Source organism: Microcebus murinus, chromosome 8 (assembly GCF_040939455.1).
Source record: "Microcebus murinus isolate Inina chromosome 8, M.murinus_Inina_mat1.0, whole genome shotgun sequence".
Classification (NCBI taxonomy): Eukaryota; Metazoa; Chordata; class Mammalia; order Primates; family Cheirogaleidae; genus Microcebus; species Microcebus murinus.
The window spans coordinates 11455166-11598552 of NC_134111.1; the positions used below are offsets into that span (position 1 = coordinate 11455166).

Here is a 143387-nt window from a genome sequence, read left to right on the forward strand (position 1 = left end):
GCCAGCCCCAGCCCCGGCCCTTCCGTATACTTTCTTCTTTTCTATGTGGGGGGAGGGAATAAGGGAAAGAGGGCGCTTTTTCACTCGCGGCGATAATTGCCCGCGAGATGGGTTTCTTAATCTGCTCATCCATTATTGGCTTCTCCTCTAATATTTGGCTTTGCCGCTTTGATAGCCAGAAGATCACACACTTCACTCCCTTGCACAACAATTTCGGGGCGGACATTATTGTTGCAGGAGGGGAGGGACGAGCTTGGACCGGCTCTGGGGCCGGTATTCCACGCCGCCCCCGGCAGGAAATGAGGCCAGGTTTCCCCTCACCAACACCCCTACCCCTAACTGTACCACTCGCGCGAGGAAAGTTCTAGCGGGGGTGAAGAGGAAGTCGCTAACTTCTTGGGGGTTAGTGGGGAGACAGGAACTGTAAGGACGGACAAGAGGCGGGATTGCGTCTCCCTTCCCGCCCCACCTCCACCCCCTGCATCCCAAGAGATGACCTCCTCTCCCACACACACCAGGAAGGGCGAACCTTACGTGGGGGCGAATGCAGTGGAGTCGGAAGCCTGGAGAAGGAGACCACCATCCCCTGCGCTCTCATCTGGGACTTGGCTGCGGGACAACAAAAGGGAGCCGGGTTTGGCGAGCCCTGAAACCTGTGGCGGCCTCTGTGGGACCTCCACCTAGTCCCTTCCCCTCTCCCGGTCTCAGTTGCCTCATCCGTGAAGCGGGATTTTGGTCTACCGGATCCCTGGGGTCTCTTTTATCTTGCCCTTGGCACGTGTTGCCCACTCGCGCCCTGCATCAGAGCTCTGGGTTGTGGAGGTGGGTCTCAGTAGGAGACAAACAGTGGCTATTTTAATCTGGGTTTAAACAACGGTTTCCTCTGCCCATGCAAAGTTCAATGGCCGGGATTGGGAGGGTGGTTTGGAGGGAGGGGGAGGGGTGGAAGGTGAGGTTTGGGGTCGGAGAGCTAGGGTCGTTGCAACTTCACACACCTCGCTTCCAAAGCCTGGGTCAGAGGGAGCTGCTCTCCGCTTCCCAGCTCGCATACAAACGCACGCAGGGACAAACGCACACAGGGACACGCGCACACCGAGACTACACACTCGGACACGCAACACACTCCCCCACGGCCACAGCGCAACCACATGAGGATTAGAGAGACACAAAACGCACACAGTTCTTCCATGCACACTCGAGCACATATTGGCACTCGCACGCGCACTCACTCGAAGCCTCACGCAGAGTCACGTACAAACACGCACGCGCGGGGCTGCACACTCGTCCGCCAGCCAGCTGTCTGCGGGAGCAGGCGGACCAGGAAGGTGGCCCGGGAAGGCCTCAGCATTGCGGTGACCACTCCCCGCTCCCTGGTCCGATTCAGTCTGAGGAAGGAGGTGGGGCGGGGTGGGGGAGGCTGGCTGGTTCTCGCCCCTCTTTCCTCTTCCACTCCAGGCTCTGGAGACTTTCCCTTCCTCGCCCGTCCCACCTTCCCTGCCAAACTTTTTCTTTCTACGTCTCCCCGCCTGAACCCTGCAGCTCGGATCTCTGCCGGAACCCGGGAAGAGGGTCCCAAGGAAGCATCCCTCAAAGGCTAAAGGGAGGCGCGGCCTGGATCCCGCTAGGGGCAAGCAGGAAAGGGAAGCGGGAAGCTGGGGCGCCGAGAGCCGGACGCGCGGACTTCTGTCTTCTTTTCCCGGGTCAGTAGGAGAAGAGCCCCGGACAACCTCCAACCCTGTCCAGGGGCAGAGATGGAAGACTTAATTCTGGGGCGAGCAAAAAGAACATGGTTTTGGAGTCACAGGGGCGTTCCTGCGCAAAGGACTTGGATGCTGTGTTTTTTTTCTTCTTTTCTCGCGTTGTTTGTCCCCAGCTTTGGAGTTGAGTCCGGACCTCCCGGGGAACAGGGACGAGCCGAGAGGGGGAGCCGCAGAACCCGGAAGCTGCGCTGGCCCCTCCTCACTCGCTCCCACACTCGCACTCGCTCTCCAGGCCAGTCGTGTGGACCCTGAACCGCGCCGTGCCGGACCGAGGCGGGAGCCGCCACTCGGACAGGTGGGGACCGGGGTGGGAGAGAGGTCTTCTCGACCTGGGGGCGCTGGCCTCGGGGAACCTTCTGGGGAAGAGGCGAAAGCAAGACTGGGAAAAAAGCAAAATAAAAAATAGAAGAAATTCGAGAGTAGACACTGAATTAACTTGATTTTTCTTTTTTTTCGAAGAGAGGGAAAGGGGTTGAAACTAAATTCGGGCTTGGGTTTTGGGGTTTGGATGGGATTCAGTGTAAGGAGAAAAAACGGGGTGTCCGATTAAAATGAAGAAAAATAAATCGGGAGTTGTGTGTAGCTTTCGGGAGCTGCGAGCTCTAAAATCTCAGCCACAGGGGCCTGTCTGGCTGTGTGGTACATACAGCCCCAGACAGGTTTGGGGTTACAGAGGGGCTGGTGCAGGATCCTCTTCCCATAATCCGAACCAAGGGACACTCCATCTCCCGAGCATGCCCGCGCACCCAGAATGCCGCACATAAACCCGCGAACAGCGACAGGTCGGGTGTTTGCGCTCTGGCGTCCTCGGCTCCCATCGCGGGCCGGCGGACAGTTCCCGGGTCTCAGTAAGGAAGCCAGGGCCTGGGAGCCCTTGCTGGGTCCTGGCCACCTGGTGCAATTTATGGAAATCATCGAAATCTTTCCTCCAGTTCCTGCAGGGAGTCAAGAGAAAGACTGGGAGGAAGGGAGAAAGAGAGGGAGAAACTGTTTCTAGAACAAAAAGATCCGTGCTGTGAACAGTTCCCTTGGATAAGAGGGAGAAGACTCTTGGGGAAGACAGGATGGCGGGGGCATAAATCCAAATATTGAAATCCCCAAAGGTGACAACCTTCAGCAGCAGACTTTTTCTCTGGCTTTCTAGGAACCTAGACATTTATGGGCTTATTACATATACACACAAAAAAGAAATTCTTCTTGCACTCTTCCCCGAAGTCTTCTGGGCCCTCTACAAACAAAGCTGCCGCCCCAATTTCGGGAGTCAGTGGAGCATTTTATTTTCCATGGTTTGCCTCCCACGTACCCCCCTTCCACCGGCTTTTTTCCTTTGACGGCCTCCCCCCAGTTCCACTCTGAGCTTGGGCAGAATTGCTTAGGATCCCTAACCAATACTCAAGGAATCCCCCAGCACCCACCCACCCACCCCCACATTATTATCGCCTCCAAATGAAGACCAAAACCCGAGCGCTAATTGAATTAGTCTATTGAAAGGACTGTCAGGTACAATGACGTTGCTCGAGGCCCCACATTTCCCAAGGTCTATAGGCTTTGGGGACCTGCGATGTATAGTCTGACCTTCCGGCTCATAATAATACCGCGGCACTTGTAGCAGAAATCTCCTCGCATTCACTCCCAACAAAACCGCTGGTCACCCAGTCCCCGTAGGAAGGCTGCGCGCTATTGTGTTACGACAACTCATTCATGTCCCGCACCACGAGGCCCCACCGCCATCTGATCTACACTCGAAATGCGATTACCACCGTGTGCATGCAACACACTCCCGGCCCATAGCGCACACGCCTGGCCAGGCTACAAGGTTTTCTTTCATAATTCTCTTATCCTCCGTCCTCAAAAGAGAGGTGGAAGCACCCAGGACCCTGACGTTTGTCTCTGCCTAAACAAAATCCAAAATTTTGTGGAAATAGAAGCCGGTGGGAGATTTCTCTTTTTTGGACAGCACACACCAAAACCCTTAGGAAACACATTCCCCCATGCCTGAACAGTGAGGCTATCTCGGATATACACACAGATGTGCACATACAGGAGCCTTCGCCACACACACAAACACACACACAATGCTTTTAGAGACTTATTTTCTATGTGGCTCTCACATACATGAGCAAATAGACATAAATATAAGCCTTGGCCCCACAGCCACAAGTCACTAAATAGTTTTTCCAAAATTGGGAAAGGGGAGAAACAAAGATATATTCTTTCAGTCTTCACACCAGTCTTTCTATCACATGATCCCAAACTTCTCCTGCTAGCAGCTCCCAAAACATACATGCACTCCTCTCCTCGGTCTGGCCGGTGGCTTCTGCTCAGTGGAAGCCCCTGATAGCCTCCTAGGATGGAGAAAGTCTAGGGATGGGAAAGGGACGGGAGGGTTGGGGTCTCTCTCTGTCCAGTTTACTTGACTCCCCACCACTGAAGACCTCTTAGGGCCCCCTTCTTCCTTCCAGTGAGGAAAAATAGAGTTACAAAAAAATACAGTTACGTCCCCTCTTTGACACTGGAAACAAAACCAAAATCTTTTTCTTCCTCATTGTTCTCCACTTTTGTATGGGCTGGGTATGGAAAGGATACTTGGGGAGAATCAATTTATTGCAGACAAGACCCAGTCTGTGGCCTTCTGTGGGGCCTCCTGCCCAAGTGACTGCACAGCTCAGAGCTGCAGGGCAATGGAAATGGGCACGGCTGCCCCCACACTTCCATACCGTTGGCCTGGTGACAGATGGCATTTGCAGAAAGGGGCTCCATTTCATTCTGGGCATGTTCCCCACCCTACCTGCTTCTTACAGGTTCACCTCCCTGCCACCCTGTCACGGGCACCTATCAAGCTGGAAGAAATTCCTTAATTCTCAAAGGCAGAAACAAACACCCGGGAAAGGATGGCCACACAAATGTACTCACATATTTACACACATCCCTTCACACACAGCCAACTCCTTTACCCGCATACTTGCACACACAACTCAGCCTGCCCACAGTTCCTCACCCACACGCCCAGCCCTGGGCTCATTCAGAGTCCTCTGGACCCCTCACGCATCCGTCTTGGCCAAAATTTGCTCATTCAGCCCTCACACACCTCACTCCCAGGCTTGCCAGGACGCCAACGCGCTCACGCGGAGTTCCCAATAGCATGTTCATTTGCAGGAGGGATAGGAAGGCTTAGGGTCTGGGTGGAGGTCATGAAGTGCAGGGCGGTGCGGGGTACGGAGCGTCCGGCCGGGCCTGGGGGGAGGTGGGGGGAAGAGCCAGCGCGCAGAGAACCGCCTAATCCCGCTCGAGCTCGTGGGCCGCGGGTGCATTTATCATCCCATTACTGTAACAAATCCGGGCTCCACTACATGAAAGGTAAAATGAATTACCGACGTTAAGCCGTCAATAAAGTCATTTCTGTAAATGGTGTCTCCAAAGGGCCGCCGCATTATTCAGCTGGCTTTATCAGCTGGCTGGAAATTACGTGGAGGAGCCGGGCCGCGCAGCGCGCGGGGCCGCTCACTTTGATTAAGCGTCTTGCCAGCGCGATGTGACAGAGCTTTTGACCAGGGTTTTATTCACAGGCCTGTGATGAACGCCAAGCTGATCAGGCGGAATGAAGAGTAATTAAAACCTATAAATTATCTTCCGCAGCCCTTCTCGAGGCGTCTCCTGCAGGCGAGATAAGGCGTCGAGACCCTATTTACGGCGCTGAAAGGGACCGCGGCGCACAAAAGCTACGCGGCTAAATAGGATATTGATAGTGTCCTAATTAGAATTTAATTAAGTACCCACGCTTGCTTGCGGGATAAAGATTTCAATTTTGCGAACTTAAATATAAATAAAATCCCACCCCCATTTCTGGAAGAAGGGGTGGGGTCGCCTAGAGATTTTGGGGAGCCCTTGGATGTGAGACTGAAGAGGACCCGGGAGATTCCAAGATGGGGTTGGGGGTGGTTTGGGAAGGTCGAGGAGACCAGATCGGACCTGCGCTGCGCAGCGCTCAGAAGAGAGGTTCTCTCCCCTAGGCTGTGGCTGCAAAGTCTAGCTTGGAATTCAGCCCCGGAAATCGGGGGACCCTAGGCTGACCCCACGATGCGGAAAGCAATACGAGTTCCTGCTTTCCGAGCCCCTTTGAGAAACCAGTAACTGCAGTTTTTAGCTTGTGGCTTTAGTTGGATGTTCCTCTTACCCTAACCCCCTGTGACTTTTCTGGAAAACTGTAAATAGGGGAGATTATTTCGCATGTCTCAAATAGACAGTATCCCCAAAGAGAGCCTTTCTCCACTGTCCTTGTTGGGGATGGCGGTCAGGACGCAGAGGTCTTTTGGAGCTCCAAGATGACATCCCGGAGAGGGCCTCTTTTGCCTGAGCCTTTCTCAGGCACCACAGGCTTCAGCACATAGGATCCTGGCCCTCCAAAATGGCTCCACAGACAAGCCCCGCGGGTGCCTAGATCCTCACTCACCCCTTCATCTTGCATCCCTGGTTGTGGGAAAACTTTTGGGGTGCCTCGACCAGGAAACAGCGAAAAATAGCCCAGGATACGCGAGCGTGGGAACTGCTGGAGGCGTCGTCGTCCCCCAAAGCCAGGGAAGAATGCAAATGGCTAGAGCTGAGACGCCCAGGAGTTGGGAGCATCCCAGGAAATTGTTACCCTGCAAGTGGGGAAAACTCGTCGTCCACACTGTCAGCTGGCCAGGGCAAACACCGGGTGCAGCGCTTTCATTTGTTTGATTTTATTTTACAGGGAAATCTAACACCAAGGTTGCTCTGAACCCGAAAGCCTGGGCCTAGTGCGCATCCGCGCGTTCTGACTCTGCCGGCCCCGGGGGCCCTCCTGGGACAACTCTACGTTGCCAGGACAGCCCGGACTCCCGAGGCCAGGGAAGGGCCAGGCGGCCGGCGCTGGGGCTCTTATGCGCCCTCTGGGCCTGGCTCAGTGGCGCCAGGGCAGCTCCCGGTGTTGTCGAAAGTCTGGACAGGGAAGGGCATGGGTGCGGATTCCCCAGAAAGGACAAGCAGTGTAGCCGGTTAACATGGGAAGTACAAACGGGCGGTGCTAGCTAAGCTCGGCGGGCCTCCTAAGTTTGCTATTTGTAAAAAATAAACTGAGCTTCTGAAAGTAACCGACTCTATTTCATATCACTGACCTCACCTCACTCCCACTCCACTTCGCGCGAGCGCGCGGGCGTGCTTACACACACACACACACACACACACACTTCAGCAGTGACAATAACCTCTCATTCCTCATAGCAGCGAGAGCGAGAGAGAGCGAGCGAGACAGAGAGAGAGAATAAAGAGATACACTGTTAGAAATTCCTAGGCTTAGGGGTGCAAAAGCAGACAGGCCCCTGCCTCCTGACCCTATGTCCGCGCGCACGCACCCATAATCCTGCATTCTCCAACAAGTTGTTTATGGAGTTGCTTCTCTATTTGCCTACATCCCCAAATTCACCCCTCCCGGTTTCTTCGGGCCCCCTCCTTGGTCCCGGCCTGAAGGAGGAGGAGGGACTCCGGGTTGGGTGGGGGAGGGCGTACCCCACGCTGAAGTCCGCGCCGCGGCGCCCCCTCTCCGCCCGCTGCTGACGCCCCCGGATTATTTATCCGCAAAGTCCCGCGCGCGCCCATTGGGCCGAGGCCCGAGTGTCAGCGCGAGTCCGGGCTAGCCATTGGCCCCGCACACGTGCGGCCCTGACTCACGTGCTTCCGGTTTGAAGGCAAAAAGTGTGCCTGGGTGATTTTTTTTCAAGCGAGAGAGTTTGTGCAAAGATCCGAGCTGTCAGAGATTTGAAAAAAAAAAAAAAAAAAACCAGCCGGGAGCTGGCGGAGACGCGCTCTCCCTGCAAAAAAAGCAAAGGCGATTAAAGGCGCTGCCAGCCTGCGCTGTGGGCACAGCTGAGCGTGACACTCGGGGAAGTCAAACCCCTCACTACTGCCTAGGAAGATGGCTAGACTTTAAAGACTATTTTTTTTCCTTTAAGAAAAAAAAAATTATTGGACCTTTTTTCTTTTTTCTTGCTTTCTTTTTTCTTTTTCTGTTTTGGCCGTGGCTTACTCCCCATTTAAAACAAATCATTGAATCTGGTTGCAGAAAGAAAAAGCAATAGCCAAGTGCCTCCATATCTGGATGTCTACAAATTAGAGAGAGAGAGAGACAGCGAGATCTATCTGCTCGATAAGAGCAAGCGATCCAGGCCAGACGCCTGGGCTTTTTTTCCTGCACCCGCCCCGTGCCTTCGCTGGGGCTTCGCCTGCCTTCTTCCTCCGCGCACCCCCACGGGCCGCTGGCAAAGTGGGGTGGGGAGCGAGGCGGGGGGGGCGGGGGCCGGCGCAGCGGCCGGGGCGGCGGGGCGGCCGAGCATGGAAGAACAGCAGCCGGAACCTAAAAGTCAGCGCGACTCGGGCCTCGGCGCGGCGGCGGCGGCGGCGGCGACCCCGGGCGGCCTCAGCCTGAGCCTGAGTCCGGGCGCCAGCGGCAGCAGCGGCAGCGATGGAGACAGCGTGCCGGTGTCCCCGCAGCCCGCGCCCCCCTCGCCGCCCGCGGCGCCCTGCCTGCCGCCCCTGGCCCACCATCCGCACCTCCCCCCGCATCCCCCGCCCCCGCCGCCGCCGCAGCATCTCGCGGCGCCTGCTCACCAGCCGCAGCCGGCGGCCCAGCTGCACCGCACCACCAACTTTTTCATCGACAACATCCTGAGGCCGGACTTCGGCTGTAAAAAGGAGCAGCCGCCACCGCAGCTTCTGGTGGCTGCGGCGGCCAGAGGAGGCGCAGGAGGAGGAGGCCGGGTCGAGCGTGAAAGAGGCCAGACTGGCGCAGGTAGAGACCCTGTCCACCCGTTGGGTACGCGGGCGCCGGGCGCCGCCTCGCTCCTATGCGCCCCGGACGCGAACTGTGGCCCGCCCGACGGCTCCCAGCCAGCCGCCGCCGCCGGCGCGGGTGCGTCCAAAGCCGGGAACCCAGCTGCGGCAGCGGCGGCGGCGGCGGCTGCAGCGGCCGTGGCGGCGGCGGCGGCGGCGGCAGCCGCGGCGGCCAAGCCCTCGGACAGCGGTGGCGGCAGTGGAGGCGGCGCGGGGAGCCCCGGCGCGCAGGGCGCCAAGTACCCGGAGCACGGCAATCCCGCCATTCTACTTATGGGCTCAGCCAACGGCGGGCCCGTGGTCAAAACTGACTCGCAGCAGCCTCTCGTATGGCCAGCCTGGGTTTACTGCACACGCTACTCGGATCGTCCGTCCTCCGGTGAGTACCAACCCGGCTGCGCTGTGCCTCCCTGGCTCGCGGACGCCCCCAGAACTCCACGCCGCGGCGCTGGGAGAGCAAACCCGGCCTCAGGCACGCTCGTCTCTTACGCCTGCTTCCTCCTCCTCCTCACCCCCAGTTCTAGCCACAGCCGAATATCTACCCAGTTCTGCGATCCTGGCCTCTGGGGCCACCACCAAGAAGCTACTGCTCTCGGCACAGGGTTCTGAACTCTGAACCCCTGGGGCCTTCTTTGTGCTTTATCTTTATTGTTCTTAGGAAAGATAGAGTCATTGATTTTTCTTCCAGGGAAAGGGGTGTTTAGATATGGCGGAAAGGTGGCCTACTGATCGAGGTCTGAAATCCCACGCCGGCTTTGGCCGGAGGAGGCTTTCACCAGAGAAATTATCTCGCTGTGAGTTCTTAGAGACACAAAGATATCTTCAGCGAGAGTCCATTTACATAGATAGAGATAGATACGGGACACACAAGAAGAGAGAGCAAAACGTCTGAGTGCAGCCTCCCTCCACTGGCCCGGTAAGAGAGTGTGACCCGGGTAGGTAGAATTCAGGGAAAGGCAGTTGCCAAAAAGGTGGGTGCTGGGGGTTGCTAGTTCTCTGGAGCTGGCAGAACGCGGGAGAGGAGAGAATACAGGTCAGGCTCAGGCCCCAAAGCGGGGCCAAGGGGGAGACAGCGTCTTCCTCCGTAGCTTCTCCGCGTCGCGGCTCCTACATCCTCCCGGCCCTTCGCTTTCCTTTTCACTCCTTCCTTCCGCACATCTACCAGTTAGCAGATTTCTGCCAGCCGCAGACCTGTTTTTCTCGGCTTCCCTTCCACTCTTCTTCCGTGTGTGCCCCTCGTGCTTGGCGAACCCGAGCCAGAAACCTGCTCTGGGGACAGCCTCTGAGCCCGAAGAGAGGAGGCCGAGGCCTGCCAGACGCCCAGGCCGACGGTGCCTTTGAGAGCGGCAGAGGCTTTGGCCCGCAGTCCGGACCCGGGCGCAGTCCGGCAGGGGGCCGGGAACGACGTAGCCACGCGCCGCTTTCCTCTGGCTGGTCTCTCGCCGCCCCACCGCTGCCCGCCGGGCGCGGATCGATGCGCGCTATCAGCCCCCGCCATCTCGAGCCCCGTTATTGACACGTCCGGCTCCCTGAACCTCCGAAAAGCTGCTTTGATTGACTCGCCTGATGGATAGAGTGATTGAGCTGTCAGGCTGCATGGCTTGGACTGGCCTGGAGACTACGATTTTATTACAAGTGTCCGTGCCTCTGCACACACATACAACACTCCAACACGTCCTGGACCCACAACGTGCAGTGGGGCCTTTCTGGGGATGTGCGCGTTTCCTGGGCCATTTCTACCTGCTTAGCTATTAATAATTACTAACCTAAACCCCAGTCCTGCTCTGGAGTGGCCCTTGGCTTTGTTCTTGGCTGCTTTCCTTCGTATTAGGTCTAGGAAGGCAGGGAACCGGCTCTTTCTTGAGAAACTGAAATTGCTGGGCAATTCAGAGGGATGAGCCTCACCAGAGACCCCAGTCGGTACAGTTTGCCAGGCCTGGACTCTTCCTTATAGGACAGTTGGTGACCCCATGCTCTGGTCTGCCCGAGAAGCCAGCTGTCTAGGTTGCCCCTGCGTAGCCAGGTTTGGAGATGTTTGCAAATACCTTTCTTTCTGGGCAGTTTTAGAGATTAACAGGCCTGACAGGGACTTGACTCTGCTCAGTAAGCTCCCATAACCGAGACAGGGCCCATAAATAGATGCCAGAAGACTTGGGTGTGGAAGCCATGGACTGAGGTGCAGGCTTTCTAGGTACAGACCAGCGGCTGAATCCTGTCCTGGTTTGCCCACTTGCCCTTCTTCGTCTCTCCCAAACTGAACTCCACAGCAGCCCTCCTCCTTGATGGGACTCGTATTGAGGGATTGCACCTTCCTGGGGAGGTTTCCTGCGGCCTCTTCCCATACCCATCATGGAATCAAAGCCCAGATTTTTGTCAGGATTGTCCCTCTGCTCCCTTCCCAATCATGGAGTGGGCAGGAGGATGGAATTTCCTTGCAAATGTCATCGGTGGGCAAAGAAAGCAAATCTGGCTTGTTTTGTTACTCAGGAGCTTTCAATCCTGAAATTGCAGCAGTTCTAAGGAGAAATAAGGAATACCTAAATAAGGGAGACCCTGCCCGTGCAGCTGGGTGGAGTGGGGAAGGTCCTCTCTTACCATCCAAGGGGCAAAACCGAAAATCTAGGGGGCCCAGTCCCGAGGGTAAGGCCTGCAGCTGGACCAGGGCCTTTTCTTCCCCTTCAGAGAAGGCGGATATTCAGTCAGCATATCCCAGAGACCCCAGGAAGGGCTTCATTTAGGCCAAAGAGAAGGAAGAGGCTGTAGGGGGAACAGACATTAAATACTTCGGAGCTGGGCAACCTTCTCACAGCCCCGTCCCCATCCCCTTGGATTCGGAGGTCAATAGCTCCAAGCAGATGGGGTCTTACTCTACAATATGTAGAGGGTGTAGGTTGCATCTTGAGGATGAGGGGAGGACTAGTTTGCAGGCTGGCCAGCCCCCCAGGCATGCCCTCACTGCCCCATCCATTTTATTTCAGGGCTGTGAGGACAGCAGGCTCCTGATCCCCCCAAGTCTGGCCTGGGCCCTATGCGGCTCCAGACACCTATCCATCTTGGATTCCCGCCTTCTTGGCTGGGAAGTGGTGTGATTTAAGTCTGTCCGCAGCTTTCCTGTTCTGAATTGGGGTGTGGGGTGCACCTACAACATCAACCAGTTTTCCTCCGCGGTTACTTTGCCTTCCACCCCCCAGAAGGACACCCAGAGCACCCAGTGGCCCTGTGAGGGGCACTTCGATCCAGGGGTTGGGCGGCGGGAGGGAGCCGGGGGTTTATCAGGGCCTTAGCGATCGTCCCGGAAGCGCAGGGCGCGATCCCCCGCTCGGCTCAGCAATTCTCACGGCTTCCTCTGCCCTCTCCCCCTCCCTTCTGCCCTCCACCCCCCACCCCCACCCGGCCCTCTCCGCCGCTGCAGGTCCGCGCACCAGGAAGCTGAAGAAGAAGAAGAACGAGAAGGAGGACAAGCGGCCGCGTACGGCGTTCACGGCCGAGCAGCTGCAGAGACTCAAGGCGGAGTTCCAGGCAAACCGCTACATCACGGAACAGCGGCGGCAGACCCTGGCCCAGGAGCTCAGCCTCAACGAGTCCCAGATCAAGATCTGGTTCCAGAACAAGCGCGCCAAGATCAAGAAAGCCACAGGCATTAAAAACGGCTTGGCGCTGCATCTCATGGCCCAGGGACTGTACAACCACTCTACCACCACGGTCCAGGACAAAGACGAGAGCGAGTAGCCGCCGCGGGCTGGGGCCGCGCGGTCCGGCCTCCGCGCCCGCGCCCCCTCCTGGCACCGCCGCCGCCGCTTCTTCGGCCCCAGCCGGGGACAGAGCATCTGCGCAAAGGAGGGGAGCCGCAGGGAAAGGAAAAGAGAGAGACAGAGGGAGATCCTCGGAAGGACAGTCACGTTTAAACGAAACATTTTTGGAAAGGGAGAAGGACTGGACAGGTGCTATCGAAAAATAAGATCTCTTGTCTATTCACAGTATAAGGGACGAAACTGCGAACTCCTTAAAGCTCTATCTAGCCAAACCGCTTACGATCTTGTATATATTTAATTTCAGGTAAGGAAAACAAATATGTGTAGCGATCTCTATTTGCTGGACATTTTTATTAATCTCCTTTATTATTATTGTTATAATTATTATAATTATTATAATTATTTTATCCCTCACTCCGCCTCGCTGCCAACGGCCCAGTTTCGTTTTCGTTGCCTTTTTCTTTTGAATGTTACTGCTTCTCCGGTGCCTCCCGCCCCGCATCGCTGGCCCTCGTTTCTCTGGGACTTTTCTTTGTGTGCGTGAGAGTGTGTTTCCTCGCGTGTCTGCCCTTCGCCTCTCCCCTGCCTCCCGCGACCCTTCTGTCGGTGTGTCTGTCCTGCTCCCCTTTCGTTTTCCGAAGACTTGTTGAGAAATACGACCCCACAGACTGCGAGACTGAACCGCCGCTACAAGCCAAAGATTTTATTATGTTCAGAAACCTGTAGTCTGAAATAAAGTGTACACTGTGCTCACGAGCCGCTGGCGGCCCTCCTCTTTGCGGGCTCGGGAAGGGCGTGGGCCCCGGCACGCGGCGCCCCTGCGCGCACCGGGCGGGAGCCGGGCCTGCGGTCACCGCGCAGCACAACGAATGCAGAGGGCAGAGGGGGAATGCGGTGGCACAAGCGGCCCAGATTAGGCTTTGGCCCGGGTCTGGAGGGTCTGGCGGGGACACGCCTGGTCTCCGATTGCGTTCAACGGAACCCAAAGGCCGGCAACCCCAGCCCCAGTCCTGGCCTCAGAAACTGCCCAGGCTGCTTTCAGCGCCCGGCTGGGCCCAGCCCGCCTGCGGCCTCCTCCTGTTCAACCTGCTCCTAGCTCCAGCCTGCTGCCCCTTTCTTTTTTCTTTCTTTCCTGAGGTTTTGCTAGAGATTTTCTCCTTCAGAGTCCGAAAGCCTTTCCAGGGCCTGGGACCGGCGAGTGGGCTGCCTCCCGCCCTGAACAGCCCTCTGGGGGAGGGTCGCTTTGCCCTGGATTCTCCGCTGCCTTGGAATTCACTGCTTTTGGTTTGCGGGGAGTCGATCTGTAGGCGAAGTGGGCTTGGGTGGCACATGGAGCCTCTCCGGGCTCAGGTCCCATGCTGCCGCAAAGCTGGAGGACAGGAGGCCGGCTAGTTCCCTGCTGGCATCGTTCTGGGTCCTGAACCTGAGGTGGGCTCCGGGCCTGCCTCCTTGGGACGTAAACCTAAGCTGGGGGGCGGTCCCCAGTCACCTTCAGCATCCCAACAAAGCCTAGCTTGCTTTCTGACCAAGAGGGGCGCACACACAATCCCCCAGGACCCTCGGTACACCTGGACTTTCCAGAAGGAAATGTAAAATGTCTTGACTCTGGCCACTGACCCTGGAGCCCATTCTTCCAGGGCAAGAGCTGGGCCCCAGATATTCAGGGGTTAGGAGGAGGAAGAAGGGATCCCTCCTCAGAAGATATTATTTCCCCTTTCTCCAGGATTTTTTTAAAAAATTGTAACTTCTTTTCCCTCCTCCCCTTTAGTTTCTTCTGCAATATGTGTGTATGTACTTACACTTACGTGACTAGATAGTTGTCCACACATATTTGTGTGCATTTGTGATATCGTGTAGATAGATATTGGTGTATCTAAGTTCCTACCAGTTTCTCTTGTATATTCTTGTACATGTGAGTATTGTGCAACTGGGTGTTCATTTCTCTGTAATTAGATGCACAATTGGATGTTTGTGAGCTCTCTGTATGTACATGTACTCATTTGTGTTTGCACACTGGAATGTCTGGCAGGTATGTTTGCTGGGTTTGTGGATGCATGGGAATCCTGTTCTCTGGGCTCTTCCCTTGGATTTCTTTCCTGTTGTTTTGCAGGAATGATTTTGTGAGAAATGAGAATGGCTAGCCATTACACCTTTTTTTCTGGAAAAATTCCCCCTAATTTGGCCCTAAGTCCTAGTCAGTGCTAGACTCCAAGCCCAGGAAGCCTAGGGCCCCTCCACATCCCTGCTGAAAGGTTTGGGGGCTTGGGGCTCAGTGGCCTGGAGGGTGCATTTGACAGTGGCATGGGTTCCTGACTTTATTGCAGTAAGTCCCTTCCATCCCCATTTCTTGGGGTGTGTGGAGTAACAGGAGTTACTGCTTATATAAGTGCTCAACTAATACTTTCGTGTAGAGTTGGAGGCAGTGAGGTGGGCCCTTCCGTGGGCTTTGCCTAGGTGAGTTGTTTTTCAGTGGTTGGAAGCACATGCTTTGCTTCCCTTAGGGAATAGAGCTTGGAATCATCAAGGCGTTCACGTCTTCCAGTTAGGGAATCTGAGGCCTGGGGCTCAAGGTAGTCCTCCCCACATCCAGGCTGCTCAGAAGTTCAAGAAGGGTCCTGTCCCATTTCACCATCTGAACACATCCAGTTGTGATGTTGAGGCACTCAGTGCTACAGAATCTTACTATTTTGAATGGCTGGGAACTGGCTACCCTCCTTTCTCCTCTCCCCATCATGGCCCTTAGAATACCCAAGACCCCCAAGACCACCAGGTGCAGAGGCTGGGGCAGAGGCCAACTGAGAGTGGCAGCTCTAGGAAACATCCCATTCCTTAGGCTCCTCTTCACCTCTTCTAAGAAGAGATCAAAGCCAAGAGCACTTCCCTTTAACCCAGCGGGAGTGGGAGGAGGTGATTACTCCTCCCCATGATTGTATTAGTAAAGTGTATAGCTGTGAATATCATTATTCTATAACTTGATTTCTTACCCATTATTTCCTTTTATCTTCCAATCACTGTGGGCAAATAGAATTTTCTTCATTGTTCAGTGAAAAAAATTGAATCTCTGAGAACTTAAACATTTTGTCCATGCCTCCACCGTGGCTGTGTGTCTTTATGTCGCATCTACCTCAAGAATCTGGCCAAGGCCCTGAAGTCATTGCCCAAAATGACTCTCCTATCTTCTCTCCCTTTCTGTTTCCCATTTTCCTTCTTCCTGATTGAGGTAGAGGAGGGGTTGGGGGAGGACTCTGGTCAGACCTTTTTCTTGCACGCCCTCTAAAAAAGAGAAAGTAATAATGATCATAAACGGGCATTGATTTCTCTGATTTATGGGGCTGGCTTAGTGAGCCGCCTGTGTATTAAAGTCTGGGGCTGCATCGAAATAAATGCTTGAGCCCGCCATCCCAACTTCCTCATTTTCTGTCTTTCCTTTGGTTTTTTTTTTTTTTTTAAGGTTGGATTGAACCATAAACTTAAATCTTCCTCAACCTAGGAGGAAATACATGCTAGCCAAGTCTAAACAGTATTGATCTGTGGCTTTTTCTGGGAGCAAAGGTCTCTGTTTCCTCACTGGAAATTTCTTTTCCTTCAGTAGGGTCAGGGGATGGGGTGGAGGAAGGAGAGAGTTACCTGAGGAGAAAGTACTTTGGTATTTGGGTGTGTAGAGCTACTTTGCGTGTCTGTGTGTGTTTATGTGTTTGTGGATGGTACTGTGTGTGGCATTTGTATCAGGGTGGAACTGAGTATATCTGTTTACACCTGGATGCAAGTGTGTGCCTTGGGTGTATGGGCCCCAGTGGTGATTGGTGTTTGTGGGTGTGTGTGTCCCAGGTGTCAGGCCCCCTGTGGAGCTTCTCAGGGCACAGAGAAGGAATGGCCTGCTGGCTTGCCCTTCCCTGGGCCCCGAAGCCCTGTCACCTGTGCTAAGTAGGGCTTTCAGAGATGATACCACCAGGGAGGCCACTATGCCCCAGCACCCCCCACCGAAACGCACACTGCCCTTAGTCAAAAGGCCAAAAAGGCCAAGCTACAGGGGCAGGGGTGAGCTTTGGTTGACTCCTAGAGACCTCAGAGGCCCACACGAGGGCTGGAGGGGGCCTGACCAGACTCTTCAACCTACATGAAGGTGTCTGTTGTGGCTTCTCTGGGGTGGCCATCAGTTTCTCCAATGGTCAGCCAGTCTAGCTTTTCCTTTGTGTGTTCGAGAAAAGCTAGACATCTGGCGATGTAGGCAACCTGCTATCCCCTGCTTCCACCATGCAGATACATAGGAAAGGGCAGAGAGGGGCAGGGAGGCATTCAGCAGTCCTCTCCTGGCTTTGCCTCGCAGCATGGGCCCATTTAACCTGAGCATCACAGTGGGTTCAAATGGAAGGCTGTGCTCACCCCCGTCTAGGGGGGGTGGCAGAGCATTACTCCATTCCTCCTCACTACCACCAGAGACCTCAGCTGTCCTCTCCCACTGTGAACTCAGGTGAGGGGCTACTCTTGTATAGAAGCAACCTGTGGCAAGGGAAGGGCTGGGGCCTCTGCCAGCCCCCAACACTCCCCAAATACTTTAGGCCAGTCTTTTAATGCAGTCTCCGTGTTGGAGGGATCCTTAGGGATTCTTGAATAAAAGGGTTTTATTTTACAGGCAGAAAAAAAAAGTACTGAAAGGAAAAGTGCCTCATGCAAAAGCACACAGCGAGAGGCAAAGCCCTCAGATTTCCTATCAGTCCAGGGCTCTTCTCACTCTGCCGCTGAGTGGGTAGTGTCACGCAGGCAAATGCACACAGCTACACTCTTCCACACATGCAAATGCACAACATGCACACACCTATGTGTATACATGTGCACACATGTTATGTATGTATATAAATATAAGTGGACTGATATACAGAAGTGTGCTCACAGCATGCACATGGACAGTTGCCCTATGTGAAAGGTTCTAGCACACATTTATACGCAGGCCAGGAATGCACACACTGGTTTTCTCCAGCTGGTGGGCTTCACTCATAGCCAGGGTAGGGGACAGAACATCATTTCCAGACCTCAGGACAGACCTGCCTGCCCCCTCTTTTCCATGGAGGCCACCAGGGAGTACTGAGGCTGAGGTGGGTGGGTTGGTTGTATGGGGGCCAGAAGACTGGAGTCAGGGCAGAGAAGAGGCAGTCCCTTCCCTCTCCATCCCTGCCCTCCTCCCACAGCCAGGGGCTGCTACAACCTTTTCTCTAGCAAGTGCAGCATCCTGTGCCTTCCCAGCTGTACCTCCTGTGGTGGACCAGGCCCGGGACAGGAGGGGGCAAACTTCCTAAACGGGTTTCTCAGAGAGCCTGATAAGTCATAGGCCATTCCAATTTGCTCCTTGAGTTTGCTTCTAAATGCAGCCTTTCCCAGCTGCGGTGCCACTCTGGAGGTGGAGTGGGCTCCTCCACTCTGAACCCCACAGATATGGGGGTGGGTTGCTTTGAGGACATTAGGGAAAATTTCAGGCTCCAGTAATGGAAGACTCTAGGTATGGGGGAGACTGTAGAAAGGCAGAGATTTATCGTGTGTGTGAGCACACATCTTACCCAGAAGAGAGAATTACTCTCAATAGCTACTGACTCAGTTTTGGGCAGGCAGGTGACGGGGTAGGAGTGGGGGAAGTGATGATGGTGGGTGGGGTGTAGAGGAGGCAGTGAGCACAGCCACCCCCTCCTCATCTCTGCTGGATAATGGAGTTTAAACACAGGCATGATTTAGAGACTAACAGGCACCAGCAAATTTCTCCTGGCCTCTGCCACCACACAAGTGTACTCCGGTGGTGAGAAGTTCTGTCTAGGGTACTATAATCCTCCTGCAGCATGAAGACCTGGACTGCAGGCACCCGAGGAACAGCAAGTACAGTGCAGAGGGTGGGGGGGAGGAAGCCCCCTATGGGTGAGAGGGGAGTCCAAAGACAGGAGGGACGCATGAGTATTCCAGATTTGCCCACAACTGCTACAAGAATGGGTTTGGACTCTGGCAGAGGGCAACCAGTTCCTGCAGAAAGACCCAGCATTCTGCCATTTGATAAAGGAACACAGTGGGAAACTTGTCTGATAAAGCTAGGCTGCCTGCTTAGAGGCTTCCTAGGGCTGGGGGAAAGCAGCCATTAATACTGTCAATTTCCTCCGAGCAAGCCGAAGACAATGTAGACGCTAAAGAAAACAAAAGCAAGTCCCAGTAACCAACTCAGCAGGTCTCTCCTGGCCTCCCCCTCCTTCACCCCCAGGTACAAGATTCGTCCATTTGGCAAAGTGGAGGCAATTCAGAAGAAGACACTCATAAAAATTCAAACTCAATAATAAATAATCGTTACTCACTGAGGGTTAACCTCGCACACTGCTAACCACTTGACATAATTTGTTTCATGTAACCACACATTTTTTTTAGTTAGATGTTATCATCCCCATTTTGCAGATAAGAAAAGTGAGGTCCGTCTTGCCAAGGTCACACCAAATCACATTAAAGTCTACAGTGTGATTATATAGAATAAAATACAAGAACGATTCACATTTGCACAGCGCAGTATTGAGGACCCGCTGGATGTCCTAGACTTTGGCACTGGTTAGGAAGCTGCGCAGATTTGCGTTAAGTGCCATTCTTCTTTCTCTTCTCTTTCTCCAGTCTTAAGCAGCAGTGGTTCTCGGCGCCTCTTCACCCCTCCTTCCCTCTCAAGCTGTAACTCAGGTCCTCATTCAAGTTCACCCCCCCCCCAGGTCTCAGATTAGGTTCCTAGGAGATTCCGATCTTTTCCCAGATTAAGATGACCCTCTACCTCCACAAACAGCAGCTTTCACCCTCACACCAGAACCCTAGCTGGATCCGCTGAAAACACGGCGCATCCGGGCATCTCGTACTTTGGCCTCGCTCCAGCACCGCTGGAGCTGCCTGCGCCCTGCGCGGTCCGCGGAGTGAGCCTCGCACATGCACTTCCGGTCGGCGCAGGCCAGGCTACGGGCGGAACCACTGTGAACCCCTTCTCTCCGAGGGCGTTGTGGAGAGGGGAACGCATCTGGGGAGCGGCCGTGGCCTCTTAATGCGCCTCGCCCTCTCCCCCAAGAACCGCGAAACCCCAAATCTGCTCGCCCAGTGCGGGGCGCCGACCCTGCCCGTCCGCTCCCTGGGGACGCACACGGAAAGGTCACCTGCACCACCTCCTCGCACCAGGCTCCGTTCAAGCCGCAGGGATCTGCTCTCGGGCCCCAGGCTCCAGCCCCCCAACCCTCATCCCGGTCTCCCGGCCGATGTTCATTGTACAGTTTCTACTGGAGTCTAGGCTGGGGTGGCTTTCATTTTCTTTCCCCTTCTTTCCTCTCCGTCTTTTTCTCTGGGCTCCTCGGCCCCTGTGTTCCTTTTCGTCCTCCGCTCTAACATTTCTGGTTTTGCTCCCGAGGCCGCCCTCCTGCGGCCAGCCTTCTCCAGCCGCTCGGACGCAGGCTCGGCTGCAGAGTGTACCCGGGCTTCCCTTCGGCACCCTGCCTTCCCTCTCCCCGTCGCCTTGCCCAGCTCCCAAGTGTGCTCCCCTGGCTGCCTCCCGCCGCCGCTCCACGGGAGTCCCGGGCGCTCCAGCTGCCCGCTCCGTTCCCCGGCCAACACGTGGGAACCAGCGCCGCGCTTGGGTGCAGCCACGCTGTCCCGATGCTCTCCACCCCACCCGCCTTTAACTCTTGGGCTTCCACGTGGGGGCTACTGGGACGCGCCCTTCCCCTGGTAGTAAGAGTCGCTTCGCAATATCGGCTGCGGCTGCGGGGCCGCTAGGAGCGGCCAGGCCTGGGGTCAAACCAGGAAGGGGGAGGGGTGGCAGCAAGGCTGCGGAAACCAGACTTTATTTGTGTTGCTTCAACTTGCCCTGAATGGTTAGGCGCGCGCTCTTGCACAAACGCCACGGCCAGCCCAAACCCCTCGCTGGCTCGGCCGGCGGCTCCGCGCGCTGCCTGGCCTTGGCCGGCCCTGAGCCTCTGGCGGCAGAGGGCTCTGGCGCTGGCTGGGGAGGACCTGGCTTGCGGAAGGGCTGCCAACTGAACTTTCCCGGACTAGGTGAGCGCCTTCGGAAATCCTCGCTGCGGGACCCTTTTTTGGGCGAGAGAAAGATCCAGAGCAGCCCTGCCCCCTGCCGCCTCTTCCCCCAATAAAGCGAGCCCCTCCAGGGCGCAGAGATGTGCCCATCTCCTCCCGTCCTCCTTTCTGGGAGATCTTTGGCCATTTCGCTTCCCAGGCACAGCTGAGGTTGCCCGCTCGGGTTCACTGTTCACTTAGAATTTCTTTAAAACTACCGGCGCCAATTTGCCCTAGCTCTAGCGCCTTCCCTGGCCGGTGCTCACCCAGGCCCCGCAGAGCTACCAGAAGGGCGCGGCCGAACCGAGGGCGGGCGTGAGAGAGGCCCTGGCCTGGCTGGGACGCGTTCTTCCATCCGTGGCTCAATTTCCCACGCCCGCTACTCCTGCAGATTGAGCTCTGGCCTTCACCCTGGCCTCCTGTTTTAGGATCCGTCCAAGTGCCCTCTTCTTAGCCCCCCCAGGGAGGACAGCTGAACCCAGGTCCATGCTCATCAGGCCTCGGGTTTCTTACGCATTCTCCATGTCCTCATCCGGCTGACCACATTGGTGGTGCCCAGTGAGAAGTGTTTGTTGGCTGTGGGATTGCCGTGTATGTGCAGGACCCCGGGTGTCGACGCAGCGCAGAGGGGAATGGAAGGATTATTGCCTCTCCTGCATCAAGTTCAGCCAAGAGTGAACAAAGTTTCCTTTCAGGCATTGAACTCTTTTTGGGCCCTCAGATGGGGCAGGACCTGTGGGTAGGAAAAGGAGGCACTGAGTCCTCTGTGCTTCTCTCGTAAAAACTTTGGCCCCAAACAGAAGGAGCCACCAGGTGAAAGTAAACCAAGATGCGTGGGGACCCCGAGAGGCGCCCCAGCTGCGGACATTCCCTCGTGTATTGCGCAACTCCTGCCAGGGGAAGAAGCCCCTGCTGCCCCCATTGGGGCCTGGGTGAGGTCGGCCTCCACTGAGACTGCTTAGTTTCCTTTTTCCAGACCCTGGGTCTCCAACTTCTTCCGCCCTAACTTACCTCTCAGTCCCCTTTGGAAGCGTTGTTTGTACTTCCGCCTTACCCTCAGGAGGGGTGCCCCCAGTTTGGATTTGGCCCACCAATACCAGCAAGTCAAGACCCTCCCTCCTGTTACCTGGGGTGTGGTACGGACCCCCTTTCCCCTAGAGGCCCTCTAGCACTCGGTGTTGATGATCATTACTTTAAATTAAAAGTCTCTTTTTCCCCTTTCTGTCTAAGCCTCAACTTAGTTTCAGAGAATGAAGCGTGAAAGCTCTTTTATGGAGATTACGGATGCTTCATTTATTTCTGCAAATGGCAAACACGGCCCGGCAAAAACCAAGCGAGCAAGCTCCTTGTCTCGGATCCCCTGCCGTCTCGGTGTTCACAAGCTCACTTGGCTGTGAGACTCCGTCGGGAAAGCCCCAGCAGTTGTGCTTCCCTGGGGGAAGGGAATCGCATATTCATTCGCTTGGGCTGTGATGGCAAGCACCTGCGGGTGGGTTAACAGTCTAGCTGCAGACCCGCGACTTCAGAGCTGAGGGGTTTGGGGCCGGGGAAAGTGTGTGGAGGGAGTCCAGAGTGTTAGCCCTGAGGATCTCTGAGATGCATTTTTGTCTGTGTGAAGATCCTGGTTATCCTCACTCCAAACCCACCCTTCTACTCCCTTTGTATAGTGGAATCTGGTAGAACTTGGGGTGCCTTGCACCCAGAGAGCCAGGAGATGCAAGTGCCACCTCCTGATCTCATTCACATTCCCATTTCAACCCTACACCCGCCCCATGACATTCTCCATGCTTGGCCAAGGGCTGTGTCCATAGTAAGAGCTTTGCTGGGCCTGTTTTATTTTTGCATGTCAGCAAAATAAAGCTAGGGTACACATACACAGCCCCTGAGGGCAGGCAGCCCCCTCTGGAAAGGGTGGGCCATTTGGAAAATGGATCCAGAGCCTTTGAACCGTTGGAATACAAAACTCACCTTGTGATTTGTTGGTTGTCTCCTCCACACGATCTGGGATGCTTTGACCATTTCACAAGGGGCAGTTGGAAGGGAGTGATATGGTCTCTGGGAGAAGAAACAACAGAGTTTTTATTCTTTTAAGAGCAGAGAACTTTGAAGAAAGAAAAGAATAAGCTCCTATAGGTTAATTGCCAGAGTTCAGGCTTAAATTCCTTTGTGACACTATGTTATTAACTTGAACGCAGTGGCATCTCCACATTCCAGCCACAAAAGCTATTGTTGAGAGGAGATCACTTCAGGGGCCACCAGCCCCCATTCCTCCCACCTTACCCAGCAAACAGGTCGCAGAGAGAGTGCAAGTGCTGCTTTTGTTTAGATGGTCTTGCTTTTCCTAGGAAGGTATCTTAGGATGTGAGTGTGGGAGTTGCCCTGAGGTGTCAACATGGACCAAGTTTAAAGTGATGCAGTTTCCGTTATTATATAACTGGTGACTTGTCTATAGCTTACAAGGAAGTAGGTCCCGTGTAGTTACCCTTTCTGCCCTTAATGAGTGATGCTGGTTTCACCAAAAAGGTCCTCAGTGGCTAAGAGGGGGCAATCTAAATGACTCTTTGAGAACAAGATCACCCCACAGAGCCTGGGGTGGTCCTACTGGTGCCATAAGGGAAGGTGAGGCTTGTGGCCGAGGGTGTGAGGGTGAACACACAGCACTAAGTTGGGGAAGGTGGAAAGAGGGCTTGCTGCTTGCCTGAACAATTGCCAACTTTCACTAATTACTCAGTCATTTTAATGTGAAAGCACATACCAAAATGTGCTTCTGCCCATTCTGGATTAATGGCCTGCAAAATTGGATGAGGAGGGGGCCAAAAAGAGAGTTAAGGTGTTTGGGAATATTCAACTCTTTTTTCAAACCTAGAAAGATCTCCACACAAATGCCTGAGGTGGTAGTCAGTGAGTTGAAAACTTAACAAAAGCTGTTCCTTAGTGAACAGAGGTTGGCTTCTAATCAGGGTGAAGATCAGAAGGCAAACCTTCCTTGGGCCCTCATCAATTATTCAGTCACTCAACCTGGCAAGTGCTGGTGACGTTCTTAGTACTGGGGTGGGCACGCTGGTGTGGTGGGGCCCAGATAGTCACAGGAGCCGAGTGAATTCCTGAAGGCTGTGCCTGGGTGCTTGGAATATTGCAAACACAATTAGAGACCATCTCCTAACTTCCATAATGTCAAGGTAATTCCTGTGGGATCATTTTTCATCAGTTAACATAGCTGAATTTATAATCTATGAAATAGAAAACAAAGTCAGGTTTAGGTGCACCTGCCTTAGTTCACGATGCCAAAAGCTTTTGGGAAAAAAAATATTTCCCCCCTTCCACCACATACAACTTGTTTACATAGAAGAATGAAACCACAGATTTATAGAATTGGGAGATTATAGTCACTTTTCCTTGCTATTCCCACCCCCTATCCTTGTGCTTGTTCTCAGGTGGTTTTGACACAGGTGCCAGCACTTTTGTTGAGCACATTTTCTGGGAAATGTGTGTATGTGGCCCAGTCCCACAGAGCTTTCAGAAGTGTGGCCTTGGGTTTGGAATGGATCCTGTGAGACGTGGTCACAGAGTCGCTCCTTGCATCCCGGGGGTCGCATAAAGTGGATGAAGCCAGAGGGGCACCGCTGAAATGACTCCCAGGTCTATTTTTGGGGTCATGTTCTTCAGAGTTATTCCTAAGGAAAATTCCTTCTTCATTATAAGCATCGCATTTCTGTATGGGCAAAACTTGGGCAGAAATTCGAAACATCCTTCCGGGGCCACTTGATGTTTAATTGCTTTCAGTAAATTTACCATTGCAGGTCTATACCTTGAAGTTTACATTCTTGGAATTCTAGGACTCTTTCTGGGGTTCTTTTAGGCACAGTCTATACATGTAGACCAGTTTCACTGAAAATGACACAGTGAAATAGGAGTGGATTGAAGTCACAAAAACAGCAACACGGTTGTTTGAAAACTGTTTTCTTTCACCTTCCCCAGACCAGATTTGGGAGAGAGCAGGCCCGTGGCTGGCCTTCCTACGAAGCATAGCATATGCGCTGACCTCCTAGAGTTTCATAGGGTGCCAGTAAGGGACAGACTGGGGAGCTGACTGACACTACCAGAATTCCCTTTTGAAATAAAGTGAATTTATCCCTAATGAACACATTTCATAAAATATGGGGATACTGAATCCCTGGGGAGGAATTCAGGGCTGGCCTCTAAGCTGAAAGATGACTTGTTTCTTGGTGTCCAGGTTAGGAAATCAAACTGTAGGCCTTTGAAGAATGTGAGTGTGTATGGGTGTTTGAGAGTGTGTGTGTGTGTGTGTGTGTGTCCTTCAAGACGTATGGTACTCATACAGAGGCTGGACTCGAATTACTTCAGCCTGAGGGAAAGTCCCTTTTTTCTTATTATTTTCCACAGTGAAGGACCTTATAAAAGAGGTAGCTCCTTGTACTTTTCCTTGGGAACCCTAGACAGTGAGCTGTCAGCCACTCCGTGGAGGCAAGAATTTATTATGCACAGAGGTGGGAAGCCAGTGATCAAACCGAGCAGGTCCCAGAACCACCCTGGATAAAGATGAAAAAAGCCCTCCTGGATTATCTGACTCAATATCCTTGGCACCAGGACAGACAAGAGTCATTCTAATCCCTCCTGCAGTTTTTCTAAACTTATCTAGAGTCTCATCTCTGGCGTTCTGGGAGGCAGATGCCAGAGTGAAAATGGAAGTTCATGCCACGGTGTGACCATCTCTGCTGTTAGTTGTCTATTTCCCTGTGCAGGAGGAATGCAGGGATGGAAGGGGAGAGAATTTCTGGGAATCTTTAATGATAGATATAAGGCTGATCTTTTTTTAAAACTGGAGTTTGCTGTTTAATAAATAAAACTCCACATGTCAATCTGGGAAATGTGATGTTTATTTGAGTGGATAAAAGATTCATGAAGAGTCACATCATGCGATGTGTTGGGTTCAGCTTCTTTCCATTTCTAGATTCACGGTCGGAAGGAGGCAGGTGTCTTCCCTCAGGTGACTCGGGATTCGAGCTGGGCACAGGCTTGTGGGCGGCCCTCAGACCTTAGAGGCCTTCATGAGCAGGAGAAGAAACCCAAACAACCAGGCTGGGCGTCATTTTCCCCTGGTCTTTGAAGTGCCTGTCCATACTCCTCGGTTAGGGGGTAGGAAACGAACACAAATGACTTTACGGGGAAAGGAGTAGAGAGACACACTTGAGTTCTGCTGGTCAGTTTGGACGTTTTCCTTCCATTGCTGTGTGTCTGAGTGGTGGGAACTTTTTATCTGGACGAGAATTATTTCGGTGCACAATTGTCAGTCCTGCCAGGAAAGTTATGGCTGCCCTATACAAGAGGACTGCCTGTCTCCCTTTGTCCTAGGTTGAGAAGGCCTCCTGGTCAATAAATACATATTAATCATGTAAAAGGATTGACATGCAAATGAAGGGCATCATTGACAAGCCCTGGATGGCAGAGGGGAACCCCGCTGCAGCTGTGGTCCTGGCTGGAGAAGCCAGGGCCGAGCCAGGCTCTTTGCCGGGTGTTTTCTGGAGGGTTAAACACCTTTTTCCAATAAATACGTGAAAGAGTTAATTGGACTAGAGATGGCTTTAGGATCTTTTGCTTGCATGCTTCCTAGCTCTGCCAAGTCTCCAGAATTTTTTTTTTTCCTAATTTAAGCCTGGCAATAAACAGGCCACCCTTTGGATCGCCGTGTCTCTCGGCCCAACTGGAAGTCTCCAAAGGTACTTTGTTCTTTCGATCAAAGAAAAGTTGAGCCAATCAGAGAAACAGTTAAAAGCTTAGGTGAATTTTTGGGATAATGCTTAATATTGTAGGAATAATTATTAGCTGCCATTATGAATTACTGCTTATAAAATAACATGTTGTATATTATTGTGGTTTTCTTTACAGAGCAAAAGCATTACAAAACAACCTTGCTATGGGGAGGACTCAGCTTTAATTCAGAGTTTTCTATGTGCATGACACCTGTGGGTAAAAATATTTCACAACAATGGTTTTTAAGATACATATGACCATGGAAAAATATGATTTTGTTGTCAGGATATACGTGGAAAATCTTTTGTTATAAGGACAAAATAAATTCGTTGCTATTATATATGCTCCTAGCACATCTGTGGGATGAGTATAGTTGTGTTATCCATTACGAATTATTAGACTGTAAGAAAGTATTTTAACCCCACTGATAGATTAAGTTAATATATATGCTGAAATACAATGAAGAGAATTATTTGAGCCAGTGGATCTTCTAACTTTGATTTTCCTAAAGGTATAGATGTTTAAGAGGGGGACAACTGGAATTCACACAATTTAGGCTCAGAGTTATATCTGTGGGCACTTGTCAGCCAGGGTGCTTGTGTCCAGTAACTTTGGAATTGCAGTGTAAAGCAGGTAGTTTTGGTGATATTCCTCCTGATGCCATAGGTGTCAAAATGGGCCCTACTTTGGTAAAACTATGGACGTATGGGGCTTCCGGCAGGTCAGGCCCTGGGAGAAGTTATTGGGGAAGCATGTATGTGGGCCTGGTTGCTGTCTTTCTTTTGTGCTCTATGTCTAATCATAGCTAATGCTCTGCAACTGAGTATCAGGTCCTGTTATGCAAAGCGGAGGAAACACATGGGAACATAAGCGGTCTTCCTCTCCTATTGCAAAGCACTAACCTTGATACCTGTGAATTAAATGTATCTGAGGATGACCTGGGCACCCAGATTTTTCTGTATTTTGGGGCTAAATCAGTGCTAAGCAGGATATTGACTTTCCAAAACACTTGAGTTTTCTTTTTAAACAAATTCACAAGGATGTTTTTGGGTAGGGGCTTGTTAGCTCTGAAAATCCACTCCCAGTTCAAAATCAAACACTAAGTCTTTTAAATTCTTGCTATGGACATATTGTGCTTAATGTACATTATTAATATTTATCTCGATTCCAGATGAATCAAGTATTACCTAGAAATTAAACCTAGGGAACATGTCTATTGAATTACTGTGTGTGTGTACATGTTTATATGTATGTGTAAAGGAGAAAGTAGCTACTACCAGAGATAAATTATTTAACATGATTTTCCTGTATTGTGGAGAGGCAGGCTGAGCCTCATTTTTTGGATTATGATTTGTATTATGAAATGCTTATCAAATGTTTTCCAAAGATTAGTTTAATTTTAATTAAATAAACCTTTCTCAAGAGGAGGCTCCCAACTATTTCTTGTACCCAGAGGCTAACGTACTTGTTGTTTTTAATTATTTTCTGCTGTTACCCAAACTGCTTTGGGTACTCCTGCCCAATTAAATGAAAGGCACAGGTTCCTTATACACAATATGTTTAATATTTAATTTTAATTAAATTAATTAAATTGTTTATTTAATTTTATGTGCATTATTGTGCACAGAATAATGCAAAATTCATGATAGTAAGAATTGGGGTGGGGAGGTGAATCAAAGAGCTTTCAAACAAGCTAATTACAGAGCTTAAAGGAAACTTCCCCTTCATTTCCAGGGGAAACATCCTAACATAAAGCAAAAGCTAAACCTGAACTTTCTCAGCAGCAACCCATGGCTATAGCCGCCGTAGAGTTGTGTGTGTTGGCCTCTTTCATCCTCTGGAGCTTGCCTTGCAATTTGGAGTTGCAGCAGCTGCTCGGCAGAGGAAAGGGTACGTGTGCACGTATGTACATGCTGTTGTCACAGCTCATGCGCCAGTGACATTTTCTACTTTGCTGAACACAGAGTTACCAGCACAGTGCTCCTGGGGAAGGACCCTTTTCTACCCGAAGACATTGGCAAAACTTCCAGTAATGTCTTTCCACTCAGGAGAGGCCCATCCTGTCAGCGTTAAACTGCCTAATCCAGCGCTTAAAAATTCGGAGGCACTTGGTGGAGCTCACCTCTCCGTTGGAAGCAGTTCCTTTCAGGGAGGGGTCCTTTGGTCTGGCTCAGTTTCCATCGTGGTTTGCATCTTTAGGGCACAGTTTCTCCGAAGTGTTTTCGTCTGCACAGTTACAGCCTTTACTGTCTCACTCTAGAGTGCTTGGTTCCCAGGAAATCCGTTCTAACAGAAATATAATGTAGACACCAAAAACAGCCCCCAGAACTCTCGATTTGCTTTGTCATTGCTCCCATCTGAGTTGTCTCTAGAACAATGGGCTCTGGGGCCAAAAGTTTCAAAGTGCCTGAGTTGAGGGAATCCACTGAATTTTGAGGCATTTTATTATCTCCCTTTCCTATTTTCCTGACTTAAAATAATGACATTCTTTCCCTCATGGTCTGGCAATTGGGGCATCTGAGCCAAATTTTCCAAACTTGACCTCATGAAACGGTATAATCACTAAACTTCTTTTCATTTTAGCATTTTGCCCATCTGAGCCACAGTTGAATATTTACACTTATTATCACTCTATAAATTTTTTTTTCCATGGGAGGGGATAGTTTCTTTCTTGGTATCTCCTGCTTATTGAGACTTGTTAACTTTACTTGGTGATAAATAACCTTCAACTTGATTCTCTCAGCCACTGAGAAAAAAAAAAAGAGAGGAAAAAAGGGAAAAAAAATAAATGGAGGTTGTTTCGGTTTCACTAGCCACCTTCCATGAGAATGGAAGTACTAAAAATAAACTCTGTCTTTGTTGTTGTTGTTTGTTTTTTTACCCCTAAGGCTGATTTTGTTTCAGTAGATTAAATATTATCATAAAAGTAGCTGATGATGCAGTAAATTAAAAATCAGGTTGTGGAGTATTTTGCAAAAGCCTTTTTACTTCTGTGGCACTTAACCACTTGGGGCAAACATTAGTTTTAGACCAAAAGCATTTGTCAGGAGGAGTTTTTGCTTCAAATAAGGATTCAGAAAATACAGAGAAGCACAGTTAGCCAAAATGGACCTATTAAAAAAGAGACCCTGAATTTCTACTGTAGAGAGATTAATGTTGGCTCACTACGCATAGAAAAAAATCACTTTCTCCCTCTGCATTTATATTGTGCATCTGTGAGCTTAAAGACATTTTTAGTATAAAACATAAGCCTGGGTAGCTGCAAGAAATGTATCCGAGGACAGATGCAGTCGAATTTGTGGGGCACTGCTGTGTCACCACATTTAGCATCAAATTATGAATTAAACAAGAAGAATGAATAACAAATTAGGATTCGCCTAAGCTTAGCTTTGTGCAGTGGGACAATGAAAATTTATTTGAATGCTATTCCTTGATGAGGTTACAGATTTTCTCCCAACAGAAGATACACATTAATACTGTGGAGACAATTATTGGAAGTTCATTTTCTGTGCACATCTTAGAAACCTTTTCATAGAAATAGAAAACTTCTGTGTAGATTTAGATTTTAGAAAACTCCCTACCCTAGGTAATTTTTCCTATGGAACTTTCAGTATAGGAGTATAGGAATGGTTTGTTAAAAATATTTTGGAGGATGATACCAGAAATGTCAACTTTGAGCGGGGTTTTAGTTTGCGAAATTTTTTTTTTCTTTCTTATGTGTAAGAAAACTGTTAGACTTTGGCTTTTAGGACTCCTGCAACTGGCTAAGAAATGACAGGCTTCTTCCAGCTTGGCTGTTTGTGAAAAAAAGAGCACACTTCCCAAAGCCAATGCACTTTTGAAAGTATAGTCAACTGCTCCTCCTCACCTAACTAGAACCAGGAAATACCGTGTTGTGGCCCTCACTAATGCTTCACCACATGCCGAAATTGGGGTGAAGGAAGGAAGGGTTGTTGAGAACATTAACAACGTAGCAGACAAGTTAGATATACTGAAAGTAATTTCTTATGTTACTGGATAGGGGAGAACTTTTCAAGCCCCTAATTTAACCATGTACATAATCATTCCAAGATTATTCAAGAGACTAAAGAGAGAAACATATAAAGTAGATATAAGGATACCACCTGGATACCTACCTAGGATATTTTAGAAAATTAATCAAAACATAACCCAATATGACTGATGGCTCTTTGCAATGTAGGCACATGTTATACCTAAGTGATGTTGCCTTATTTTTTTAAATAAACTTTTTATTTTTAAAGAGCTTTATTTTTTTATACTTTTTGCTGTCCATGTTCGGTTGTCCTAGCAAAGAGTTTTAGATTTACAAAAAAAGTTGTGAAGGTCTTTTGCCTTATTTTTATTACAGGTATTGCCACTGCCGTAATGTACACGTTTACCTCTTCCGGAGCACGTTGTTGAGAGGCAGAAGGTGTCCCCTGAGGAGGTGTGGCACGATGCAGCTTGCAGACTGTTATCAGGGCTCCTGTCTCCCTGGAGAAAGAGGCAGGGACTTCATGCAAAAGTCAGTTTAGAAAAGAAAACAACACTTCAATGTATTCAAATAGCAGGTTGTGCAAAAAAAAAAAAAAAAAAAAAATAGCTAGTTTTAGTCAAAGGACAAGCTTTGCTTGGATTGTTTTTATATAGGTGACCTTATGGTTTCATCACTTCTTTCTCCAGGCCTGTTTGTTTCTGTAGACAGTCAGTGTTAGCATTCTGTGTCTTTTTCAGTGTCACCTTGGAGATTCTGACAAAAACTGGGACAAACCCCGGAGCCTGGCTTCCTTCCCACCCTGTGGTCTCCCCTTCTGAGTCCAAAGGAGATCCGCTCACCTCCAAGGCCAGCCTGTGCCCGAGTGCCCTAGTGCCGTGCTGTAGTAATTCTGTCCTGTGGCCTTGAGCCCTAAGTAGCTAAATGGGCTTAATTTTTAAGAGTTGGAAGACAGGGAGGCAGAATGGGAGGGAAAATACCCCTCTTGGAAATCAATCTCCGGAATTCACTTCTCCGAGGTCTTAAGTAGATGGAACTGACTGCCTCCTCTTGTCCCCTCACCCCCCACCTGCCTCCATCCCACCGTGCTAATCACATTCAGGCCAAAGGCAGGGACCGGCTACCTGGCTGCAGCCTAGGGGACATTTTATTTTATTTACAGATGAGCTGTTAACCCTTGAAATGTGGATTCATCTGGAAGCTGTGACAGAAGGAAGGCTAGCCCTGTTTTGGCAGCTCCAGCCCAGAGCTGCACTAGGACTTGCCTTAATTAGCTGTGTCGGTGGGAACGCAGGCTTAGGAGGAGGGCCCCCCAGCGTCCTCCCAGCCCTGCCCTCAGCCTGCCCACCAGAGGGGACTCCTTTCACACGTGTGCGGCCGGGGCCTGGCCGCAGAGAGGACTCAGCTCTGGGCTCCTGTGGAACCTGGCTGGTGTCCTTTACCAAGTGGGGCTCCAAGCAACCATCTTGCACCTGGATTTGCCTTCCCAAGTAACGGTTGACCTCTTGAAAGCAATGACTTTGAACACACATGCTCTTATTCCAACAATATTGCAACTGCTCAAAATCTTTTAAGAGCTTCTCTTTTTGGAATTGCCTTTAAGAATTAGTTTACAACTCACATATTCACACACACGCCCCGAGGTAGACACATAAAAGGAGTCTTGTTATTTTATACCCGAACCTCATTCTTGCTCAGAATAGCATTTCCCAGTTTGATCACTCACCTTATTCATCAGACTTGGCTCAGAAGCCTTTGCACTCCTTCCCAAACTCAGATCCTCCCTAAAGGAGGAAATTTCTCCATCACCGAGGATTTTCAAAAGAATGTGCCACAGGCTCCCACGGCACTTCCAGAAGAGGAGTTCTTAAGGTTTTTTTTTTAAAGCATGGCAGTGTAATTGGAATAAATGTATGAGTTCCCAGGGTGTCTTTTTGAAAGGGGACAAAATACATTTGGATGTGAAAGTTCTAGGTTGGTGAAAATTCCAGTTGTGAAACATTATTGCCACCAAACCTTTGGTAACCCACCCTGCCCCACAATAGCAGCCTGGACCTTGCTTCAGTGGGTGATGGTGAGCTAGTGAACATTTTCAAATGACTATTTGTTCGAATTTCAAGGAAGGTAGGGCAGGCTCCTCAGATGCAAATCAAAAGACTGGCTCTAAGGATATTAAAGGCATGTTGAAATGCCCAGGGTGAGAGAACCTGGCAATTGTTATGTCTTTTACCAAACTCTTTCTACCTGGATCTAAGCCTTTTCCCCCATAATATAGATATGTAGACGACAATGACAAATAAAAATGCATTAGCCCTGAACCATGTTCTGAGAATACATTTCTGGTGACAAAAAGCCTTAATCTGTGTGAAACATGCTTTTTTGTTTTGATTCATTATATATATTTTTATATATAAAACATATACATATAAAAGAGCCCAAGGATGTCCACCCTTTCTTCTAGAAACAAGCACAGTAGAAAAGAGCCGGGCAGGAGGGAGAGTAGAATACTAGCTGATAGGCCCGAGCTTGTGAGATCGATAAATCAAAGGTTCCCGGTGCAATTTTGGGGGAGAGAAGCTGATATTTGACATTTGAGCGATGGCATCAATGGAGTCATCACGGGAAAAGCCAGAGCTCGCTAGGCTAGATGTCCCTACACATAAATTGCTGGTTAGCACTGTTTTATTTTGAATTACATTTGCGGGCACTACCGCCTTTCCAGTGTTATCGAGCCCTGCTGTGGGTGGACTCACTTTACGGAGGGAGAACGCAGTGCCCCAGGGAAGGGATGCGTGGGGTGGGAGAATGCTCAGTGGGGTGGGAGGAGGCACCCAGTGTGGCAGGGAGCCCTGGGCTTGGGCAGAGGGGGTGAAGTGGGGCATGAGTGGATGGGGCCACCTGAGGTGAGGCTGCAGGGACTCCCCTTGGGAGGGGTGTGGTGTGGGGGCAACTTGTCCTGGTGGGCCTGACTACCACCTTGGGCTACCAGGCTGCTCTCTTCGGCTCAGGGAACTGTGCTGGGATGGGGAGGCCTGGTCGGGCAACCAGCTGTGTGACCTTGGGTAGGACTCTTGCTGTCTCTGAGTGTGAGCCTATCATTTGCAAAATGAAGTGCTGGAATTAGCTCTGCAATTTCCTACTTGGGGTCCTTGACAGGAGAACCTGGGTAGGAGGCCTTCATGACAAGTCTCAATATTTGAAGGTGATTGCTGGAAGTGTATCTATATTCTGCTTGCTCAGCATGCCCTGGCCAACCAAATTTGACGTGTCCTTGCTATGGGTTGGAGTAGAGCAGCTCACTGTGCTCACAGACACTGTTTCATGGTACCCCAAAGCTCTGACTGGCAGTTACATGTGTCTTTGATTTATAAAAATGGGAAAAGTGATTTATTATTTAATAAATATTTTTAAAGTAGATAGCATTTATAAGATACCTGGCATATTGTTGGCCCTTAGTAAATGGCAATCATTATTATTAATATTATTGGAGCTAATCTAGTTGGCCAAAGCTTTCAAAATGTGGGCTATAGCAGGGGCATTCCATCCTTGATAGGGAAATGGTTGGGAGCCCTGCTGGGGCTGGCTTGCAAGCCCGTGCAGGAAATAATATGGTCTTGGGCTTCTCTGCTGTGGGTTCCTAGTGCCGCAGGCAGGGTGGGCATGGGGGCTCATGGCAACTCCCAGGCATTGAACCCAGAGAGCAGCGTTTCTAACCCTCCTTTCACCTACAGCCAGTCTGTCTCCTTGGCTCCTTCTTATCCTGGAGCTGGCTCAGGCTGCAGATGGACTGGCTGCCCAGCTCTGGTGGGCAGCATTCTGGGAGTGCCCCAGCAAAGCCTGGGGTCCAGCTGCTCAGCTGATCACTGACAGGGGGTTGCATACTTTGTTGGGGATAGAGATGGGGCTATGGAGAGACCCAAGACTTAGAAGGGACAGTGAGTTTCACGTCTAGTTCATGGAGAGGTTTGGTAGACACTTGCTTGATTGCTTTCTTAGAATTTTATGCCACACATCATAATAAAAATACCATTTATTGATTGTTTCCTATTTGCCCCACACTCTCCTCAGCTATGTGCATGTATTATCTCATCGTGTCCTTATAACAGTTCTTTAGGGTGCACCAGTATTTCCATTTTATGATTTCAGACATTGATGCTCAGAGAGGCTAAGTAACTTTCTAAAGATTACACAGCTAGAGAGTTGCTGAGCTGGAAATTAAAGCCTATACTCTTTCCAAATATTAACAATGCACTTCTAGATGATAAAATGTGCTACAGTATGAAGCAGGCAAACATTAATAAACTGCTGAAGATTTATAGAGTGAATGGTAATCCTGGTGGGCTTCCAGGAAGAGGAGAGTTTTGAGTTGTCTCTTTTTTTTTTTTTTTTTTTTTTTTTTTGAGGCAGAGTCTGGCTTTGTTGCCCAGGCTAGAGTGAGTGCTGTGGCGTCAGCCTAGCTCACAGCAACCTCAAACTCCTGGCTCAAGCAATCCTCCTGCCTCAGCCTCCCAAGTAGCTGGGACTACAGGCATTCGCCACCATGCCCGGCTAATTTTTTGTATATATGTTAGTTGGCCAATTAATTTCTTTCTATTTTTATAGTAGAGACGTGGTCTCGCTCTTGCTCAGGCTGGTTTCGAACTCCTGACCTCAAGCAATCTGCCCACCTCGGCCTCCCAGAGAGCTAGGATTACAGGCGTGAGCCACCGCGCCCGGCCTTGAGTTGTCTCTTGAAGGAGAAAAGGGATAGGGAGCAGGGGATGGAGGCAGAGGGTGTGGACTGGTCCTGGGTGCCATGTGTAAAGGGGAGAGGAGAGTTGGGGTGGTGGTTCTGGGGTGATGGCAAAGGTGAGCCCCTGTGGGAGGTCGGGCTGGGAGTGACGTGATCATAGTCCCTGCTCTGGGGACAGGTGACAGGTGTGTGACCTTGTGTAGGCCCCTATTTCTTTTCCACACCTTTGGGTCTGCTTCTGCTTTGGCCTCCACCGCCCTCCCTGCCGCAGTGGCAGGGGCCGCGGCAGCTCTCCTGCTGCGTAGACGGCAGTCAGGCCCCAGGAGAAACTGGCAAAGGGTTGGCTTCCCTCCCTCCCTTGCTTTCCTCTGCCTTTGGTTCCTTTCTCTCTCCCTCCTTTTTTTCTTTCCTCCTAATATTTGCTTTTTAAACTAGAATTTGAGTAATAATTAAAATGTAGGTTAAAATCCACCCATAGTGTAGTCCCACTTCTCTACTGTGGAGCCGACCTGTGTCCACCACCCTTCTGCTCCTGTCCCTTTGCCCATGTTGTGGTTACACAGTTGTGAACACCGGGCACATACAGCCTTAGGTCTTTTTGTCTCTCTGGAGACATTGGCATGAGAACACGGCTTGTCGGCATTGCCCTTGTGATGACAAAATCATGAGTGGCCACCCAAGTCCCGTGGGGCTGGGGGTGCCCGGACAGGTAGATGCCACCCACTATGGCTGCATTTCTTTTCTAGTTGCTTCATTTCTGGGGACTCCCTTATAGCTGACATTGTCACTGGGGCCATGGGAGGGGAGCAGGGCCTGGGGACTGTGTGGACAGAATGCCAAGGGGTTGGGGCTGCCTGGGGTGAGGGGACAGGGCATAAGCCAGGGACAGGCTGACTGACAAGGTGCCTCTGGTGCCCTATCTGGCAAGGGGAGTCAGCAGAGACCGCGAGCGCGGGATGGGCTGCCCGAGGACGTGGGTGTAGATCAAAGCCCTGCTGGTGACCTTGGGAAGGTCTCTTGACCTCTCTGAGCCTTGGATTCTCCATCTCTAAAGTTGGGTTGCTGATATCTATTTCTTGAAACTGTTACGAGGATTAACTGAGATACTGTTTGTAAAGTGTCTAGCATTCAACACACATTAGTTCCCTCTCCCTCTTTCTCCTTTCAGATGGTCTTGAGCTCCTTGGAGACACTGAGGGACGGAAGCATCTCTCTAGCAGGAGGCCTTGGCCACCGGCCGAGCGAAACGATGGCCAGCCCATTATTCGACAGCTACTCAAGACCCCCGGGATCACGGCACTCACGGTCTGGTCTGGAGAAGACCAGTACACAGGCAAACACAAGGGTAAGAATCTCCTGTAACGGTGAGCACTGTGAGAGGACAGCAGATATTCAGACTGAGGAGTCAGTGGTGATGGCTGAATTGTATATGGAACACCTGGCAGGGCACTTGGAAGGAATGTGGGGCCAGAGGATTTGTCTCAAAGCAGTTTTTGCTTGAGTTGGGTGTTTATTTGGTGGTGGCTTTGGGGGTGAGAGCTATTATGGATTTTATGGCGAGAAGAAGCTAATGTGAGCTCCCCCAAAGCCCATTCCCTGGCGCCAACACTGGGGAGGGGATGATGTGTAAGCCACGTTTTGCGAGATGAGAAGTGATCAGGCGTGTGAAGCTCTGGGGCAGGAGGTTTGTACCCAAGGGCTAGAGTGTTGCACCCATGAGCAGCTGTGGGCCAGGATTTAATTTTCAGTGCATGGTAGTCACTGAAGGGCTTCGAGTAGGGCTGGGATGACGTGATCTGTTTTATGGTTTAAATATTTATACATCATCCTTAGAACTGATAGGAAGAAATTTGTATATAAAAAGAGGAGAATATTTTAGATTAAGTGGCGAGTTTGTGCAGTAGAACTTGTGACCAGGCATATCTGGGAATGTCATGTAGGCTTGGATTCATTGGAGAAATAGGTGTTGAACTGATAGAAGATGAACCCTGATAGTACATGGCCACCACGTTATGACCAATGAGAGACTTGGAGACATGATTAAGAAGGAGGAGACACCCTAGTTGTGACATTTCTGTGACCATGAGGGGAAAAGGGAGAAGCCTGGACAGAGGACAGTGGCTGAGGTGTGGGGGCAGGGATGTCGGGGCAGTGCTCTGTAGGCCACCTGGGCATTGGACATCTCTCTTCCTTCTCCCTGGTTTGCCCTCCCTCCCCCTGGAGTCTATGACCTATGTATCTGTAGACCCCCCAGGCCTCGTGGTGGCATACCTTCTCCCATGGCTTCCATGAGTTTGGTTGGCTTCCACTGTTGGTCCTTTCAAGGGTCCTCCCTGCCCCTTGCCCTATCAAGAAGGACGGGGCCTTCTCAGCAAGGTGGGGTGCATGGGGTGAAGAGCACATGGAACAAGAAGTGCAGCTGGGTGGTTCAGCCCCACTGTGACTCTCTCAGGGTGAGTGTAGGTCCATCAGCTCAGCCAGGTCCGTGAACACATCCAGACGTTTCCACCTGCTCCAGCACATGTACCTTCTTGCCCCCATGCAAACTCCCACCTGCATCACCACACACATGGGCCTGGTGCATCAGACCTGCAGTCCACGGATGCCTGCACATGTTTGCTGACAACCACATGAACCTGTGCATGACACCTCCCCTGCTGGGTTCACATCCCAGCCCCGGACGCAAAAGAGGGCAGGTGCAGAAGAGCCTCTGTGACCAGGGCCCTCTGAGGACCAGGCTGGGCACACATACTGTCCACAGGGCTCACGATGTAAACCCGTTGTTAACTTCCACCCCAGTGCACCAGTGCTTTTGAGACTTCGGCTTATGACCCATTCATGGGTCATGAAAGCAATTTACCAGGTAGCAAACAATTTTTATAAAAAGTGACATAGATAAACTTGAGTAAGATCAGGTAGAAAATATCAGCATATGCCTGCCCCATGCAGTAAGGGCTAGGCAAAACTACGCGAGACTCCTCCCCACCATATGCAGTAGATGTGTTAATATTTATAATATAATTGATATTTATAATATTTATAATATAATTATATATAATATAATTTATAATATAATATAATATTATAAATATAAAATTTATAATATTTATAATATAATTGATTGCAGCGTTAATATTTTTGTTGTTGTTGTTGTTTTAGCTATAGCATGTAGTAAGAAAAAAATGCTTGGCAAGCTGCACAAAGCCGTAGTCTAGCACTGTGATGGGCAGTGGGGAGAAGGCCTTTCCCTTTCCGTGCCCTCAGGGAGCCCGGGCCTGCACCCAGCGGTGGAGTGTGGCCTGGAGGGGCCCTGACGAGGGGCCAGAGGGCTGAGGCTGGTGCTGAGGGAGAGGTTCGGAGGTGCCTATAAACCAGAATGGGCGGGACCCGCGCAGCAGGGGCCGAGGCTCCTTCACAGTTTAGGGTTTGGGCAAATGAGGCCAGGAACTTGTCTCTCGTGGAGGTTGACGGTGAGATTTGTTGCAGACATAATGAGTGTGAGGGCAGGTGGGACTCCTGGTTGGAGACGGCCCTGGGCGGCCTGGGAAGAGTTTAGGGGAGAGTGTGGCCAGATTCGGGGTCTGTCGCCCAGGGTGGGAGTGAGAGTGAGCCTGTGGGTAGGGGTATGGAGGAGAAGAGGCCCAGGAGAGAGCCCCTGGGAATCTGCCAGGAGCAGAGGCGGAGGGGGTAGGGAAGCTGTGACGGACAGATGGGAGGGACAGTGTGCTGCAGGCAGAAGCGGGAGTGGGCGCAGGTGCAAGGGGAGGAGGCATGGCCTGCCGTGTCCTGTGCGGTGCTGAGCTGAGACCCTAACTGGGGAGAAGAACGTACCAGACCTGAAGCACGAGAGAAGAGCTGGGAGCGGAACTTCATGCTGCTGACTCAGTGGGCCAGTGAGCCTCGGAGACCAGCGAGCAGTTTCCACGGTGTGACTCTGAGATGATCAGAGCCATAAAGGAGGAGAGAGACGTGGGGACAGAGGGTGTGTTTAGAGGTGGACGGGCACCGCTGAGACAGCTGGAGACCTGCCTCCCAGCTCGGACCGGCAGGAGGTCCCCTCACCCTCTGTGGGCCTTCTTTCCTGACCTAAAAAGGAACAGGACAGCACTAGAATAATCTCTCGGACCTCTGCCTTCTCTAAAATTCCTTGAGACCATTTGTGAAATGGGGTTAATCATCCTTGCCCTGCTTCCTTCCTCACAGGAGGACCCCTCTAAGAACCATCTAGAACCACCCAGAGCAAAAGTATTAAGATTCTAGTTGTTAATAATTAGGTTCAAAAGGGCCCTCAGGGGCCTGAGCTAGGGAGATAATTGCTGAATTTCCAGTTGCCTTTCTGGAACTACCTTCTCCTTCCTCCTACTTCCTGGCCCCTACCATACCCCATTCTCAGAATCATGGGTGGGAGCTGGTAAAAATTGGGAGGTAGGGCAGAGAGACAGAAACTCATTAATTGGCTGAATAATTGTTGTGCCCTACTGGGTGCAGATCTTCTGTTTGCTGCGATGCTGGGGTTACCATGGAGACCAGGATGCAGGACTGGCCCTGAGGGCTCCCAGCTGCTGGTGCACAGCAGAGCCGCCCCTGGAGCTTTTAAAATCCAGATGCCACCGGCTCCATGCTAGACTTGCCAAACTCAAATCTTCAAAGATGCAGCCATGGCACGGGTCTGCTTAGAAAGCCCTATAGGGGATTTTGTTGCACGTGGAAAGGTGAGGACCACTGAATGGGAATAGAGAATTAGTCCCCTAAGACAGAGTGATAACTGGGAGAAGAAGTGAATGGTAGGAGCTGGGACAGAACTGACGGACACCCAGAGTGGGAGCACCTAAGGCCCCAGGACAGGGTGCTGTCAGGGAAGACCCTGTCAGGGACAGGGACCCTGACAGGTGCTGTCGGGGAAGACTCTGAACGATGCAAAGGCAAGGAGGCTTCCAGCGAGTGGCCGTGTGCCACCTCACAGGCCCCTGCATGTACAGCACGCAGCCTGGGTGGGGAGTGCACCCAGTAGGCAAGTCCACCTGAGAAAGTCCTGCTGGACGACCCTCTCTTTTCACAAGAACTTGGGCCAGCTTCCATCACGAGACTGGATGTGTTCCGTAGGAAACAAGTTCTGGTTAGTCATGGTTCGTGCAAACAAGGGAGGCAATCACATTAATCGGGGTCAGGCTGGGAGGGGGCTTTTCTCAGATTTCAGGAGGGCCAGGCAAGAATGAATGGATTAATAGCAACAGCAGCCATTTATCAAGCCTTCACTGTGGGCCAGCCTCGCCTGCACTGTTGCTGGCCATTGCGGAGCAGGTACCGTTTCCTCCACTTTACTCAGCAGCTCAGAGAGATGGAGTGACTTGCTTAAGGACACACAGCAAGTCAGCGGCAGAGCTAGGACTTGGGTCTCAGTCTCCCCAGGCACAATAGTGGCTGCCTCTGGGAGCTGAATCCCTGACCCATATTTTTGAGAGATCTTGGACAAGTTCCTTACACTCTCCATGTCTCAGTCTCCTCATCTTTAAAGAGGCCAGGCTGATGGAGCCTCACTGGGAGGGCTGTTCCGAGGTCTCAGTGAGCAGTGCCTGCATGTAGTGAGTGCCTGGTTGGTGGCAATGAGAAGGCCACTGCTGTGAATTGAGCACCCTGTACCACCTGCAGGCAACAGGTATGAGGGACTCAGATTTGCCAGTGCTAAGACTGACCACCTCACTCTGAAATTCTGGAATGGATTTTGAGTCTTGACTTCTGGAAACACAGCTGTTGTCTTAGTATCAACCTCCCGGAGGCAGGGGGATTATCCCTTTGACCTTCCTGAGCACCCACTTGCTCAGCCCCGTGGCTGAGGCAGGTGCGGGATTACCAGCCTCCTGTCTTGTCTGGGGTGGCATTAGCCCCATCAGGAGGACAGACTGGCGTGTAAGGCTTTGTGGGACACTGTGATGGAAAAACAAGCTGGGCTGTTGTGGGAGGCTGCTGGCCAAGGGTTACCTGCCCTAGCGGCAGACAGGAGAGCGAGATAAAACTCCGGAAGTGGCAAATTCTCTGCAAGTACTCAGCTGGAAAGCTCCTTTGATGGGATTTCAAAGGCCTGTGTGCAGGGGCAGCCACCGTGCAGGGTGCAGGGTGCAGGGCCTGTTGGAGGCTGCCAGGGCATTGCTGGGGAGCCAGGCACAGCCTTGCAGGCAGAACTGCAGCCCAGCCAGGGAGGCTGGGAATTCCTGCGAAAACGAGCTTGACCGTGGCAGGTGGGGTGTGTATTGGGGGGTGAGGGTATAACATTATGGCAACCCGTCCTTGGAAAGGCCCATCCTGGAAGCCTAGTGAAGCTGTAGGGAAGTGAAAGCTAGGAGACAAAAGGCTGAAAGGGACCATGCCAGTGTCCATGGGCATGGTTCCTGGCTAGGACCAAGACCTCTGCACCTCTGGGCCTGCTGCAGGTGGGAGGGGACCAAGCCCAGGGCAGGCCTGGGTGGCTGGCTGGGTTGGGAGGCTCCTTCTGACAGAGCTTCCTCCATGCTGTGGGCTAAGCCAAAACAAACAAGCCCCCCAAAACCCACAGCTGGTCACTTTTCTCTTGTTAGGGGATCCAGATGGATGGGGTGGATCCAGGGGTGATAATCCAGAAAAACGTCATTTTAACCCACCATGGAAGGCAAAGGTCTTCTAAAATCCCAAATTATTCAGGCTGTGTGGCCACAGTGCCGATTTTTACTCTGCCCATTCAAAATAGTAATGGTTTTCTGCCAGAAGGCCCTGGGGCCATGCTTTCTCAGTACCTGCTGACGTGTAGATGGTGCCCAGGGACTGAAGCCACTGAGCAGCCACTGAGGGCCAAAGGACATTTCAGGTGCCACGGAGGACACCAGGCAACATAGATGAAGGCCACACCCATCAGAGAACAAGAGTGCACACCGCCACGTAGCCACGGTGGTTTAACGTGATCGGTATCGACAGTGATCAACTGAGGCCAGTGTCTGTGAGCAATTAGTGTGTGCAAGACACTGGTCCAGCTTATTTAACTCACGTGCGAATATGGGGTAGGTGGAATTATTCACTCTGTTTTACTAAGGTTTACCAAGATTACTTGGATAACTGCAGAATCATGCTTTGCTGCCCAGTATATGGGTTATGCTCAGGCCTGGGGACATCGAGGGTGGCCTTTGCCCCCATTCATGCTGTGTGTGGACTGTCACCTGAACCCAGGTCTTTCAACCTGATCCACAGGCATTTTCTGCTGGTTCTTAGTGCCTGGGTGTCCTTGGATCCCCCAGGCTCCCTAGGCCCCGTGGCTGGCATCCCGGGCATGCTCTGCCTGCCACCATTTGTATCCTTGCCAGTGTCCCAAGGCCAAGGATGGAGCTGGACTGCAGGGCCTCCTCAGAGAGACCTGAGGTCTGTGGTCAGCACAGCACGGGCCTTGACCCCTGAAGCCACGTGACCTTCCAACCCCCTCTTGCCAGGCCCTATGACGGGTTCAGACCTCCTCAGTGGCTTTGAAACCTTTTAGGCCTTTGTTTAAACAGCATCTTATTCAAAAGCTCCATTCGGCGCCAGGGGCCCTGGTCCGGCCGAGGATGGAGAGCCCCTTGCGGCCTGGCAGCCAGCCCTGTCAGGACACTGTGCAGCCACACCTCAGGCCCCTCGGCTCCTTGGAGCACATCTGAAATCCTTTGGAAACAAAATACCTTTTGAAGTCCTGTCAAGCCCCAGCACCGTGTGATTCAGGCTCCTCAGGGGGACACTTGCCCTGGGGAGAAACCTGGGCACCTAGCAGGGGCGTGCCCCTGGGTCCGGGCCCACGGTGGCTGATGGGCTGTTGTGAGGAATAGGGAGGCTGGAGGTGAGAGGGAGGGGGACGTCATCTGCAACCCTCTGGCCTTGTCTCACGCAGCAAGCCAGTGTTTTTCTCTCTCTTAGGGGTATTGGGTTTAAGAGAAATAGTGCCTGCAGAGCGCTTAGCCTGGTTCCCGGCATGCTGCACGCATGCAGCAACCATGCCTGTTTTTAGCACAGCTCTGCGAGGGGTATGTGAGGCAGGTCTGTGACATTGAGCTCCTGTCCCAGGCAGGGCCAGCTGGCTGTCCACCAGAGCTGCTGTGCCCTCGGGCTGCCCTGCTCGGGCAGCTCCCCGGCCGCCAGCACTCTGACCTGCTCACTTCTCTGTCCCCAGCACCCCCCTTCCCACCCAGGCCAGGGCATTGAAAACATCACCATTTCAACAGAGCATTTGGGTGTCATCGACTTATCTATTTCTAATCCAAAGGAGTGACTCTGAAGGTGGACATGTCTGGCCAGCTCAAAGGGCATGTGAAGGTTATGTTTTGCATAGATTCCAACATCCTTTAAATGATGTCACTGTCTAAGTGACAGGCCTTCGCCATGAGCAGAGGAGGGGGTTTGCTATTTGGTTGGGGACAGGGGTTTTTGACATCAGAAACGTCACTTTTTGGCTGTGGGTTGGGACAGGAGGGAAAAGGAGCTTCTTACACCCAGACTAGGAGCTTCTTTGGGAGGGTGAAGAGGAATTCTTTGACTAAAACAAGCCATTCTCAAAGCCAGGGAAGGAGTTCTTTGTCTCCACGGTAGCTTGCTGGGCACAGGCAAGAACTAGAATTTTCCCAGGGGGGGATGCAGACCAGCCGAGGAAATCGGCATTTGTCCAGAAGAGCACGATGCAGTGCCCGCCATCGCCCAGGTCCCTTGGAGCCTGTAACCTGACCCCACACCCCCAAATCTATATTTTTATGTTATCCAGGTAATTGAAAGCAAAAGTAGATATCTTTCTACATGATTATAGATATTTTGTCTGGTTTATCTTTCAAAATATACAGCATAGATCCAAAGAGTGACTCCAGAGGCAAAGCCGGGCTTCTGTGATGCTCCTCGTGTAAGGGGGTGTGTGGAGGTTGGGCAGGGAAGGCTGAAGTTAAGTGCTGTGCTCGGTGACTCAGATTCCTGTCTGCTTCCTGCCTGAAGCCTTGTGCTCCAAAGGCCAGAGAGTGTTGGGTTTGAACTCAGTCCTGCCACACGGTGGGTGGTGGCAGAGGCTTGCCCAAAAGACAGGGACAACAGTCTGTGGCTCAGGGAAGGCAAGGCCCTTGTGTGAGGGGGAAGCCTTTTGCACCTGTGTCTAGCAGCAGTGCCCAGGAGCAGAGTGGGCGGCAAGACCCCAGACTCAGGGGGATCTGGGAGCTACAGGAAGCGTTCAGACAGGGAGCTTACACAGCATCTAGTCTACCCCTCATCCCACAGGCCAGGAAGCCAAGATTCAGAGCTGAATTTCTGGCAATATGAATTTTAGCAGTTGTAATAAATATCTCTGATTTTTTTTTTTTTTTTTTTTTTTGAGATGGTCTCACTCTGTTGTTGCCCAGGCTGGAGTGCAGTGGGCATCATCATAGCTCCCTGCAACCTCAAACTCCTGGGCTCAAGCAACCCTGCCTTAGCCTCCTACCTCTGATTCTTTAGAAGAATATTGACATCCCCAAACACAATTGTGTTTTATTAAGAAACTGACAGCATGGGACAGGGTTGAAACTAGAATCTAGGCTATAAGAAAGGGCACCCATTGGCCGGGCGCGGTGGCTCACGCCTGTAATCCTAGCTCTTGGGAGGCCGAGGCAGGCGGATTGCTCAAGGTCAGGAGTTCAAAACCAGCCTGAGCAAGAGCGAGACCCCGTCTCTACTATAAATAGAAAGAAATTAATTGGCCAACTGATATATATATATAAAATTAGCCGGGCATGGTGGCTCATGCCTGTAGTCCCAGCTACTCGGGAGGCTGAGGCAGAAGGATCGCTCGAGCCCAGGAGTTTGAGGTTGCTGTGAGCTAGGCTGACGCCACGGCACTCACTCTAGCCTGGACAACAAAGCGAGACTCTGTCTCAAAAAAAAAAAAAAAAAGAAAGGGCACCCAGGGAAAAAAAAAACAAAAGCCATAAACTAAATAAAATGAGAAACTGGGAAAAATGCTTGCAATTCATCACACCAGAAAAGAGCCAAGATCTTTAATATCTAAAGAGCCATTATGAATGAATAAGGAAGGGACCAACAATTCAACGGAAAAATTGATAAAAGGCTACGTATTGCTTATAGGATAGGACATTCATATGGCTTCCAAACATTTGCAAAGTTTCCCAATCTTTCACCCATTTGATTGGCAAAAATCAAACAGTTCCTTATTACCAAGTGTTGCCCAGGGTGTGGGGAAACAGTACATTTACATACTGTCGGTGGAAGTATGAATTGATGGAAAATGATTTGCCCGTAACTATCAAAATGAAAAACACACATTCCCTTGGGCCAGCCATTTTACCTCCAGGGAGTTTTCCTGTGTGTATGTTAGCATGTCTGCAAAGAAACCATGTGTAAGGATATGCACTAAAGCATTGGGAACAGCAAAGGAGTTAAGAGTCTAGTAGTCAAGGAGCTACTGAGCTAGAGGACTTGTTAGATACATTATGGTATATCCATCTAATAAAATATTACATAGCCATTAAAAAGAATGAGACAGCAATATGTATGGGTATTACATAATCCCTAATATATGCCGTCAAGTGAAAAAAAGTAACTGCAGAACAAATGCTGCCATTTGTCTAAACAACAGATGCATGTATGCATGTATGTGCATACATACATGTGCACATATATTTATATATGCAATTGCTCATATATGCACAGATTATCTTTGGAAGGATACATCTACAAAAAGTAGTGGCAGAGACTGCTTCTGGAAAGGAGACTGGGTGGGGGAGGGAGGAAGGCTGGAGGGAGGCTTTTCACTCTGTGGTCTTTTGTCCCTTTTGAATTTTGTATCATGTGCTTATATTCCTGGTTTAAAAAATGATAAGTGTCCAATAAAGCTATCTGAGATTCAGTGAGGAGGGTCTCCCAACCAATCTCACGCTGTAGAGGTGATGTTGTGGGTGGCCCTAGGTGACAGTGGCACCGATGAGGCTGGGGCCTGAGAATGAGGCTTCGGAGGAGGCAGGCTCAGCTGTGAGCCAGAGAAAGTCTGGAGCATGGCAGGTCAGGCCACTTGGAAGGTCTGGGGACCCCCAAATACACTGGAAATAAAACGGAGCATTTGAAGCACCAATGATTCTGAAAACTAATGGCTAATTGGGGCGAACCGCAAGCCCATTTTGGATGATCTGTTTGTCTGACTTCTTCCCCTGTCCCCACCATAAGGTCTGTTGGGACAGGGACGGTCTTGTGTAGCCTTTCGCAGAGTCTGTGCTGACCCGTCTGAGGCAGCAGCATCTGCAGGTGCTTCTGAGGGAGGGGGTGGAGTCAGCTGGCTGCTGGCTTAGGTGGGTGTTACTGACATGGCTGTGTTCTCTGAGGTCAGGTCTACTCGAGCAGGTGGCTTAGCATGGGGTCACGCTGACCTGGGTGTGAGTGTGAGCTCTACAAGTAGGAAGGCTGAAGTGCCAGTTTCTGCCCAGCACAGCAGGCATAATCATATCGGCCTTTCGGGGCTGTCATTAGGCCTGGGCGGGATGACAGGTGCAGCATTCTTGGCCCCTCCTACATGCTCTCGTTGCCTTGGCTCACTAAGGCCATGTGGTTGGACTATGGCAGACGGTTACATTAATTAATGGGCTCTAGGCAGGCAACCTTGGTTTGAATCCCAGCCCTGCAAGTTATAGGCTGTGGGACTTAGGGTAATTTACTTAACCTCTCTGTGTTATGTTGTCTGTAAAATTGGGTTAACGACAGTTCATAGCTCATATAGGGCTGTTGTGAGGATGAAAATGAGGTATATGTAATGCTGTAAAGCACTTAGCATTAAGCTCAACTTGGAGTAAATAATCAATAACATTAGCTATCATTCTCATCATCATTATTATTTACAAACAACTTGATAAATCTAGTTAACCAATTACTGATCTCAAGTTTGGTTACCAGGTTTCTGATTTTTTTTTTTCCGCACGCAGTGAGAGCTGCTGGAATTGGCCTTTCCAACGTGGGCAGCTTATGCTTTCTGGAGATACAGGTCAGGCAAATGGGCAAAATGCACCCAATTAGACTCACCCCGTCTCCCGGGAAACTGCATCCCATCTGGCAGTGCCCGTGTGGGACCAGGTTGGGAAGGAGTCGGGAAGGGCTTATTTCGAAGAAATAAAAAATTCTGCACAGCTCAGAACGCGGGGCGTTTGGAGCAGTGTTAGAAGCAAACAAAAATGAAACCCAGAGGACCTCCGTGGAGGGTAGAGGCAGTGTCTGGATCGCGGGGGAAACTATGAATTTTTCCGAGATCTGAGTACAAAGGAAAGGGAGGCTGCGTCTGGGAAGCTGCAGCATTTTGGCTCTCTTTCCAGGAAAGAAACATTATGGAAATGGGGGGAAAAAGAGAGTGTAGGCAATTGCAGAGGTTGGAGAAACCGGGTCTGAGGGGGCTTAGCCAAGGCAAAAGAATTCCAAAGGGGTGCCAAGGACACCATGGAACCCATTATTGAAATAATGTCAGGATGGAGATTTACTAGAGGAATTTAATAACAAAAATAACTCACTCAGCCTCTCCTCCCAAATTAGATGGTATACCTCCACAGCACGATAATGAGGAGAGGAAATGGATGGGAGATAGTCAATGCAGGATACATATGTCGATTTTTTAAAAATAAGCACAAGCAACATATCCCATAAAAAGGACACACAGACCTAGTGGGGGCCTCCTGCCCCTTGACATTTTATTAGTACTGGGTGTAATCGATTGCTTTTTGATAGGGAGGTTCCATAAAACATGTTTCCGTTCTGTGGACAGACTAGGCTAAAACTCAAAGGAGAAAGCTGCTCCTCCCCAGGCCTGCCTCCTGCTTTTGGGTATTTTTGAGACAGAAGCAGGAAGGGTCCTTCACTGCATGTTCCTGGCATACGTCTGTATACGTCTCTTGCACAGTCACTTCGATCCTGATGTGTTTGCCGGGATAGCACATGGGTTTTCGAAATCGGCTTAACCCAAAAGCCCTGGGCTCCCTGCCTGCGTTCTACTGACTCAGAATTTAGTCGGAGGCCACTTTTCACAGAGCAGGGTGACGCTGGGCCAGACCTCTGGAGGTGTGTGGTCAACTGGGAACTGTGGCCGACCCCAGCAGCACCCAGCCTGGGCCCTTCGCAGCAATCAGAGCCCCCTCAGCCTTGGATCATTCCAGAAGCACAACTGAACCTCAGCACACCCCTGGCATAATAAGAGAAGAAATCAAAACAGGATCTAGGTCCAACCCGAGACTTAATTATGATGATTATTTTTTATTTCGCCACCATGAAATTTCAACCCTAGGATGGCCAAAAGCCGAAGGCCGCACACTCTGGAATCTGAAACCTATTTTGTAAGCACTTCCCTCCCAGCCTCCCAAAGTTTAAATATTAATTTGCCTGTAATTGGCGGAGAAAACAAACAGGCAATTAAAAACGCTACAAAGCTGACTTTCTCCTTCCTCTGCTCTCCCCTCCCTTTTCATTTCGCTGCCGCCTAGAACTGGCTCTAAGACAATGGGACCCCGAGCGGTGTGGAATTCTAAGCCTGGGCTTGCCTTAAAGCTACAATATGGATTTAATTTATATGCAAATGCAAGCAATAAAAAGGCAGACACTGTAGAAATTATAGCCCCCCCCCCACCTTTTCTTAGGAGATGCTCAAACCCTTTCTCTCCTCTTCCAACTAAGACCTAATTATTATTGGTTCCTGCCACCTCCTCCCTCTCCTGCCCACTCTGGGTGTAAACTGGGCCATTTAAGGAAAACACAGAATATTGGGCACAAGAGAAGGCGCATCAGGATAATTTCACAGTCTGACTCCCTCTCTGTCCCCCACCTCTCCCCTTCTTCCTCCTCCCCACTGGCCTGCTGGGCTCTCCTGTTGACCAGTAGAACGCAAAACTGATCAAAGCCAGCCGGAAGCCTTAAGTAGGCCAAAATAGGGGCTAAAGTATGCTAATAGAGGAGCTAAATATACTTTAATCCTGTTATAATACAAGGTAACTTAGAGGCAGGGAAAGGGCCCAGTGGCTTTGGCAGGGGGCGGAGGGGGGCTGGGGACCCCTGTGAACCCTGAATAGAAGTGGCTTCCTATTCTTTCTCTGGCTGGGGGTGGGGTGGGGCCTTCCTCCTCAGATGCTCTCCCCAGCTCCGCCTGCCCCGTTTACTGAGTGTCAACAGTTGGGTGAGCAGGACTTCTCGGCCCTTAGATCAGCATCCTGTGACCTTCCACATTGAAGCGCACACCATTCAGCCAAGCCTTCCAGCTGTTGTCTGAATGATGGGGGCTTTTTCCCCCTCAGAGTAGGGCATGGCTTAGGAGGACACTAGGCAACAGTTTTAAATCATGTCCTCACCACCACCCAGCTCGCCGTGCAGAGCCTGCCTCGGTCTAGCTGCTGAGGACAGATTTCGGGCAGAACAGAGCAGGCCTCAGAAGAGAAGCAGCCTCTCTGCCCAGCCGCAGGGCAAGGGCCTCAAGCAAGCCAGCCCCTGCCTCATTTTAGAGGGTGGGGAGGAGCCCATGGCGCGTGTCTGACGCTCACTGAAGTAGGAGCATGGGTCCTTGGCCCCCCATCTCTCTCTGGGCTCTGGGGCTTGGAGGTTCTGCTGGGGCTTGGGATTCCAGAATGTCAGAGAAGCAGTTCTGGTCGGGTTCTCCCTTCTGGGCTGGTGTGTGGACCCGGACGGTGGCAGAGGAGACTGATGTCATCTCGCAGGCAGCCGACTGCCGGGTATCAGAAGGTTAGAAACAAAGGTGACACCGAGGCCTGCCCCCACCATGGGGCTCTAGTCTGAAGGAGAGTGGGGGAGGTGGTCCTGAATGTCTCCCCGTTAAGGAAAAGTTACATACCGGATATATTAAGTAGTAATGGTGTATTCTGAGTCTGACTGGTTTCATGAGAACATCAGTGTACCCTCCAAAATGCTGAGACAGTGACACGGGCAAACAGAAAGGAATTCAATCCCCACAGAGTATGTTTTGTTTGAATTCAGGCACCGCGCTCTCTCTTTTTCTCTCTCTCTCTCCTTTTCCTCTTCTCTTTTTCATTCTGAGTTCCTCTTCCTCTCTGCCTTCCTCTTTGCACCCCAGAAGCCCCCACTTGAACGCTATAAGCAGCAGGATCCTGCTGACATGGTGTGCTTGTGGGTTGTTGATCGTGCGAAGTTGGCCAGAAAGTGTACGAACAATTAGCTCCGGAAAACCCGGCATTGAGCTAAGAGATTTTTTCTATCTTTGCCCCGTGCCCCTAACCAGGCCTCAGTTTCCTGGTGTGTGAAATGAAGGGGTTGTGCACGGTGGTCCCCAAACTCCTCCACGGGGGTCTCTGAGAGTCCAGGTGGCCGTCTGTCCAGCAGTATCTGCAGCAAACGCACGTGGATTGGAAGGGCTGGGGACACAGCAGGCGCTGAATTCGTGCCTGGTGTCGCTGCATGAACTGCATCACCCAGGAGTGCAGAGAAAAATGGCCTTTTCTGGGGAAAATAACACACAGGCTTCAACGTAAGAGAGACTAGGATTTGATTCTGGCTCCAACACTTCCTGGCATTGTGATTTGGGGCAAAAATCTTAACTTTTTCACACACAAGTTATTTAATCTGCAAAATGGGGGCAAGACTGACAGTCTCCTGGAGTTGTAAGGGTCAGATACCTGTGAAGTTCCTGACATGGCGCTCATGCCAGCCTGTCAAGTACCTACTGAGCATTAGCTCTTGTTACTGCTAAACTGAGGACTCAGGGGCCACTTTTATGTTATCAAAGGAAAAGTCCGTTTCTGTGGTTTCAATACTTATTTATTTCAGCAAGAGGAAAATGCAACTGTCTACCTGAAGCCAGTTCTGAGTGATCCTCTTCCCCCATCCTTTTTTCCTACCTAAGGTGAGGGCATCCGTGTTAAAATCTGGCTTCGGAATTAATGCCGAGGTCCTTGCTCCTGACACTGATCGAAGGTTCTCTCCCATTCTCCTCATCTCTGCTCTGCCTTTGCTTTAAAATATCTTCCTTAAGTCCTGGAGTAAGGCCTTTCTAAGTCTAAAGGGGAAAATAAAAACTATTTGCAAATGTCCCATCCGGCCAATGTAATATTTTCTATTTCTCGCTTGAGTAAAATCCCACCCCCCACAAACAATGAATCCTAAGGAATGAGTCATCATCTCTGTTCTTGCAACAACTCTTACAATGGTTTTAATTATATGGTATTTTTCCAAGTAAACAACCCCACTGAGAGAGAAAACAGCATTACATTTTGCCGAATGAAGTTGGGAACAATCTCAGCACCACCACTGCTGACAACTAACTGGGACCTCGGATACTGCCCTTGTTCTCGTGTGTGTTTTCTCTTAACGGTAGCAACAAGGAAATAAAAACCAGCCCAGAGAGAGGACGAGAGCAACGTAATATGTAACTTCAGTACAGGACTCCAGATCGCAACTGAAATCCAGGAGTTATTTTGGTAACAGTTTTGCTAGGCGAAAAATATGCAAAGATCTTTGTTTCCACCATAAACAAACACAATATTATCCTGACTACGTTATGACCCACAAAACATCCTTAGGTTGACTTCCAAAACGCTGTAGCAAACATATGAATAGTAACAGCCGATTACTGAGCCACTCCTCTTCTTCCTTTATTTAAACTCTTTATGTTCCACACATTCATTAACATTTCCCTGCATGTCTCATTATTATCTCATCAAACATTTATTATTACTTCAAGATAGATAATTAAAATTTTATACAGTTATTTCTCTGTATGACAATCCAATAGATTTCCAGCGCCCCCACCCTCCCCAGCACTCACATGTACCCTGACAATTGGGTCATGAAACTCATGAACTTTCGATTCAATGTGCAGAAAGCATAGGAGCAAAACCTAAAATTCATTTCGAATGGGAGTTTAGTTTCCCGAATAATGGCTCAGTTATTGCAATTATTAAAGAATCAGAGAAAAGAAGTCTCGCAGGACAATCCTTGTTCTTCATCAAATAAATAACTGGACTCCACTGATAATATTATGAGATAGACAAACAATGTACATGAGTGGTTTTAAGGGCTGAACTGGATTTGTTAGAACTGAATACTCCCAGACAGCAGATGCAATAAACTCAAAAAGATTAGCAAAGAATTACTCTCTTTCCAGGATGCATATTACATATAGGATTAGAAACCCTGATATGGATTATATATCACACATATTGCACAGAGCACAGAAGTATCAAATTTATTGAAAAGGGTGAGATCTTTTTTCACTGGAATTTAAGAATGTAGGTTGATTTTCGGCTACTTATAGCTCGGAAGAGAATTTCCGGATGGGAAGAACGTCCAGCCTTAACAAGCCGGTGGCTTCTTGTTTTTCCTGCACTGTTTCCCTGCCTAAATCCGGGCTCCAGGAGAAAAATCATCTGAGACCAAACCCAGCCCTAAGGGGCTTGGCTTGCAATTTATTAAATTGCTTGAATTTGGTTTAGGAGCTACAAATATTTTTGTTTCACTGAAAAATAACCAGTGTGACAAGCTCAAGGAAATTTAGACTGCTGTCATTTTTTTTCCCATAAATATGCAAACCAGAAGGATGTCCATTTAGTCTGTCTAATTAATTAAACAGATTAATGCCACTTACTTTGTGAAAAATACTGGTGCTATACTTCAGTCATTTTAGCCCCAATCCAGAGCAGGGGAAGTCTATGCGTTGCCAACCCACCTCTTCTGAACATGAAAAACATCACTTGGCAAACAACAATTTTTCCCTTTTTGGAGATTTCCACACACAGTCAGTTCAAGTTTCGGCATCATTTCCCAAGAGGACGGCTGCTCTGCACTCACCCTGCAGGGGCAGTGTTGGGGCAGGTGCGGCAGGCACAGCCCAGGGTTCTGAGCTTTGGAAGGAGCCAGAGGGCCTGTGTGGGGATGGGGGAGGGTGGGTGTGAGTGCCCTGTGCCCAGGGTGGGCGTGGGAGGGTTTTTAACAGGCATTCAGGTTGTTCAATGATTGCGTGTAGATACCTGGGTCTATCCTGGGACAGATGGCCAATGCCACCGCTGGCATCGGATGCCCACTTAACCAACATTTAATCTCCTTCAGGCTGTCTGCGTGTCCTTAGTGGCAACCATATAAGTCAGCTACTAGAATGTATTAACATCTAAAATGGGCTGGCTGGTAGAGAAGGACACAGCGGTCTCTGTCCTCAGGGAGCTTTAATTCATTAATTTTCACTGTGCTCTTACTATGTGCTGAGCAAAGGAAAAAGTTAGTGTGCAATGCATACAGCCTCGAATTCCATCTCAAGGTGTTTGGCGCACAGTCTCTGATCCTAGGCAGTCCAAGGCTTTGGAGGGCTCAGGGGCGGACTGGGGGTGGGGGATGGGGTGGTAATGGACCAGAGACGGCATGGTGGGTTGGCTTTAAAGAACACAGAGAATGTTGGACGCCCAGGAGCTGAGCCACAGCTCTATCAGGCCCCTACTGGGCATCTGTATTGTAGCCAAAGCACAGGCTAACTGATGGAGGAGATCTTCTTGCCAACATAGAACATAAACACTCTGCCAGAGGGGCCAGGGTAGAAGTCACCTTGGTAACTCCCACCCTGACAGCAAAGGAGGCACTTGCTCAGAGATGCTGTGTGCAACCAAGTTCAATCCATACCCACCCTTCTGGGTGTCCTTTGCAAAAAGCCATCTCATCCCCTCATCCTTTTTTTCCCCAGCTGTTTTCAGGGTCTTCCTCTTTTGTTCTACAGACTGCAGAGTTTTTTCTTCAGGATGCTCAGGTCTTGGGCCTCAGCCATGCTTCCTCACACTTCAGTGCGCTGGTCTGTGACAGTCTGTGGGCCCTTCTGAGTGACCACCGTAGGGTCTACTGAGGTGATAGACTTCTTTGGGGTGGAGTGGGGGTCACAAGGGAAGTATCCGCCCTCAAAGGCTGTACTTTTGACAGGAGAGATAAAACCCAAAATATGTTGGTGGAGCATCAGTTTGTGTTCCCAGTGAATCTGTGAAGGAGGTATTTTATTATCACCATTTTGGAGAGAAGAAAAGTGAGTTCCCACAGTGGTTTTTAAGCTGCCAAAGTTACACAGAGAGTACTGAGGACCCAGCTCCCTCTTTCGGACATTCAGACGGAGCACTCAGAACACTTTCAGTGTTTGTTTCCATGTCTGTCTGCCACCAATGGCCTGTGGATTTCTTCTAGGACAGGGGTCAAGTTGATTCGTCTGCTGCACACACCTGACACAGATGGCCTTCAGTAAGGATGTGCTGAGTCAAAGGATGGCTCTCCCACTGCCACTGGGGCTAGGAGAGCAGATACTAGAGGCCCAATCATTGTAGGAACAGATCGGTGAAGGCCAGGATAATCTAGCACAGGCACACAGTTTTCAGTTTGCATGTTTCCTTAATTCTCTCTTTGCTGCGGCGGTATTGACCAGTCAGTGAGAAATGCACTTCTTTGCATGCCCAGACACAGCCTAATGCTGAGCAAATCTGAGCTTACCCTCGCCCCTAGCTCCGTTAAATTGGTTTGATCAGCCCGGTGGCCTGGAATGTCTGAAGTCTTGCAAAAGACACAGGGGCGTTTGTTGGTGGGTCTTGCATACACTCCCAAATTTGACATGGCTCGACAGTTGCACAGCTATTTCCGTCTGCTTCCAGCCCCAGCTCTGCCCCACTGCCCAGCCCCATGCCACCAGCATGGAGAGTAAGTATGTCTAGTCAATCCCTTTATACATCATTTAATTTAGAATAAAATCCTGAATTTCATAATGGAGTCAGAGTTCACATCTTGGAAAAGTCAAAAATACCATACAAATGCCAGGTGGGAGGCAATAGGAAATGTGTCCTAGGAAAGTCGGGCTAGTCTGGGCTCAGAATCCCAAAGGTATGATTTTGGACATGTCACTTAACCTCTCTTGAATTTCTGTTTTTTTAATTTTTTTTTTTTTTTTTAAACAGAGTCTCACTCTGTTGTCTGGGCTAGAGTGCAGTAGCATCATCATAGCTCACTGCAACCTCCAACTCCTGGGGTCAAGCAATCCTTCTGCCTCAGCCTCCCCAGTAGCTGGGACTACAGGCATGCACCACCATGCCTGGCTAATTTCTCTATTTTTTTTTTTTTTTGAGAAATTGTAAAGAGAGACAGGGTCTCACTCTTGCTCAGGCTGGTCTCGAACTCCTGAGCTCAAGCAATCTTCGTGTCTCAGCCTCCCAGAGTGCTAGGATTACAGGTGTGAGCCACTGTGCCAGGCTTTTTCTTTCTTTCTTTCTTTCTTTCTTTCTTTTTTAATGAAAGTTAATAGGGGTTTTCCTGAGGGCAAAATGAAATAACTTGTATAGAGCTTGGGATGGAGTGGTACTTGATAAAGCGTTCCTGTTATTATTTTTATTTCCAGTCCTCACATAAATCTAGTGCACATTTCTTACAGCCTGTGTGGCCAAGGACATTTCAGTGTCTCATAACACATTGGATCCTGACATCCTCTGTGGTCATGCTGAAGCTCTGGACGGGCAGTCAGGGGACCGAGGCCAGGCAGGTATTTTCAGTGGGCGAAGGGGGCTGATCAGGAGGCAACAGAGAGTGGCGGGGTCTGTGACAAACTAGTGTGCCCATGCCTTGTCTCATGGGGTGATTCTGACTTACCTCCAGCCAATGCCAGCTATAAATGTGGGCACAGTCTCAGATTTTTAAAAGGAAGTCAGACCTCTTTTTTTTTTTTAAATGTGAAATCAGTTAGTAACTGATTAAGATCTTTTGAAAATGTGGTACAGGCCAACTTGGTGTGGGCCAACACAAACATGTCTATGGGCCAGATATAGATCTCCACTGTGTTCCTCTGGTCCAGAAACACTGCCTTCTACTGAGCAGGCGTGAGGCAGGGTGGAGCTGGGAAAAGCGGGAGCCTGACAGAATCTGCTAGTCACTGCGTCGTGTGTAAAGCGCTATGAAGGTCTACGCCAGCCCTCGGTGGAAGTGGGAACAATGGGATGAGTGTCTAGCACAGTGTCTGGTGCCTAACAGGAATTCAACCAATGTTACTAGTGTTATGTGTTCTAGAGAGGATTTTCCCAAGATCACGTAGATGAGTGATAGCTCTGAGGCCATGTCAATCCTGTTTTCAGGCTTCATTTCAGGGTTAATGCCATTTGTATAATCTTGGCAGCATCACTAAGGTTCTTGGTATAGTCTACTTCTGTCAATATTTTTTGCATTGTTATTTGTTGTTGATACAATTACACTCAAGGAATTTCAGTACCAGAAGGGCCTTTAGAAGTAACCTTGTCCCACCTCCATATTTCATAGAAAAAAAGACCTTGCATGCCACGGAAGTTGAGTGACAGATCCAATGTCCTATAACTAGGTTGCCTGCGCGTCTGCTTTAGTTGTGGATGAATTTGAGGTTCCAGCTCTGTCTTTGCTTTGTCTAGGGTCAGGCTAAGAGCTCCTTTAACAAGGACCAGATGGGAAATATCACATTGTCTGGGTCCAGAGACTAGTGGGTGGTTTCTGCTACTAGCTGTAACCTGAGCGATAAGGCCTGACACGTGGGTGAGATTAGAAATTGGGGACTTGGAGGGGGAAGGAAGGGGAGCTTCTGGGAGGCATGCCTAGGGCAGTTTCGGTCCTGGGAAGAATGAGTCTCTGACTCTTGGAAACTTCCATCTCCCTGCTCCTGATTAATTTTTTTCCACTTTATAATATCCCACACTGTTAGATGTCTGTCTCCTCCCAGTAGAATGTAAGGCCCACAGTGTGTGTTGTGTACGTAACAGTGGCAATGTATGCCCATGTGAGATTAGTCACGTTTGTTTCCTTCCTTCACACAGGGTGTGGAAGGGACCGGTAACTTGTCCACAGTGACACTGCTAAGAAATTATTGGTAGGCCAGAACCAGAAACCAATCCCTTGATTCTAAGCATGGAGTTCAGTCCCCTCATCATTTCACATATACATTCAACAGTCTTGACAATACCACACTGACTGTAGCTTCAGTGCTTGTGGGTGGAAATGAATCTTGGAGCTAAAAACTTGTAACTTAAGAAAAATTCATCAGAGATGCATGGATAGAGTATCATACTGCTTTGATTTGGAGTGATGGACACTGAGATAGAGCTTGTCATTTTGAAATAAAAAATAATTTCACTTCTATCCCCATAATTTACTCCAAATGGAAGGCAAGAATTGTTCTCCGACTTGGGGAAATAACATGGAAGCACCAGACTTAGAGAGCTGCAAGGAAGCCAGATGGATCATTCCATTGTTAGAATTATGGACTGGAAGAACTTAAAGTTGAAATAGATCTCAGAAATACCATCTGGATCCAGGTTTCCCTAAGAATGGTGCATACACTCCTGGTAACAAGAATATGAACATTTTATATTTTCACAGATACATATTTATTTTAATATATAGCAGACAAAAATAACTATCTCATCAATCCATGATTTTAGGATATTATTGCTTAGGATAAGACTTGTAAGAAAAAGTGATTTATTTAAAAGAGAAGTATTATGTTAATTAGGGGACAGGGGTTATGAGGAAATGGCAAAAATTCTGTTGTCACATAAATGCCAGAAATTTGGAAACTTTATATTTTAGCTAAGTAAAAAAGACCCAGTGAGATCTCTACTGAGGCCACCAAATAACTGGTGCCAAAGCTATGCCTTGATCACAAGTCTGCTAACTCCCAGGCTGGTGAGAGTCCAAGGGCAGGAAAGCATCTTCCCAGCATCCCCAGCAACTGTGTTCCGTTCGTTCCCATCTCTCCATTCATCAAATGCTTGCTGGGTGGCCATGGCGAGGAGTTGGGTGCGGGAGAGAAGTTGTGGAAGAATTATGTCATTCTTCCTGCCCCACGGAGCTTCAATCTGTTGGTGAAGCAAGAGACTTACCTGAATTAGGAGCGATCTCCACAAACTGTTGACCTCACATCCCCATCAGTCCCCACCTGATTACTTATTTATTAACCATAAGCATCTATTTGTGTACTAGTGAGATGTTCAGGATAACACACACACAAAAATAGAAAGAAGGAAGGTGAGCTAAAGGTAGAGTAAGTACTCTTTTCAAATTTATCAGTGACACAAAAGAAACTATATATAAAAAGCAACGAAGGCCAGGCACGGTGGCTCATGCCTGTAATCCTAGTACTCTGGAAGGCCGAGGCTGTCGGACCGTTTGAGCTCAGGAGTTCGAGACCAGCCTGAGCAAGAGGGAGACCCTGTCTCTACTATAAATAGAAAGAAATTAGCTGGACAACTAAAAATATATATAAAAAAAATTAGCTGGGCATGGTGGCATATGCCTGTAGTCCCAGCTACTTGGGAGGCTGAGGCAGGAGGATTGCTTGAGCCCAGAGTTTGAGTTGCTGTGAGCTAGGCTGACACTCCGGCACAATAGCCCGACCAACAGAGTGAGACTCTGTCTCAAACAAACAAACAACAAAAAAGCAATGAAGTACAAAAGAGACTAAATACTGTAGAAACTGAAGAGGAAGTGATAAAGTAATATTTTTTAATTTTAAAACATAAATTTTATTTGTTAATAGTAAAAAAAGACATTTTGTTCTCAAAATTATTAGTTTTAGAGAAATGTATTTGAATGTATTTAAATGTTGGTTTAACCCTTTGTAATAGATCACTGGATTCAGAGTTCTGGTTCTAAGTTCTTTTTTTCCCCTTACCTAGTTTTAACGGTAGGCAGAACTGAAAAAAGAGTCTTTCAAAGACAAATAAATCCAAATGGAAGAAATGCAATGCTGGCTGTGCTTGCTAAATCAAGATGCTCATTAAAAAAAAACAGAAAAAAACAAAACCCATCCAGCAATTTTGCATAAGTTTTTATTGAAATTCATCTAGTCAGCTAGTCAGTTTCTATCTTCCTTAATGTCAATTTTTGTAAACTAATCAAAAGTTATATTTTTAACAAATGAGTTCAAGATCCACTGGAGCTCTTCTTTTTGGAAAATTCTTAAATAGCTTACAAAATTGTTTCCAAGTTTTAAAAGTGTGCAAATATTTTAGCTTCTTCTTTTTTGTTTTTATTTAAAAAAAGGTATTACATATATTTACCTCAGAGAACAAAATCACACAATGATGGAAACATTTCTAAAAACTGGTGCTCAAAGTACTTTCACTATAACTTACATTCCTTTGGCAAAACAGTTATTTATCGCTCATTGTTAAAACATCACTTTTACCTGGAAGGGACAAGTTAAAAAAATAAGAATATGCCAGATGTTATACTATGATAGCCAGTTTCATCACAGAAAAGTCCAACAAATTTTGAACATATGTTTTTGTAGAAGAAAAAATATATAACTCATCTTAAAATCAATTACCTTTTTATGTACTTTGCCATGAGATAGCCTGCAATCCCTTCAAAGCACAAAAGGTTTTCATGGTCATTTCACATCTCATTACAAAGTATTGTAAACATTCTGCTGTTTAAGATAAGGTCACCGTGACTCCTACGTAAACTGCACATGTCACAATGTGTGGAAACAGTCAGAGGAGGGCGGGAGCCACTGATGTTCCATCATAACGTGCACCAGCCACTGTCCTCTGGATTCCCGCGTGCCTCATGACACGTGACAATCTGGCTTTGTGACCCGGTGAGGGCAGTGATGATAGATCCTTAATTAGGTATTTGTAAACTTTGTGTTGCTTTTAGATGGATAATAAACACAGATAGACTGTGTTTATTACACTGTCTTCATACGTCTGACTCTGGAGGTGGTTGAATTGGGGAAAGATCCAGAATTATACGCATTGCAGAATTATGTGGTGTAGACTTAAAAAAGAGGGCTGGAATGCCAGGAAGGCTTCACTGAGGAGGTGGGCAGAGGCTGTGCATTGGAGGAGAGAGTCGATTTGGGCCAGTGGAGGGGAAGTGGGGAGAGAGGAGCTGATGGGCTCCCTGTGGCAGGACCCTGTGCGGTCTCTCGGGGGGCATGGGTTCCCCTTGGCCTCTCCTTCCTGGCAGGGATGGATGGGCTGACCAGGGGCCAGGAAAGCCACTTCCTCTGAGCAGGGGTGGGCTGGAGCAGCACTAGGGGTGGGGCTGGGGTTGGTGCTGTCCTGATTCCTGGCGGAACTGTAGGGTCCTGCCTCCCTGCCTGCCACTCGCCATCCTGATCCATGCCCACCTCTGCCTTGCCATCGCCGAATCCTGGCTGCTTGGATCATGTCCTCACTTCTCGCCTGGTCTCCTGGGTGCTCAGTAGCAATCCAGCAACCCTGGCCAGGCTGGTGCATGGTTCCTTCTGGAGTCATTGCTCTGAGCTCTTTGGCCTACAGTTGGCACCTTAAGGTTGGCCCCATGGATCTAAAGCATTGAAGTGGAGGATCAGAAATGGTAGGCCTTAGGGCCCTGAAGACATTTCTCGCCATGATTCATGAAAACCAAGGCCAGATCCTCCAAGGTGGGCCATGGAGGGAGCCTGTCCAAGTGGGATGCTGCAGGGAGGCCAGGAGCTCTGTTTCTCATCCCAGGCCCTGGGATCCAGTGTCCTCTTGAGTTCTCCTGCTTGTTCCCACCGCTGCCATCACTCTGGCCTTAGGAGGTGCTGCTGCTCCGATTTTTACTTTTTTGGCCCAAACTTAGAAACAAAATACCTTCCTTTCCTGATCCAAATAAGGCTAGAAGATTCAAGGGTCAAGGCTCTCTAATTTCCACATAATTAACTGTAATCCTTCCTCCCTTTCCAAGGCGGGGAACAAGCCAGGCCTAGATTATAGGTAAAACCTTCTTCATAGACAGGTACCTCCTTTGCACTTGCTACCTAGGACATATGTCTAGACTTCTTGATTCCTCAAAGTCCAAGTTCAAGACAGCAAAGTCATGGATGAAGAGAAGGACACGTGTCATGCCTTGTTGATCTCATGCCTGCCTTCTTAGTTCTAGTTTTCCCACTGGGGCTCCTCCTCTTTCCTGGAAGATCAATGCTGGGAATGGCCATCCATGAAGATCTTATTTATCTCCTTGGACTTGTAGACCATTAACCAATTAATTCAATCAACAAATGTTTATTTTCTACCATGTAGCTGGCTCTGTGCTAAATACTGACTACCTGTAGGTGAGTAAGACAGTTAGGGTCTCTGTTCTCCGTGAGCTTGCAGTCCAGTGGGGGAAGCGTATATTACACCCACGGTCACACAGTTGCATGTAATATTACAAAGAGGACAAGTGCTACACGTCAAACTCTGGGTTCTTTGGTGGGCACTCAAGATATCCCTGAGGAAGAAACCTTTGAGCTGGGGCCTGAAGAACGAATAGTTGTTACCGAAGAAGACGTGAAGGAGGAAGTGTTGAAAGCAGAGGAAAAGCACGTGCAGGGGACCGGAAGAGGAGAAGCTTGGCTCAGTCAAGGAGCCAGAGGTTGGTGAGTGTGACTGAGCCAGGGGTGGACACTTGAGGAGCTGCAGGGCAGGGGCCAGACGACGCACAGGGAGTGGTCGTGAGTTTGGACTTTATCCTAATAGAGGTGGAGAGCCACTGAAAACTTTAAACCTGGGGAGTGGCATGACCAGGTTGTGTGTTAAGGTCACCACGGCTGGTGGGCTGGATGGAAAAAGAAGAAAGTGGAAGAGCAGACAGGGCGACTGAAAAGGTTTATGCCATTCATGACGGTGGCCGAGAATAGACAGTGCAGGAAGACACGGGAGAACGAGACATATGACAGCACAACCCGGGCAGCCAATGTCGACTCAGAAATGCCCACGCAGACAGTGGCAGGGCAGAGGGGCGTCGTGGTGTGTGGGAGCTGGCTCTACCCGCTCAGAAGAGCCATCCTTAGCTTTTCTTCCCAACCCAGCTCTCTCTCAGTGATGTCATCTGGTATCTTGACGTCAGCCAAGGTGGCCATATTTACACTGTAGAAATTAGCAGGTGATATAAACTGGGGCCTTTTCTTCGTGGAGAGCCATCGTTAAACATTTGCCAGGACACCCCCACTTGCATGTAACCCCATTTTACAAGCGAGTGGCTAAGAACCCCCTCCCAGGTGTGTCATTTTGTGGTCCGGCTCTGCTGGTCAGAGGGCCTCTCGGCCTCCCCTGGCCACGAATCAGTCTCTGAGCTGCCATCAGCCCGAGATGCATCTGGGCGGGCAGTGAGGGCACCTTCTGAATACACTGCAAGGCAAATTCCACAAACATTAATACGTTGCCACTGTTTTCTGGGGACAGTGCTTGATACAGGGGGCCACAGAGATGACCTTTGCCCCATCTTTTCTCCCTCAATTGGAAGAGATGAACCTGTTCACAAGGAAACTGGGGCCAGGCCCTCACGGTAAGTTGAGAAGTGGGGTGTGAGTAGCGTTCTCTGGAAGGTCTGAGAGAATAACTCGTTCCAAATGAGGGGCGCTAACAATGCTCCCGGGAGCGAGGTATTCCAGATGGGCCTTGAAGAATAAGTAGGTTTTCGGAGAGAAGAGGAAGGGGGAAGAGAATCTCTGGCTGAGAAACGGCACAAACAAATGCCCGGAAGCAGGAAAGCGTGAGGAGTATTTACAGACTAACAGCCAAGTAGATGCTGGAATAACAAGTGTGTCTATGTGTGTATGTGTGTTTGTGTGTGTGTGTGCGTGCATGTGAGAGAGAGAGAGAGAGAGAGAGAGTGAGAGGGAGCCTTGAGCGTCGTGGAAAAGCGTTCTGATGTTTGCAGGCAGTTGGGGTGCAGAGGGGGCTTTGAGCAGCGCCTCAGAAGGGCAGTGCTGTGGGCAGAGCGGGGACCCCAGTTGGGAGACCGTCCAGTAAGGCCATTCAGCTTCTGCATCCCAGTCTGCGTTCCAGCATCCCACAGACAATGCGCTGGCGGACATTCTGTCCTGCCAGTCTCAACGCTACTCTCGTCTCCTTTAATGACCTGGCACACATAACACACTCAGGCACAATTTGGTGGCTTCAGTCCACACCGCACAAATGCCGAACTCAAAACATGCACCTTTGGCCTTTAGTGAAGATTCCCTCTGGGTCGCAGCCTTGGAGGCCCCAGGAGGTGGTGCTGTTGCAGCCTGCTGGTACCTTGCACCACCAAGATGGAGTGCAAGGACTTAGGGCCCTTCTACACATGCTCTAGGGTCTGTTTCTGAGTGTTCCTTCCTCCCTATTCCTGGAGGGGGGGAGCTCAGGGCGTCAGCCACATGGGTGCAGGAGGAAGAGCACACTCTCATCCTGTCACATGTTAGCTCGGTGAACTTGGGCTGGTTGTTCTGCCTCAGTTTTGTCATTAATAAAAAGGGGGATAAAATACTAACTTTTAGAGTTGTTGTGAGGGCTAGGGGTCGTGATAGTTGTACAAGAGGCTGACAGTTTACAACTGGACTGATCTGGGTGGGAATCCCAGCTGTGTGACTTAGTCATGTTACTTTGCATCTTTAAACTCCAGTTTCCTCAAATCGTGGTAGAAATCACCTTCTCTGACGGTCGCTGTGAAGGTCCAGTGTGATGAGGATCGCCGAGTGCCGGGCACATGGCCAGTGGTCGATCGGTGGGAGCTGCTTTGCTGTGTTCGTTTTACTGACGTGCTCAGTGGAGTGGCCTGCCATGGAGCAAGCACTGAGCGGGAGCCTCCCACAAGGCCGGGCTTGCCAGCACACCCTCGTTCCAGCCTGCCTGTGTCCCTCACCGGCTGGACAAACCAGTGCTTCGCTCTTGGCCTCAAGAGCCTCATTTGAAAATAACAGGGTTGGATCACGTGATTTTCGAGGACCCTTCTGACCCATTTCCACATCAGACCACCGGGGCCCAGGCCCTTTCCTTGGCTTGTGTCTGCCACCTGCCGCTGCCAACTGGATGTGGCATGTACAGCGGCAGCAGGCTGCAGGGAGAGGCTGGGGCGCAGATCTGAGGCATGCAGGAGGCTTGAGAAGAGGACGGAATGGCTGGGCTGGTTTGTCTGAGGCTGGACAGGACTGCTGGGGGCATCGGTACTCTTTGCAGAATGCATCACGGTGCCTGGCATAGAGAAGGGTACTCAATTGGCATGTCCACAGCAATTGAATGATCTGGACACTCTTGAAACACTGCCCCACCTGTCATGTTTCCTCCTAGACTGAGGACGCCTCATGTTCTGGGCAGCCTGTGCCTCTCGCCAAAGGTCCCCTGGCTCTGGGGACCCTGGACCAGACACATGTTCCACTGGGCAGAGCCTCCTGCAGGTGTGGTGGGTGTGAGGGGCCATCTTACCTGGTGAAGCTCCCCTGCACTGTGCAGGCACAGGGGGCATGCAGCCGGGCCTCTTTCAGCAGGGATCCTGCTCAGCAAGCAGCTCTTTGCCCGCCCCCCCACCAGGTGCCACCTCTCCCTTTGCTCCTCCAGTCCTCACTGTCCTCCCAGGCCACTGCCCTGGCCCTCAGTGCATAGGCCCCTCTGCTAGCCGGGATCCTTCCAGCCCATTGCCCTCCGTTCCTTGTGTGACCCTTCAGGCTGGGCCCTCCTGGCCTCCCTATTGCTGGGGTTATCCCCCCTCCTCCTGGCCCCTGCAGACTGCCCATGCATTGGGGTGGTCAACCCAGCTTGTGAGGCTCCAACCAAGCTGCAGTTTCAGAAATCTTACACCTCTTTGTTAAGTGATGACAGTGGTGACGTCTGTCTGATTGAAAGGAATCCAGACCCTTTCTGAGGGTTTCTCACTGGAGTCCGCCACCTCTGCTCGCACTCCTTGGGGCTGGTCTGGGAGTTCCACTGGGGCAGGCGTGACACCATGGACCTGTCACACCCTCACCTCACCTGCCCACCCAAAGCATTCACCAAGGGGTGCTCTTGGAAGGATCTTGGCCTAGTCTCGTGAGGACACTGTAGGCCTGGCTGGGATTGTGCAGATTTGGCTTAGGCGGCCTTGGCACAAGAAGCTTCTGGGCCCTCTTGTTGGAGTCTGTTACACCTAACTCCTGCCTGCTGGGCCCCTGTGCTGGCCAGCTCCAGTTTTAACCCTCTGACACCAGATCCTTGAAGATCTGGCCTCTGTTCAACGCTCACTGTCTACCCAGCCCCGGCCCTAGCAGCCCTGCTCCCTGCCATGCTGAACGGGCTGCAGCCCATGTGCTGTGCTTCGACCCGTTCCAGCTGCCTGAAGTGTTCTTCCTCCTCTTGGCCTGGCTAAATCCTGCCTGCCCTCCAACCTTCAACTGGGAGTTCACCTCTGTCTGGCCCCTCTCCTGACTCCGTTCTCTTCCTGCCACCCCAGGCTGGCACAGGCACCCGCCCGTGCAGCTTCCCAGCGCCTGGCCTTCCTTCCTCTCCAGAGACACTAGTTTCACTACGCTGTGCTCTTCCTTATGTGACCTGTTTCCAGAGGAGACCAAGGGCCCTGTCCAGGTGCACAGCACAGGTGTTGAGGGAATGAGAGTGCCCAGCCCTTCACCCCTCATGCTGACATTCCTTCCTTTCTTTCTTCTCCACTCATCTTTCTGAGTCCCAGGCACCTGGTTATTGGTTATGTTTCTGGAGCCCTGAGTCTACCCATGAACCCCTCAGGCTGACTGGCCTTGAACTCAGCAGGAAAGAGGGGAGCAGAGTCCCTAGACCAAGTCTGACTCCTGGTCTTCGTGTTGGTTGATGTCCCAGCCACCCTGGCTGGTGGTCCTCTAATCTTATCTTCAACAAGGAAGAAAGCATCTCATTCCCTCCACTACATGATAACCACTGTCCTAAATCCAAGCCTCCCTGGATCTTTTTTAATATGCCCAATGATTCTTCTGCTCTAACCCCAAACTCCGTAGCAAGGCTCCCAGGACCTTTGTGGTCTAGCCTATATATACACCTTTCTGACCCCCTCTCTCATTTATTCATGTGCTCTACCCATAGTTCGCTGTTTCCTGAACAGCTTGTGGCTCTTTCATTTTTCCTGTGACTTTGCACATGCTGTTCCTTTTGCAAGGCATGCCCTTCCCCCTCCTGCTGCACAGGTCAGATCCCTGCTCTAATTCCCATGGATGAGCCATCCCCTCCTCAGGACTCCTTAGATCTGAGTCTTATTTTATGACTCCCCCAAGACCCTTTTACCAGATTTTGCTGTAATTGTTCATCTGTACCTTACTCTCACTAGAGTATGTGATGCGGCCTCACTTCCTTATTTTCCCTCTTCGCCTCTCCGCACCCCTCCAGCCCTTGGAGATGTGTCTGACCTGTGGTATGTCCGTCCTGCTTGCTCCATGTGAGTACCCTGATGCAGGTGTCTCTTGCGGCAGCACCATCACCACCTACTGAGCAGAATCTGCATTTTACTTAATAATAAGATCCCCTGTGAATTCACACACAATAAAATTTGAGAAACATGGCCCAACATTCAAAGAGTTTCTTACGTCCGATCAAAACCTTTGCTGGTTTTAGCCAGCTGCTGGGACAACACACCACTGCACTGGGCCTTTATCTTTCCGGTGGCTTGAGAATGTTGCATTGCACCTTTGCATGTCCCCAACCAGAATAAATGAGAACAGTGTTCTTAATGTGCCAGCCAGCAGGTTCTTCTCTTCTAATCAGGTCCATATGCTTCTCCTGACTCCCTTTCTGGAATGTAAAAATAACCCTATTACCAAGTCTTCCTCCTAGTAGCCTTTTCTCTGTAGCCAAGTTAATTCCAAATAGAACATCTGGAAATTCTATTTTGTTGCCTAATTTGAACCAGACTAAAACCAATCTGCATAAAAGTTTATGAACTTTCTGGGGCCTCACACCTTATATTTCCCCATCTGCAGAAGCTGGCAATTCGGCGGCCAGGAATGGGAGGGACTTGGCCATCTCTTTTCCTAGGGCTGGAGAGTTTGTCACCTTGTGGATTGGGACAGAGAGCTGGGATGGTGGTGCAGTGGGGGTGGGTGGGGTGCAGGGAGAGGGAAATGGATAGACCTGAATTTTTCGTGCAAAAATAAATCTGCATGTGGATTTAAATGTCCTTTAGCTTTATGCTGAGGTGATGGGTGGCTGTGAGGGGAAGGGGAGGAGGGGATGCCAGGTGAAGGAAGAAAAATGGAGTGTCAGCAGTGGGGGAGGAGAGGGGGATTGGGGCATGTGCCACCAACAATAAACTGGGAGATATGTTTCAGCAGCTGTCCATTGGACCCAGTGGCTCGGGATGTGGGAAGAGGCTAAACTAGCTCTTGTCTTTGTTATTCTATTCGTTTGGCTGGAGACACACAGGCTAACTGAATTGAGAGGGCAGCCCAGCAGTGAGGGGCTGGGAGAATCCTTTGTCGTTATGGGTGAAGAGCAAGAAATGAAAACAACTCGAGATATTTTAAGCAAGATGCAACAAAATTCCAATCAAAATCCCAACAGGCTTTTTTTCTTTCTTTTTTGTAGAAATTGACAAGCTGATTCTAAAATTTATGTGGAAGAGCAAAGGACCTACACAAGCCAAAACAATGCTGAAAAAGAAGAACAAAGTAAGAAGAATCACAGAACCTGATGGCAAGATTTATTGCAAAGCTTCAGTGATTGAGTCAATGTGCTATCGGTGAAAGGATAAACACATTGATGATTTGAGCATGAGGAAATCTAATAGAGGGAATTCAATTCTGTCTTAGTCCCTTTGGGCTGCTACAACAGATACCATAGACTGGGTGGCTTATAAACAGAAGACATTTATTTCTCATAGTGATAGAGGCTGGGAAGTTCAAGATCAAGGTGTTGACAGATTCAGTGTCTGGTGAGGGCCAGAGATGGTGCCTTCTCACTGTGTCCTCATATGGAGGAAGAGCTCTCTGGGGCCTTTTTTTAATGACTACTAGTCTCATTTATGAGGGCTCAATCTGCATGGCCTGATCACCTCCAAAAGTCTCACCTCCGAATACCATCACATTGGGAGTTAGGACTTCAACACATGAATTTGGGTGCGGGGCAGGGGACACACACATTCAGACAGTAGCAGATGCTTACAAAAGCACTGGAAGGGCTGGAGGGGTGGCTTCTAGGCTGGGCCTCTGGAAATGAGTTCTGGGGCGCAGCACTATCAAACCCATCATTCAGGGAAGTGACCTGCAGCACAGTGACTCCAAAGCCACCATGGGGTCACCATGATTCAGGTATCAGGAAGCTGGAGTCAAGATGCCTCTACAACCCGGTCTGTCTCTTGATACCCAAGAAGCTGAAAAGAGGACTCTGGAATATTGCTGCAGAAATTCCTTACGCTTTATAATTTTCCTTGTCAGCAGGGGAAAGTGGGGAGAAAGGTAAAAAAAGAAAACACCCAAAAAAGCCTCCATTTCATTTTTGCCTTCAAGTGTAATTGTGGGAACACAGATTGCATCCAGCATGCCAGCTGTAAAGGACACTGGCACACGTGTTTCTCAGCTCTCCACCCTCTGCAGTACAGAAAGTTACCACAGACATAGGGAGCAAAGGCAGTTGAGCAAACCGCCCATAGTATCTACCGCCTTTCTCGATCTCAGAGCTCCAGCTGCTCTGTCTCGGTGCAGCCACTCGGCAGTCGTCTGAGCATGCTCATGACAGGCAGAGCCCAGGGCTGGGGTGCTAGAGCCACACGGACGTGTAAGACGAAGATCTGACATATATCAAGTACTCACTATGCACCAGGCACTCTGCCGAGAGTTTGCATGGGTCTTCTTCATCCTTACGACACCCTGATGAGGGAACAACTGTGATTTCCTCATATTACAGATGGAGAAACTGAGGCTAGAACAGGTCAATCACTGATCCCAGGTCACAGGTTTGAACTCGGGTTGTCTGACTTTGAGGCTCACTTCTTTCTGTTGTACTATGCTCCTTGAAAATATGGATCCTAAGCACACGGCAAAGGGTGGAAGGAAAGGGAAAACATGCAGCACCCAGGGGTGAGACCTGTCACAACACCCTGCGAGCTGGAGAGGGGAGGCCACAGGAGGTGCCTTTCATGTTCTGCGCTTTCCTGGGAGGTCCCTGATCCCTTCTTAAACATTTCGTAGGTCTGGTTGCTGTGCAGTCACTTGAGTGAAATGGATTCAAGTAACTTTTCAACGTGGCAGGTGTAGTGGGGTGGGTTGAGTCCCCCAAAAGGATGTGTCCAGGTCTTAACTGACCTTATGAGTGGGAACTTATTTAGAAACAGGGTCTTTGCAGATGTGAGTAAGGCGAGGATCTCAAGATGAGACCATTCTGGATTGGGAGGGGCCCTGAATCCAGGGACCAGTGTGCCATCGGGAAGAAGGTCACGCTAAGGCAACAGCAGGGATGGGAGTGACGCTGCCACGTGCCTGGGGGCTGTCAGAAGCTCGAAGAGGCAGGAAGGAGCCTCCCGAGGGCCTTCGGAGGGGCATGGTCCTGCCCACCCCTCGGTTTCCAGACTCCGGCTCCGAAACTATGAGCACATAAATTTCTGTAGTTTTAACCACCCAGGTGGGGTAGTTTATCAGAGTGGCCCAAGGAAACGAATACAATCAGTAAGGTAAAGGTCACCTTGATGGACAAAGTCTTCAGGCTTCAACTGGGTTCTCCTCCTAGAATTCACAGTTAGGTTACAGGCATCCCTGACCTTGATATTTAGAAACTCAGCATTCATCTCTTTTCATTGTATTTTATTTTTCTTCTCTGTCTGAGAACTTCTCCCTAAATCTCTCCTGCCAATCCAAGCCCTACACCTTCCAGAGACCTTGACAGCCTGACAGCCTGGGCTTTAGAGTCGGGCAGTTGTGGTTTAAACCCTGACTCTGCCGTGGGCTCGTGGGCAGGTTGCCCAACCTCTCTGGGTTTTCATTCCCTCATCTATAAAAATAGAGACGATATCGATACTCGCCTCCCAGGCTGGGCAGACCAGGCAATGTGTCTAACGTGGTGCTGGCAGATGGTCGTTCTCACTCGTTTCCCTTTCCTTGGGGAGCAGAGGTAAGGCCTCCCCTGGAAGCCTCCTCTGAGGGACGTTGCTCCCACGGTCCTCTCCCTGCAGTCAGTCACAGCAGTCTACACTGAGAGTCCCAGTGAGCCCAGCCGTGAGTTTACACTGTGTGCTTCCTAACTGAGTCATGTGCATGGACCTCACCCGCCACCTCCTGGCTTGGTGACCGTGCTGCGTCCCCCACCCCCTGCTGGTCCAACTCTTCCCTCCGTGTTTTTCCCGCAGCACCTAGTGCAGGGCCGGCCACACGGAAGGAGCCGCGAGGAGATGTTCACCCCCGAGGACATGATTGGGAGCCTCCCACCAGCTTTGGGGAGATTTGTGTCTTTACCCCCCTAAACCCCATTTCCTGCCAGTGGCCAGGTCAAACTCATCTGGAAATAATCAGATAGAAACGGGGTGCCCCTGGGAGAGGTGCGCCGGAGAAGTGGGGAATACAGCCTCTACATGGAATAGGGGCTCGTTAGTTCTTCCCTCTCTTGCACACACAATAATTCTTTAAATAAAGAAAAAAAAAGGAAAAAGAAAAAAATACCTGTCACTTTTGCCCCATTTCTTGGTGGCTTCCGCACAGCCTCACTGAAGGGGAGCCTCATTACGAAGACTTTATTAAGCTTGCAAAACAGGCTGGGAAGCGCAGCGAGAAGCATACAGAGCTAAACTTGCCACAATAAATGAACAAAGTGCGTTCCTGATGCCTGGCCCCCTTGGGAATGGAAGCCCAGGGGACCTTGGAGGCCATTAGTATGCAACTTTATTAACTTCGCTGCACACGCGGCACTTAGCCCGGGGCGGCGCCACGCAGCTCCTGGCCGGAGCGCGGCTCAGGTTCACCTCCTCCTCGCTGCCCCTCCTTCCAAGGGCTTGGTGGCTGCAGCCCATTTGTTCCTCTTGCCATGAGGCCCTGGGGTCAGAAGCTCTGTCCAGAGGCTCCTGTACTAAGATGAACTCACTTCTCACTTGCCTGCACATCTCTAGCCAGGGCCACGCTGAGACGGGGAGGAGAGAAGCCCAGTAGGGCTGGGTCATTTTGCCCAGTTGGGACGGGCACTGTCCTGTCGTGCCAGATTGCCCAACCATGACCCCCACCCCCACCCTACACTCTTCCCATCCTTTGAAATAGGTGAACACGGTATATCAGACTAGGGGCCCTTCATCCTCTGGGGCGATCCCTGGGGAAGTCACTTTCCTATGAGCCTTAGTCTTATCTGTGAAATGAGGCTGACAGTGCCCAGCTCGTGGGGTTGTTGTAACTTTGATGATGGACGTGAACTCCAGCACCTGGCCCACAGTGGGCACCTGCACGGCAGTCCTCTCCTCTTTCTCTTCTGTAAGGAGACAGATGTGCTCCTCCAGGAGCTGCTCTGGGCAGGGGAACCCCAGCACGTGAGAGCTGCAGGCTGCACGTGGCACTGCCAGCCTTGACCTCTCCCCAGAGCCCAGCCAGCTCTGGGATTGCCCACGCCCTTTTCAAGCATCTGCGGGTTCCAGGCTGTGCTTCCCCTAGGGACGGTGCGCTCCCTGGAGCTTGCTCCTTCTCGGTCTGAAATGTGCTGGCTCAGGCCCTTCGGGAGCCCCTCCTCTGTGGAGAGAGAGGTATGGAAAGGAGACCTGAAGTGATGAAGGTTCCAGCCCCTGAAATATGACCTCCAGTGCCTCTCTGGACCCCTGGGCTGCAATAGACCAACAACAGTCTAGAGAAGGGCCCGGCTCAACCCCATCAGGGTGTGCTGGGCTGGGGAGGAAGGAGGGGAGTCAAGTGTGTCCCCACAGCCATCTGTCCAGTGGGTACAGTTAGGCCTTCCAGCAGAGGTGGCCCAGCCTTGTGGTTACAAGGCGGCTCCGGCCTCCAGCTGCTGGGGGGCGGCTCCCAGCTTCAGCTCTTATTCATTGGGCGACGTTAGGCAAGTTGCTTCATCTCTCTGAGCCTCAATTGCTCCATTGGTAAATGGAAATAATGATGTAGCAACCAAATGAGATAGAGTTCTCAGCACTCAATAAATATTGCTGCTTTTGTTTTAGTTCAGTTAGTTTTAGTGGTTTCTTATTCTTTTTTATTTTTGAAACAGGGTCTTGCTGTGTCTCCTGTGGCGTCAGCCTACCTCACTGCAGCCTCAAACTCCTGGGCTCAAGTGATCCTCCTGCCTCAGCCTCCAGAGTAGCTGGGACTACAGGCGTGCCACCACACATGGCTAATTTTTCTACTTTTTGTAGAGATGGGGGTCTCACTGTTGCTCAGGCTGGTCTCAAACTGCTGAGTTCAAGAGGTCCTCCCACCTTGGTCTCCCAAAGGACTCACCTAAGACTCACTTAGTCTCACCTAGGACTATAGGTGTGAGCCACCACGCCTGGTCTGAGTATTTATTTTTAATCATGATGAGGAAATAGAAGTTAAAAGAAGTGTCCTTACTCCAGTTGGCTCTGGGCACTGGGGGGCAGTCAACATGAATAAGAAACTTCCCAGGAGATGCAGACTAGCCAGGAGATGGACAAGTCATAAATTAATATACACTGGGTGATTAACTGACGAGTGGGTAATTAATTCATGAGTAACTGAAGCTTGAATAAAGTGCAGGACGGGAGTGTGTGATCCTGTCTTGGGGACGGGGATGGGGAGGTTGGAGATGGCTTGATAAAGGGGAAGGCAGGTGTGTTGGGCACTGCTGGGTGGTGACAGGGCTGGCCAGGAGCCCAGGACTGTCTGACGTCAGCATCTTTATGCTTTTCATGACATCTTGCTGACATTCCCACAATAGCCCATGCTGGTGGGGAGCACCCAGTCTAGGTGAGAAGAGCAGCCTTTATCCAAGGAGGAGAAAAGGCAGGGATGGAACTGGGGCATCACAGGGGAACAATTTCTGGCCTCACCTGGACACGTGGAGACCTGGCTCCAATCTTGGGGCCCTGGGAGAAGTCTCATTCTGCTTGAGGTCTTGGTTTCCTCATGTGACCAAGGAAGGGGTTGAGCACCATCCCTGCTCTGAAGTTCTATGTTCTAGGGGTAATTGTTAATAGTTCCTGGAGAAAAAGTTCAGGGAGCAGAAAGAATCTCCCAGCAATAATGAGTAAAGAGGGGACAGGTAGGGGGATCACCCACCAGGGATGGAAAAGTGAGAGTTTGGGGCTCTCCAGTGGGTTTTCTGTGGAGTAGGAGTGTGAGGTTGCTGTACCAAGCCTGTCGCCCTTTGCCCTTGGATCCTGATTCCATAAGGACTCCCGGCGTTAGAGGGACCGGGCGTGGCCTTTCCCAATGCCACCCTCAGGGGCTAGGGACACATCTCAAACATAACCTTCCACAGAGTCCTGAAACCATTGATCTTAGCCCTCTCAGATTTCTCAGATGAGGAAGCTGATGTCTAGAGATAGGGAAGGAATTAGCCAAGGTTACTTAGAAGTCAGGGACAAGCCTGGGACTAGAGAGAGCCTTCAGGTTCATGGCAAGTCTAGAGCTGCAACCCAGGACTCCTAATTCAAAAGCTCGTGTCTATTTGTAACACATTAGCTACCTTCGGACTGTGATATGGATTTGTTACTCAGCATGAAAGAATATTTTAAGAATATTTTCTATTCACCTTTTTGATGGATGCCATCTTAGACAACGTTAAGTGACAGGGGAAGGGTATGACTGAGTAGGGTGTGTGCAGGGGACAATCAGGACAAGACCTATAAGGGCATTTCAGAACAAGCAATTTGGAGATGTGGACAGTTAACACTAGAAGAACCTGCAGGTAAATCTACATAAGGAAGGGAATTTATTATTATTATTATTATTATTAGCTCTAATTAACTCTATAAGGGCTTCACAAATTCACCCAACTGGAATGCAACACTGAGAAACCCTGAACTTGTGCACCTCAAGATTGGCAAATCCATGGCACCCATTCTCCTGCTGCTATTTGCAGCCATGGCAGGCATCATTAATCGATTGCAGCACTCTTTGCTAGTGGGCCTGTAGTGGGTTCAGACTCCCTTTCAATGTAGTGCCTGAGCAGCCACTACCAATCAACCGGATGGGCCTGCAAGGGAGCTCTGTCTGCTCCCACTGATCTTTCTTATACGTGGTCGGGGAAGCCGAAATCCAGAGCAGACTCACCGAGGCTCCTTAGTCGGTTTGTGGCAGGCCCCCATTTCCTATCTCCAAATCTTTTGCTCTGCGTGCCAAACCACCCTGCTTCACCTGCATTGCTTTGAGAAAAAGACGTGCAGAAAGATGCGATAATTGCCCATCACCGGCCGGTTGTCACCTGGCAGTGAGCACCAGCCTTGTGCCCCTGCCCATGCGATGGTTTTGGTTCCACCTTAACGGACAGTTTATTTCCCTCATGGCCCCCTAAGCCCCTTTTAGTCCAAATTCAGGGAATTTTCTTTCATGACTTTCTGCTACCAACCCTGGGGGAACAGGGAGGCCAAAGCATGTTCTTCAGGGAAGATGATGGCAGAAGGGGAAGGGTGTTTTCTGGGGTTACTTCCAAGGATCACATATCTGAAACTCAAAAAGGCCCTGAGGGGGCATTTTCATAAACAATTATCATAATAATATAAATAAAACAAAGCATCCCACGACCTCCAACGCAGCTGCACACCCTCATGTGGAAATGAGTTCTTTGGCTTGCTGGAATATAGGGTCATTAATGCTTCTCCTCATTATTATCTCTGTCCAGCCTCCATCTAGAAATAATTAATTTTGAAAAGCCATCAGCTAATTTATAACCAGGGCAGGATCTTATTATTTATTTATTTTGAGACAGGGTCTCACTCTGTTGCCCAGGCTGGAGTGCAGTGGCATCATCATAGCTCACTGCAGCCTCAAACTCCTAAGCTCAAGTGATCCTCCTGCCTCAGCCTCCAGAGTAGCTGGGACTACAGGTGCATGCCACCTCACCCAGCTAATTTTTCTTATTTTTTTGTGGAGATGAGGTCTTGCTATGTTGCACAGGCTGGTGTTGAACTTCTGGACTCAAGTGATCCTTCTGCCTCAGCCTCCCAAAGTGCTAAGATTGAGCCACCGTGCCCTCTCCAGGCCAAGGCAGGGCAAAATCTTTAAATGGACCTGTTGTTCACCATGTGCCTGTCTCTGAAGCTGAAAGAGAGCTTGTGGTAGGCTCATCCATAGGTGGCTAATTGCACTTGTAAACCAAGGACTCATCCTGGCCTTCCCTTCAGCCAGGCCTGAATGCTGCTTTTATTGATAGTAACTGCCAGCCCAGTCCAGATCCTCCCTGATCAGAGGCTTTTCCTCTAGCAGACTGTTTCTTTGAGGAAACCCACTCTTAGCAGTAAAGATCCCACACATTGTCTTAGAGCTTTGTTATTTTCCAGAGTTGTATCTGATGCCAACTTACAACAGTCCTTTTTCACAGCCCATTTCGCAGGTGAGAACCCTGTGTTACGTAAACTCTGAGGTCTGCCTGATGCCACGCAGCAGACTGGGGTCAGAGAAGACTAGGATGTGAATCTCCTGCTTAGGAACCCGTGTACTCACCACCCAAGAGTGTGTCCATGTCACCAGACACAGGCAGGTTGGGCCCAGGTTGGACAGCTCCAGCTTGGCCCTGCACTGCTTGCTGTGGACCATCTTGGCGGTGAATGTCGAGCTTGGTTAGTCGGAGTGTGTCCCTGAAGATGCTCATTTCAGGGGTGGTGGTTATTGGTGACGCCAGACCCACTTTCACCCTCAAGCAGAATTGCAGGGAGCAGTGTGCACTGAGGCACGGTGTGATTTCCAAGAGTGTGGTGGTTTCTTGAATAATCCCGCCCACGGATGTGTATCTAAATAACACGTACACGGGGACATGAGGTTTCAAAGGTCGTCTGCTGCATCCTTCTGCTTCAAGGCAGCCTTCAACTAAGTTGTTCCAGATAGAAGAGGCTTTTTCATTCATTTTTTTGAATGAAGGAGAGTCCTTAACATCTGTGGGTCAACCACTTTAGCATTTAACAACCCTCATGGCCAGGAAATTAATCCTGACATTTAACCTGAATTCTCCTTGTGGTCTATTTCCTCCATTTTGGGACTCAGTGGAGTGAGAGAACAGCTGCTCGCCATTCTCTGTCTACTCTACTCGGCCGCAGATGAAAAGTGCCACATCGCCCTTTATTCTTTTCTCAAGTTCTGGGCTGACAACACACTTGAGGGTTTTACCTTTCTTCATAGATCCTGTTTGCAAATTTATTCTAAATCCTTTCCATATTCCCACATCATTCTTGGCTTGTGCTAGTTCAAAGCAATTGTGATTGAGTCTGTTTTATCTCAGAGCACGCACAGTGCGTACCTTTCTCTCCACTCCCATGCCACCCCCTCCGTTAAAAATCGTCATGCAAATCAACAACTGCAGCCCTATGTAAATGATTTATGTTATGTAAGTACTTGTGGTCTACTATGGTCCTTTGCTTTTTTTTCCCCCTTAGTGTGTATACTTTCTCTATCAATTATTTCTTTATACTGAGTCTGGGTCTTTTTTATTAATTAATTTATTTTTAAGAATCCTGCTTAACACATTTCTTTGTTGAATATATTAATAATTTTGAAGATTATAGCCATGCCTGCCATATGGCCCACTGATGTTAGATGTTACAGAGGATTCTCCCATATTTTCTTCTTATAGGTTTAGATACTTGCATGCCTGTGTGCCTGTGTTTTCGAAATCAAAAGGCAAAAGTAGAAAATAATAATACGAAGCATTTGGTCTGTACCCAACAGGCACAGATCTAAGTTCTTGCTCTCAACAACTAAGATTTTTTGATAGTATAAGATGTTTAAACATGACATTTTGAGAGCATAATTTAAGGTAGAATGTATTCAGGGGTGGGATGTGTGGTAATAATGACAATAATAGAAGCGAACATTTGCTGGGGCCAACTGTATATCAAAGCATGTGCTAAACACATCATGAAAGTCATTTGAAATGGGTCATCAGCAAAATAAAAATTCCATGGAAGAAAAGATGTGTGAAGGATGGAGAAGTCACACAGCCTTCTGGGAGAGGTAGAAGTTGAGCTGGGCCTAGACCTGGCCCAGGTTTCCTGGCTCCTAGTCTGTTGCTCTTTCTGTGTAAGCTGTTCACTGGCTCTGTGAAGGCTAACATTTTCTGAGACCAGAAAACTGATACGGATTCTTCAGTTGTGGAGTCTTGCTTCCATTTTAATGGTATGTTATTTAACTGATGGTCCCTGTCTTCAGTAGGGGCCATGAGTGCAGATGAATTTTGGGCAAGGGGTGGTTTAACAAGGGCATGGGCTAGATTTTGTAGAATAATTTACCCTTAACAAAAAGCTAACACAATCAAGTGGTTGTGGATAAATGCCTGTTCTCTCAAGATGTCATATACCTGGTCCCATATCCATCCACACAGGTACTCCCAGCCAAGTTCAGAGTGACAGTGTCTGTATTTCTATTGCAAATTGGAAAATGGTACTAGAAGGAATGAAAAGTAAGGCATCCAGATTCAGCTTCCGGCTCTGAGAGCAGAATGGGAGCAAAAACCCTCAAACCAATTCACTGGGAAAATGAGGAACTGTGTTTTGCGGGCACTGTTCCCCAATTCACCCACCTTCTAAGAGGGAGAGGCGTTCAGATCCATTTCCTCTGGCAACTCAGACATGCTCTGCCAGAGCAATTGCTCCCAAGCACTGACCTCATTCTTGAACATCCTATATTAAAGTCACCTTTCTGTGCTAGGTGCAGGAAGTGGGGTGAGGGTGCGAGGGGCCCCGATGATGAAGGGGTGACTCTGCTTCCAGTGAGTTGTAGTAGGCCAGTGGAGGAATCAGCATGTAAATGGGTAACAAGATATGTAGAAGGAGGTGTGTTAAAATCAGGGCCCCATATTTAATGTTTCCTCCATCCCATCACCCCAGCTGAAGGCAACTTTTCTCACCTCTGAACAACCCCTGTGTAATATTATACTCTTACTTGGCATTATTATCATTATGTGTATATACATGGTGCATGTCTGATGTCCTCTAGTTGATTGTGAGCTCCTCAGGGGCAGGTGTGTTCTCATGGCCTTTTTCACATTTAGAACAATGCCTTGCATAGTAGGAACACTGTATTTGTTGATAGAATGAGAGAATGAATGAATGGTGGTAATGTGAGTAGGTATCAGAGATGGGAAAGTTTAATTAATCTATCCATTTAACAGATATTAACTGAGTACCTGCTATGTGCTCAGTATTCTCCCAAGTACTGGGGATATAGCAGTGAAAAAGATAGACAAAACCCCTGTCCCGAGAGAGTTTGCATCAGGTTGGTAACATCAAATCCTATTTGAAGATTTGAGCAGGCTTCACAGTAGAGCTGGCTGTGACCTTGGCCTTGGAGAATGGAAGGAATTTCATTGGGTGAACAAGAATAGGGAGGCATTAGGTGCAGGGTGTGAGCAAAGACCTGAAATAAATGATGTGTACTTTCTATCCCATGAAAGTGCAATTGTGCTATCAGACTTGATCACAGTGCAGACTCTATCGTCTACTCTTAGACACACTTTGTTACGAGAAGGCAGTAGTGGGATCTATCGCACTTATCCCCAGATAGAAGGGGAGGTGAAAAAGGAAGATAATGAACAACACTGAGTTAGACTTTGTTTCATTCCCTCTGCACAGAGATCCTGCAAGTTGATTATTGTCACCTTTCTGTTGCAGAGGAGGAAACTGTTGCTCAGAGAGAATGCTGTCTTAGGCTGGGTTGCTATAACAGGATGCAATAGACTGTGTGACTCAAATAACAAATTTTTATTTTTCACAGTTCTGGAGGCTGGGAAGTCCAAGAGCAAGGTGCTGGCAGATCCAGTATCTGGTGAAGAAACTCTTCCCGTATGTAGACAGCTGTCTTTTCATTATATCCTCACATGGAGTGGAGAGAAACCATTTCTCTCGTTTCCTCTTGTAAGGGCATGAATCCCAGTCCTGAGGTCTCTACCCTTAGGTAGAGACTAATCACCTCTGAAAGGTTTCACTTCCTAATACCATCACATTGGGGGGTAGAATTATAGGAATTTAGGGGGACATAAACATTCATCTTATAATGACACATGCACAATGGGGCTGGAATGGTAGGCCCAGGGCAGCGTTTGGAAACCACTTGTCAAAAATGGCAAAGCCTCTGTCAGCTTGGATCCCTGAATGACTGTGTGCAGCAACATGGGATGTGGCCCTGGACTGTCACTGTAGACTTCTGCTCTGAGCCATGACACAGCGTGGGTGTGTTGGTCACAGTGGGTTAGCCTACCCCAACTGTATTAGTTTCCTAGGGCTGCTGTAACAACGTGTGTCAAACTGGGTGGCTTAAAAGAACAGAAAGTTGTTCTCTCACAATTCTGGAGGCTAGAAGTATGAAATCAAGATGTTGACAGGGGTGGTTCCATCTGAAGGCTGTGAGGGACAATCCGTTCCATGTCTCTGTCCTACTTCTGGTGGCTCGCTGGCAGTCTTTGGTGTTCCTTGGATGCATCACCCCAATCTCTTCTTTCATTGTCACGTGGCATTCTCCATGAGTAGATGTCTCTGTGTCCAAATTTCTTCTTTTTACAAGCATCCCAGTTGTATTAGAGTAAGGATCAGTCCTACTCTAGTATAACCTTCTCTTAATTTATTATTAACTACATCTGCAATGGCCTTATTTTGAAATGAGTCACATTCTGAGGCCCTGGGAATTAGGTCTTCAACATATCTGTTTTGGGGGGTGGGGTGCAGTTCAACTCATAACAACAATTAGTACAAGCAAAAAATTTCAGAGAGAGCCCCAAAGTCATGTCATAGGCACCTCAGATTCTTAAAAGCAATTCACCTGTGGTCCTTGAGGCTGGCTTCCTATCAGGAGGTAGACTCTGAGAAGCTTCTGTCTTGTCCTTTCCAGGGAAATAGGCCCATTCAGCCTTCGTTCTCCTGGATTGTGGGCCAGGCAGTCGAGCCTGAATCCTAAAGTAGATTTAAGTGACCTCTTAAAATTAAACATCCTGGGCCTCAGTTTTCTTATCAGTAAAATGGGAGTAATAATGCTTATCCTACAAGGCTTTAAATAAGGATCAAATAAAGACATAATAATAACTGATGTTCACAAAGTACTTTATAACTTAGCATGATTGCATCTTTTTTGGGTAAGTCTTTTAATTTTTTTTGTTATAATATTTGGCACTCAGGTGTACAAAATCGGGTTGAGCAATTCAAGGCAACGTAATTTTTTCCCTGGAGATTTCCTCTCATTTTATTTGTTTATGTCATTTGTTTTATGATCATTTCTCATTTTCTATCACCCATCAGTGACCCCAGGGACTTCTGACTCCAGAGGCAATCTTCCTTTCCTTGGAAGGGGACCCAACCTCTTTCTGTCTCTCTATGGAGTTCCCACAGTGTCTCTGATGGATTCTGGGATCTTCTGCCTCCTCCTCTCTCCTGGGTTGTGTTCAAGGAGGGAGTTTGCAGCCCAAGTCAGTCCAACATGTGGTCCCACACAGCAGAAGCTGCGCAGCTGTGCATTACTAATAATAAATTAACTAAATATTACTTTAGTCCCTCTCATATTCCTCAGGTTTCGATAAATGGGGAAATTAGAGTGAAGGGAAAATAAGGGTAGGATTGTAAGGGGTAAAGTTGGTGTGCAGAAATATCTACCATAAATCCTGTGTCACTTTTAGAGATCACCTTGAGCTTCCTTAGTTTTTCCAAAGCAAAAAGTAATCAAAGCAAACAATTGATCATGAAAATGAGCAGGTTGTTCCTTAAGAGAAGCCCCACTTTCCTGTCCAGGAGACCCAAAATTTATATCTCCTATAATCCTCAGTGAGATTTGTGCACTAAACACAGTAATGACAGCATTCTATACCGTCTACAGAAGGCAAATTCCACTCTTATTTCTTTTTATTTCATCACTTAAATAGATACATGTGATACTCAATATCATATGTCATTAGGGAATTACAAAATTAAAACAACAATGAGATACTTTATATACCTATTGGAATGGCCAAAATCCAAAACACTGACAGCACAAAATGCTGGCAAGAATGTGGAGCAATAGGAATTCCTATTCATTGCTGGTTGGAATGCAAAATGGTATAGCTACTTTGGAAGTCAGTCTAGCATATTTTTAAAATAAAACTAAACATACTCTTACCATATGATCCAGAAATTGTGCTCTTTGGTATTTACCCAAAAGAGTTGAAAATTTGCATCCACAAAAAAACCTGTACATGAATGTTTATAGCAGCTTTATTCATAATTGTCAAGCAATTAAGATGCCCTTCAACAGGTGAATAGATAAGCAAATGGTATGATATCCGTACAATGGAATATTAGTCAATAAGAAAGAGAAATGAGCTATTAGGCCATGAAAAGACACGGAGGAATGTAAAATGCATATTGCTATGTGAAAGCAATCTGAAAAGGCCATACACTGTATGATTCCAATGACATTATATGACATTCTGGAGAAGGCAAAACTATGGAGACAGTACAAGGATCCATGATTATTGCCAGGGGCTGGAGGGGCTTGAGGGGTGACTAGGTGAAGCACAGCGGGTTTTTACGGCAATGAAACTATTCCGTGTGATACTGTGATGGTGGATACATGACTATGCATTTGTCAAAATCCATAGATCGTATAGAAAGTATGAGCCCCAATGTAAACTGTGGATTAGTTAAAAATGTATCAACATTGGCTCATCATTTGTAACAAATGTATTACCCTAATGCAAAATGTCAAAAATAGGAGGAATTGGGTGTGCCTGAAGAGAGAACTGTTAGTATTTTTCACTCAATTTTTTTCTGCAAGTGTACAACATGCCATTTTTAAAAAGTTTTTTTTTATTATCTCATATTATGTGGGGTTACATAATATTGTTAGGGTTACATGTAACCCTACTGTTAGGGTTACATATCTTGCCCCTGCCCCCCCTCCCCACCCCGCTATGTCAGAGCTTCAAGCATAACATGCCATTAATTAAAAAAATAAAATGCATGTGAAGGTGTGGCTGGAATTGCAAGACCTTTGGACGGAGACTTAGCATCCTCAGGCAGGGCTGGAGTTTCTGTTTTTTGCCCTCGTTTCACAGAGCCAAGGACGCTGCAGGCTTCCAGGGAAGGCTTCCGGCTTAGCTACAGTGAGGGAGCCGGGTTCCACCGCGGAGAGCAAGAGAGGGCTTGGAGGAACCGGCACAGCAACAGGCGCCCCTAGGACCCCCAGTCAGTGCCCCACACAGATTCGCTCTCAGGCGGGTCCCTTTAGCAGCTTTTCATCCCTGGCTGAGTCACTGTCAGGTCAACATGTTACCAAAAAGTGTTAAAAGGTGGCACTTTTAGAGAGGGTACTCTTCTTGTGTTGTCTAGGTGTTTAGTATGAGTTCCATTTTGTAGATCAGTAAACCGAGGCTCAGAACTACTTTCCACTGCACAGGTGACAGAGCAAGGATTCAGCCTGGGCCGTCATCACACTAGGTGCTGCGCGGGGTCCGGGGCCTCTGCGCCCCCTCCCACCCTGCGCCTCCTCTCCCCCCCCCCTCCCTCCTCCTCTCCCCTCCTCCCTCCCGCCTCCCGGCCCTGGAAGCCCCGCCCAGGCACAGCCGCCGGCCCCGCCCCCATGGCCCCGCCCCCATGGCCCCGCCCCCGGTCCGCTTCTGGGGCTGTCCCGCCCTCCTCCGCAAAGCCGAGTGGCTGGGAGCTGTGAGTTTGCGTGTATTTAGCACTGGAAAAATGAAGGAAAAAAAAAAAAAAAACGAAAGAAAGAAAACGAAAATTAAGAAAAATTCTCCCTAGATGTTTGTTAAAACAAAAAAATCCAGAAGACACTCCAGAAGCGTACAACACAACAGTGACAGATGTTGTTTAACAGGCTTGTAGGACATTCCCATAAAGTTATAAACATATCTTTCAGAGGTTACTGAAGATAAACAGATAAAAGTCACATATTTTTTGGTGCAAGAGACAACTTGCTGTTTGGACGCCAAATAAAGATTCCGAATGTGAGATGCACCTGAAAAAGATTAGGAGATCGTATCGAGGATATTAAACTCGGGGCCAAGTCTGACATGCTTTTCTTGGAGTCGTGCATGTCTCAGAAAGAATAAAAAGTGGGTTCCAGCTCCATGCGAGAGACTTGGGGCTGGCAGGGACTCAGGGCACCCCTGCTGTTTTCCCTTCTCTGGTTGGAGGTTGCCTTCAGTCCAGGGCACAGCCTGCTGGGCTCCGCTCGCTTCTGCCTCGAGCTGCACTCAGCCAGCGTTTGCTGAGCACACCTGAGTGCCGGCCGTGACCAGGTGCCAGGTAACGACCGGTGCCAGGCCCAGACCCGCGAAGGCGAGCACAGTCTGACGCGAGAAGCAGATGTACAAACTGATACTTTAATATGTCAGCATCCCGTGGGATGCTTCCGGAGCCCAGCTGCAGGGTTCAAATCCCAGCCTTGGCATTACTTGCATTATATCCTGTGCGAATCAATTTATTTCTGTGTGCCTCTGTTTTATCACCCATAAAATGGAGCTAATAAAACTAGCTGCCTATATAATGTATTGCCTTTTTGTGCAAAAAATTACCCCAAATTTCGTGGCTTAGAATAACAAACATTTCTAAAGTCACAGTGTCCATGGGTCAGGAATATGGGTGTGGCTTAATGGTGTGTCTCTGATCTCTTAGGAGGATGTGCTCAAGGTTCCAGCTGAGGCTGCCATCAGCTGAGGCTGGTCTGCAGAAGGATCCGCTTCCAAGCTCACCCATGGGGCTGTTGGTGGCCTCAGGTCATCGTTCTAAACAGTAACACTGAGACATCAGTGTTCACCACATAGGCCTATAGGGCTACTCACCGCTGACAGCCCGTTTCTCCCAGAGTGAGGCCAGGGAGGGAGAGGGAGAGAGACAGAGAGATGGTGTTAGAAGTCAGCCTTTTTGTGATCTCATTTCAGATGTGACATCCCTTTGCTTTTGCCATATTCTATTTGTTAGACAAAAGTCACCAGGGCCACTTACTACTCTAGCTGACAGGATTATTATGAAGGTCAGATGAGCTAACACGTGCCAGAGGGGAACCATGTTCTCCTCACTTCCACCGTAAGGCTCTGTCCTCTGTCGCCACGTTGAGCTGCTCTGATTGTTAGAATACTTCCTCCTCCTCAAAACACACCGGCGCATGTGCACACCCAGACGTCTCCCACCCTCCTACCCTCCTTCCTCTTGTTTCCCGTCTGTCTCCCTGCACTAGTTCGTAAGCTTCATGGTGGTGTGGCTTTCTGTCTACTGTCTCACACCTAGAACGTGCCTGGTATATAGCATTTATAAGCATTTTTTTTTCTTATTATTAAGAAATAATAATTGAATTGTTATTGAATTGAATAGTTATTAAATTGAATGATGGCACTAACCTGTATCTCCACTGGGAGAAGTAGTATTGGAATTATATGATCCCACTACTGCAAGGATGGTTCTAGATTCCTGTTTGCCTTTCTGCCTTTTCTCTGTAATGCACTGTCCTTTGTGTTTTATGTCGGACCATCTGCAGCATCTCCAAGTGTTCCTGTGTGCCTTTCAGAACTCATGACCACGTTCAATGTCAGGACATTTCCTATCATATCAAGCTTAACACCCTTCCTGTGCAGTAACGCAGGGACATATGGACAGCTTGGGGAAGCAGGGACATTTGGAAGGCTGATGTGATGTGGCCCACAGGGGCAGGCGCTCACCTTAGAAGGGTGGTTGTGTGCCTTCACTCCTCAGACCTGAGCTTCTTAATCCTGACCTCCTCAGAGAGTGGCCACTTGCTGGGTTTGTTGTTGAGCCCTTTGAGATCTGCATTGGAGCCCTGGGAGAAGCTGAGTGGTCTGGAGAAGAGCTGGGGGTGTGGTAGTGAGGACCTGGACTTTGGCTTTGTGGCTGACCTTGGCCTTGACTTGCAATTCTTCTACTGTGCCAGGGCCTCTCAAACTTTAATATGATCCAGTTCACCTAAAAGGTCATGCTAAAATTCAACTTTGAGATTCTGACAAGCTTTCAGGCAATGCCAAAGTAGCTGGTTCTTGGGTGACTACTTTGATTAGCAGCAAGGAATCAGGCAACAGGTCCTTCCTCAGTAGTTTTTACATGCACAGATCCCCAAAAGCCAGAGTCTCCACCCTTTTGTGCAGATTGCAGCTAAGCAGCTGAGCAGCATGCAAATGCAAACCAGTGACGGTGAATCAAATGTAACTAGTGGTGGAAGGTAGGAGTGTGGGAAGAGAGGGAAGACCCTTTGGATGAGGAATAATGAAAATGAGACTGCAAGGTGGGCACACTCCAGAAGGATGGAGAGAGCAGAGCTTTAGGTTGGTTGGAATGAGAAATTAGGGTCCAGAGCAAAGGGCTTTGAATGCCAGGCTTTGGATCAGTTCTGAAGCCTCAGGTCACTGAACTCACATGTCTCCAAGGTTCAGTGTGAGGCAATAAGGAGTGACTGGTGCCTGTGGTCAACCAGGGGCAGCATGTCTATCTGAAGGGGCAGTTCCTACTAACTCCAGCTAATCACTTCCCTGTGGGACTGTAGGCCTACTGTGGCCAGATCTTCTGATTTTTCAAGCAAAGTTACCTATCTGTAATTTTATGTGCATTCTTTCAATTTCAGAAGTTATTAAGCCAAACAAAACTCATTTGCAGTCATATCTGGCTTGAAGCTTCCAATTCATAGCCTTAGATGGAGGCAGAAGGCAACCTGAGGAATTTGGGTCAGGAAAGTGCCTCCTGGAGGAAACCAGCCCTGCCAGCATCCACCACTGCTGACAACCTTGGTCAGGAGAGGGGTGCCTGTGGACACCATGCTTTTCCACCTGGGATCGCAACGTCTTCCTAAGCAGTCATACACCTGGAGAAGAAGTGTCCTCGGGACCAAGGGAAGGCATTTACTTGAAGTCCAGAGAAACCTGGAGACAACCAGCTGCTTTAAACACAAGGACTGAATGCACCTCCACCTCTTCCATCATGCCCTGAGACATGGCACCAAGGTCCCCTCCACCAAGTGGCACTATTAGAGGGCAGTGTGCAATCTGAGGTCATGCACACAGTGGGGTCGGGGGAATGATGGTTTAAATTTCAACCCTGGTATTTCTTAGCTTGTCAACCACTGGCAAGTCAGCTAACCTCTTTTGCCTCAGTTTCCCTTATATATGAAATATATATAATTTCTCAATATATATAAAGTTTCTCAATTTGAGATATCAAATGATACGTCATTTGATTATATTTAATTTTGAATTTCTATATTTATACAGAGAAACACCATAGTGTCCTGCACAGACTAAGTGCTCAGTTAATAATGTTTATTATATTATTATCCCTTTTGGGGGAATGGAATATTAGCTTTGGAATGGTCACTGGGGATCATCTAACCTTCTCACTTTACAGAGAGGGAAATGGAGGCTCAGAGCAGGTAGTTGACTTGTCCAGGGTCCCATGGTGAGGTAGCATCAGCTATAATTTGTCATTTCCACATCTACTATGCCACATGCTTCTCCTCAGCAGTGACCAAAGGGCCTGGCACGTGTTATGTGCTCAGAATGAATGGACCAGTAATCATGGATGAACCAGCCTTTTCTCACATATCCTCTTTATCTTTGTAACATTGCATCTTTTGGAGGGGGGAATGGGGACAGAGTCTCTCTCTGTTGCCTGGGCTAGAGTGCAGTGGCATCATCATAGATCACTGCAGCCTCAAACTCCTGGGCTCAAGGGATCCTCCTGCCTCATCCTCCTGAATAGCTGAGACTACAGATGAGCTCCACCAGGCCCAGCTCATTTTTCTATTTTTTGTAGAGATGAGTTCTTGCTATGCTGTCCAGGCTGGTCTTGAACTCCTGGCCTCAAGTAATCCTCCTGCTTCACCCTCCCAAAGTGCTAGGATTATAGGCATCAGCCACTGTGCCCAGCCTCCATCCTTGATTTATTTAAAATCACACAGACACAAGGGACTTGATATATATAGAATTCAAGGATTTTAGGATTTAGAAATGGTGAAGAATTTACAAAGTGGTGGAGTTGATTGTTATTGTGTCTTCAGCTAGCCTCCCTTTCTCCCTCTCCTCTTTCCTTCCCTCCCAGCTCCCCTCCCTCATTCCCTCTCTCCTCCTTCTTTCCTCTTCCTCATTCCCTCCCTCCCTCCTTCCCTCTCCGTCTCTTCTGTCTTCCACCATCCTTGCATCCTTCCTTCCTCTTGACTGTCACTCTGCCAGTCATTCTTTCAATCAATCTACTTTTATTGAGCATCTAGTACATGCCAGGTTCTTCAGGCACTGTGCTAGACACTGGGGATATAAAGATCGAGCAAACCCAGCATGGCCACTCCTTCTCAGAGCTTGCAGTTTAGCAAGAGAAACCCCTGAAACCGATCTCACCAATTCAGCAATGGGTTGAAGGGCACCACAGGGGCCGCTAGAGCGATGTCTATCTGCGTGGAGGGGCAGGGGTCTGGCCTGGTCAGGGCTGTCACAGAGGGCCTCGCAGAGGGTGTGGCCTTGGAGCTGAGCGCTGCAGGACCAGGAGGAGCTCACAGGGCAAGACGGGTTGGGGGCGGGGCAGGTCCAAGACAAGGGAACAGATGAGCAAGGGTTCTGGGCAAATGCAGGAAAGCTGGTGTGGCCGGGGCCAGAGAGGGGCCCCATCATATTGGGCCAGGAAGATTCCAGTGAGGTTTTTGCGCTTGCTCCTGAATTCAAGGGGAAGCCCTTGGAAGTTTTTAAGCAGACGGACATTGTAAAGAGATGGTTCTGGCTTCGCATGGGGGAGGGGCCTGCACAGGGCCAGGAGGCGGAAGCTGGGAAGGGAGGCAGTGTGGTGCCTGGGTCAGGGGTGCCAGTGGCTTGGAGAGAAATTTGGGAGGTAAAAGTGTCAGGATACAGGCAGTTGTTAAATGGTTGTAAATACTTGGAGGATTTCCTCCCCCATGTGAGAAATCCTCAGGCTCAGAGAGGCAGCTGCTCAGCTCCCACCAAACAGGGCTTGTCAAGTCCGGAGCACGGTCCTTCCGAAGCCGCTGTCTATGTGCAAACACAGATTTTCCACAAATACCCCGTCCCTGAGGCTGCGCTCAGTGCCCGCTGCAGAACGCCTGGCTAGAGGGGACTCTCCTCACGCCGGCAGAGGCATGGGCTGAGTCCTACCTAGTCTGCTGCTTTTTGCACACGTAGCTGCAGACCGCATCTACAGCACCAAATACCTGGGGGAGAAGCAGAGCAGGCTCTGTATGCTTCCAGAAGTTTCCAAAGACCACCAGGTTTCCGAGGCCATAAAGATACTCAGGGTTCCCGTGGATGAGGGAAGTTATTTTGTCCGTTGGAAGTTTGTAGCATTTCCGATCAACACCAATGTGTAGTGAAACCAGACTTTTCATCAGAATGACATCAAGCATGTATATGCAAATGGTGAGGAACTCAGATATTTTCAAATAGAAGAAGAATTATCTGAAAGTATTGGGGAATCCTGTAACTTATAGACTGAATATTTTAGGTTTTAGCCAGATGGCAGGGTTCAGAGACCTCTGATTCAGTTCTTGCCTGCACAGGCATTCTGGAAACCGGGAATAACGGCTTCTCTTTAGGCAGTCAATTGGGATTGCTAAAACGATACAAAGCACATTTTCTTGTCTTGCTTCACTACAGGTATGTTGTCCTACACCAGCTGCATGGCATGGTCTGTTTTCACTGTGTCCTGGGAGCACCCCAGCTCTCTGGAAAAGGAGGGACTGGCCAGTTCCAGTCTCACCCTGCCCTGATTACCCACCACTGGGCTTCAGACCTGCTCATTGCACCGAGGGGGGGGAGGGAGACAATATTTAAGTGTTTCAAGTAAAAGCACTCTTTTTCTAACAAAGTTTGGCAGAGAAGAGGAAAAGTCGACAGTGGTTTGTTGGCCCAAAGACACTTACTTGAAAAGGGCATTCCCTGCCTCCAGGGGCACTTTTGAGCATTTCCTACCCTCTCTACAGACTCCAGCAAATTCACAAAGCTGCAAATGTTGCTGCCTCAGATAAGTGGGGAAGTGGTATATCTGCGGCAGCACAAAGAGAGTAAGAAAACGAATTGTCGGCAAAAAATGCATGGACTCCTTTGAAAATGTTTATGTACAGATTTTATAAGTTCATATAAAAGCCACATTTAGAGCATTCATCTTAATCCAGAGCTATATCCTTTCAAGGAAAATAATTTTAAATAAAGATTCCATCACCCCTAGTAAACCTTTCAATTCAAAGATTTCTTTCATATCTTGCAAGAGAGGAAATTTCCCTCTTAGTCAGGACTTGCTGGGGTACTTGTTCCTCTGCTAGTGGGGAAAAAATGGAAGATAGAATCCTATCTGGTTTATTTTCTTGAGCTTGTAATTTTAAAATATCTTTGTATAAGAGCCCTCATATATCGGCTCTCACGGGGTAGAAGTCAAGCAAAGAGACTGCTGCCTGGCATGTCTGCTTCCCGCTGTGAAATCATAACAATGTGACTAGTACTTTTTTTTCTTTTCCAAAAATACTTTTTTCTGCAAGGAGGGAGCGACCAGTATTGCTGGGTAAAAATCTCAGCCTTGAATGCAGTGGTGTAATTTCCAGTGATAAATAGCTTGGACAAACGCTCATCAAAATTACTGTCTGGTTCTAACTTATTCAGCAAGACGAATGTATGACATGGCCCCAGAGGCTGGGATCTGTGAATTTGCAGATGTCTTTGCTCATATCTGTCTGACTATGTTGGCAGCCCCTCTTCTGCACACGGGTGGGGCATGGGCCCCTCTGTGTGGCACTGTGGCCTTCGCACCTGCAGAGCTGCCTCTGTGGCCCGTGGGACATCCACCACATCCACTGACGGAAGCAACTCTGGGTCTTTCACATGCTGCAAATTTACATTCCAGAGGGCAAAAGGGCACGCAATGATTTGAAGATAGTGACACTGACAGAGTGCATTACTGTTCTAATCTCTAGGACCCCCTTCTGGTGGGCTGACGGACATATGTGGTCAAATGGGCAAGAAGATGTATGGAAATCTTTTTTTTTTTTTTTTTTTTAACTTGGCTGTTTGGACCACAAGAGGAAATCTCAAGAGATTGTGACTTGAGGGATGAAGGATTTTAGGCAGAGTCCTCGGCAAGGCAACAAGATGTGCTAAGAGGATGTCACTGCAGTTTTTTGGACTCATCTAACAACATTAGAGGAAAGGGAAGGTCAGTTTCCACTGCGTGAAATGGCAGACACGTGAACTGGGATTTACAAGCTCAGACCACACTACAGGCAGGCTCGGTGCTCGATGCCCTCTGTTTTTGTTGCTTTGTGTGAAGGACCAATTGAAACCACCCAAAGGCCAAGTTTATGAATCTCTCTCTAACTGGACCGAGTTCCCTCTGCGTGCTCCTTTCGCAGTGGCCATATATGGACAGCCTCTGAGCAGGGAGTGTGGCCCCGGGGTGAGAGAGAATCCCCAGCCTGGGTGCCATTTCCCTCCTAGGTCTTAACCTTTCATAGCGAGACAGACAACCAGGAAAGTAGGAAATCGAAACAAGCTATGTTTAGCCGAATTTTACATACCATAATCTCTTTACCATGGTCGAGCAAGGCAGGAATGCTCAGGCCAATCAGTTCTGGCTCAAATCCATTCCAGAGGGGACTGATTTACAACTTAGCACCATCCTTGTCTCTTCCCTGAGAATGAAGTTAAATGACCCAAGAATAACATCAGTCTGCACCAGGACTCGCCAGAATGGTCTTCGTAAGGGTGGTCTCGGGCGGAGACTTTCACCCCTCCGAAGTCCTGGTAAGGGTCAAGTAGCATTCCTATTTTAAGAGGTCGACAGGGAGGTGAGTTACGAGGTCCGAGGGAGAAGTGCTGTCTGGCCCAGGGCCTTTGCTGCCTCCCTTCTCTGCGGTGGCTCTTGTGCCAACCCCGGCCAGGGGTACCCGGTGTGCGTCAGCCCCTCCCCGCGCCAGGCTCTTCGGCCTCATGCTGATAGGAAAAAATGGCCAGGTGCTAGGGGGCAGCGGGTAGACCAGGTAGACCAGGTAGGGCAGGGCAGAGAAAGGGTAGACCAGGGCAGAGAAAGAAACAGGCCCGGGGTTTGAGACTTCAATGGTTAAAACATCTTGATGCAAAAATAAGCCCCTTCAAATAGTCTGCGAGGGGCCCCAAAACCACCTGACAGTGGCTTACAAATAGACGAGTGAGATGTTGAAATTATTTTTAAGACAGATGCCTTTTTAAACTGTATTCAGAACACCTTTCGGGGCTCCTAGTTGCGCAGTTCCTCAAGCAGGAGGTATTTCATCTTCGAAACATCTGGAACTGTCAAAGGGGTAACGCTCAGACCTCAACAGATGCAGGCGCTTCTACATGAAAGTGCGCCCACAAATCATGAGTGGGATCGCAGAACGCACAAGTGTTTCACAGGCAGCTACAGGGAAGAGACGCTCTGGCAGGGAGGGAAACTGACTGTCACTCTCTGGCCCCCTCTGCTTTTGCTGCTGAATCAACTCCTTTAAGTAACTTTTCTGCAATTCTCCACCAAGTGGCTAGCCACTGCAAGTAAGTTTATTTTCTTGGCTTGTAGGAGGTGATTGACTAGAAGGTTTTCTTTTTCTCCTTTGGAGTAAAAATTTCCTTATCCCATAAATCCATAGCCATTGCATAGTTGGGTAAAGGAATCTCTGTGCTTACTTGCTTTAGGTTTTCCACCGGCCTTGGTGGGAGGGGAGGTGGGGACAGGTGAGGGGACAAGTGACAGCCATTTGCTGCACGAAGGGAGCCAGCGTGGCTCCACGTAACCCTCACATGCTGGGCAAAGACACGCGGCAACGGCAGACCTGGCTTTCCACTAAAACCCCAAACAAAACTGATGCTGTTCTAATTTGTCATTTCAGGGGCAAAGGCTCAAATGTGCTTTAAAAACCTGTGTGGCTTGATGCATCGCTCAAACTTTTGATGCAGCTGTGGAAAATAAAATTGCTGTGGGAGAAATAAAAACACAGGAGGGTCCCCACAAAGAACCAAGTTAGGACTCCATACAACTGCTCTATAAATGATGACGGTAAGCACTGCGGGTAACAATGATAACACGATAAATGCTTTCAATCAGTTCTTCATAAAGCATTTTGGATCTTGTGGGATGGACTGGAAAATAAAACTGGCTGTTGGAACCTTTGGGATTTATAAGAACCTCTTTGGTCAACATAATAAGGAGGGCAGAATCTTCCAGAGTGACGGGAAAGCTGATAAAATCTCCACCATCATCGCTGTTTTCGTCCCGCTCTGATGGCAAATCAGCCCTCAGCCTGGTCGTCAAACACATCCTTTAAATTAATCTCCCGGCTGGCGAGCGGCGGTCCTGGAACGTGAGCAATGTGGCTGCCTGGCCCACATCAGGGCCGAGGGAACTGGGCAGGCTTGGTCAGGGGTGGAAGCGGGTGGCGATTATTTCAGAGGTCAAGTGTTTAAACATCTGGTGCCTCCACGAGGCCAGCTGTGGCTCGGACACCTCTGCTTAGGCAGGAGGGGCGGGAAGCCCCCAGCTGCTGTTCTTTGCATCTGAGCACTTGGCTTGGTTTCTTTGCCCCTCTGCCTCTGGGGAAGAATGCCCGAGTGAGAACAGGCAACTGCACAACTTCTACCACCCTGTGGCAACTTGATGCCATGACATACGCTCTTTCTTCTGGGGCCTTCTGTCTTTTCCTGCGAGAGACATCTCCCAGGGATGCTGGGTGCCACTTTTTACCCCTCAGTCCACGGGACAACTGGTGGAGCTTTGCAGGCCAACTCCGACATGTATTTTCAAGTTTTGAAAGATCTCAGGATCACCAACGCTGGGACTCTTGTTTTCACAATGATGAACATAGACAGCGGCAGAGTGCTGGCCACAAGACAAAACCAGAACAAGCTCCAGCCACAGCCAATGGTGACGCCCCAAGTCCAGCTCTCGTCATTGACGGCCTGGGGGCTCGGAGCGGAAAGCGGCCTCCCGGCAGAAGCTGACAAAGCACTCGCACTGTTTGTATTTCTCCCAGCCTCTACATCTCCCAAATGTTCCTTTTCCACAGCACGCCCCCCCCACCCCGATTTTATACGTAGCAGATGGCCTTCAAACAAATCAAGGAGCAGAAGCTACAAAAGCCTTAGGAAAAAAAAAGACAGTGAAACTCATATATTTCTTCAAACGATAAGATGAACTACAGATGTTTGCTGAAGGGTGATGGTGCTGCCTACAACTTAAGACGCAACTTAAGAGTCCACTTATGTTTAGCGTTGGACAAGCCCAGTAGATGTCATGGTGTGATTTATGGAGGTTGTTGGTGAGATTTTATGTTACTGGGGACATGGCAATTAAAACACTCTGCCATTCTGCCTGCAAGCATCTGTCTCCATGGACCCAGGCAGGGAGTCTGCCGTGGACATGGTGGTGGTGCCCTGCAGTCGGCCGGAGATCCTGCAACCCTCGGCCTGGCCGTGGTCCCGGATCATCCTGTATTCTCACCAGCATGCCCTCTTGCTCTCGGGCCTCCCTCTCTGACCTTCCACAGAGTTCTTGGTCCTTGCAAAGTCCTATCCTTACCTGACACCTGCAGTCAGATTAGTCTCAAATAAAGCTTGACAAAGTTGCTAAAAGAGAAACAGTTGTCTGTTGCAGGGTCCAGCTGCACATAGAAAACAGCTGCTTGCTAGGCACGTTTTTTTGAGAAGGAAGAAAAGACTGCCTGCAAAGGGTTTCAAAATGAACATAAAGCATATCTTGGAAAGACCAGCAGAGGCCTGTAATTAACACAACGGCAAGTCTCCGTGTTTCTATTAAAAGCTTCTTCTTTAGGACTTGTTGTGACTTGGTCATACATATTTATTACAAACTGAAACTGGGACTATAGGGTCTTAGCTGAATGCTGTTTCCCTCTCTTGCCTCCTTGCTTCCCAAAGTTGATTCGTAACAGTGCAAAGAGCCCAATGTGTTTTGGGTACACACGCCCACTGCAAAATGCCAGCCAGCGCACGCCTCTGTGCGAATGCGCACGCCTACGCCGTCACACGTGTGCACGCGGCTCGCCCCCGGGTGCACGAGGGCTCGGGCAGAAGCAGCCGGAGGAGGCCCCGGCCATCCTCTGGCCTCTGCAGCGGGAACGTGGGGAGCCTTTGAAGTTGCCACAGCTCAGGTGGAAGCTCCTGAGAGGAAGTCATTCGTTTTTCAACAAAGGGGAAAATTCCTTAGGACCCTGGTGTTTCTGCTAAAACAAACCTCTGAAAAGGTGTTCTCCAGAGGATCAGGCACCAGCTGTTCCCCATCTCCACGAGGTCATGAAGAGAGGAAATGGGCGGCCGGGACTGCAGCACGAGAGACCTCCGCTAGATGGAAGGCAGCGTGGTGAGACAGGCAGGCTCTCGGGAGGGATCCGGGAACGCAGTGAGCGGCTTCTACCAAGGTGGCGCGTTCAGAGGCAGGAAAGGGGACAATATGAATTTCCAAGATCTGTTGTGTTTGCATGTAGAAAACAGCGAGCCCTTGCCTCTTCCCCTGCCCCGTGTCTGCAGGTGAGCATGTCAGCGCACGGCACCCCGGCACGGACGCTGGAGAGGACCCTGGGAGCCCGTCTCCTCTCCTCCCCCAGCTTCACACGGAACCACGCCCAGAAGCTTGCTTAGTTTTAAAGACTTTAAATTACCTGGTAGTAGACATTTTCCTATTTTTTGCTTACTTCCCTACCTCGGAATCTCTTTTTTGTTTTTTTTAGTGGGAGTTCTCCATTCTGGAAATCAGGGTGGGGGGCAGCAACTTCCTCTCATTGCTGAGGCTGCAAGGTCAGGTCCTCACCTCCCAGCCCCCATGCAGGGGGCCACCGAGCCCTCATGCCGTGGCCGAAGCGTGTCTCACTTTTATTCCGCCTCCTACTTACGGAAGGTGGGTCAGGAGAGGGACGTGTGTTGTGCACTGTGCTCCATCCAACACGGTTTGGGGAGGTGACGATGGGCGGGGCAGATAGCCACACAGAGTGTCCATCTGCACTGGTGCCGCAATGTTGGGCTCACGTCTGAGGGCCGGGGGATGCTGGCAATTATCCCACTCATGAACTCTTTGCAGACAGACTAGACAATAAAGGCCTGAGCAGAGCCAGCAATGCTTTGTCTTGTGACACCAAATTGCTGGCTTTGCAGTGAGAGTTAGAATCAGATCCCAGCCGAGATATCTTGGGCAAAACTCTTACCTTCTCTGAGCCTCAGTCTCCTCATCTTCAAAACAAGAGCCACAAGAACTTATAGGATCGTCGTGAGGCTCACATGAGGGGAGAGAGAGCGAGAGCGCCGGCACAGCTTGGCACATAGTTGCCGCTCAATAAATAGTAACCTTCCTGCCGTCTAGAGGGAAACCCAAAGGAAGGAAATGACAAGGAGTGAGGCTTGAGAGGAGCACGTGACTGCATTGGGGTGCTGCACTGTAGCAACCACGGCGGACCCTCAAATGGCAAACGAATGGGGCTCAAATGGCAGGTTCCTCCCCACTTACCCTGTTCACAGAGCTAGTGGTGGACCTGGGCTAAAGGGCTGTGCTTGTTGTTCTCCATTTGTGCCCTCCTTCCCTGCCCGCCACCCTGGGACCCAGGTCTGAGGGGCATGCGCTGCCTCTCCCTGCCCCTGGCTTCTGCCTGGGTTTGGCCAATTCCAGCCGAGCTCCAGCTCTCACCAGGCCCTGAGAAGCCCCTGATCTTCAGGCCTAGGCATGGCTGTAGCTTCCTGCCGTCGCTAATCCCCAGGGCCTTGACTTCCTGTGGTGGGTGGTTCTTTAGCCCTACCCACACTTCCATGGACGGTCTTTTCACTAAACTCTTTGGAATCCCATCTGGGAGCGCTTTCTCTTTCCTGCTGGGAGACTGAAGGAGAGTGTGATTGGAAGTAGATAGAATCAATCCAGGAGGACTTCCTGAGGGATGGTGTCTCTCCCCCCAAGTTTTTGGAGGAGGACTGCAGTGTTCTGATGGAGACACGAAGGAGAAGGCTGGTGTTCCTGTCGGGGAGACAGGAAGAGAGAGAATAATATTAATGGTAAAACTAGAAAGCAGCTGTCACTTATTTATTGTCTACTTTGTGACAAATATTCACAACAGCATGACAGATTTTATCGTCACTGCCTTACAGGTGAGAAACGGGGGCTGAGAGAGAGCAGGCAGCGCGCCCGAGGCCACCGTGTGTGTGGAGCTGAGGTCCTGGGCCGGGAGGGAGGCTGCCCAACCACCCGGAGGATTTGCCTCCAACTCAGGAGTTTCCCGGGATGTGGGACTTTCAGGGCTGAGTTTGAGTTCGTGGCAGCGTCTATCGGGTGGCAGTGCAGAGGTGGTGACAGTGGGGGTTAACAGTCATCCCTGTAACAACAGAAAGTTCATTTTCTTACTTCAAAAGGCCCACTGGAGGAGACTGGTGAGAGCGGAAAAGCACATGAGGGAGAAAGAGCGAGAACAGGAACGACTGACTCTCAATCATCGTGTGTGGCAGCCGGGGGGTGGCACAGTCCGTCCCAACGGCAGACACTCCAACAACACTTTTGTCTGTCCTTGGAAAGTGACATTACTTTTCTCTCTGACAGACCTACCTCTGCCATTCATTTTTGGCTGCAATTAGTAATAAATGGAGGGTGTGTTCTTTGCACATAGGGAACTGCGGGTACAGGGGGCAAGAGAAGGTGCCCAGATTCCGTAGGCAGTGAAGGAGAAAGACGCCTCTTGTGATGGGCAGAGCCCAGCTTCAGTGGCCTTGGAGGTCTGGAAATCAACTAATAGCTCCCGACTGCACTGACCCCGTGGCCATGCGGTAGACCCTGCGTGCACTCAGCAGGCAGGTGTGCAGTGGACGGGGCTGCCTGTGGGGCTCCAGGACATTCCGGGTGTGCAGGTCCCAGGAGTGACAGCAGCAATGAAGCTGCCGTTTGTGCAGTTCCTGCTGCCTTTGCTCCAGCTGTTTCATGCACATTATTTTAAATGTTTAGAACATTTCAGAGCAGGAATTATTGATCCCATTTTTAAGATGAGGAAACTGAGGAAGAAGGAAACTGAGGAAGTTCTCCAGGGATCTCTAGTGTAAAATGGGCAGATCTGGGTTGCAGTGCTGTTTCTCTGGTGTCTGAGCCTGGACCAGACCATGGCTGCACAGGCATTGAGAGCTCACTGCTCTGATGATGGAGTCCTGGTATATTCCATGACTGGGGGTGGGGGTGTGTCATGGAATTGTCCTTGAAGAACTCAGGTGAGGTTTATGTTTTTGAGAGACAGGGTCTCACTCTGTTGCCCAGGCTGGAGTGCAGTGGCAGGATTCATAGCTCACTGCAGCCTCAAATTCCTAGGCTCATGTGATCCTCCTGCTGCAGTCCCCCAAATAGCTAGGTTTGTGCCACCATGCCTGATTAGTTTTTCTTATTATTTTAGAGATGGGGTCTCACTACGTTGCCCAGGCTTGTCTTTAACTACTGGCCTCAGGTGATCTTCTGCCTTGGATGCCCAAAGTGCTGGGATTACAGATGTGAACCACCACACCTTGCCTCAGGTGGATTTTTAACGTTCCCCACCACTCCCATGATCACTGCCTTATGTCCCTCTGACTTCCGTGCATTTGCACACGCTATGCCCACTTCTGGAATGCCCTTCCTTCATCTGACCATCTGGATAGCCTCTCCCCATCATTCAGGATTCAGCTTCAGCACCACCTCCATGGAAAAGGCTTTCCCATTCCCACCTGTAATTTGGGAGAGGTCCCCTCTTCTGGGGTCTCCTCCCACCCCACAGGGGCTGTGACCCCAACACTGATTATTCTGTAATCCTCTGGCACTTTGTCGGCCAACTCCTGCCCCAGCTCCAACCTATGAGTTCCTCCAGGACAATGAATGTGGCTCCTTTGGCACAAACGGTTATGCTCAATACTATTAGTTGAGTGACTAAGTGACAGAGGCCAGAGTGTCTCAGTAGCTCTGCCTGGGGTGTGTTGATCTCCATCACCTCCGACTGTGTGTGGTGTGCACTCCTTGGCATCCTTGGGTTTTCTTTGTGCTGGATTTTCCTGCACACGCACTTGTGAGTCGTGCCTGTGGACTGTCCATGGGATGCTCCCTCTATTTTGGTGCAGTTTTTCACCAGTCAGTGCCAAGACCAGACACTGCCCTTGACATAGTCTTCATTAATCGTGGCCATTTGGGAGAAGGAAGAGGCAGAGCAGCGACCGCAGTGCATACAGACATGGCTGTCGTCTCGTTTTATCAGTCTCCCGAGGTTGCAGCTAAGAGAACTCTAAGGGCAAGGAGAGCTCAGATTCAAGCTTAGCTGGAGAAAGTATTTTACACACGACTCTTCTCTGAAGAAGAATCCAAACTCTGTAAATAATGTGATGTGCCTGAGGACGAGCCAAATCTGGAGCAAAGAGTCGATTCACACATCATTTCTGTCCAGCGCAAAGCAGGTCATTTACATGTTTAGGGCGGAGCCTCTGCTCAGGAGGCGTGGCCAGCACCCAGGGGCGGGCCAGAGGAGTTGGAAGGCTTGGGACATGTGCTGCCACTCGCCAGCCAGCTAATCCTTGGGCTTCAGCATTGGTGGATAGTGAGAAGTCTCTGCCAGCCTTCCTTGTAGAGCCGCCACACAGATTGAATGAGGCGCACACACACATTTTGAAGGTAAATGAACACATTCTTATTTCAGTGGTTAAAATCAAAGCTCAAGAACCAACTCGGACAAATAATTTTGCTTCAAATGCTTCTGTTCTGCAATATAAATAAGTTCCAGGGGAAACACAATTTGCAAACCTGCTTATTGTTCTTCCTAGATCATAGATACCCCCGATGCTGAGTTCATACCTTTGCGTTATGTCCCAGGCAAGAACCAAGCCCCAGCCAGGGCTGCTGTGAACCACTGAACCACTAGCAAGCTGCATAATGAATCCTACAGTTTCTACTTCAATTGCATGAGTTATGTTAGGTGTTTATTGGGCTTTGTATTTTGATCAGGAAGATTCCCTTGTGAAAGTGCTGCTTGGGTTTGGCTTGCTGATGTTGGCAATGTAAATATGATTTAATTGATTAATAGGCATTAATGAGTAGTAATTAAGGCACAACCTGTTAGCTGGAAAAATCTCACAAAACAAGCACGTTGTCATTTAGCCTGTAAATGGCAGGATGGCCTTGCTGCTGCTGTCTGTTGTCCTTGCCTATGGGCAGTAGTCCCACGGTAGAGTCAGCAGCCTTTTGCATATGGGTTATAAATAAAATAAAATGCACAGTATTAATGCATTGCTTAGAATCCATTTATTACCCTTTCATCCACTGAAAAAACTGAGCTTTGTCAATATGAAATTAGCCTTAGTCTCTGATCTGAAGGTCATCTACGGAGGAGAAAACCCTCTCCTGAGGTCGCTGTAGGTAGACCACTCCAGGAGGTTTCACTGTCTATAAAATCCTGGGCTTCTATTGCATTCATCCTTCTCTGATTATCAAAAACTTTCCTCTGCTGCTAACACCCAGGAACAATGTAATATGTAACTTCCAATTAAAGTTTTCCATATGTGGCAAAAATTGTAATGAATGAATAAGTAAAGACCGCATAATGGAAGCCTATTAGCCAAGTGAATATACTCTTTTAAGTCAAATTTCTATACCACTTTTGTATTATCTCCCATCAGAAGAGAACGTGCAATTACCAATTTTATCTTATCTTGGCTTATTATTAAAGAGTAGTAAAGGAAACTTCATTCCAGGAGCCATAATGTGATTTTTGATTAATAGGGAGTTCTTATGTGACAAGAATATTTCTCCTAGGCAAAGTACGCACATGGATTTCTGCCTGAGCTGGCTTGGAAGCTACATCTCTGGTGGAATAACTGTTCAGCAACAGAACATATAAGTTTCTACATGGGAGATCAGATTCTTAAGGTACTCCACAGCGCAAGGGGAGTAGGAAGAGTTGATGTGGACTTTGCAAACATCGATTTTTATTTAGCTGGTTCCAGTGACATCAAACTCCACATGGGTTTGTGTGCAAGAGGTCAGATGAGCAGCTCAAAGTTCTAGGTCTTCCAGCCTCTGCTGGCAGGAAGCCTGAGCTTTTCCGGTCCTCTGCCTGCCTGCTCGGCCCCAGCAGCAGTCTAGGCACACTCTGGACACACAACAGATATCTATGAACTGCATAACCCAAATGTCAGCACTCTCTCCCACCCCAGCTGCACCTGGGAATGGTTTGGATTTGCATTCTAGTCCTTCCAGCCAACTTTTCCTGGAGGGTTGTTCTAATGAAGGTTACCTTCGATCTGGCCCTTGGCTGTGAGTGACCTGTGTTTGTGCCAGTGGCCTGGGGATAGGTAGTAGGTAGGGGACAAGGAGGGAGCCAAGGTTGACCTGCAGTCAGTGCTCTGCTGTTTGTGGGGTGCAGCAGGGCCCCATTCCTCGGGGCCTAGGTAGTTCTGTGGGCATCTGGCTCTGATCTCACCGGCTGCATGGCAACGAGCAAGCGTCTGCCCTGTCTGAGCCTCTGCTTCCCCGGCTGAGAACAAGAATACTCCCACCCTAGGAACTTACTATGAGGGCTGAGGGACATGTGGTTTAACACATAATTGTAACTATTATGGATGAGGCCACCACTTGTTGACTTCTAATGGATTGGGCAGTAACCAAGGAATGCCTTCATTCAGGTTGGAGCCCCTCCCGCATGCTCCTGGGCTCCCTGGGTTCTCTGCTCCTCCCTGAGGCTGCCTTTCTGGTCATGTGCATCCCCTCCCTAGCCTGGGCGTGGTTGGCACAGGGACCCTGGTCATGTTCATCCCACCCCTAGTGGGGGTGTGGCCAGTGCAGGGGACCCACGCTTCAACAAGCTGCTGGGGTGGGATTCAATTCTGTAGAGAAAATGCATTTTCTATCAATTGACAGAATGACTCAAATTCCCATAATAACACATACCTTTTGACCACAAGTATTCCTTCTGGAAGTTTGTCATAAAGGAAATAATAAGGCAGGCAGAGAAGGTATGTGTATAAGGGTGCTCCCTGAAACACTGTTTAGCTTCAGAAATAAAATAACAGCAGTGGGCGGAAGAGGCTGCCGGCTACACTCTGGGGTGCATCTAGACTATGGGATCCTGTCCAGAGTGTTAAAGATGATGTCATAGAGATTATCTAACACAGTGAAAAGATGGTTATGATAGGGTAAGTGGACAATCATGTTACAAAATAAAATATGCCATATAATCATATTTTTGAAAAAAAAAGACTTAGGGATATATACCAATATAGTAACTATCAATTTTTTTAGGATAGTCAGATTACGGGTTATTTTATATTCTCTCTTTTCCTATCTTTTTCTTGTTTCTATAATCTGCTGTTAAGAAATAATCAATATGGACTACATGTGTAATTTTTAAAAAGCAATAAAATGTGATTGTGTAAAGTATTTCCTCTAAACCGAACCCTTAGACTGAGTGGCCCTCGGGACAGCTGGGCTGTTTCCATCTTTGTCGCGCCATGTCTTCCAGAAGCAGGAGATGCCACGGCCGCAGAGGGGCAAGGCTGGCCCAGCCCAGGCCCGGCTCCTGCTCTGGTGGCACCAGAGGCCGCCCACTGCAGACCAGTGCTTGGCGGGAGGAGGGATAAATGCAGCTGTCTCTGAGAGGGCAGGGGTAATTGGCTTCTTCCTCAGGGCTTTCCTTTTTAAGGCAGACAGCTATAACTGGAAGGCCACAAACGCTGGCCTGTGGAGATAAAGCCACCAAAGAGAGGGCGTTTTTGGTCCCCAGCGGTTGGCCCTTGTCATTAGCCTCCTGGGCTGCGGTTTGGCCAGGCCTAGCTTCCTTAAACCCTGCACAAAACTACCTGTAGCTTCCTGTCACCTAGAGGGTAGAGCCTGACCCTGCAGCCTGAGGTACCTTCCTGGGCAACCTGCCCCCAGCTGACCCCTCCAGTCTTCGCCTTGCTCCGTCTCCCCACCGCTGGGAATTCAGCCTCCTCTTCTGCTATGTCTTTTGATAATGCTGAGGCTTTAGGCATATGCTGTTCCCATTGCCTGAAAGCCCCTCCTGTTTCTCCACGTGCTGAGCTCTTATCATCTTTCAAGAACCAGCTGGAATTTTCTATGAGGAAGGCATCCCTGATACACTTCATCCCAGGGAAACCATTCCTCTGTGCTTCTTCAAAAACTAGGTAATTAGCAAAGAGAAGGAAGAGCAGAAGAAATAAATGAGTTGAGATATTTTTCCTTAGAGATGCCAAGCTGCGTATGACCCCCAAATAAAAACATCAGCCCTACTAATTGTTATTTTGCATTTTTTTGGGGGGGAAATTATGTTTTTATTTTATTTTTAAATAGGTAATATAGTCACATTGTTCAAAAATATAATGTAAAAATAAACTAATCAAAGATAGTATGCAGTGGAAAGTCCACCTTCCACCACATACCCCAGAGCTACCCTTCCTCTTCTCTCTCCTGCAGACAACGAAGGTCACCAGTGAGTCCTTTCCTGTGAATCCTTCTGGGCACATGAAAGCCAGCTCCATACCACGTGCAGATGTCCCCAGTTCTCAGACAGATTGGGCCATGCTCTATGCCCTACCCTGTACTTAGTCTTTTCTTACTTATCAAAATAATTTTCAGATTGTCCCCTATCAGTCTATAAAGCGGTTATTATTTTTTTTTCTTTCCTTTTTCTTGTTGCTTCCAGGATTTCTCTGAATCAGTGTGTCACACTTTCTTTAACCCATACTGTGTTGACGGACATTTAGGTGGTTTCCAGTCTTCTGCTCTTGCAGACTATGCTGCAATAAATAACTTCCATGCAGTTATTTCCCAAAACTCCGCGTGTGTGAGTACATTTGTAGTACAAATTCTTGGAAATGAAATTTCTGGGTCAAAAGTCCTTGCATCTTAAATTTAGATAGAGATGGCCACATTGCCCTTCGTAAGGGTTATGATAATTTGCACTCTTCACGGCAGTGTTTGATGTGGGCAGTTACTATACACCTTTGGCCATGCCGGGCGCGAGCCACACGGAATGTGTCTGTAGGCTAGAGATTGCCCAAAGGGTGCTGCTGGGAAACTCTGTTCCATTTTATGTTGAAATTTGTAGCAGGCGAATGGTTTTAATCTCAACATTCCTACCTGTAGGAAACCACCTCACACTCTTCACTGATGTGCACCCCACCTTTCCACCAGAGGGGTGCACAGACATGATTGGTTTAGGGCTGGGCATGTGAGGCAAGCTGGGCCAATCAGAGACCTTCCCAGGATTTCTACCGGACCCTTACTAGGCTGGTCACCCTTGCTCTCCAATCACACGCTATAGGGACGATGTGGGCGGGGCTTCCAGGGGCTGGTTACGCCCTCTCGGCAGAAAGCCTCTCTGGAAGCCAGCCAAGGGTGGCAGAGAGAAAGACCGAGCGAGTCCTGGTCACATCTTTACAGCCCCTGGATTCAGCACTGCCTGAAGCTAATTTTCTCTGGACTTCTAGATCATGTGACCTAGTACATTTCCTTTTGGGCTAATTTGGGTTATTTGCAACTGAAAAAATCCTGACTAATAGAGTGCTTTATGTGCACGATTTCATTTAATTCTGATAATAGCCCTATAAGAAAGGATTTTTTTTTTTTTCCATTTTAGACATCAGGGAACTGATGCTCAATGAGTCTAAGAAATTTTCCAAAGCTCACAAAACCAATAACAGAATTGGATTAAATGCAGGCTGTCTAGCTCTAGCACCAGCGCTTTCCTCATTCTCCCGAGCCGCCTCCAACAGCACCAGCTTGCTTGATCTCATGCATTCTTTTGCGCTCTTCACGTTCTGACTTCTGTTCCTGCCCATATAGTCAAGCCATACTTTTGTCACTTTACAAGGTGCAGGTTCAAGAAGGCTGCCACTAGAAAGGGGACAGGGGAAGGGGTTCATACTGCTTATGAGAGGCCAGCTGGTAAGATGTGGCAGGAGAGGACATCGCATGGCCTCCTCTTGTGGGAGGGGCAGATGGCGCAGCAACCAGAGAAGGGGGTGGGTGTGGAGCTGGGGATGAGCCTGTCCCACCAGCTGCCAGTTCTGGGCCCGAGCCCTCCTCTTGTTTCTGTCTAAGGTTCTGTCCCAGTCACAAAAGAAATAGAGGTGCACAGACATGTACTGCCCCTACCCTTCACCACGAGTTTTCAGATACAGTGGACTAGTAGAGAATTGGAGGTATAGCGAAGCCAACACATTGGAAGATCACTGCATTGCAAAGACAACTTGTTACTCCCAATACCCAAGAGGAGGGGCTCCCACGCCTCAGGGGCTGCATTGGGGAAGCCGCGATTGTTAGGGCCCTTATTGTGGTTCCTGCAGGAAGGAAGGGCCAAACAGGGTGAGCAGGCTTGGGATTGGCTGGTTTGAATAATTTCAGTGGGTTCCAGGGTGACTGGGGCACAGAGAGAGAGGCCCAGGTTGTGAGGGCTGATAAAGGATGGTAGTCAGGGTGTAGGCTCCGTCCTGGCTGGCGTGTATTGGACAAGCCTGTGGCAGAGTTGTTTACGTCTCTAGGAATCAGCTAGTCCTGGGAGGGGCAGTCTCTCCAGGGTTAGCAAGGCACCAGCTGTCAAAGCCATCAGAATAGAGAAAATAAAGGACATGGTTAATACACAATGTGACCTGAAATAGGGCCTGTGGGTGGGGGTTTGGTCAGCTAAACAACAGTGTGTTCTCCAGTATATGCCATTTGTCCCAAGAATTTTACTTTTATTTTTGGTGTTTTTGGAGATGGGATCTTGCTCCGTTCCCCAGGTTGGGGTGCAGTGGCAGGATTCAGAGCTCACGTGATCCTCCTGCCTCAGGCTCTCCAGTAGCTGGGACTACAGGTACCCACCACCATGCCCAGCTAATTTTTTAACTTTGGAAAGTAGAGGTCTTGCTATGTTGCCCAGGCTACTCTCAAACTCCTGGCCTCAAGCAGTTGCAGTCCCTTTGCCTCAGCCTCCCCAGTTGCTGCAATTACAGGCATGAGCCACTGCACCTGGCGAACAATTCCACTTTTATAAGGAAATAATTGAACAAATGAGCAGAGATATACGTATAAGGATCTTTATCAATGTGGTGTTTATAGTAAGAAAGGAAAAACAAAACCCTAAATGTTCAACAGTGAGCATATGGCTAAACAATTTACCATTTACTCCACACAATCACCGCATACTAATTGAGGTGATATAGAGACATATTTATCGATGTATTTACATGATCAGAATATGTTATTGAGTGAAGAAAAAGAGGGTTATAATGAATAAATATGTGCAATGCACTTATTAAAAAGATATGCATGTACATCTTTAAATGTTTACATCTTTTGATGATATAAAAGATTTCTTTGAAAAATGATCAGAAGGAAATGCATCAAGTTGTTACCAATGGCTATCAGAACATATAATTTTCTTTTTTGTCTGTATTTTCTGTTATTTCATCCAATGGATTTCCATTATTTGTGTAACAAGTAATATGTATTTAATAGTAAATAAAATCTAAAACACAGTCACGGTGTTCCCTGGGGTGCTGTGGAGGGGGCTCCTGCTTGGGGTTGGTCTTCTCATTGTTCTTCCCGGGAGCCCTGGGCCATGGCAGGCTGAGGGACGCCTGGGGTGGGAGCAAGAAGCAGGGCCTCCCACCCACCTTCCCACTCCTGTCTTCTTGCTTCTTCTTCATCATTCACTTTTCATCTTTTTCTGTAGATAGATGCTTGCTGGGTTATGAAGCATTTGCTTGCACTAACTCTGCCTTGCGAAACTAGCTCCAAATGGGGGAGAAATGATATCTACATGAACACACACTTTCCCCTGTTTATCTCTGGGACGACGTGGGTTCCCTCAGAGCACCTGCTCATGTTTCCTCAGTCTAGTGTGTGTTTGACCCTTCTACCATGTTCTGGTCATGACCGGAAAACCATCATCGACGCTAAGGCTGGAAGTTTGTTTGATGTTCACGGAAGGAAAAAGACATCGGATCCAGTGCAAACTTTTTTGTTGCTTAGATTTAAAGTAGGAGTGATGGTCAGTCTGCTAGTGCTGCTATACAGTTGATAGAAATGTATCCTGAAGCATTTCTATTAAGTCTTCCATTTTTGACCTATGAAAACGATGATTTATATAAGCCAGGCAATACCTCTCTGAACTGGTCGATGAAGTAAGTCAGAGAACATCTCTTTGGGGCATTTGCACAATATTTTGTTTGAAGAAAGTTCTGAAGTTTAAAAATATATATGAAAAACACTAGAATAGGAGACCTTTATGGTCCTTTTTAAGTTTAAAATATTGTCCCCTCCTTCCCAACCCACCTGACTGACATGCACTGGTGGCCCATCCACATTCATGTCAGTCTGGAGGAGCACCCTGTATGTAGACCCAACTGGCCATCTGGAAGTGGCGGAGGGTTCTCCCCACCTGTGTAGGTCCCAGAGCTCAACCACCAGCTCCCTGACTTCGACCTTGAACCTTGCCCTGACGCTCCAAATTAGTTATTCATCTGCATTCTTTCGGACATCTGGACCAAACCCTTCCTATTTATAAACTGTGCTCAGGCCACTCCTTTGGTCCAAAAGATGCCAAATGAAGCTGCGCTACCCTCTGTTCAAATGTGGCCCCACGGACAGCCAAACCCACTTTGGTCACTTCGCTCTTACCCAGCTGCTCCCAGCAAGAAGGGAGCAGATCAAAATAGATTCATGGTGCTGGGGATCTCTGAGGGCCACTGCACTGTCACGGGCCAGCAAGTGCCCAATGTGGCTGTGCTAATAAGATCCCCAGAGGCTGGGTGTTGGGAGGGTTTTGTACAAGGTAGGAGGACTTTGCCATCATCATCATCATCACCATCAGCAGCATCATGATCATCTCGAAGGAGGGCAGTTTGGGACTGTATGCCCACATCTTGAAGGAGGCAGCAGATGAGCCTTGGGTATGAGGAAGATGGAAGGAGGGAGGAGAAGAAAGTCCCCCGGGGGAAGCCCAAGGGTCATCCAAGGATGCAATCATCAACCAAGCACACTTTAGCTTGCGAAGGAGCCTCCTTAGCAACCAACCAGCTCCAAAGGCTGCGGAGGTGGCACCTGCCCCCAGCCTCGACACCTAGAGCCACTGGAGGGGGAAGAGACGGAGGAAGACACAGAGGTCGGGGTGACCTAGTGTTAGAATGAGAGAGGTTGAGACAGAGGTGTCGAGAGGGTGAAGAAGAAAGAGAGTAAGTCTCAAAGAGAATGAAGATTGCAAGGACGAGAGGGGAGAGCGGTGCTGCCAGCAAGGAGGGGGGACGCGGCACTGGGGACGAGGGAGCCTCGTGCAGAGGACCTGCCCAGGCGCCGGCAGAGGTAGGCGACTCTCTCCCTTGGATGCTTCGCGGACCCGCCCTGGCAGATCTTGCCTCCTCCTGGGAGGCTCTCTGGGAAAAGCTGCGCTGTGATTAAGATCTTTTAATTAAGAAAGCCGTTTGCACAGGATGCAACAAGAGGCTGATGCAGAGTTTGCTCAAATTGGATTTTTTTTTTTTTTTGGTTAACTAGAAAAATAATAAGAGGAACTTCGCTTTGTGTAAGTAAGAGGGATATGTCATTTTGAAAGGTGCTGCGTGAGCTACCTGTGAATGAATTCATCTGCTCATTCATTCATTCATTCCCAGCTCATATTTAGTGTAACTCCTGAAAAATAAACACTTACTGAATGCTTGCGATGTGCCAGGCATTGTGCTAATTGCTTTACGTGAATTATCTCCTTCACTCCATACGGTAACCCCACGAGGCACACGCCGTTCCTCTCCCCTTTGCACAGGTGAGAAAGCCGGGGGCCCATCTGTATGGAAGGCTTCTCTTCCTCCCTTGCCGAGAAAGCTAATCGGGAGAGGGGAGGCGGGACAGGGATTCATTCAGAACCCCAGTTTCCTTCCTTCTTAGTATTTCTCTCTCTCCTCTGTTTTCTAAAGCCCCAGCATGTCCTTTCTGACTGCATCAAGGTCAAAGCTCCTCTGTCTTAAGCGCCTTCTTCTCCTGCCTCAGCTGCCATGAGGACAAATTGCAGAAAGCACCGAGCCCCCATGATGGCCGAGTTCCAGGTCCTGAGCCAGGCAGGTGAGAAGGCACTCACATCTGTCACTTGACCTGTCCCTTCTTTGAGTGTCTGCACCACTCAGGATCGGAGACACAAGAGCCAGTCTGTGGGTACTGGGGCTGACTTGAGTCAAAAGCTCTGGCTTCTTTCGTAAGTGCCCTTGGCCCTGGCCTTGTCCCTGGAACTGAAGTTTAGCTTGGTTCTCTCCATCTTGGATCTGAGAGGTACGGTGCCCTTGTTCCTTGTCCTGAGCCACCGAGTACTATCTAGGAGTGACCCAAGAATAGCTTATGAGCTGAATACTCTTTGGCTGGGCCCCCACCTTCCTAGCTGAACCCCCAGAGAGAGTTTCCTGATCTCTGTCCCCTCCTCTGGTCTAGAGTCAGAAGGCTGGTCCTGGAAGCAAGGCCCCTTCCATGTGTCCAGCCTCTCCTTCTTTGGGAGAAATCCTTCTTCCACTGTTCCACAATATTCCTGCTCAGCGATGGGCTTGGGGTTGGGTAGGCTATGTCTCCCACACCCCCACCTCCACAGCTGAGGCCCATTTTTGGCCCAGTGATGGGTTTGGGAGCATGTGACCCAAGCTAGGCCATTTTGACAGTCCGGGAGGAAACGCATGCTTCTCTGGAGATCGTGAGAGCCTGCAGCACAGAGAGCCTTTCTGACGGTGAAGTCTGGCAAGCCAAGCAGCTCCGAGTCTGAGTCCTGGAGATGGCATTTTGACCTCTAGATGCCACTGTACCTTAAGAAAGTGTGTCCTTGGACTTTTCAGTTTTGTGAACTGGTACCTATAGTTTTGTTTTGCTTTAATGAGTCTGAATTTGGTTTTTGACACTTGCAACTGAAAGAGTCTTGCTATTTCACTGCTTTTCTCTGAGACACTCTGCATTTGTTATTCCCAGCCCCCCAGCCTCCCAGCAAAAGACACAGAAGAGTAGTTGTAGGCATAGTCTGTAATTTGCCCTGGTATTGACTCATGGCTTTTGTTTGTCTGCTTTATGTTTCAAATGCTTTTATTTTGCTTTTACACCCGAATGGTAGTTTATACCTGGTTGTGTGCAAAATTTTGTTTTTGTTTTTTAAAGTTTTTTTAAAGAAAAATTTCAAACATGCATAAAAATAGAGACTAAATAATAAGCTCTCTTTTTTTTTTTTTTTTTTTATTTATCATGATTAGGGTTATCCTTAGATAATAATAAGCTCTCTTGTCCCTGAGTATTTTAAAGGTTTCTATTGACATAGAATTTTTAAACTCATTTGAGAAATATTCGTTGAGCTTTTGCCGAGTGGCAGGCATTGTTATGGGTGCTGGAGATACAGCAGCGACAAGACCAAGTGCTTCATCTGCTGGAACGTGCATTCTAGAAGGGGAGGACGGATAGAAGCAAGTTTACAGATGCACAGACAAGGTAATTTCAGGTAGTGATAAGTGGTCGGAAGAAAATGAATCAGGGCACTGAGTAAATGGTCAGCGAAAGCTTCTTTGAGGAGAGGCATCTGAGCTGAGACCTGAGGGATGAGAAGGAGTCCTAGTGGTGGGATGGCCTGGTAGGAGGGTTCCTGGCAGTCTGAGCAGTGTGTACAAAGTCCTTGCTGATGAATAAGGCATATGGTGTAGGCCCAGGTAAAGTGTGTACAAGGTAGAAACCAAATAGGAACCAGGATCAAGATCTTGGGCCAAGGCTGCCATGTTTGGTGGCACAGATTGTGCACTGCACAATTCTAGGGAAAGCCATTCACACAGACCAGAGGTCAGCAAACTTTTTTTGTAAAGGGCCAGATTGTAAATATTTTAGGCCTTTGGACCACGTGGTCTCTGTTACAACTGCTCAGTTCTGCTGTTGTAACTCCAAAACAGCTGCAGATAATATGTAAATGAAAGAGCATGGCTGTGTTCCAATTAAACTTTATTTATGGATATTGAATTTGAATATCATAAATTAAAATTACACATCATTAAAGTGAATCTTTTGATTTTTTTTCAACCATTTAAAAATATAAGGCTCATTCTTAGCTTGTGGGCTATACATCAGGCAGCAGGCTGGATTTGATCCACACGGGTCATAGACGTGCTCACTCATTTACACGTCACCTGCGATTGCTCCGTTCCTTGTGCAGCAGGCGCAAGCCAGACATGGAGCTGAGAAGATGAGTAAGAAGCCCCTCTTGCTTAAAGGAAGCTCCCAGACAGTTCATTCTTCAAGGGCCAGGCAAAGCCTGCCCTGGCAGTGACATGTCCTAGGTCCTGTGGCCTAACAGTACTTTTGATGTTTACCCCCATAGTATGTCCTTGCTTGAGCTGTGTAGCTGTCATGACTGGATGCCTCAGGAACTCTGTCCTTGCCTCCTCAGCTGTGCCTAGCCCAGTGTGCCACTAGTCTGTACCTGTTGAACTGGTTTTGAAAGAGTCTGATCTTATCAGAAAGGCAGATCTCCTGAGATGAGTGAGGCTTAGGGAGAAAGAGGAGAGGGCTGGGGAGTTGGGAGAGGGGTGTGCCCCGGTACTCAGAATGGATTTAATTGGAATTAATTGCTGTTGATGCCACTGTCTCATTTGCCTGCCTTGGGCTGCTCCATAAATGGATTTTTACAATGTTTTAGCAATGAAAGGTTATTTCATTTCAAGGTTATTTGCCATTATAGAAATAGATACCCAGCTCCTCTGCTATAATCACTGCCTCCTCCCCTAGCCACACTCTCTGCAGCCACCCTTCAATGAACTCTGCAGCCATTCATCCCTTGGTCTTGTCATCCTCTTGCTCAGGAGTTAATGGTTGATCGGGGAAAAAGTAAAAATACCACCCTAGTCTAAGCCATTGTCATCTCTTGCTTGGACTATAGTGGCTTGCAAACTGGTCTCTTTGTTTTTGCTCAAAATCTGCTGTCAAGAGTCACTCTGATTCTATCAACAAGCATAAATCAGCTCAGGAATGCTTCTGCTCCCGCCACTCACAAACGCTTCCTTTCCCACCTGGAACCCTCTGGATGTATGACAAAGCCCATGGATTCCCTTTTCTGGAAGTTTTTAAATGCATAAAATAATATATACAGGATTTCAAAGGAAACCAGTGGTTTGGGTCTGCTTGGACTGCTTGGACAACACATACCACAGATGAAATTTATTTCCCACAGTCTGAGATCTGGGTGCCGGTTTGGTCAAGTTCTGGTGAATGCTCTCTTCCTGGCTTGTAGACAGCACCTTCTTGCTATATTCTCACATGGTCTCTGCTCTCCCCCTCCTCTTATAAGGGCACTAATCCTATCAAGAGGGCCCCACCCACACGATTTAAGTACCTCCCAAAGGCCCTATCTCCAAATCCCATCACCTTAGGGCTGCAACTTTTAAATTTCGGGAGACACAAACATTCAGCCCATAACATCAATTCTATTGGAACACGGTTATCAAACTATTAAAAAACAAAATTGGGATATAGTCATACATGCATTCTGTTATTAGTGCAGTATATAGTTAAAATACTTTAGAAGATATGGATATATTAAGGTTTACTTTGGAAAGACCTATTAGGATCAAGGTTATAGTTGCTCGGCTAGAATAAGAACATTTCAATCATGGGTGGTCTAGGCAAGGCAACATGCACGACACATTGGATGCAAAAATGCAGCCATGATTCTTTTCCCAGCCCAGTTCATGGACCCTTTGAATGCTCTCTTTGGACCCTGCCGAATGTGGTCTAAACCTCCCTCTGACGTCTCACCTTGTTTCCTCATCTCCTCCTGATTCTTCACTGCTCCAGGCACGTTCCTGCCCCAGTGCCTGTGAGCCAGAGCTTGTCTCTCCTAAACCACTCTTCCTGCCTGTGTCTGTGTGGCTCACTCCCTCGGCTTTGTTCAGATCCTTCCTCAAATACCTCCTTCCTTGTCAGTGAGGCCTTCCCTGAACAGGCCTGCAACCTCAGGGTCCCACCCGCTTCCCTCCTTCATTTTTCCCTCTTGGCAGCTAACCTTCTCTATACTTCCCCATCGCCTCTGTTTTTGTGTCCCCTGCTAGGACATAAGATATTTTGGGTGAAAATCTGTCAGTTTTGTCTACTGCTGTCTCTCCAGTGCCTAAAACAGTGCTGGACACAGAGCAGGCGCTCAATAAATATGCATTGATTGGACGCACAAACTGACATGAATATTGGTCTGAGCAAAATGTAACCGGACTCAGTCTGTCGTTTAACTTCCTACCCAGTTTTAGTATACCGAATCCCATCTTCTCACTGGTCTGCACTACTGCGTGGAAATGTCCTCCTAAGTGCCAATAAAACTTCCTCTAAGAATCCAGTGAACTTGCACAAAACACCTATTTAAAGGTAATGTTTGTTTTTTGAGACGGTAGGAGGGGCAGGAGTGCTCAATTGGGCCAGTGCTGGGCCACCGCCTGGCTGTGCCACACTGGGCAAAAATCTTACCTCTCTGAACCTCATTTCCTCATCTTTAAGAGGAGAATAACTCTACTGACCTCCAAGGGTCACAGTGAGCCTCAAACGAGACAATTCATGAACGGCACAAAATCAGGCTTGAGAAATAAATGAGAGCTGCTGGCAGCGGCTGTAATAAGTCACAGGAGGAGAAGGCGAAGGGTTCCAGGAAGTTTTCCGCTCTGCAGGAGACCCTGGAGGTCCCAGAGAAAAGCCACAGCCCAGCCAAAGGGAACTTACTGTGCTGGAGTCGGCCGCCCATCCTCCCCGTCCAGCCTTTTCCACCAGGGGGACGGGCGCCTGCCCCTGCTCTGGCCGCCCCTAGACACCTCTGGCTCTCGGAAAAGGTCCTGTAAATCAGAGCTGAAGAGTAAGGGATGGCGAAACTCAGGCCAGGCCACGATTCAAAAGGCAGCAGGAAATGAATGGTTTGTTGGAACACATGGTCAAGGGGACTTGAAATGTCTGAAGCGTGAGTCATCAGGTACGCTGCGTGCAGAACCGCTCCCAGATCACAGACTGGGCTGGTGGCTATGGGACATCAAGCTATCAATAGCACACTACATGTTCCCACCAATAGAGATTATTTTTAGATTAGCTTCTCTTTCAAAGTTTTCATTGCCCATTTCTTGTTTATTAATGCAGATGGTTGGAAGCTGACTATAAAAACATGTATTATGTTATTCATCCATTCACCAGATTTACCAATCTCCAAGTATATGCAAGGTACTAAGTTAAACACCGAGGATACAAAGATGAACAGTATCTGAAAAGTGTATAGAAATTTAAAGTACGAAAACATTCTCAAGTTATCCTCAGAACAGTTCCATGAAGGAGGTAGAAGCTACCTTAATTTAATGATGGATTCATTGAATGATTGATTGATTCATTAAATCATGCAAAATACTTACTGAGCACCTACCAGGTGCCAGGCACTGTGCTAGACGCTGAGTAGTTGATGATAACAAGACGAAGACCTGCCAACATTGACCTTACATTCTATGGGAGAGACAGAACATAAATAAGGAAGCAAATAATTATGTAGCATGATGGCAGCAAGCGATGGGCTCAGTGAAGAACAAGGAAGTCTGGGCAGGGGCTGGGAGATACAGAGGCATTGCTAGGGAGGAGGAGGTTTTGAGCAGAGACCTGAACTAAGTGAGAGGACCAGCCAGTCTCTTAAGTGGAGGACAAACAGTGTTTCTGGACTCTTCTCTGAAGACTGAACCACAGAGAAATGAAATGACTTTCCTGGGATGACACAACCAGGTTACTGCTTCGGCCTCCAGATTGTAACCTGCACCATCCGGGTTTAAAAATACTGCTCCCTGCCTTCAAGGACGCCTGCAGTCTGGCCATCAAATACAGCCCAGGGCCAGCTAATTACTCCAGCAGGAGCAGGGCGTCCACACGCCTTGGCTGTGCAGATACACACACGCACACACTGGCTACTGCCCGGAACAGGCAAAGGAGAGGTAATGAAGTCAGGAATTAAGACCCTGTTTGTTTACAGTTCTTTGCTTGAGAAGGGTCATTTATCTCTGCTCTTTCATTCTGGAAATTAGCATATGAAAGTGTTTGCTGAGTTTCCTACTTTAAAGCAAGCTAATGCAGAGCTTAATAAAAGAAAATGTTTATCATCCGCAAATTCTCTTTTTAATAAAAGCAGTAGCAGTTTTTAGTCACCATTGTCTTCAGACATAGAACTATAAACTTTTGTCCCCTGTGAAAATTTGCTCTTTGTTCTGCCTTGTGAGACCAAAAAAAAGCTGGAAAAGTATATTGAAAACCAGGCCTCTGAAGAGATGGATGGGTGCTGAGAAGGTCCCCACACCCTACTCTCAATGCCTGGGTGCTCAGGGAGGGAGCTCAGCTGCTCTTTGCAAAAAGTTGGGGCAGTGAGATCCTTAGGACAGGGGAAGGCACCAAAACACATCTTTGCGTTTCTTTGTGCTGTTGAAAGATTTATTTCATGCTTGAGCATCTAGATGCCCATGATGTTTTCTTTTTTTTCCCTTTAAATGTCAATAGTTCTTCCCCTAAATTTAAAAGTGAAGTGTATTTATAATTGGAAGTTAGAAAATGCAGGAAAATAGAAAGAATAAAAATTTCACCCATAATCTCACCATCCAGAGAAAATGACAACATTGTTTGTTTTTTTTTCCTGATCTTTCTGTATTAGATGTGTATTTTTTTCATTGTTGATATCTGCTTGTATTTATAATTGAGATTCTTGTGTTCTAATTAGCAGTACTGCATTACATATGCAGATCTTCATATCATAAAAACATCTTGATAAGCATCATATAGAGTTGAACACATTTTTCCCTCTATTTAAAAAATACTACATGTTTATTGTGGAAACTTTGGAATACACAAAGAAATTTATTTTGTGTGCTAAAGAACATGACCCACAGAGTGAAAATTCAACCCACAGAATGGAAGAAAATATTTGAAAATCCTTTATCCAATAAGGGATTCATATCTAGAATATATTAAAGAATTCATACAACTCAGCAACAAAAAAATCAACTAAATTAGAAAAATGGGCTAAGGACTTGAATAGACATTTCTTCAAAGAAGATAAAAATGGCCAGTAAGTACCTGAAAAGATGCTCAATATCACGAATTATTAGGGAAATGTAAATCAAAACCACAATGAGATACCATTTCCAATGCGTTGGGATAGCTACTATACAAAATACAGAAAATAACAAGTATTGACGAAGATGGGGAGAAACTAGAACCCTGTGCACTGCTGGTGGGAATGGAAAATGGAAAATGGAAAACAGTGTGGTGCTTCCTCAAAGATTTAAAAATACAACTACCAATGATCCAGCAATTCCACTTCTGGGTCTATTTCTAAAAGGATTGAAAGAAGGATCTTGAAGAGATATTTGCAAATCCATGTTCATAGTAGCATTAATTACAATAGTCAAAAGATTGAAACAACTCGAATGTTCATCAACAGATGAATGGATAATGTGGCATGAGCATATATATGTATATATATGAGCAATGTGGTGTTTAAATATGTGTGTGTACATATACCAAATAGAAAGAATATTATGCAGCCATAAAAAAGAAAGGAAATTCTGACACATAACACAACAGGAAATACTTTTTAAAATGTTACGGTAAGTAAAGTAAGCTAGTTACAAAAGGACCAATCCTGTATGATTTCACTTAGAGGTGGTACCTAGAGTAGCCAAATTCATAGAGAGGTTCAACTTGTACCTTCTAAATCTATCAAAATATGAAAAAGGAAAAAATAAAATTAAAACAAAAGTTCATAGAGAGCAAGAATAGCGATTGCCAGAGGTTGGGGAAGGGAGGAGTGAGGAGTTAGAGTTTAATGAGTTCAGAGTTTCAGACTGGGAAGACGAAAAGGTTCTGGAGATGGATGGTGGTGATGGTTGCACAAGAATGTGAATATGCCCAATGCCAATGAACTATACACTTAAGGAAGGTCAAGATGTCAAGTTTTATCTTTTGCATGTGTTACCACAATTTAAAAAATATTAAATCCAATAAAAATCACCTGTCTTTTTACTACTTAGAGATAACCTCTATTAACACTGTGATAATCCCTTCTCATCCTATCTATATGCATATCTAGTTAGCCAATTATATAGACAGATGTGCATATATATGTATGTGTATATATAGTTTGATATTGCATAGTTGAGCTCATGCTAAATATTTAATTTTATATATTTTAAAAGCATTATTACATTAGCCATGTACTGATGTCAATAAAAAAATCTTTGTAAACATTACTTAAAATGGTTGCATTTCATTCCATCATCTGATTTCATTGTAAACCTTTTCATCTATATTCTGTTGTTCAACATTTGTTATTTCTACTTTTTCGCTATTATAAATAATTGCACAATGGACATCTTTGTTTATAAGACTTTTCTCCCTGCATTTTAGATTAATTTCTTAGTTCAGCCTCTCCAACATTACTGGGAATTACTGGGTCAGAGGGTGTGAATATTTTTAAACACCTAGAGTCAAATTAGCAAGATGCTCCCCTCTCTTCGTCTCTCCCTCTTTCCTTCCTTCCTTTTTTCATCTCTTTTTTCCTTCTTTTTGGGGATTCTAAGCAGACAGAATTCTAAGTAAGCCTTTGAATTTCCCAAAGTGTGTGAAAGTGAATTACATACTTTCTCCCAGTTATTCAGTCAAATATTAATCCAAGTTCTGGGGTGGAGAGATGTTTGAAAATATAATTAAGATCTCAAATCAGTTGACCTTAAAATAGGGAGATTATCTGTGTGGGCCTGACTTAATCATATGACCCTTTAAATCTGGTCTAGAAGTCCCAGACAGGGGAATCTGAGATTGAGGGGATTTGACTCAGTACTCCATTGCTGGTTCGAAGGCGGAAGGGCCACGTGGCAAAGAATGCAGGCTGCTTCTAGCAGCTGACAGCCAGCAAGGAAATCCAGACTGCAGTCCCACAGCCACAATGACCTGGATTTTGCCAACAACTTGGACTAGTCTGGAAATGGATTCTTTCCCAGAGCCTCTGGTGAGAACTCACTTGGCTGATGCCTGGATTTTAGTCTAGTGATTGCCTGAGCTGAACGTCTAAGCATGCAGTACTGGAGTTCTGACCCAAAGAACTCAGCTGATCAATGGGGCATGTTTTGAGCCACCAAGTTTCTGGCAATTCATTCCGCACAATGGAAAACAGATATAGGGATGTATGGTTGACCGTTGAACAGTGCAGGGGTTAGGGGCACTGATCCCTCTGTGCAGTTGAAGATCCACTCCCCCAAAACATAACTAATAATGGCCTACTCTTGAATGGAAGTCTTCCAAATAATGTAAATAGTTAGCACATATTTTGTATGTTATATGTATTATATACCATAGTTTTATAATAAAGTAAACTTAAGCAAAGAAAGTGTTATTAACAGTCATAAGGAGGAGAAAGTGCATTCACTATTCATTAAATGCCAGTGGTCTTCATCCTTTTCATCTTCATGTTGAGTAGGCTGAGGAAGAGGAGGGGTTGGTCTTGCTTTCTCAGGGGGGGCAGAGGTGGAAAAAAATCTTCGTGTAAGTGGAGCCGTGCAGTTCAAACCCATGTTGTTCAAGGGCCAACCGTGGTTGTGTTTATAAAGTGTGTGCTTGTGATAGGAATAGCTACTTCTTTAATCTTAGATCTCACGTGGGCTATTCGGATTTTGTGGGTCAGTCATCTCATTTCTCTGCCAAGTTCTTTACAGAGGCACTTTACATATATTTCTTTGCTTAAAAATATCTCCGTTTAGTATACGATACACCCCATGTTACAGATGAGAAAACTGAGGCACAGAGAGGATAGACGACTTTCCCACAGTGACGTAGCAGTGCCAGTGAGAGGTGGCACGGGAACCCAGGCCGCACCTGTGTGTGCCAACACCCCCCCCCCCCCCCGTGCCACACAGCTGTCAACACTTGTGAATAACTTTGTGGCTAGATGACAATCTGGGTAATTAACTTTACTTATGAATCCAAGGAGACCACAGGAGAAGGCTGCAAATTAAGAAAGGAGGACACAATGAAGAGTGTAAATACTAGTTTCTTTCACGGCCAAAGTTGTGTGCCACCTCCTTCGTGAGCACCGGCCCTCTATTAGCCTCTTGTGACTCCCCTGTTTATTTCTTTGCTGGGGGTCCTTCCCGTTCCTCTGCGGGTGATCCGTTTCTGTGCACGCCTGATCAGGTGTCAGGGCCACCGGGGCAGGAGGTGGGCGTTACTCAGTTTTGAATCCATAGCAGCCCAGCACCTGACCAGCAGGGCCTAGCATCATGTCCTGTAGTGATCGCTGGCCAGTGAAATTTTCTTAAAGAAGAAAATAGGGCAATGGCCTCTATAATCTTAATCTCTGTAATCCTTAGGAACGGTTGGTTGTCTTTCCCCCCTTGTGAGGAAGTGCCACCTTCTTTAATAAAAACAAACTTTACTACCTTCATGGTCGCCACTCTAACTCAAACCCACGGTTCTAATTTTGTTTTGGGATCTGCCAGTGAACCTGTTTCTCACATTCTGAAGACCTCAGTGGCATTATTACTCCACTGCCATTCTGGCCAAAGAAAGAGCGAGCCAGTCTCTCCTCTATGTCTCATAGCCCAGATGAGATAAACCAGAAGGATCAGACAAGTCTGCTCTAAACCAGGGGTGCTGGCACCAGGGAAACAGTCACAGACAGAACCAAGCATCCAGTTCCTCTGTGTCATACGGCATGTTTCTCCCCTTGTGACTTGTGATCCATCCTAGAAATCTCTGGGCCCCCCAGGAGCACACTCTGTGATACTGTGGCATCCAGGCCAAGAAAGAGAAGCTGATTCCAGAGTCCTGAGTTAGGGACTGTTTTTATTATCTGGTTTTCTGTCTGAGGGCCACTGCTCTTTCCTGGGAGCCTATGAATTCCTCCCCCCAAACCTTGCCCAGAGGACAGATGCCACCTCCCATATACTGGTGTGTGCATTTGTCTTTCCAGCCTGTATAACATAACCGTGTTTCCTTAGAATCCACCAACCCTGCAAGAAGTACACCCATCCACTAGAATGAGTGGGACTGTATCCTTGCAGTCAGTCTCAAGTTCACTGGCAGGCGTCAGTCTTCCAGAGTGATGGCATTAGAGGAAAGAGGTGCAGGTGATGTGCAGGGCAGTTGCCTCGGGGCATTTTCATGGCTCCTGAGGTTGGAACTATGGAGTGAGGTTCTAGACCAGGGGCTGAGACTGGAGAGAAGGACACAGCTGAGCCCCAATGCCTGTGTTATCTCGGAGATGGAGCCCAAGCAAGAGGCTTTGCAGAGGGCAAGAGAAACTATAGCCTCAGCATTTCTAAGTGAGGGAGGAGAAGGGCAGAGGGAAGAAGATTTGGCAAGGCAGAGGCAGAAAGCAGAGTGGGTAAGAGGGCCCTTCCCAGTTTGTTTATGGAGCAAGAGTCCTGGAGACACACAATCTGAGCTGGGGAACGCTGGTGTATAGAAGGGTTTGTCTAACATCTTGATCTACTTTCCTTAACTTTCTGGAAGGAGAAAACTCCCAAGTCCCAGTGCCAAGCCTTTCCCCCCTCTATTTGTTAAACCCATCTGCAGTTCAAGGGAAATCAGATTCATGTGTTTTCAATTCATTTACACTTAACTTATTAAAATATTGCTTTGTAAGAGCTATTTGATGTCCAGGAAGCCATTTGCGTCTCTTAAATAAATCTTTAAAGTCTCTTTTTCTTAGAAACAGGAAATTGCATCTTGCCAAATGCAAATTAACTTGCACCTCATAAAGTTCAAGTTGAGCTCAAAACATACACGTCGTGAGGGTTGGGTGGGTTTCTAACTTGGCAAGCTAGCTCAAGGTTTAATCTAAACCAAAAGACAGCAATTGGAAGCTCCAAGGGCATTCCCAAGGATGGTATTATTGCAGTCTGCCAGCGGAGAGTCAAACTCACATTCGGCTGCACTCTGATTCAGGGCCGATCGTCAGCTCGCCCTCTCTCCATCCTGCCTTTCTCAGTCCCCTTTGCTCTAGACCAGGTCAAGAAGATGAAGTCAAGGTTCATGCATCCCTCCATGACCTTTGTCACGAGAACTGGGGGAAGGTAGAGTGGGGTCCAAAGGGCTGAGCCTTTGGTTTCAGATTTTATCTGGCTTTTTTTGTTCCCTATGAACACCAGAACCAAGAGACATTACCCTCACAGTGTCTTGGACTCACTCAGACACACCCCTCTCCACTCACATTCCGTTTATACATAGGCTCCCTCCCCCAGAGCTTTGCAGACCTGCTATCCTGTCTGCCCACACTGTCAGGGCGAGGCAGGGTGGGAGACTACTAGCTTTGTTTTATACAGGAGAAAAGAAGGGTCGGAGAGAGGTGAGATGATTTGCTCAAGGTCCGGGGTAGAACGTGACCCAGAGAAAAGCAACCCTGGGTCCTTTACCTGCACCAGGCAGAGGGAAGTGCATCCCAGCCAAATAAAATGCTAGGGAAGGAAACAGCAGTACCTGTGGTCTGTCTGGTGTTCTGCTGAGTTTTATAAATGTATCTTGGGCACACATCTTATGCTTAGCCTTGTGTGAAGTCCAGGAAATGCAGACATGAATAGCATGTGGCCTTGGCCCTCAAGAGCCCCACAGTCCAATGGGGAGACAGGTGCGTGGATGCATAACCAGAACAGATGTGGTTAATACTACCACTAAGACATGCACGGGGGAATGGAGAGGAACACGGGAGAGCACTTTTTGGCACAGAAGCTGCCTGCACTGAGCCTTCAGGATAAGCAAAGGATAGCCAGACGAAGAAACCAGGGAAGGCATTCCAGACAGAACAACAAGAGCAAAGGCAGGGAGGCCGAGAAACAGCATGGTGAAAGCGGTAGATTGTAAATAGTTTGCAATTATTAGAGCAAAAAATTACAAAGAGGATGTGGTGAGTAGGCAGCAGCCAGACGGTTCTGGCTCTTGTCTGTCAGGGTGAGGAGCCTGGACCTAATCAGGAGGCCAGGCATTCCCAAACTTTTCTCTGTGGATTCTTGAAATTTATGGACCTTCTTCTGAGAAAACTGCATATATCTTCATGCACACAAAATCATGACTGCAGTCCGATGGGACTTGCTTATCTTCTGAAGCCCGGGGGCTAAGAACCCTTGCTTAGGCAGCAGGGAATGGGTGACGAGGGTTAAGCAGGATTAGACTTGCATTTCAGAGTGACACCCTGCCTGCAGAGTGGACAACAGATTGGAGCAAAAGCAAGACCAGAGGTAGGGAAACCAGTTAGAGAGTTGATGCAACCAGCGGTCAAGGTGCGCGATGGCACCTCAGATGTCACAGATGCCTCCCTGAGAAGAAGCCAGGGCAGTGAACGTGGTCTTGGTAGAGTGAGTTCCTTTCAATATGGAGAGCCTGGTTCTGAGGACACCTGTGGAAGGACATCTGAAGTCACCAGGATAACCAGCGAGACCAGGGGGGTAACTCCCCAAATACGTAGGAGCTTAAAGACAAAAGAGATAAGGGCACAGTAAAGTTAATTTTAAAAAGTTAAAATTTAAAAAGTTAATTTTAAGTAAATTTTAAAAAGTTAAAATTTTAACTTTTTTCCCTTAATTTTTCCAATGATTGCTAGTATGCTTAGGTTTACTCATGGCTCCAAATTTGGGGAGAAATATTTGTTTTATCCATTATTATGCTAATCAGATGATATCTGCAGAACTTTTATATGTAATATATATATTAATGACTTAAAAAGTAATTTTTGACTTGAGATTTTAAAATAAAATGTATAATTTAAAAATAATCATTTAAACTTCTAGTCTTTTTTTTTTTTTTAGGTGGGGAGGGGGTGTAAGTTCCTTCGTGGTGACGTGCAGAGGCCCCTTGGATCTCCTGCTGCTGAGAGCATGATTGGGCACACGCCTAAATGCTGCTGTTTGGAAACTTCGATCATGCTTGTGTAGATGCTGCTTCCAGCCAATGATTGCACATGGCGGGGATGCTAAGGCAGCCCCATTCCAATGGGACAGCCATCCAGATGAAAAAATTCATCTTATTACATTATTACTATTGAATCCTCAGACCCTATTTAAGTTTGACAACTATACTATCTCATGGGAAAAGGACTCAGTTCAGAAGAAACATAGTGACATTGAGTTGTCATGACTTTTTAGTGTCCTTCAGTTCAAACCAGTTTCTTAGTCTTTCCTAGACTTTGATGGTCTTGGCCCTTTTGACGCATATAGTCCATTATTTTGCATAATTATCTATAATTTGGGTCTGCTTGGATGCTCCCCCGTTATATCGCTTTGGCAGGTATATCTCAGAAATAATGCTGTCTGATTTTGATGACACCCTAGTAGAGAGGCACAATTTTAAATATCCCTATCACCGGTGAGCTTAACTTTGGTCACTGTATTGAGATACTGTCTGCCCGATTACTCTATTCACATTTTTTCCCTTTGGGATTAATATATATTTTGTGGAGAGGTTCTTCGGTTGTATCTAAATACTCCATTCCTCATCAAATTTTTAATGTATTTGTTCATTTATTTATAGCATATGAACTCATAAATTCTCATTTTTACTGAATAGTTTACTATCACTTTTTCCCCCTGATGCTCAAAATATATTCTAAATTTGGTCTTTGAGAACACCTTCAATCTGCTTCTATGTCCTCTAGGTATGACTGTCTTAGTCCATTAGGGATGCTATAACAAAATACTTTAGATGGGGTAATTTATAAACAATAGAAATTTATAACTTGCAGTCAAGAGGCTGGGAAGTCCAAGATCAAGGTAGTAGCAAATTTAATGTCTGGTTAGGGCTCGCTCTCTGCTTTAAAGGTGGCACCTTCCAGCTGTGTCCTCACATGGCAGAAGTGCAAACAAGCTCTCCCAGGCTTCTTTTATAAGGTCACCAATCCTATTCATGATGGCAGTTTCCCTTGTGACCTAATCACCTCCCAGAAGCTCCACCTCTAAATACCACCACAATGAAGATTAGTTTTCAACATATGAATTTTGGGGAGACACGTTCAGATCATAGCAAACCTCATCAATTTTAAGTAATTCTTTACTTTCTGGCACCAAAGTATGTCCTGGGCTTATTTTGCTCTATACTGTCCCAGTGCTGAAATCAGTCATTCTCTAAGAAGCACTGCTTCTTTTTAGTAGAGAATGGTTTTTAGAAGCCAAGATTGGGTCTCTAAGTGTGCTCATTATTATTGTGGTATTACCACTCTTCTAGTCTCTTGGTGGGCAGAACTTGAAATATACATACATACATATATATATATATATATATACATATATATATTTGTTTCTTTCTCTATATATAGCAGACCATGAGTTTATCTCCAATTTCAATTTAACACTTCCTCTGATAGTGAAAAATCTCACTTCCATTATTCTTAAAATATTATATAAATCCTTCTTTGTGTATCTAACCTCCTGTCACTGCTTGCCCCGTGCCCTAGTATGGAAATGCTCATGTCTACACTTGGGCTCTGGCTCCTGCACTCTGCACCCCTGCTTGGATGTCCTCCTCGGCCTTCATATGTTTCATAGGGTGCCACTCAATCCCCCTCCCCTTCACGAGCATGTCCTACTCACACAGCTCAGCCCCCTCCCTCGCAGATAATGTGTTAGTTTCCTGTAGCTGTCACAACAAATTGCCACAAGTTTAGTCACTTAAAACAACACAAACTTACCTTACAGTCTTGGGAGTCAGAAGTAGAAAATGGGCCTGCAGGGTTAAGTTCCTTCTGGAAGCCCCAGGGAGAATCCGTTTCTTTGCTTTTCCAGCTTCTAGAGGCCACACCCATTCCTTGGTTCATGGTTCCTTTCTCCATTTTTAAAGCCAACAGTGTAGCATTTTCCCTCTTCCCTGACCCCTGCTCCTACCTTCTGTCTATGTATCTGGTTCTCCTGCCTCCCTCTCATAAAGCCCGTTCTGATTACCTTGGACCCACATGGATAATACATCATAATCTCCCCATTTCGTGGTCCTTAACCACATCTGCAGTCTGTTGTACGTGCAGTAAGGTGACATTCATAGGTTCTGGGGATTAGGGTGTGGACATCTTTGGGAGGCTATTACAGCCTACCATAGGTCTTGTTCAGTTGCACTTTAGGGATTTTGGAGTGAATTATTCAGGAAAAGGAAGGGAGAGGTGCTGGGGGAGGAAGAGGAAGAGTGGAGCACCTCAACCGTATTGTGCACATGACGACATTGAAGCTCTGAGAGATTTCATAATTACCCATGACCTCATAGTTTGTTAAGTGTCAGGGCCAGGAACCGAATCTGGATGACAATTTCTGAGACGTGTGGGCTTCTTTTTCACTCATTGTGTCCTGGATTATCACTTTCCAAATGGCATTCCCCTCCCTTGGCCACAGACTGAGAGTCGGGCTTTCTCTATGATGCTCAAAGCCCTTCCCACGGTCCCGAGGGTTCATCTGGAGGTTAACCATAGCAATACCTCACCACTCGGGGTTCCAGCCATTGCACTATGTCAGTTGACAGCATCATTTTCTCTATGGTTTTTGGAGAATGGGAGAAAAAACTATCTCTAATTATTGACACTACCTTTTCCTGTCGACCTTATCCACAGCCTATGGGAAATGGAAGTGACAGCCATCGTTATCTTAGTGACCAGGCTATGATTTATTTTTTTATCTCTATGTGGTGGAAGTGAGGCTGGAGTATTGAGATGCCAGTATAGAGATGCCAGTTGTATCTGGCATCAATACTCAATAGTCCGGGTTATATGACTATTTCCTTGCAGACACAGACCAGCAAAGTCCTCAGGGCCTCACTTATTAGCCAAAGTAAGCAAGGCTCTGGCTTCCTCAGTGCCTCCATGGGGCAGCGTGGACCCAGCCACTGGCCACGGCAAGGAAATCAATGTCTCCAGAGCTTGCCAGCCCTTGTACCCTGAGGACACAGACACTGTCTCCCACCCCAGAATTTCAGGGACTTTGGGAAAACCTCTGTGGCTACAAGATCGTCTGTCATTTGGTTTCATCAGGAAGGAGGTGAGTGGCTAAGGTAAGAAAGCAGAGGAATGAGGTGTAAAATCCTTTCCAGATACTGTCTAGAAAAAGAAAAGATGCCCCCCGTATTGAATGTTCTTGTTTCACAATGCCCCCCCCCACGTGAGTGCCCTTGATATTATGGAGGATTCCAGTGTATTTGTAATTCACTGATTTATCCAGTCACTCACCCATTCATTCGGTGAAGTTTATGGATGGTTCACTCCGAGCCAGGCACCCAGGGCTCACACATGCGTTAGAGGTGGGCCCTGCCACCCAGGACCTCACAGGGCTTAGTCACAGGGGACCACGGTGGGCTCCTGGAATGCCCAGTGCTCCTGCACATTTATGGCTAAAATCGGAATTCCTGGCACGTGGTTGGTGCTCAATGTTTGTGGAATGAAAAAAGACAGTTCCTGCCCTTGAGGACCCAGAGCCTGGCGTGAGTCTCAAAGGAAGAGAGTCAGGCCAGAGAAGGAAGACTTCTCCTCAGGAGGATCTCAAGGATAGTTCCAATTTTTGTTATCTCCCCTCCCCTACCATCAACATAGAAAATGCACTTTCTTGCAACAACTTGGGGAGTTCAGACAAATCTAAGGAAGAAAACCAAAGCTCGCTCGCAATCCCAGCGCTTGGAGAAGACCACGAACGCAGCCTCCAACAAATAGCCCATTTGCTTTCTTGCAAAGACCATCAATTTGATTAGATGGTCACTGAGTACCTGGGCTGGTTTAGGCCCAGGCACCAGCAGCAGTTAGTGTGCTTTTGTGGCGACAAATGGGAAGCATGCCACTGTGGGGTCAGCGGTTCTCAGAGGAGGTGAGCTGCCTAGTCCTGTGTGGGTGTCCCTGGGGGACGTGGGCTGAGGCTCCGTCCCAGCTCTGCGTTCCTGCTCCTCGGGGACTGCTCTTTCTGAAGGAGCCACAGGAGAGGCTGGGCCAGGGCGGTTCTCCCCAGCTGCTCCTCCTTCCGGAGCCCCCTGGGTCCTGTGTTCTGGCTCACGGTCCTGTCTCAGGGATCTGTTCTAACACAGTCTCTGATACAGTGTCAGGGTCCTCTGCTTCTGGACTTTTTGAAATGAAATTCTGAACAGAAGAACTGGATGGTCTGCTGAAGCCGGAGGGTGGCTCCGTGGACTGGTGTCTTATTTACGTCACGATCAGGGCAGTGGGGGAGAAGAGAAACTACTGGTTATTGACTGAGCATTCTGCCAGACAGTACCTTGCATGCTTTCGGTTTTGTCCTCACAGCAGCTCTGCACGGTTTCTCTTATTATTTCCATTTTCAAAGATGATAACAGAGACTCAGAGAGGTTGCAAGTTGCCTAGAGTGGCACAGCCCCTCCACGGCACAATCAGGATTTGAACCTAGGTCCCCTGACTCTCCCAGAGGATCAACTGCACACACCAAAGGCATGCAGAAAGCAGCCAGGGATGAAGTCCCAGACCCAGTTGTTGATGGGGTGGCCTTCAACCCATGGGCTGGGCTCCTTGAATTGGTCTCTGCTCACTCCCTTCTTGGCCCCCAGAGTTTATGAAGGTTTTAGCTCACCCTCCCAGCCGGGGCTCCCTGCTCTCAGCGTGCCACAGCTTCCTGACACCTTGCTCCCCTCCTCCTGCCTTCTCACCTCTGCTTCTACCCCAGGGAAAAGCCCAGATGTGCTGCTCTTTTTCAGCTGTCCAGACCATTGCTGAAGAGCAGAGGTTTTCAGATGTATTTTATTTGCACAGGACTTTGTCCCAGTGGAAGCCCGGCATAGGAACGGGTAAAAGAAAGGGGGTGCTCTGGTGGGACGAGCTGAGGACCTGCGGTGTGGCCTAGCCCTGCTTCCTTCCACCTGCCCCCTCTTCCAAATACTAGGCCCTGCCAGGGCTCACGGGACCTTCAGACTTCAACAGAAGTCTCCTTTGCAGTCCCTGGCCCCGTGAACACAGTGACTGCATCCCGCTCCCAGGGCAGGACCCCAAGGTCAGCATGCTGCCAGCAGATCCCGGGGTGTGAGCGGGAAGGCGGGGTGGGGGAGACCCAGGCCTGACGTGTTTGAGGGCCCCTGCACCAGTCACTTCCTCATTCCCTGGCATTTCCTCCCCCACTTTATCCCTTTAAATTCTCAGACTCCTGACACATCACATGTCTGGTGGCCACGAGAGGTGAGCCCAGACTTGTCCCCTGCCCTAGCCCTTTCCTTCTCGATGGAACTGCTTCTAGAGTATGATGCCAACTTTGCCTGGCCACGAACCTCTGACTTTGAGCCTGAACTTTCTTTTCCTAGCTCAATTGTAAAGACTTGGCTCTTTCTCACCTCTGCCAGTCTGCAATCTGTCCTATCTCCGGCTACTTGGCCCCAAATCCCATACCAACCCTTCTTGCTTGGCATGAATAGAATTTCATTGCTTCTCAGCTCAGCTTTGAGGAAGGCTGGAATTGTCCAAAAGAAGCTTTACTAAGATGCTACAGCAAAACAAAAAGGAAACAAACAAAGAAATCACAGCAGCACAAAATGATTGACTTTAGTAAACTCAAATTCTTTATTCTAATTCTTCCACAGAGTGGCTTGCCTGGCATAGATTCCAGGCATACTGCCCTGGGCACCTGCCTGCCTCTGTCCTGACTTGGCTTGGCCCCTGCCGGGAGGCCTATTAACACTGTCCTTCCTGGATGATTTCTTCATCTTCTTTCTGCTGTGGTCCTGGGTCATCACCCTCAGCTTTGTGCTGGGCTGTCTCTAAGTGGCTGAAAGTCTTCTCTCATGACCCAGAGTGCGGCTTTTACTGGTGCTGGACTTCTCACTGCCCAACAGCCTGGCCACTTACTCCCTGCCTCGGTTTCCTCTTCCTGAAGCAAAACTCACAAAACCTTCTGCAGCCCTTAGAGCTCTGGCAGGAGCTGGTGTAGGGTGGAGGAAAGGAACTGGAATGGTCCATCACCCTATGTAGCTTTCCGGGTTTGGGCCTGGGGTAGGAGAAAGAAAAGAAGACCCCAGGGAAGAAGTAGGAGGGATGGTGGGATGGGCAAGAGGAAGGCCGGAAGACACGGTGCGCAAGTGCATGCGTGCCCGCGTGCATGTGTGTGCCTGTGCACTGGGGGAAACGTTCGGGGAGAGGGCTGGGATGAAAGTTGCCAAGGAGACCTGAAATTGTCATTCCCCATCCCAATCTTAAACTTGGGGTTGGCCCTTGAAGGAATGACGAATCTGCCGTGAGGCCTGTAGAGTGGAGGAGCCTGGTGAGGCCCATCAGTGCGGCTGGGACAAGGAGGGGCATGGGCCCTTCCTTCCGGGCCTGGCCTCCTCCTGTGGCCTGTGGCAGCTTCCTCTGTGAGGCTGTGGAAGCTGTCAGACAGCTCCTTTCCCAGTTTGCTGTTCATCTCGCCTCCTGTCAGGTAGCTCTGCCTGTCGTTCCAGTGCTCCCTCCCTCTCCCTCCCTCTCTCATGCACACACTCCCCAAATCCCCTATATTAAATTACTGTGGAAACGTTTCGAACTCTCAGCACTAGGATCAGATGACAGAATGCATGGGGGTTTGCTGTTTAATCTTGCTCAACAGAGAGAAATGAAAATGACTTGCAGAATTTTGACACAATGATCAGACAAAAAAAGTTCTTATCCCCCACCCCTCGAATAAATGGGAACTTGTCAAATGCCATTATCAAATCATATAGATCAGAATTCGTCTCAGTTTTTAGTTTTTCATTTTTATTTTTTTTTGTGGGCCTAAAAGCAATAAAGAGTTATAACCACATTCCAAGTTATGTTTGGATTATTGACGACTCCACGACCAAAGATTTGTCTGTCCCGAAGGCGGCCGGAGTTTGAGCTGATTTATCTCCTGGAGCTGGAGCCCCCATAGATGCCTCATTGAGTCATAAAACGCCACAGTGAGCTCCGACCCCAACCACGTTGTTGGAACCACTGGGCTTGGGTTTTCCGACGTGACCAGCTCTGAAGCTAAAGCCTCAGATTCACAGAGGCGGGGGAAGAGGGAGAACCAACTCATTTTCCATTCCTGGTTTCCATTTGCTTGGGGGAAAAAAAATCTGTTTTAATGAAGACCTCCTCCTGCACTGAGTGGTGTTCAGGAATTATTGCCTGCCATTGTTTCTCCATTAGATAAATAAATGGCTGCTGTCTTTGATTTTTCACCAGAGGACTTTGACAGATCTTGGATGGGCGGCTTCAGGTTTAAAGTCTTATTTGGGTGAGTTGGCGTTGGGTGACTTGGGCATGGTGATAATGTTAAGTAAAAAGTCAGATCTCTTCGCCTTCAGGGGAAGAAGAGGATCATTAGATGGTCCGGCATCCTCCTCTTCTCGCCCGTTTCATTGGCTCTTTTCTAATGAAGACAGATGCCAGGCAACTCTGGTTTATCCAGCTACTCAAAGGTGTAACTGACTTCCCAATTTATTAACATTGATGATTCATTACCATGACGATTGGGAAAAAAGTGATTACCTTTGAATTTCTGATGAGGTAATCCTGCCTCTCTCCAGCCCTAGTAATGAATCACCATTTTCCCTCCCTCCTCTGACCTAATTTTCCAAATCATGTACCTGTATAAAATATTGTGCAGAGGCATGCACCTATTTATCTTACAGGAGTGCTCTCCTTCTGAATGCAAGGGGGAAGACAGCCCTTCCAACTGGGAGGGAAGATTCATGAATTTTCTGGGTCTGGAATTCACCAAAGCCCAGTCTCGGATAATCAGTCTACACTGTGACAAGTCTAGGGACAGCCATTCCCCTCTTATTGGCTGGGACTCTGGAGTTTGTACCTGATGGGAAGGGAGAAATCTACAAGGACAATGTGATTCCATTTACCTCCCTGGAAAGAGGGTACCTAAACCTTGGTCTTAAAAGATTGAGATTTCTCATGTAAGCTTCACAATGTCTCAACCAAGAGGACTCGATGGCCTCACAATTGTTGGCTTAAATAAATGGTGTCATGGGCCATCCATGGGTCTCAAAATCAATAGTCAGTTGTGAAAGTTGGTCTTGTAAACTGGTGCTCACTTAATCATTAATATTTAGGTAGCCAGACATGGGCATCTGACCCATGGAGGTGAGGGTATCTGTGATTAACCACACTAATTTGTCAGGAGAAGGCAGGAGTGGGGGGCCACCACCCATTTTCTCTTAATCACTATTAAGTACTCTCTTTTTATCTTTCTTCTAGCTGTGAGAAGCGTCCCTAACTTGGTCTCTGTTTTAAGACCCCTGGTTAAAATCCTCTATTATTTTCCCTGTTGACAGGAGCAGCCACCTCTCAGCCACAGCACAGCTGCACGGGCCAGAGGGCACAGCTCCTGGACACACGCACTGGGCAATTTGTCTCCCTTTAATCCAGATTTGCTGAATGTCGACTTTGCTGGGCCCTGGGGACAACTAAAGATAAATGGGACACACAGTTGATGCCTCAGGAAGCCCTCTTTCACTTAGGAGATCAGCCAGTGTGGTCCCACCCGGGACATTCCTAGGGCATTTTTATACTTGCCTGTGTCCTTGGTCTTGCCAGCTTTCTGGTGTGGATTCCTAGCAGCAGACCCAGGGCGCAGTCTCCGTTGTATGTGGTCATTAGGAGGCTCAGGTGAGGAAGTTGGTGAAGTGAGTGGGGAAGGGATAAACTCCAGCAAGTGGGGGCTCAACTCTACGGAAGCCTCGGCCACACCGTGGAGAACATGCCTCGGAACCGACCCGGAGGACAAGGGCAGGCTGGGGCACTGGCTCGCTGGACCCCAGCCCTTCTTGGTGGAGGGTAGCGCCTGCTCTTTGGGGCAGTGCCTGAGGCAGCTGAGCAGACTGCAGGGTGTCAGAGAAAGCCCTTGGTTGGGGGAGAGGAGAGGGACCTTCATACTGTAGTTGCCAGAGGGGGCTGAGGGGATGTAGGCAGGGTACAAATACACACGGGGACTCCACAATGGCTCAAACAAAGGAGAAGAGTCACAGGTCTTTGTGAGATCCTTCTGCTAAAACCAAACAGGTGATGCCCTAGACTGGGCAGCAGATCCAGAATAGGGGCTGGTGGGAGCCTGCCCCCTTTGCCTGCTCCTCTCATAGCAGAATCCTCCTTTCCTTTTGGGACTGTCCCATCCCCCTCAAAGACTTCCTATTGTATGACCTTCCCTAATGCCCAGGTTAGCCAATCAGATCCATTTTTGGGAATTTATGTGAATATGTAAATTTGCATAAGAGAATTTACATATTCAAGAGAACCTGTTTTTCCAGGATCTGGGGCATTAAGGGTAAAGAAAAGTTGATAGTGGTAGTTTTCTATCACATTTGAGATAAAGCCAATGTGCTGGAGAGCAGAGCATTAGGAGAAGGGGGGGGGAGGAGGGAAGTGGAGGGAAAAGAGGAGAAACAGAGACTTTGGACATGTCATTTGGTCTGCAGGATCCATACCTGTAACATTAACTGCTCAGGAAGGTTTCTCTCGCCCTGTGCTCCCACACAGCTGGGGGAAATTGCTGTCTTCAGCTATCCATAATGCCGGCTTGAAAAGTCTAATGTTATATTGTAAGTGTCTGAGCTCCGAGAACAGTGTGGTGCTTGGACGTTGATAGCTGCTTGTTGGATGGATGCAGGGCTGTGTTGTCACTGCTCTGCCCGTCCTTTGGTTGGCTGTCGAAAGAGTGCACTTCTGGAGGCCAGGGGACACTGCGGGGGTCCCTATTGCTCCTTATCTTTTCTCTTCACAGTTATGCTTCGTACTCCCCCTGGGCAGGCGAACCGTGCTGGACCAGGGAGGGTCGGGTGGGGTCTTCAAATGGAAACTTCTGGAAATGCCTTTTGTAGAGTTCCTTCATCCAATAGGCTTTTCTAAAGAAACAGATGAAGGGAAGGGAGGTTGGAAAGAACCTTCAACTTCTGGCATCAGTTAGAGGTAATGTAACCTCTGAGAGCCAAGAGGCATGAGGCTCGGGCCTTCCTACTACAACCATGACTTTCAGCTAAAGAAATCGCTTTCAGTTAAGAAAGATTTCACCCACTCAAGGATTATGATTCATGCATAGAGATGCAAATCGATCATTAAGAGAGGCTATGGATTCGAGGAGTTTCAAGGTTTTTTTGAGTACCTACTAGGAGCTTAAACATGATTAGGTGATGTGAGGAGTTCTAAAGATATTGGAAGATAGTTCTGGAAAAATGAAAAGCACTGGACTACATATCAAGGAATTAGATAGCAAGCTTGGCTTTGTTACTAAGGGGGTCACTTTGAAGAAGTCACTTAACATCTCTATTCTTCAATATATTCGTCTAAATCATGGGCGAAATCTCTCCCTCCCTCCCTTCCTTCCTTCCTTCCTCCCTCCCTCCCTCCCTCCCTCCCTCCCTCCTTCCCTCCCTCCCTCCTTCCTTCCTTCCTCCTTTCTTCTCTCCTCCCTCCCTCCTTTCTCATTTCCTTCTTTCTTTTAACAATCATGCTCTGAGTGCCGCACACCCTGGAGCTTTTCTCTCCGGTGGTAGTAGTCTATTGCTACGTAACAAATGACCACAAACTTAGTGGCTTCAGACAAACACATTTATTATCTCACAATTTCTTTAGGTCAGAAGTCTGTGCACAACATGACTGGATTTTATCCTCAGGGTCTTGCCAGGCCCGAATCAAGGTGTCAGCTGGGGCTGTGGTCCCCTCTGAGGATGGGAGTTTTCTTCCAAGGCCACTGGTAGCTGGCAGGATTTAGTTTCTTGCGCTTGTAGGACTGGCACCCCTGTTTTATCGCTGGTTGTCAACTGGGGGCTGTTCTTTGCTTTTAGAGGCTGCCTGCTACCCCCGCCTCAGGGCCCTGTCCCCGACGGGAGAAGCTCTTCACTGAGAACCTCTCTGACCTCTTTTAAGGACTCAGCTGATCTGGTCAGATCCACCCAGGGCCTGCATTAATCTCCCCTTTGGTTAACTCAAAGTCAACTGAATAGGGACCCTAATCACATCTACACAATCTCTTCTGCCAGGTGACATAAAGCAATCACAAGCTGCCATCCCTCGGCCTCCCAAGTCCCACTCACACCCAAGGGGAGGGGCGCGCGCAGGCTGTACCCACCGGGGAGGCCAAGAATCCCGGGATTCTGTCCACCACACCTCCCCTCCTCAGCCTCTTTCCTTAGAATCAAAAAACGACTTTGTCATAAAATGGCGCTGTCCTCCTCCTGGGAGAGGACATTTGTTATTCCCGAGAAGAAGGGAAGGGAGCTGGGTTCTCAGCCAGGCTGGCTGTGGTCCCAGGGGATGTTTGGCAATGTCTGGAGACATCTGTGGGTATCACAACCGCAGGGAGAGGGTAGCTGCTGCTGGTTTCTGGTGCACAGGGACCAGGGCGCTGCTGAGCTCCCTCCCTGCCACGCACAGGGCAGCTGCCCCTCCCCCACCCTGATGTCACCAGTGCTGAGGTGGAGAAGGCCTGGCCTGGGGACAAGGGACGGGGCTGGGATGTTGGCTTAGGGGATAGAGCAGCTAGTGCATCCACAGGAAACGGGAATCATACTTCTGGGAAATGGTTAAGGTGCATGAACTCAAACATCTCCATGTGTGGCCTACAACGCAGGCTCTTTGTTCCATCAGGCGTGGCACAGGTACAGGAAGCACCAGGATAAATGCCGAGAAATCAGAAATTCTGAACCCAGTCTTTTAGCATACCTGGGATTTGACACTGGAGGGCTTGCTGCAGGGGAAAGAGAGAAAATTAGCTCTCTGAGTAGGGCTACCATCAGGTAAGACAAATAAAAACAACTTATTGTGATACAATGGAAACATAAACCCTGCTCCAACTATCTTGCAATTTGCTCAAAACTCTTTGCTAGACCTTCCTTGCTAGGGTTTTGGCATTAGAAGGGATGTCAAAGATTATCTAGGGCTGAGGTTCCAAACTTGAGTGCCCCCAGGCTTCAGGCAGGGGGTGCAGAGCTGCAGGGTCCTGTCCTGGGCTTGGGCACCTGGACAGCACGTCTTGCCTGGCAGGGCACCTCCCGTCCACTCGCTTGGACCTCTCGAGTGGAGGTGCGCCGTCCTCACGTCTGATTTTCCAAACCAAGCCAGAGATCAGATTTTTGTTTCAAATCTCTTAGCTTTCAAATGTTGGCAATGGATTCAATAATAATAATAATAATAAATCACCGCGCAGACCACTGCTCCAGGGCACCCCCCACGTGGCAGGCTGTCCCCGACCCACCAATTTGCAGGGCAGCAGCCGGAGTATTTGTGCTGGTAACAAGAGAGACTCAGTTTCGGATCAATTTCTCACATCAAAGAACCCCAGGGTGGGTATTCTCCTGAACTGTCTCACCAGCACCCATGCTCCTTTGTTTGACAAGAGAACACGGAATCCCAGTCCTTGCTTGAGGACCCGTGTCTGCTTCACTGATGCCAAATTTGTACCCGAGCTCTGTTTCCGAGCATTTCTGTGCGCCCGCGAAGTTCTTGTTTCAATGTTGAATCACAGGGTAACTGTAGGAGGGCCTTATAAACAGCAATTAAACTCCACATGTCGGGTGCCCGCAGCACTCACGGCACGACTGGAGCGACAGCAACTTGAACATCTGGGACCTTCGTGCACGTGCTCGGGCGGCGGCCGGGCTGCTGCCTGGTTGACACCCAGACTGGGAGGGCTGGACCTTAAGATGCATCCTGATTTTAGAAGGTTACACGGGGGTGTGGGGAGGATGCCTTAGAATCAGTAAAATGTGTTTGTTGTTTGTTTGGGACGTGGGAAATATTGGTATAGAGAGAAGGGAAGCAGAGTTCATTTGGGGCCAACTCTGGGGGTGGAACCTTCTCAGAGACCTTGGGTGCTGGGGTTCGTTCTGCCACCTGGCTGTCTTTTCTTGCTTCCCTTTACTCTCCCAGACTCCCCCAACTCTGTTCCAAGTGGTCTCGCTCTAGTTCCATTTCCTGGTTTCCGATGGCTCCTTTGGGTCTTCAGTGAGGACTCAAGGAAAGAAAAACGGTTTCCCCAATGACTCACAGCCCAGCTCTGCCACACGGCTGGGTGACCCTGGACTAGCTGCCTGAGACTGAGGGGCTCATTGTCCTCCTCTGCCACACGGTAATAATCCCACCTTCTATCTGGGGTGAGTTGCAGATTAAATTAAATATGTATGAAGTTCCCAGCTCTGCGCTTGACACAACAGCAACTTCATAAACATTTGTTTCAGTTTCCTTTTTCCTCTACAGAACTCACTCAACTAACCTGTTTTCTGTCTCCCTTTTTTTTTTGTCAGGAAAAGCCCAGCCACTTGCGACACGGGGGCTGTGACCTTGCTGGCCCCGTCTTTGGTCCTTTCTGGGGTCTCTTCTGCCTCCTGATTGGAGTCTGACATTTTAGCACTGGAAGTTTACCTTTTTATCTTAAGATATGTCTCTAGTTTGTCTCCCATTTCAATGTCCTTTCCTTCAGGTAACACTGCAGAATGCCCCCAGTCGCTCACTGCCTGCAGTGAGGGGTTTCTAGGTCTTTTCTAGGAAGACCTGAAGACAAGAAAGACCCAGAACACGCTGGCAATGGGAGGAGGATGGAGGCAGAAGGGGTGGGCGCCCGGGAGACGGGGGAGATGCAAGCGTCTCTGCCACCCGAGGGCACTTCACCCGCAGTCCTCCACGGGGGACGCTGCCTGTCTGTTTTGTGGCCAAGTCTCTGTTTCTTAATTCATTAAATTCCTCCCTCTCCTCTTATGAGATTTCTTATCTCCTGCTACCCTTGGGGTTACATTTTGTAGTGACTTCTCTGTTCTTCTTGTTTCAAGTGAAATGTATTAACCTTCCAGGACAACTTTGTTTGAATCGCATCTGTTTTGGTATAGAGTATCCTTTCATTTTCACTAATTTAAAAATACTTTGTAGTTGTAGCATCTTTCTTCTTCTGGCTTTCCCACCCCCTCCCTTCCCTTCTCTTTTCTTTCTTATCACTATGGTATTTTATCCCCCCACACCAAAGTTCTGGGGACGTCACAGAAAACAAAAAAATCACGGCATCCTGATGCCACCAAATGCATATGACCCATATTAATGCCCCTGGACAGTCAGGTCACCTGAGGCTACATGTTAGATAAAATGAACATTCTGTAAGAAATTCTCACACATTCATTATTCATTTTTCTCTTTCAAAAAGTTGAAAGCCTGGTGCTCCCAGGCATCACTTTAGGCAGCGAAAAGGGGAGCAACACCTCTTGCTCTTACAGAACTTTCCGCGTAGTAGGGGAGACGAGCCTCAGACCAGCAGCCATCTCCCCGAAGAGCAGGGGGTGTGCTAGCAGGGAAGGCCGGCAGCTCCAACAGAGCCTGGAACAACGGAGTCTGTTTTGTGGGTGGGAGGGAGCACATTACGAGGGGGCTTCCCTGCGGGACTGAGCCTGGGCCGGGATGTGGAGGAGGGAGCTGCAGGGACTGAACTGAGACTGGAGTAACACTGGGCCGGTGAAGGTGCCGCGTGAGAGGCGGTGGGAGCCGGCACAGCGAGTGCAAAGGCCCCGGGGGCTGAACCCCGGGGCTGGAAGGGAGGATCATGTGTGACGAAGTGGCAGGCAGGGACCAGGCGTGCAGGTCCTGTAGGCTCTGATGATGGCCTTTATTCTAAGATTATCGGGTGGTGTTGATCAGATCGGTGTTTCGAAGAGTTCTCTCTAGCTGTTGCGTTGAGAACATATTAGAAGGTGCCGGTGTGGGTGCAGAGGCGCCAGTCAGGAGCGCTCTGCAGGGCCCAGAGGGGCACGACAGCAGCTGGGACTGGGCTGGGGGCGGTGGGCATGGCGAGAATGGATGGAGGTGAGAGGGACGTGGACGTGGAAGAACCAAGAAGACTTGGTGATTGTTGGCTGGGGGAAAAGGAGGATGGTGAGAGAGGGGAGGGGACTTGGTTGACTCCAAGGTCTCTGGCCTGGGCATGGCCTGGCGCAGTGGGTGGGTTGGTCAGGCTGAGAGCAGGGTCAAGCGCCCGCCGCTGCCTGGCCCGGGGTGAGGCTGGGCTCTAGGGAGGTGGGTCTCTCTTGGTGGTTATCTCCTTCCATCTCCATTGTCTGGCCTTCCCTTGCTGTTTTGAAATGCAGTTCTGTGGGATCCGATTTGATGTGCGCTTCTAAATTGGAGGGTTTGGTTTTAGTTGAGGTAGCTGCATTCCCACCCTTAGCAACCCCCCTGCAGAGTCAAGTGGAACCAGATGTCTAACAAGCTCCTGGCACCAAAAGGCTCATTTAAAACTGGATCAAGGGCCAGAGTGATATGGGGGAGGGATGGCGGTTTTGAAGTGTTGGCCACATGAGATGATGTTTAGAAAGCTTCTTGTCACACGGCATGGAGCTGCCTAAGCGAAAGGCTTCCCTTCCATTCTTATCTTTGTTATGACTGCCGCAGCGGCGGGGGGCAGGCAGGGACCTCACTGGCCGCTTTCATGGAGACAGCGCCCTGTTGGAGGGGAGGCTCAGCCCTGCTCCAAGCGGGCTGGACAGGGAGAAGTGGGGAGCCGCCCCTCACTGGGGAGCTGGGGAGGGGGCACAGGGCTGCCCCCTCCCCATGGGCGGTGCAGGGCATCCTTGAACTGGGCTGTGTGGGCCAGACCAGGGTCCGCCAGACAGTGGCAGGTGCAGCCTCAGTGGGTGTATTAACCTCGGCTTTTACCTTCTGTATTTTGTTTTTCTTTTTGAGATAGAGTCTCACTTTGTTGCCCAGGCTAGAGTGAGTGCCGTGGTGTCAGCCTAGCTCACAGCAACCCCAAACTCCTGGGCTGAAGCAATCCTGCTGCCTCAGCCTCCCGAGTATCTGGGACTACAGGCACGAGCCACCATGCCTGGCTTATTTTTTCTATATATATTAGTTGGCCAATTAATTTCTTTCTATCTTTAGTAGAGACGGGGTCTCGCTCTTGCTCAGGCTGGTTTCGAACTCCTGACCTCGAGCAATCCGCCCGCCTCGGCCTCCCAGAGTGCTAGGATTACAGGCGTGAGTACCTTCTGTATTTTGATGCTTTGACATTTTGGGGTCTTGCTGACTTGGCCTCTCCCAGGGTGAGCTAATTCCTAGAGATAATAAACAGCTCACCAAATGCAAGCCACGCCACCCTGAGTCCACACTCTCACCGCCTCGGCTGACAGGCTCTCTTCTCCATGCTGCAACCCCTGCCCTGCCCACCCCAGGGCCAGGTACCAGCCGTTAGGGACGGTCCCCACACCCTAGCCCACTAGACTGTTCAAACTCGCCAACCCTAGCCTGCCCACCCTGCCTTGCCAGCTCCTTCCCTCGGGCACCGCGACACAGGCGCCCGCCCCAGCTCTTTGCTCTTCCTCTGGACCCCGTGCTTCCGCTCCAGGCCGTGCATGGCACAGCCGCCTCCTTTCGGGAACTCCGAGTAACAGACTCTCTTTTCAGGGCAGCGGTCTCCTGGTCTGGTTGGCCTTACTATACCTCACGTTGCTGTTAGTGAGTTATATTTCAGAACAGGGGAAAACAAGGGCTTCATAACAAACCGCAATGCTTTCCGCTCGCCTGGGGCCATGCGTCTACTCAAAGGGGTGACGCATGGGACGGACGGCGCATTTATTGGCACCACCAGAGGAAAACAGTCATAGTTCTGGCCATGTTTGACATGGCCCCCAAATTCTTCGACACTCTTCTCATTGAGAAGTGGGGTCTATGTCCCCTCCTCTCAGGTCTGGGCTGGCTTGTGACAGCTTTGACCAATAGTTTGCCAGAAGTGGTGCAGTTCACTTTCAAAGAAGGGCAAGGAAATCCTTGCAGCTTCTGCGTGGTCTCCGTGGGGCGTTTGCTCTGGGGGCAGCCGGACGCCGTGTGGGAGTCCGCCTTGCCCGAGGGCGCCATGCTGCAGAGGCCATGTGAGGCGCAAGCCTTTCTCGAGTTCCTGATTCATAAAATTATGAGCAGATTTAAATGATTGTTGTTTCAGTCTATGGATGTTTGGGGTTTATTCATTAAACAGCAACTGAAACAAAGACAGCAGCGTGTATTTATTTTGCACTTAGTATGTGTCAGTCATTGTATTGAACACTTTGTATACATTATTTTATTTGTTACTAACACTTTGTATACATTATTTTATTTGTTACTATTAAAGACACTGTAGGCCGGGCGTGGTGGCTCACTCCTGTAATCCTAGCACTTTGGGAGGCCGAGGCGGGCGGATTGCTCAAGGTCAGGAGTTCGAAACCAGCCTGAGCGAGACCCCGTCTCTACCAAAAATAGAAAGATATTAATTGACCAACTAAAAATATATATACAAAAAATTAGCCGGGCATGGTGGCACATGCCTGTAGTCCCAGCTACTCGGGAGGCTGAGGCAGTAGGATCGCTGAGCCCAGGAGTTTGAGGTTGCTGTGAGCCAGGCTGATGCCACGGCACTCACTCTAGCCTGGGCAACAAAGTGAGACTCTGTCTCAAAAAAAAAAAAATAAAGACACTGTAAAGTAGGCATTGTGCTCCTCATTTTCCACATGAGAAAGCTGAAACTCAGAGAGGTTAAGTGGTTAAACTAAAGTCACACAGCTAGTATGTAGCAGGACTGGGAATCAAACCCAGGACTACTGGGGCTCTAAACTATTTTGTTACTTTTGAGAAACAATATGGAAAACTCAATTTTACTTTTTTCTTTTTAAGGGCAGCCCCCAGGAAGACTGCTACAGAAATGCTGCTTAGCTGACAAGGATTACCTAGAAAGTTCTAAATACTATCTCTGCATAATTTCTTTTTCATTTAACATTTTGCTCTTTTCAACATGCATATTGTGGGCACTATGTTAGTCTTTTAATTTTAGGCTTTAGCATGATTTTCGGTTTTAGGTCATTTACATCTCAGTTTAAATGAACTAACTTTGTGTGTGTGTCCTTTCCCAGTGAATCTCTTCTGATAAATTTCCGGAGAGTGGAGATATCTTTGCAGAATTCTTTGCTTTGCTTCAAATACAAGCCACGTCACCAATGAGAGGGCAACGTTCTTATATCACTGTGTTAACGGTGAACAGTGCTTGGCACATAGTGAGTGCTCAATAAATATTTGAGAATGAATGAGTCAATGAATGGAAGGAGTTTTTATATTTTTGGAGCATTTCTTAGGGCCTATCTTCAGTTAATGGTATTATGTGAATATTGAGATTTCCTTATTTCCTTTATGTGAATAAGAGCTTTCCTTTGGGCTCATATCTTGGAGGAGAAGGACTCTTCCAGGCCATTTAAATCCTACTGTAGAGATCGCTCCTTTCTCCCCACCACCTCTGCAGCACAGCTGGTTCTGGAAGAGATGTCCCTGCTCCACTGGGCTCTGCCAGGTGCCCCCTCCCCCTGCTCTCCCTTCCCGGCTAATGAGAGAAGAGTTGTGTACACAGTCTCTCAGGCTCCTCCCCCTCAGGGAGTGGGAAACTGAGGCTCAGACCACTCCTGGTCTGGGAGAGGGAGCAGGAAGAGCTAGAGCAGGCTGCCCTTGGGGCAGGGACAGCAGAGGGCAAATTTGTGCCCAGAACAAGGCATGACCATGGATGGTGTTGCATTAGTCAAGGAAATGGGGAGGGTGGTTTTAGAGCAGCTCGTGGGCTGGGCTCCTGGCAGGGTGGGGGTGACAGCCTGCTTCCCAGCTCACTGACATCTTTCTCATAACTGACAATACTGGCCCTTCGTTTTTAAGGCCAGGCTGGGCAACTGCACAGACCAGCAACGATAGCAGGTCACCATGTCTTGTGCTTGTGCATATTATGTGCCAGGTTTGTTGTTCCCTTAGTGGCGAAGTCTCAAGACTTAACCTGCAAAGTAGCTCTTACTGCTCCATTTTACAGCTAAGAAAACTGAGGCTCAGAGAGGTTAAGTCACTTAGTTAAGGTCCCACAGCTAATAAGTGGTGGAGCTGATATTCAGAACTAGGTTTTCATTCAGTTAATGTTGTTTGAGTCCTTAATGTGTACAGTCCAGGCTCAGTTCTGTCACCGTAAATACCAGAGGTAATAAGGCAGGTGAATTCTCTGCCCCTACACTCTAGCAGGGGAGAGAGACATGAAGCCTGGAGACATGCCCGGAAATCAGTGGAGCATTTCCTGACTTAGATAAACCCCATGAAGGAGCGAGACAGACGGGAGTAAGGTGGAAGGGAGTGACTGGGGAAAAGGGAGGTGGGAAAAGATGAGCCCACCCTTGCAGCCCGCACCCCGTCTGCTCTGAAGGTTGGGCAGTGTCTGCATTACGCCTGTGGATTTACGGTCTGAGCGTGGGATCTGACCGGGATCTGACGCCGTGGTTTCATGGGAACTGTAAGATCCGCTAGAGTGGCAGACCTGCTGCTAAAGAAAAGGAGCAGCAGGCATGCTGGGAGAACACACAATGGACCGAGATTCAGGAGACCTGGATTCTGGTGCCAACGTGGCCGCTAATTTACTGTGCAATTTCCTACAAGGCGCCCAGCCTCTCTGGACCTCATCTCTTCCATGGTGCATGCCTCCTCCTGACAAGGAGAGTAAGGTGAGCAAAGCTACTCTGTGTCTCTAGTGTTCCCAAGATTCTAAGACCTCCTTTTCCCCTCTTAGTTTCTTTTTGGATGAACCAAAGAGTCTTTCTTCACAGCAGGCTGGGGGAAAACAGGCCACGGCGAGTGCATAATGCTTGCTTTTCCCTTAGCTACCCTGAGTCTCACTCCTGCTGTCCTTTTGCCCTGGTGGCACCGGGGACGCCCTCTCTGCTGCCACTGATAGCAGCTTGATATTAAGCCACCCCTTTGTCACAGCAGGCTTTAATGCACTCTCCATTCTTGGCACTGGGCGGCCTGGGAGTCCCCGGCTGCCTGGTCCTCTATCAGAAGGCTCCACGCTCTCTTCTCTTTGTTGCTCCGATTCCTGCTCAAAAGCTCCGAGTTATCCCTTTTGAGCACATGTGCCCCTGCAAATCTGTTTCCCCACTGGCACCTTCTGCTTTGTCGGGAGCAACCTGTTGGTTTTTTCGAGAAGGCAGAGCATTGTCCCTGTTGCCCCACCACCTCCCCACCCCGTGTGGCCCCAACTCCTTCTCCAGCTGGTGTGTCGTAAGAATTCCCCAGGTGGGATGTTTCATTTCCTACTGCCGGGGCTGGTCCCTGGCTGATGAGTGCCCCCAAAATCCTGTCCTTCTTGGTGTTGTCTTTCCTTTAGCTGACTTCTCCTTTGTTGTGAACAACTCCTTACAGACGGTGGGGCTTCTCGCATTGCAATTTGCAGACTTCCGTACTGTATATTCACAAGACCCAGAATCTCTGGGCAGGAGCTTTGTGATGTGTGTGTGTGTGTGTGTGTGTAAGAAAGAGAGAAAAATAGGTAGAACGCATGAATAAGTGTGCAAATACATGTAAAAGCAATCTCAGAGCTTTACAGAAAGGAGCACCCTCTCTCTGTCCTGCACCTCCCCTAGCCTACCTACCATATGTACAGTTAATCGCTCCCCCTAACATGCTTTTGAAATATGCACCTCTGTATTTTTACACAGCCAACATGTTGTGGCGCTGTCACTCATGCCTGGGTCTTTCCCTTGCTCAGTACTTATTGAGCACGTACTAGGACTCAGTTGCTTTCCCTGCTCCTGTGGGAGGCTGTCTGGTGGTGTTGGTGTCAGTGCCCCCATTTCCGTGTGAGTGGGTGGGAGTGTGGGCCAGGATCCTGCATGTGTCCCCAGCCCCGCCACCACGCAGACTCCTGCTCTCCCTGCTGTCACTGCACATCCACACCCCTGTGCACAGCGCTGCGCTCCCTGGCCATGTTACATGCCTGCCCCCCCAGCTAACGACCAACCCGCTGACATGTCTGTATCCCAGCATCTGGCCGGTATGCAGCAAGTGCTTAGCAATTGCTTGATGACTTGCAGTTTATACTAAAAAGACCAGAATTTTTTCATCTCTGGACTATTCTTTGAATTCTATGGCAAGAAAAATATTCTAGGTCGCTTCTTTTGCCTCTTTAGTGTCATTAGTAGCTTGAAGCGTAGGAATTTAAAGGCTTAAATCAAGTACTTAGAAGTAATCAAGGCCGATTTGAACATACCTTCATTTAAGTATTCACCTTCCAAAATTCTAAGAAAAGTTCAGCAAAGGAATTTAAAAGGAAAACTCCTAAGAATAAAGACCAAGAGGAGTAGTTGGGAGATGTTGACACACTTTTTGGAGATGGGAAGGGGACAGATAAATAACAAGCGCTGAGCAGGAGGGAGAAAGCTGAGGCCTGGCCTGCGGGAAGGAGGCAGAGTCAGGGCAAGCCACCGAGAAGCAACGTCATTCCATGGCAGAACCCAAGGAACTCTGAGAAATGGTTGGTATTGAGTCCTTGCTCTGAAGGCAAAAGGAGCTGTAAGCAGCAAGAAAGTTTAAAAGACATTGCAAAGGTCAGGCAGATCCTGCAACTTCTCCTCTCATTCCACAGAGCAGGCAACCAGCTCTGCATTCCTCCAGGTGTTGAAGGGTCAACTCTGGAAAGAGGAGTGAAAGAACCTCTAACTTGGGGAGTACAAGCAGTGTGGAGGGGTTGCCATATTAAAAACAGAAAATTGAGGGCAAGTCACATGCTCAACTTTGAGACTCCATCCTCACCTTTCCCTCTTCTGCCTTGGAGCCCCTGGACCACGGCCTGCAATCTGTGCTGCTGAGCAGGATTGGGTTGCTATCTAAGAGCACTGGCCAGTTAAGAAGAGACTTACAGAGAATGACGTTTGAGGGAGCCTAGTAAAAAAGCTGGCTCAGTGTCTTTTCACCTAGAGTAAAGTGTCCTACTAACATGCCCCATTGTGCACACAGAGCTTCC

The 143387-nt window shown here is 48.8% G+C and overlaps 1 protein-coding gene across 2 annotated transcripts; it reads left to right on the top strand.

Moving 5' to 3' along the window:
* Positions 1-7509: 7509 nt before the first annotated feature.
* EN1 (engrailed homeobox 1) lies at positions 7510-68056 on the top strand. 2 transcript variants are annotated; one of them, XR_012920536.1, is made up of 4 exons: positions 7510-8985; positions 12019-12662; positions 36086-36262; positions 67179-68056. XR_012920536.1 is itself a non-coding variant. In XM_012781501.2 (2 exons), the coding sequence occupies exons 1-2, from the start codon at positions 8109-8111 to the stop codon at positions 12333-12335; spliced, it is 1194 nt and encodes a 397-aa protein (XP_012636955.1). In that variant the 5' UTR covers positions 7510-8108; the 3' UTR covers positions 12336-13114. The 2 variants fall into 2 exon arrangements, 1 of the variants encoding a protein (XP_012636955.1); XM_012781501.2 differs by lacking the exons at positions 36086-36262; positions 67179-68056 and having other exon boundaries at positions 12019-13114.
* The last annotated feature ends 75331 nt before the right edge of the window (positions 68057-143387 follow it).

What these genes read in the sequence shown, in the direction of transcription:
- EN1 (XM_012781501.2), top strand. Translation starts at nt 8,109, where the DNA reads ATGGAAGAACAGCAGCCGGAACCTAAAAGTCAGCGCGACTCGGGCCTC. An exon ending in CTCGGATCGTCCGTCCTCCG is followed by an intron (nt 8,986 to 12,018) that starts GTGAGTACCAAC and finishes CCGCCGCTGCAG; the next exon opens with GTCCGCGCACCAGGAAGCTG.